The following is a 117,910-nucleotide window of genomic DNA, read 5'->3' as shown; positions in this document are numbered from 1 at the left end:
ACAGCAATGTCCAGGATTGGGCCTTCAGTGAAGGTCTTGATTAAACTACTGGCCTCTCACTTCGGCTACATCACAAGTACTGCTATCTCCCTTAGCATGTTTATAAATCTAGGGTGACCATACGTCCGGATTTTCCCGGACGTATCTGGCTTTTTGGTCCTCAAAGCCCAGTCCGGGGGGAATTGCCAAGAAGCTGAACATGTCTGGGGAAAATACTAGTCCCCTGCTTACCTTAGAGTGGCTCTGACAGGCTGCGAGCTGCAGGCGGATTCCCCCGCAGCTGCTGCTGCTCCCCCCCGTCCCAGACACCTCAGCTGAAGAGCCGAGCTGCCCGAGCGCTACCGGCTTCACGGTTTGCCGGGTAGCCTCCAGACCCTGCGCCCTCGGCCGGGCGCTACCCCAGCGCAGCCGGAGCCCGGGAGGGGAAGTGCCCGGCCGGGGGCGCAGGGTCTGGAGGTCTGGGGGCTGCCCAGCAAACCGTGAAGCCAGTAGCACTCGGGCAGCTGTTTCGCGTGGCTGGGAGGGAGGAGGGGGAATGCGGGGCGCTCAAGGGAGGGGAAGGGGCGGAATTGGGAAGGGGCAGAGGCGGGGCGGGGCCGGGCTGGGAAGGGGCGGAGTTGGGGGGGGAAGAGGCAAGGCCAGGGCCCCGTGGAGTGTCCTCTTTTTTTAATTTTTAAATATGGTCTAATACCCTAATAAATCAGCCATTCTATATGTGCTCAGGGGTGAAAGTAGAAATAGGGACTTACTGGTACAGGGCTGGGTGGGGCCAGCTCTGGCCCCTGGAAGGGGCGGGGCCTCGGGCAGAAAGGGCGGGGGCGAGGGGGGGTCAGAGCCAGCTTCGGCCCACCCTGTACTGGTAAGTGCCTTCCTCCGCCGGGGTAGCAGCGGCAGCTGGGGGCTCCGGCAGCAGTTTAAAGGGCCCAGGGCTCGGCTGCCACTACCACCCCGGGCCCTTTAAACTGCTGCCGGAGCCCCCAGCTGCCACTGCTACCCCAGGGATCTGGGGGCTATTTAAAGGGCCCAGGACTCCCCTGCTTCTACTGCCCCGGCCCTTTAAATAGCCCCTGGAGCCCTGGGGTAGCAGTGGCGGGGCTCCAGCGGCTATTTAAAGGGCCCAGGGCAGTAGAGGCAGCGTGATCCCGGCCCTTTAAGTAACCCTCAGAGCCCCACTGCTACTCCAGGGCTCCAGCAGTGGGGCTCTGAAGGCAATTTAAAGGGCCTGGGAGCCCCAGGCTCTTTAAATTGCCGCCTGGGGAAGCCGGGCCACCCCAGTACGGTGCACCGGCTCTTGCCGGTATGCTGTACCAGGGTGTACCGGCTTACTTTCACCTCTGTATGTGCTTCTAGCATTTGTAGAAAGCACAATTGCTTTTCCTTCTCCAGCTCCCCGCTCCCTTGCCCCATCTCCCTACTTTTCCTGCATCATTTGCTAGTAGGATAGAACCAGATTCTGATCCCATATACCAAGGTCTAACTCCATGTAATAAAAGTATAATGCACAGGACAGTGACTTTTCATATCTGGACCCACTCACTCGGATCAGTACCTACTAATTTCACTGGTTACTGTTACACTATGAAATAACTTAATTGACTTCAGTGGCAGTTCTTCACATTTTCCTCCATCCTCCCTTACCTCCGTGCAGTTACAGATCCCATGATGCACTTGCCCATGTGAAAATGTGCCAGAGCAAATGACTGACCTCCAAGGACTCTGTTTTCCAGGCATAAGTTATCCTAGAGATTCTCCCTAGCTCGGACACCCAGAAATCGCAGGCTGATCTAAAATTCCAGAACTATGGTTGTTGGATGTGGTGCTCATGCCACTGTTCAACTTACTGAACACAGAGAACTGCAGAGCAACCATATGCACTACTTCTTTACTATGGAAAAGCTGAGACAGTAGATTGATGCAAGAAGGCAATCAAGACTTTAATTGCCATGTGGACAGAAGAGACTATTCAGGCCTGTAGTGAGTCGGTGTGGCTCCCCACTGCCCCGGAAGGGAAAGAGCCCATCCGGAGGCCAGAGTGGGCAGAGCTAGGGAGTTCTGAGCCTGGCCCTCAGAGGGTCAGGCGGCGACCCGGAAGTATAAAGCCGGGCCTTCAGAGCTCAGTCTAGCCCCAGCCACCGGAGAGACCAGACATCTCCAGTCTAGCTCGGGGCAGGGAAACCGCAGTGGACCGAAGAGATCCCGAGGAGCCGCCGGGCCTGCCCGGCGCCTCCTATCCGGAGGAGCTCCCAGACTTGCTGAACGATCCCCGGCCGGACGAATCAATGGTCCAGGATCTCCCCGAGGCTGACACCAGCCCCCAGGTAGGCCCCAACGAGGAGTGTGGAAGTAGCCCGGGGCAGCCAACCCCAGTCTGGCTGCAGCACTGCCAGAGTCTATGTCAGTGTGTTGCAGCCAGGATCCCCAATGACAAAGCAGCGAGTCTTCTGCCACTGCTAGGGCCCCGGGCTGGGATGCAGTGGAGTGGGAGGGCCTGCGTCCCCCCTGCCATCCAACCCGTGGGTGGCAGTCTCCCCCTCTCCCAGGCCTGTTGAGGCTTAGGCCTATTACTGTTGCTCAGCCCTGACCTAGGGTCTGAGCTTATACATACTGTGTTACTGTTGCTCAGCCCTGACCTAGGGCCTGAGCCTATATACTTTGCTGATCGTTGCTCAGCCCTAACTGAGGGTCTGAGCCCGGATAACGTTGGTGCCCGCCCTGAGCCAGGGCTGGGCCTATTGTACTTTTCAGGACTGCAAGGGCTGCCGGGGAAGATCGTGCTGCCAGACAAAGTGCCCCAGTCCCAGGGGGTAGTGAGTTGGTGTGGCTCCCTGCCGCCCCGGAGTGGGTCGAGCCCCGGCCAACTCTTGTACAAGGCCAGTTAAGTTCTGCCAAATGCAATCCTCAGATCTCTGGATCACCTTGTAGAAAGTGGAATCCAAGGAACTGCTGGGCAGCGACAGGAGAAAATAGTCTATGGTGGTTTGATACAATTGAGTGAAGAACTCAAATAAGGTCTCTGGCAATAGTTGGACCACTTGTCCCTATTTCAAGGAGCTGGAGCAGATGCTAACATCCACACTGATCACTGAACCCATTAATCTTGTGGGCAGCGAGGATATTGAATTTGAGGAGCCAGTTGAGAAGGAGATGGAAGATGAAACTGAGGAAGTGATCTGGCAACAGAACAAGGTGCTGCCTCATTCAGGTATTGTGCAAACTCTTTATTACTCTGCAGTGTGAGTGCAATTTGTGGAATTGTCCTTGCCAGAGTAAGGCTGGGAATGGATCCAGGGCTCCTGGTGCAAGCACACGAGTTTGTTATGGTGCTGGCATGTGCCATCCTTCAGTGAGATCAAAAACGCTCTTGCTGCTATTTCCACCTTGCAATATGCCCTGCTGAGAAAATTATTTCCTCTAGCTCTGAATGTCTGAGCAACTAGTAATGTTACACACACACACACACCTCTACCTACCTACCTATATCTATATCCAGGCCCTTCCTCCAAGGCTCAATGAATTACAGGACTGATTACTGCATGGCTGCACGTCTTCATGCTTGTGATGGTCAAAGTGGCATCTGGTAAGTTCAGTGATTTGCTGCTTCTGCTAGCTCGTTGGTCCCATTTTCCCATAATGGCTAACACAAGCAAAACATTCCAAATGTATGAGGGGGGCGTTATTTTATATAGTCCAGTGAATACATTTGTGTAATTTGGTCTGGATGCCAGCTAAATTGACTAGTAATATAGGATGGACCACTCAACTTTGTATATTTTTTCCTAATACAACAAGCGCTTCTCTTTAATTATATCTACCTTATACAATCTTAACTGTCTTTGGGCTGGATTCCCTAGTTCACTCTGGCCCCTTTGCACCACGTACAAATGCTGAGAAACTCCCCATTGGTGCAAAGCCACCAGCTGCCTTGCCCCTACCCCACCATAGAGGGTGAGGCAGGAGAGGAAGGGGAGGGGCAAATTGAGGCTGAATTGATCTTCATTATGCCAGTTCTTCACTGAGGTAAAGCCCCTTGCATCACTGGTGTAAATCACAGTACCTTCTTGGCTATTCTACTTATGCCAGGACCAGGTTAATGCTGCATTAGAGAGCCACAACCAGTTCCTTCATGTCTTCCCATTCACCAAGCAGGGCTTTGATACGCTTTTGATTACTTATTTTCTTTGCAGTTCTTCTCTAATTACTTTGTTTCCTTTTGTGTTCCGTACAGATACTTTTCATTTCTTATATAAGACTCTCTCTTCACCCAAGCCCCAAGTGTTGACTCCCATTTTCTCTCATAATGCTGACCTCTTCTTCTCTTTTCCTTCCTTCTGTTGCCTTTCAGTATTAATTACCACAATCAGAATGCCTACATTGCTTTAGTGTATATTATGTTGTACATATTTCTGTTTTCATTAATTTTTTTTAAAAAATGATGAAAACAATTCAAAAATGAATATTGACTACCTTACTGGAGCAGCTACTTGTGATCTAATAAAGCCAGGGATGGGAATCCCTGTTAGCTTCTCTTACTCTTAAAAGACCAATAAGACTCATAGACTCATAGACTTTAAGGTCAGAAGGGACCATTATGATCATCTGGTCTGACCCCCTGCATGCTGCAGGCCGCAAGACCCTTCCCTGGACTCTGCCGTTGAAGTCCCCAATCCTGTGTTTTAGTGACTTCAATCGGCTGAGACCCTCCTGCTAGTGATCCCTGCCCCATGCTGCGGAGGAAGGCGAAAAACCTCCAGAGGCTCAGCCAATCTACCCTGGAGGAAAATTCCTTCCCGACCCCAAATATGGCGATCAGTAATACCCCGAGCATATAGGCAAGAGTCTCTAGCCTGACCCTTGTTGGCCATTATGCTATTCATGTACCATTGCTTGGTTTTCCTTGGCTACTATGTTTTACCATTAAACCATTCCCTCCATAAACTTATCCAACTTAATCTTAAAACCAGACAGGTCTGTCGCCCCCACCGTTTCCCTCGGAAGGCCGTTCCAATATTTCACCCCTCTGACGGTCAGAAACCTTCGTCTAATTTCAAGCCTGAACTTTCCCCCCGGCCAGTTTGTATCCATTCGTTCTCGTGTCCACATTAGTACTAAGCTGGAATAATTCCTCTCCCTCCCTTGTATTAACCCCTCTGATATATTTGAAGATAGCAATCATATCCCCCCTCAGCCTTCGCTTTGTCAGACTAAACAACCCAAGCTCCTCTAATCTCTTTTCATACGACAGGTTTTCCATTCCTCTGATCATCTTAGTCGCCCTTCTCTGCACCCGTTCCAGTTTGAGTTCATCTTTTTTAAACATTGGAGACCAGAACTGCACACAGTACTCCAAATGAGGTCTCACCAGCGCCTTATACAACGGAAGCAGGACCTCCCTATCCCTACTAGATATACCTCGCCTAATACATCCCAAGACCGCATTGGCTTTTTTCACCGCCACGTCACATTGTCGACTCATAGTCATCCTGCGGTCCACAAGGACCCCTAGGTCCTTCTCCTCTTCCGTTACTTCTAACCAATGCGTCCCCATCTTGTAACTAAAATTGTTATTATTCATCCCCAAGTGCATCACCTTACACTTTTCACTATTAAATTTCATCCTATTTCTGATACTCCAATTCACAAGCTCATTCAAGTCTCCCTGCAGAATATCCCTATCCTCCTCCGAGTTTGCAACTCCTCCCACCTTCGTATCATCCGCAAACTTTATCAGCCCACTCTTGCAATCGGTCCCGAGGTCAGTTATAAATAGATTAAATAAAATGGGTCCCAAAACCGACCCTTGAGGCACTCCACTAGTAACCTCCCTCCAACCCGACAATTCACCCTTTAATACGACCCGCTGCATTCTCCCCATTAACCAATTCCTTATCCACGTCTGGATTTTCATATCGATCCCCATGTTTTTCATTTTAACCAATAATTCCTCATGGGGTACTGTATCAAACGCTTTACTGAAATCCAGGTATATTAGGTCCACCGCATTTCCCTTATCTAATAAGTCTGTTACTTTCTCAAAGAAGGAGATCAGATTCGTTTGGCACGATCTGCCCTTCGTAAAACCATGCTGTAATTTATCGCATTTGCCATTAACCTCAAGGTCCTCAACTAGTTTCTCTTTCAGAATCTTCTCCAGCACCTTGCACACTACTGATGTTAAACTAACAGGCCTATAGTTACCCGGGTCACTTTTTTTCCCTTTCTTGAAAATAGGAACCACATTGGCTATTCTCCAGTCTAACGGGACCACCCCCGAGTTTACAGATTCATTAAATATAATTGCTAATGGGCCTGCTATTTCCCGCGCCAATTCCTTCAATATTCTCGGATGAAGATCGTCCGGTCCACCCGACTTAGTCCCATTAAGGCGTTCTAGACCAATAAGCAGGACTGCTAAAATCATAAAACCTGCATTACTTCTAAAAACCTGACACTATGGTGTTTTAGAAAATAACTACCAGACTAGCCAAGATAATGGATAATGGATATGTGCAAGTGGGGATATGCACTATATTATATAGTTGTATGTTATAAGACCAGACTATACAATAACACTTTCTTTGTTTGTCTCTAAACAACAGTGTTAGGTCAAGGAAACCACTGAAATAATCCTATGGCTATCATGTGTCTAATGAGGGCAGCATCACTATAGTAGGCTGTACTAATATGGCAATGCATGGGTTCTGAAATGTCTGTGTAATTATTAATTGTCATTGTAACATGAGACCTGTACTGTAGATTTCACTATTATAGATGACCATATATGCGCCTGTTCCTTTAGTGCATCCAAGCAGCGGCGGCTCCAGGCACCAGCGCACCAAGCAGGTGCCTGGGGCAGCAAGCCACGGGGGGCGCCCTGCTGGTCCCTGCGAGGGCAGCAGTCAGGCTGCCTTCGGTGGCATGCCTGCGGGAGGTCTGCCAGTCCCGCGGATTCGGCGGCAATTTGGCGGCAGGTATGTCGAAGCCGCGGGACCGGCGGACCTCCCGCCGAAGGCAGCCTGACTGCTGTGCTTGGGGCAGCAAAAAAGCTAGAGCCACCCCTGCATCCAAGGCTAATTTTTTACTATATCTGGTGCTGTTTAAAATAGTCCTACAATGTTTCCAAGGAATATAATAAAATACAGTGTGTCAGTTTTGGCGAGAGCTAATCTACAGGTGACTTGATCCCGTAAAGTGAGACAGTTTTCAGACACTAGTTTGGGGAAACTCATTCATAACGTGGGCTATCTCTGCAGTCTCTCTCCCACTCCACTAGATGCCAGTACAAGCAACTTGAATTCAGTGGGGGAATCTCTCAATCCTTTATTTCACTTAGTTACATTTTGTTAAACATAATTATCCTTGCACTTTAATCCCAGAGTGCAGCCATTTCTAACCAGAGCCATCATGGTAAATAGCTCAGACTGTCCTGCAATGCATGGTACTGATGAAGCAGGGTACAACATTGAGGATGAGAGATTCGGAGTCGTTGCATGCAGACCTTTTGGGCAGTCTGCAATGCAGCACCGTCTCTAAGAGATGTGACCAGATTGATTTCAAGTTAGTGCAGCGTAGGCTCCTCTTGCAATGTGTTCATCTCCCCATTAGATGTCGCTGCTGTGAGACAGATTCAGTTACAGATCCGTCAATGCTGTATGGTAATATCCTTTACCTGGCCACAGGGCTGTCGGCAAGAGACAGACTGTAAAGTTGTTGCAGTGCTGGCTAGAAGTGTCTGTGCAATGATCCTCTCCCATGAGAATTGACTGGGGATTACATTTAGTCAATGCAACGTTATGGCTAAACATTCTTTACGTGTCTGTCCTTACATCAATAGCTGTTTTATTTAATAAACCTAGAAGAGTGCTGCATGCAGTCTGAACTACTATTTTATATATATAAATGTGTGTGTCAGTAAAATAGTGTCAAGCAGACTGTGGCTACATATAGATATAAATACTAAGGGGGTGAATATAGCTATATTTGTGATGTCCAACCTTTTGAACGGGAGGGCTGAGCATATTATTTCAAAAACGCCAAGGGGCCACAATCAGTACTTAGGGGCAGATTCTCTCTACTGTTCCGTCTCCTGTGTGCTGCCTGCGTGGAAAATGCATGCAGGTCCAATGCTAGGGATTCCACCAGCATACTGGTTTCATGAGGACAGGAAGGGGGAGTAACTAGACCATGTTGTGTTCTGGCTATCCCCAGCTGGTTTATGGCCTGTAAGGGACTGCTGCCAGCTGCCTTAAGTTAGAGCAGCCTCCGGACTGCTCTAACTTGGACTGGAGTGGAGAATCAGGGACCTGTAACTGGTTGTTGGTTCTCATCTTCTCCTCTCTTGGGCTCTCCTGGGTGACTGTAGGGAGAGCATCTTTTGCAGAGTGCTCCCCTTGTCTTCAGTAGACCCAAATGCACTCCAATCTTGCTTGTCCTGGGGCTTCCACAGCCCAACAGGAAAGCAGGCAATGGAGTAGTCAGGGCTAGGCTCCTTCCTCTGTGATGCAACAGGCAGCCAGCAGAGTTGTCCTTGCAACCATAATTCCACTCTTTCTGCATATGTATTGTGATAGTCTTTCATTACATGAATAACCCTGGGAATGAGGGCGGTCTATAGATATGCATATGGGGACAGATCCTTGGCTGTGCCAAGGAAGGGGCTGGCTTTACATGTCACTCCAACATAAAGTAGAGTAGTCGGAGGACAGGAAGGGGGAATAGATAGATAGATATCTAAATTTATGCTGGCTCACAACCGTCCATAGAGACATTTTGGCAGCCAAGAATCCCTAGAGCACAGGGTGCTGGGCCAGGTCCCCTATATTGAGCCTGGTAAGAAAAGTAGTATGGGAGCCTCTATTGTAGTGCTATATTCTCTGGGGATTCCCCAGCCATTTAAACTATGTTAAACTATGTGTTGCATGGAATTATGAGATTAACACTTTATTGTAACAGAGAGCAGAATTCGGCCCTGAAAAAGTGTGTGCGAATGTAAATATTGTTATATAATATGTATATTACAGGGGGTCCCTGGTACACATCTCCCCCTTATCCATTGTTTTGGATATCCATCGCTCATCAATAGGGGAATGTGTTCCAATTTACATTGGTCCTGATCCACATTTGTCATTTGCACAGATCGGGACTGACGTGAATTGGAACATGTTCCCCTATTGTACTTGCGTCCGCCGACCATGTTCAAGGCTTATTACCTATGGAGGATGTTCTCCATGCTGATTAAGGAGACAGCAGGTGAAGGAAAGCCCAGTGTAAAGGAGTTTTGGAAGTCCTACACCATCTTGAATGGTGTGGAAAACATTGATGCGTCGGGGGAAGAGGTCACTTTGCAATGTATGAACGGTGTTTGGCGTCGTGCATGGCTAGATGCTGTCCGCAGCTTCGTGGGATTTGATGCCGTTCCTGCTCTCGAGCAAGAAATTGTCAAGTGGGTGAAGGGTGTCACCTTCAAGGAGGTGGAGGAGGAGGATGTATGAGAGTTGTTGGAATCTCACACTGAACAACTGACAAATGAGGAACTGATTGAGCTGGACCAACACAGATATCCGCAGAAAGCAAGGACAGTGATGACAATGACGTAAGGCAGGAAGCCAGGAGTCTGACGACAAAGTTTCTCTCCTGTTTCTTTGGATTGCTGGATGAGACGACGAAAACCATACAGAGCGGTGATCCTTTTCGTGAACAGTTTACCAAAGTCTCCAGGGCTCTCAGTGATACAGTGGTTTGCTACAGGAAGATCTATGGTTCAAAGATTCATGCAGGGGAGCAGACATAGATTAAAATCCTTTTTTAAGACTTCTGCAACCAAAAAGCCAGCCCAAGAAAACTCAGCCACCACCCCTACCGAAGTTTAGCATAATTGACACCATTTTATCCTATATTACTGTACTGTATTTACTGTATTAAAATGTTCTATGTGTTTGAACAGTGTTAGTAGGATTCTGTTATTTTGTTCAATGTTTTATGTGTAAAATGTGTACTGTATAACCCGTCATTGTAAAAAGGTACACTGTTTAGGTGAAAAGAGCATTGTCATAGGCGAGTGTAGTGAAGTTGTGAATGCATCTCCCTCCCCTTATTCCATTATTTCTTATGGGGGAAAAAATTCCCCAGTATACGTCGTTTTGGTATCCATCGCCCTTTTCAAGAATACAACCCAAATATATACAAGCCCCCCCCCCCCCAATACACTAATGCCAAAAGCCCTTCATTCTGGCCCTATTGTCCTGGTTCTGTATAAACGTGGGAATGTACAGTCACCCTCTGCAAAAGTTTACAATCTAGGGCTTGATTCAAAGCCCATTGAAGTCAATGTTTTATTTATTTTATTTTTTTTCTGTTAACTTCAGTGGGCTTTGGATCAGGTCTTGATCCTGTAAATACTTACACATGTGAGCAGCCAGATTGAATTTAAGGGCGTTACCCATGTGCATAACAGTTCATTCCTGATCCTGCAAATACATCTGCAGGGGTAGAGCCCGAAAGCCAGTGGGGTTCCATGTGTGCTCAGAGGCCAGCCTGTGAAGCTGCAGCACAGCAGGGTGTAAGAGTACACACACAGAGGGGAGAGGGAAGGTTGGTGACACTTCTTGTTAATTTTGTCTCATTTTAATTTTTTTTTTTAAATATCCCTGTCTGGTTTCCTCTAAAACAGAAGTCCCCAAACTGTGGTTCTCACTCCCCTAGGGAGGCGTGGAAGAATGTTCAGGGGAGCACGGCTGGGGCCAGTGCCAGCATCCACAGAGGGCAGGGAGGGAGCACCACCCCCTCTGTTCTTGGCCCCAGCTACTGCCCCTGCACCCAGGGCTCTGCACTCAGGACACTGGTGCCGGGCTCCACTCCCAGCCCCATGACCAGGGCCCCGCACCCAGGGCTCTGTGCCTGGTGCCCTGGCTGCCGGCCTCTGCTCTTGGCCCTAGCCCTGCCTCCAGTTGTGGCCCCAGCCTCAGCCCCCTTACCCCCATCCATGACCCCACCTCATGGAGCTGCAGCCCTGCTCCCAGCCCCAACTTGGCAGGGGGGGAGTGCAAGATAAAATTTGGAGACCACTGCTCTAAAATAATTTGTGTGTGTGTGTGCTGAGAGAGAGATTTAAGCCCCAGTGCTGCAACTGGATCCATCTGCGTGGACTCTCAGGCATTTGGGCAAGTTGGAACTGGAACAGATTTCATGGGACACCTTGAGATAGACTGTGGCCAGTGTGTCTGTATGGGTGATGTATGTCTCTAAATTGGTGTCCCCCAGATAATATGTCAAATAATGTGGAAAAAACACACGCAGCCAGGGAGCCCTTCTAAAATTATTTACCTTACCCCCAGTTCAGATACTTCCCTTGAGGTATGGTCAAAAGAAGCAATGTTCCCTCTAATTTTTTACATCCATGTGTAGAATTTAATTTTGTTATATGCACCAATATGGAGGTGATGTGTGGTGGGGGTGGGGCTGAAGGGTTCAGAGTGTGAGAAGGGGCTCAGGGCTGGGGCAGAGGGTTGGGGTGAGGGCTCGAGGTGGGACAGGGATGAGGGATTGGGAGTGCAGTCTGCCCCGGGGCTGCAGTGGGGAGAGAGGACTTCCCCCCCCCAGCCCTCTCTCTCTCTCTCTCTCACAGCAGCAGCCCAGGGCCAGGGATAGGCACCTATCCCCGGCGAAGGCAGCTCTGGGGCTTGGGCCAAGGTGCCTCTCCCCAGCCTCAGGAGCTCCGGGACTGGGGCCGGAGGAGAAGTGCCTCTCCAGTCCAGGGTCCTGTGGCTGCACGCCTGCATGGCCCTTGATAGCCTTAGAGGGAACTTAGATCAGAAGAACTAATTATCTCAACACACAAAAGTAGAGATGTCATCGGATCAGACTACAGAGGTATCTGCAGCAGCAGCGACAAACTATTCCTGTATTCTATAGCACCCTCAATAAAAGAATAAAACAGTGTTGCAGATTCTGTGTAGGGTGTTATGTAAAGCCAGGGCCGGCTCTAGGTTTTTTGCCGCCCCAAGCAAAAAAATTTTTGGCTGCCCCCCACCCTAGCCTTGGGCTCCCCCCCACACACCCCTACCTCCCCAGCCCTGGGCTCCCCCCCACCAGTTCTGACTCCGCCTGCTCCCCTCTCACCTCCACCCGGTCCAGCGCTGGCAGGGTTGGGGTAAGCAGCGGGGGTCCCGGGCCGTGCCTCAGCCCAGGGTCCCTCCAGCCAGGGCTCCTGCCTCCAGGACCGGCCGGGACCCAGGAGGGCAGAGCTGGGGCACTGCCCCAGCAGGTGACTGAGGAGCTGGCGCAGAGTAGCCCCAGAGGGAGTGGAGCCCTGGAGAGCGGGACGCAGGCCCCGAACGGCAGCGCCCCAGGCACCGGTCCCCACTATGGCCCCACTGCTGCTGCTGCTCCTGGTCGCCCTGCCGCAGTCCCTGGGTGGCTCGGGCTGCTTCGCCCAGCCCCAGCTGCGGCGCTGGGGGCGGCGACCCTGCGGCACCTGCAGGCAGCTCTGTGTGCCCCACGCAGTGGTCCCCAGCCCGAGTGTCCCACGCTTGGAGCCTGCTCAACCCAGTCACAAGGTACGGGCGCTGCTCCCCAACACGAACCACAGCGGTCCCAGGGTGCTCCCCCCCTGCACTACTGTTGGCAGAGCTGGCTCTAGGCTTTCGCCACCCTAAGCAAACAAAAAACGATGGCCGGAATGCTGCCCCTGAAAATGTGCTGCCCCAAGCACGTGCTTGGTTTGCTGGTGCCTAGAGCCGGCCCTGTGTAAAGCCTCCGCTCAAATGCAATTGTAAGATCTGTAACTTGTATCATTAAGTTCTGCAACCTTTTTGCAGATTTTGTAACTTCAGTTATTGTTAGCATAGCCTTTTAAGTGTTGTAACCTTTGCAAGCTCTGTAACCTTTTCAAGTTACCACTAGTATGAACTTCCAAGCTTTGTAATATCCCATCCCTCAGAGACAGTGTGAAGGAGGGAGTGTGAACAAGGGAGTGTATGTGGGACTGGGCAGAGAGGAGCTGCAAGGAGAAAGGAGCCCAGAGACAGGAGCCAGGTGTGTCTGATATAATTTGCCCTGAGAAGGCAATCACGAAGTGCTGTAAAGAGAAGAAGAACCTGGTATGCATGAAAGGAATAGGCCTGGGAATGCTTCTCAGTGACGGACACCGAAGGGAAACTCAGTGTACGCGACAGGAGCTGCCCAGTTCCAGAAAAAGGAAGCAGCCATGCGCACAAGCAGCTGCTCAGCAGCCTGGATTCGTGGCCGCAGGCCGACACCCCAGATCTCCCCCGCTTCAGCCTCTCTGTCTCCGTGCTGTCTCCGGTAACTCTCCGCCTGTGTAAGTGTGTGGGTGCATGAGGGTATGAATACTGTGGATGCATGAGGGTATGAATGCAGTGAATGTGTGCGTGTATGAATAAGCTCCATCTCTTTTCCAGCTGACCCAACAGCAGCATCGTAATAAAACTAATACAAGTGTGACCCTGGGGAACAGAGGTAACATAGGGGAACTCTTTGCTGGAATAAGGCTGGCTCCTGAGTTAGCAGTTCCCCCTGCTCCTGCATAGGGAACATATATCATTGGAAGGAGCATGCCTCTGTTATGGTAATTCTTTGTTGGCAGTGGGATCTCTGAAGGGCCCTTGCACCAGTGGTCCAAATCAGTGTTTCTTAAACATATCCCTGGAGGTACACAGAGATCTTCCAGGGGTACATCAATTCATCTAGATATTTATCTAATTTTACAACAGGCGACATAAAAAGCACTTGTGAAGTCAGTACAAACTGAAATTTCATACAGAGGATGACTTTATACTGCTCTATACACTGAAATGCAAGCACCATATTTACATTCCAATTGATTTATAATTCTAAGGTAAAAGTGAGAACATAAGCAATTTTTCAGTACCAGTGTGCTGTGACATTTTGTATTTTTATGTCTGATTTTGTAAACAAGTAGGTTTTAAGTGAGGTAAAACTTGGTGTGTGCAAGACAAATCAGACTCCTGAAAGGGGTACAGTAGTCTGGAAAGGTGGAGAAGAGCCAAGGGTGAGGTGGCGGCTCACACACCTTAACTTCCACTGGGGTTGGCTGACTGTGCCTCAAGGAGCTGTAATTTGCCTCTGATCTCAAGACTTTCCCCTAGTACTGAGCTTAGTTGGGGAGGGCTTGAGAGTGTAGCCTAGTATTTGACCACCTACACAGTAACCCACGAAGGGCAAGCGGGATCTCTCCCTGAGAAGCGCCCCTCCCCAAACCTTCACCCTGCAGCGCTGCTGATCAATAAACATGTAAAAGAAAAACATTCCTCGAGAGTATGAAAAAATGTTTACCTGCTTTAGCGGGGCCAAAGTTTTTGATTCCTCTCTCTCCCCGCCAGCTGCCCCCCTCCCTGCTGTGCAATGGGGTAGAATTACCCCCCATTAATCACATACCCGGGATGGACAAGCTGGGGCGGGGGGAGCCACGCACACCCGGGCCAGGGACTTTTCTTAGAGCGGTGAAAGCAGGTTCCTCCCACGCCCGGGAACCACCAAAGGCGGACCCGTGCCAGCCGGGCGGAGGAGAGCTGAGTGCAACCCAGCCCCGCTGCCGCCCGTCAGGGTGCACAGGGCGCTCCGTGCGGGGAGCAGGCTCCAGAGGCTGCAGCGCACATGGGCTGCGGCGCCCTGGCTGGCTAGAGAGTCATTTGGCGCAGTCGTTGCCCCCCAAAATTGCTGCCTGTCATTTGGCTGCGGCGCTCCTCACGCTTGCAGAGCAGCCCTTTCCCCGCTAGAGGGCGCAGCTAGCTCCCCCCGCGCAGCCAATGAGCTGCTGATAAGCGGGATCGGACGGCGCGAGCTTTTTTTTTTTTTTTGACCGCTTTCCAGACGGTCACGTGCCTAGTTCTCTCGGCGGTGACGGCTGCGCTGCACGCGACTTCTCAAGGGCGCGCGCCACTAGGGGGCGCCCTGGGCAGCTGGCGCGAGGCTTGTTGACCGAGCGGCGGTTGGTGGCGCGAGACTCTCTCGCGCCGTGTGTGACGCGTTCACAGGAAGAAGGGGGTGGGCGGGAGGAGCTGGGGACACCGAGGGGGGCGGGGGGAGAGTGCGGGCCGGGGCTGCCGGAGAGGAACGAAGCGGGTGGGAGGGGGAGCGCGATGTGAAGCCCCTACACGGCCCGGCCGGGCAGGCGGCGCCGCCTGGGAATGTGCGTCTGGCAGACGCGGCGACAGGTGAGCCACGGGGCGGCTGAGCGAGCGGGCCCCTTCCCCGCGCGGTGCGTTCCGGCCCCCTGAGCGCCCGGCGCGTGGAGAGGCGGCCGGGCCCGCGGCCTGCCCCCAACTGCTAGTGACTCCGGCAGCGCTTCCCCGCGCGCGCCCGCAGCCGCTGCAGGAGGCGGGTGCGGGGCCGCGTAACCGCCCTCCCCCCGCCAGTGGCCCGCGCGGGGAGGGGTCGGCGGGGGTCGCGAGCTGCAACTTGCCCGGGTCCGGGCGTGCTGCTGTTAAACCTGCCTGTCTGGGTCACTCAGATCCCCCCTCCCCGCACCCGTCCGTGTCACATGGGGCCGCTGCCTCAGACACAACACTGGCCAGGGCAGAGCCGGAGTGGTGCAGCCCGGATCCCAGCCCCGGGGCAGTGCGGGGAGAAGAGCCCGTGGCACGGGCCAACCCCCCACCCTCGCTCCCCGCTCCGCAACACCCACACGTCCGGGCAGCGAGCTAGAGCAGCGTGCGTCTGTCTGCGGCTTCCCAGCCTGTCTGTCACGGCGATGAGCCTGTGTAAGTGTGGCATAGCTGAAAGGAAGGGGTCTGCCTGTGGGAATACAGGCTCGCAGTGTTTCAGTACGCGCTCGGCGTGTTTCCTGACGCCACTCTCCGCCGCTCACCCTGCTGCCTTGTTTTGCTACCGCCTTAGCAGTGAATCGACCCAGGATAGTAAGCAACAGCTGATGAGAAAAAATGCGCATTGTTACTCTTAAATTGGGGATTGTGGGAGCGAAGAGTGGTCAGTGCTGAGTGTCTAGGTTTGTTGACATCAATCGAACACTGCAAGATTTCATCGTTTTTAATGTGTTGCTGCTGCTCATGTCTAAAATACTACCAAATAATGAAAGATAAAGATTCCTTGTGTGTGTTTGTGGATAAGATACAGATGTTTGTTCTTGAAGCACTTTTCCTTTCCTTTTTATTTTAAGAGCCAGGTCTAATGTGAAAATTCAATTGCATAATCCAAAAAAAGCAGGAGACTATTGATAGTAATTATGCTGTCCAAAAGGTGTAGAAAAATAAGCTCACATAGAGATGGTTTAATTACCTGTAGCTGCCAGAGGTCATAGTTAACATAGAACTATTCCAGAGACTAGCCTATTAAGAGTCAAGATAATTAACACACAAATCCAAAATCTCTGCAGACCTCTTCCTTTGCTATCTTGTCTCAAGTGTGTTGTTAGTGGCCCCACATCACATTGGTCTTTTGTTCTATCCCTTTCTTTCGCTGGATTATTTGACTGAATCTCTTAACTTGTTAGTGAATAATTCCTCCCTGTCAAACTGGAGGTCATTGGTAGGACAGCATTAGGAAACAAACTCCTTACAGCACCTGACTTGTTCTTGGCTTGTGAATAATTAATGATTCTTAACTACTTTGCACATGTTTGTTTTTAAGGGGTAAGAATTCAGGTAGCAAAAAATGGCTTAACAAATATTTAGAGTCCTTGTAGTAAAATGTCTGACTTCTTGTGGATAGCACATTTGTCTTCAATGTTATTCAGTAGATCACTATTCCCTGTATTACTGGTCAAATATAGTAGTGATCAGGGCTTTCTGGATGGTGTATTTAATTTTCCCTTCCTATTGACCAATGAAATATAGGTATATTGTGGGGGGATAGCACTGTCTCTGGGCACTGGGCTTCAGGCTATCTTGCTGTTGACTCCCTTGACCTAGAAGGTACTGGTCTAGAGAAGGTTTCAGAGTGGTAGCTGTGTTCGTCTGTATCAGCAAAAAGAACAAGGAGTACTTGTGGCATCTTAGAGACTAACAGATTTATTTGGGCATAAGCTTCATGGGCTAAAACCCACTTCATCGGATGCATACAGTGGAAAATACAGTAGGAAGATATATATACATAGAGAACATGAAAAAATGGGTGTTTCCATACCAACTCTGAGACTAATCAATTAAGGTGGGCTATTATCAGCAGGAGGGGAAAAAACTTTTGTAGTGATAATCAGGATGGCCCATTTCAAACAGTTGACAAGAAGGTGTGAGTAACAGTAGGGGAAAAATTAGCATGGGGAAATAGTTTTTACTTTATGTAATGAGCCATCCACTCCCAGTCTTTATTCAAGCCTAACTTAATGGTGTCCAGTTTACAAATTAATTCCAATTCTGCCGTTTCTTGTTGGAGTCTGTTTTTGAAGTTTGTTTGTTGGAGAATTGCAACTTTTAGGTCTGTAATTGAGTGAACAGGGAGGTTGAAGTGTTCTGCGACTGGTTTTTGAACGTTATAATTCTTGACGTCTGATTCGTGTCCATTTATTCTTTTGCGTAGAGACTGTCCGGTTTGGCCAATGTAAATGGCAGAGGGGCATTGCTGGCACATGCTGGCATATATCACATTGGTAGATGTGCAGGTGAATGAGCCTCTGATGGTGTGGCTGATGTGAATAGGTCCTATGATGGTGTCCCTTGAATAGATATGTGGACAGAGTTGGCAACGGGCTTTGTTGCAAGGTAGGTTCCTGGGTTAGTGTTTTTGTTGCGTGGTGTGTGGTTGCTGGTGAGTATTTGCTTCAGGTTGGGGGGCTGTCTGTAAGTGAGGACAGGCCTGTCTCCCAAGATCTGTGAGTGTGAGGGATTGTCCTTCAGGATAGGTTGTAGATCCTTGATGATGCGCTGGAGAAGTTTTAGTTCGGGACTGAAGGTGACGGTTAGTAGCGTTCTCTTACTTTCTTTGTTGGACCTGTCCTGTAGTAGGTGACTTCTGGGTATTCTTCTGGCTCTGTCAATCTGTTTCTTCACTTCAGCGGGTAGGTATTGTAGTTTTAAGAACGCTTGATAGAGATCTTGTAGGCGTTTGTCTCTGTCTGAGGGATTGGAGCAAATGCGGCTGTATCTTAGTGTCATGTCAGATTTTTCACATGGTTACTGTTTTAGCTACTCTAAGGAACAAATATTAAGAGTTAGGCCAGTAAGTGTAAAAATAGGATTTGCAGCAGGTAGAGAAATTTAGTTACCACTGTGAGGCAAAAAAAAAGAAAAAGGTAAATTCACTTGTCCTCAGCAGTGAGTGAAAGATAAATGTGGTTGATCCCACTATGCATTTTCCCAATTTAATCTTTGCTAAATAGTAATAATTTTACAAAGGAGAATATTTTCCCCTCCTTGAATTAGATATTTGCAAAAAAAAAAAAAAAAAAAATTGACAGATATATTTTCCTTTCTGAGAGTTCCTGACTCTTATTAGCAGAAGTTTTGGGTAGTAGGTGTATAGGGAGGGAACTAAATCTCATAATACTGAAAATTCTTCATTAAAGGAATACTATTGGGACCAGACTGGTGGTAGTTCTGTGCTCTCCAGGGGGAGCAGCAGAACAAGAGGAAAGGGAGCAGAAAAAATGAGACCTGCCATGGAATTGTTCAGGGCCTTGAGAGAGAGCAACTTGAATGCAGAAAGAAATGGCCTGAGCACCATGCAAGGAAGATGATTTCTTTGGGACCCTATGTAAATATATTATATGAGTTACTCTAGCTTTTTCATTGAAAAAAAATTACGTAGCACTTTCTGTACTTCGTTGTGCCTATCTTCTCCATTTTGGAAAACAGACGATATTGCAATTGAAAATACTAATATTGTCAGGAATGGAGGATTCTTGTTATGTGCTGCCAGCTAAGTTTAAGGATGGTGCACTGGCAATCATGGTGTAGAAATCCAAAATAATATAGTGTGTGGACCTGGGGGAGAAAGATTTGGTCATTCCACTTGCCAGCTCCTTCAGAAGAAAGGAATGTACAAGATAGCTTTAAATTCCGTGGGTTGGGGAGCACATTCACTATAGGCCTCTGTTCTCAAAACTGACTGAAGAGTATCACTGCTTTGGAGTTGCACATTGTGGCTGTTCGATCCATCTGAGGGGTATCTGAAGCTTGGTATATCAATTGGAATGCTTCCTGATGAGCTTTCACTCTTTCTGATATAATTGACTAGCAGAGGCAGTCCACAGTCACATTGTGGATCACTGCAAAATTTGACTCTGAGGAGGCTAAAAAGTGGTGACTTGTGAAACTTAGGGCTTGTCTGCACTTACAGCTGCCTTGCTGTAGCACTTAGTGAAGATGGTACCTATGCTGATGGAAGAGCTTCTCCTGTTGGGTGTAGGTACTCCACCTCCCCAACAGGTGGTAACTTTGTCTAGAAGCGCTGAGCAATGTAGATATATCAAAATAAGTTTGTAGTGTAGACCAATGCTTACTTTTCATTCTAAAGTTTTGAGTCTCTCACTTGGTAGTTTGTCTGCCACAGTCCTGAGAATGTCTGTCAGAAACCAGACTGCTTTGCTATAAGAAGAGAGAGCTGACTGCACTACTTGGGTTTTTGGGTCTTTGTATGTTGTTCACCATGTTTCCTAACCATTGATACCTGGTCGAATCACAACTCCTCGTATCTGGCTTGTCTGAATTCAGCTACCACCATTTCAGCTTCTTGATTTATGGAGGATAGGCGATTACAGTAATCCTGGCAATGGGGAAACTAATAGCAGATGAAAAAATACTGCATTAGGCACATATTCAAGCATGATCATTCTAGCAGATACAAAGAGATTGCCTGGGATCCCAGGCAATTTGAGGGATCCCGTGAGCACATGCACTCATCCCTCAAGCTTCTACCCGTCCTAGCATTGAGGGTATAAACAGCTCCACTGCTCCATAATGGTCCCCAGTTCCTTTCCTTGTATTTCAGCAAAAGCAAAAACTTTCCTTTTTTTTTAAACTTTTTTTTTGTTCTTACTGCAACTTGTGTTAATGATTTTGTTGGGGGGCAAAGGAAAGGGAATTAATTTAGAGCTTCAGATTATGTTATTGTTGCTGTCAGTGGTGGATCCAGTTTAGAAGAAGATGAAATTTCTCTAAAAATGTTCTTGCACGCACAATTTTCCTTCATCAAGTGGTCATGAATAGTGACTTCTCTTGGCTATGACCTGTGAGGTGTGCATGGCTTTTTCCCATTGAGCATAGAAGTCCGTCTCTTTTAATGAAAGAGGCTGTGAAATACGGTTTCAAGAAAGTCTTCTGTTAAAGGGGACTGTCCCAGCACTAATGTGGCTCAGAAAATCATAATGCCAAAGCTGCAGTGGTTTTACGGGCTGAAAGGGTTTGCACAAAAGAAAGATCAGTCCATATATCCTCTTCTAAAGAGCACCAGAGACTCTGGGAGTTGGGAAGGGTGCAACTGGCTTTCTCCTAAAGGCTCTGTGCTAGGAGGGAGAGCTCTGCTAGCATTTGGGCATGTGGATTGGCCTGTGAGGTCAGTCTCCCTAGAGCAGGGGTTCTCAAACTGGGGGTTGGGACCCCTCAGGGAGTCATGAGGTTATTACAGGGGGGTTGCGAGCTGTCAGCCTCCACCCCAAACCCTGTTTTGCCTCCAGCATTTATAGTGGTGTTATGCGTTAAAAACACTTTTTTATATATTTAAGGGGGGTTGCACTCAGAGGCTTGCTATATGAAAGGGGTCACCAGTACAAAAGTCTGAGAACCCCTGCCCTAGAGCCTGGGAGTCCCGTTTCCTCAGATCTGGGCCACTTGGTACTATCTCTGCATATTGACTGTGGAATTCATTTGCCTGAACCCTTACAAACTGAACTCTTAGGACCCCACTGGATGGGTTGGCAGAAGAGGTGGACTGTCCTTTGCATTGAACCCAGTGATACCAAAATTGTTATTTCTTCTTAGAAGACTTTGAGAAGAATAAGATATGCAGATGGCAGCATGCCTGATAGCTCCAGATGACTGTAAGGTCCTCCTTAATGGTGTCCTGCAAAGATGGGTGGTCGGCAGTTTGTGCCATTTGGGTGTGATGCATGTTTGTGTGTTTCTCCTGTATTATGTAAAAAGTGGTATGTAAGATTTGTTTTATCTGTTTGTGTTTTACAATAGAAATTTGGGACATGGTGGTTTTCTTGGACTGGAGAGCTGGTAAGACTGACAGATAAAACAGTAGTAAAATCAGATTGAGAGCAGAAGCCATTTTTATTCAGACTATATTTAAAGAGATGCTGTTGAGTTGTATTTCTGGAATTGTCCAATTTAAAAACTGCTTCTAATAAAGCAGCCTTTAAATATTATAAGAATGGCCATATTGGATCAGACCAATGGTCCATCTAGCTCAGTATCCTGTCTTCTTACAGTGGCCAGTGCCAGACGATTCAAAGAGAATGAACAGAACAAGGCAATTATTGAATGATTCATCCCTTATCTAGTCCCAGCTTCTGGCAGTCAGAGGCTTAGGGATACCCAGAGCATGGGGTTGCATTCCTGACCATTAGGGATGTAAATATCCATTTAAAGCAACAGAGAGTCCTGTGGCACCTTTAAGACTAACAGATGTATTGGCGCATAAGCTTTCGTGGGTGAATGCCCACTTCATCGGATAACAAGCATCCGACGAAGTGGGCATTCACCCATGAAAGCTTATGCTCCAATACATCTGTTAGTCTTAAAGGTGCCACAGGACACTCTGTTGCTTTTTACAGATCCAGACTAACACGGCTACCCCTCTGATACTTAATATCCATTTAAAAAGTTAAGCATTTAAACAATTAAAATTATGTCATTTAAACAGTTAACCGATTAAAGGGAAAGGGGCCGGGTTGGCTGGCCAGCACGGGTGGGGGTCTAACAGTTAGGGTCGGATAACCAGTAAGACTAAAGCTTAGTATTTTACATTCCCTACTGGCCATTTTGTCTAATACCCATTGATGGACCTATCCATGAACTTGTCTAATTTTGAACCCCGTTATGCTTTTTGGCCTTCACATCATCCCCGGCAATGAGTTCCCATTGTGTGACGAAGTACAGTAAACCCTTGTTGGTAGCAACATGTTGGCGCCCTTTTTCTATGTTGCTCCTAAGCGGTTGTTGCTGTTATGGGGAGTGTCATGTGACCAAAGGCCTATGAAGAGTTAAGAGTGTTTTGGAAGGTGTGGGTCAGCCATGTTGAGGAAGGGTATTGAGGAGTGTGAGGTGGAGGAATGGGAAACCCTGGATTTGGCAGGGGAGCCCCCAATCGGCAAAATGGCTGAGTGAGCCTGGCTGCCGACAGGCTGAGGATGCTCTCACTGGCAGCTTCATGCTCACCCTGGTGAGGGAGGGATGGGTGGCTGGGGAAGGCACCTGTGCAATGGGAGTGTGTGTGTGTGTGTGTAGGGGGGAGGGGGTGTCTCCTTGCATGGACAGAGGAGTTGGAAGTGGTGAAGGAGATAGGTCAGTGCCCTGGGGAGCGAGGTCCCCTGACCACCCGCTGCAAAACAGCACAGCCACACCCCGCCACTGGCAACCAAGATGGATGGGACAGGTCAGTGTTGGGAGCAGGGTCCCTAATACTCCCCACTGCAAAATAGCAAACACCACCCTGCATGTCGCTGTTTGCAAGCCAGATGCTGAGGAAGGGAGGAGGGAACCTTTCAGCTGTTCCTCTGCTGCTCCCCCAACCCCAGCTTCTCCCACCCTGAAAAATCTCTCTCTTCCAGACCCTCTCCTCAAACTCCCTGCTCTCCATGTAGGCTCTGTCAGGCAGAGCAAATGGATGGGGCTGTGTGCCTGGCGTTGAAGGTCCAGGTCAGGAGATGAATGGAAATACGAAGTTTGGGGTATATCGTATTTGCCCCCCCCCAATCTCCACTGCTGGAGGTGATTTCACAATGTCACAAATGTTGCTCTTATGTGGTGACTATGTTGCTGTTACCAAGTGGACAATACACAGTAGGCAAAGTGTTCCCAGGTGAAATGTTGCTCTTATAAGTTGTTGATGCAAACAAATGTCTACTGTACTTCTTTGTATTTGTTTTAAACCTGGTGCCTATTAATTTCATTGGGTGACCCCTGGTTCTTGTGTTACGTGAAAGGGTAAATAATTCCTTGTTCACTTTCTCTATATCATTCATGATTTTATAGACCTGTATCATATCCCCCCGTCGCTCTTAGTGATCTTTTTCTAATTTGAACAGTCCCAGTCTTTTTAACCTCTTCTCATTTGGAAGCTGTTCCATGCCCCATGCCATTTTTGTTGCCCTTCTCTGTACCTTTTCCAATTCTAATATATTTTTTTTGAGATGAGGTGACTAGAACTGCACATAATATTCAGGGTGTGGGCATACCATGGATTTATGAAATGATATTGTGATATTTTTTGTCGTCTTATCTACCCTTTCCTAATGTTTCGTAGCATTCTGTTGGCTTTTTTGACTGCTGTTGCACATTGAGCAGATGTTTTCCAAGAACTATTCACGATGACTGTGAAATCTTTCTTGAGTGGTGACAGCTAACTTAGACCCCATCATTTTGTATGTATTATTGGGATTATTTTTCCAATGTACATTTCTTTGCACTTATCAGTATTGAATTTCATCTGCCATTGTTGCCCAGTCACATAGTTTTGTATCTTTGGGAGATATTACTGCATTAAGTGTATGCATCATTGTGGGACAGGGATTTTATGTATTTTCATGGGGGATTGGAGGGTGGCCACAGCCCTCCCGTAACCAAGAACAGTTGGGGGGTGATTAGCCAAAATCATTCAGGTTGCGACACCTCTAGGGAGAGGCTCTCGTATACTAGTTCAGATTGGATTCTCCAGAGACCATCAGGCAAAGAGAGGCCTTTTGGATAATATTTTGAGTTTAAACTGGCTCAGGGTCCTCTTTTTGATCCGGCAAATGGACAGAACGTTCTGTCTAAGGGGGTGACCCCCAGTGCTTATGGAAGGCTTGGAAAGATTGACACCTACCAGTTGGAGTTGGGGTGACCTGAGATAAGCTTTTTAGCATGTGCATAGGTTCTTTTATTGTTTTTAATATGTTTGGTCTGTAATTCTTTCATTTTAAGAATAAATCTGTGGTAACTCATAACTTTTTGAAGAGTAGCAAAGCACAGAGGCTGGGCTGGTTAAGTTTGGCTTGCTGGGAATAACACCGTATAGGCAGGGAACTGTGCAATGACAATTCAGAAGGGAGAGAGACATTCCTCTCCTCCCAAGAGAGGTGACGGCTGAGCTATGTAGAATGGGTGCCCATGCTGGACCTCAGAGGGGGGGGAATCCAGGTGCAGTTGTCGTGAACTGTGACACTTGTATATAAAATCTTTCACTTCTTAGATGTTAACATAGTTTGATCCAAGATTAAGGCCATTTTGGCCTGCAAATTGCAATCTGCAGACAATTTCAAAATCTCAGAAATTGAAATTATGTTTAGCAACACCGTGTAGAACTTCTGTATCTCCTCATGTTGCATTTTCTGGATCAATGTAGTAATAGGAGTTTCTTGGGACAAAATGACATTTCCTGCTACCGTGTACTTCACATGAGCAGTCATGTACATATAGGGAATTAATTTTAAAGGGCTTTAATACTCATGATTTTTGCAAATTACACACCATTTCACCTTTCTGACACAAGGCAATGGATACTCAGCTTACTGTTTTGTGTCGCATGCTTTATTCTTCATTGAGGGTCTTCAGTTTTATCTTCTGATTCAGGCTTGTTGGCCTTTTTATTCCAAACTCTCTCTCCCTTCCACACCTTCCCCAAAAAGTGGCAGTTTGTGATCCAGAAACTTTTCAAATGCTTTTTAGTCAGCCAGTTCTATGCATGTAATTTTTATACAAATGTGGTGGTTAAAACACTGTAGTAGTCAGGGATTGATCGGATTAAAATTGCCTGACTGGCCCTGACATCAGCAACTGCTTGCAATTGCAAATGACTATAATGGTATTAGAGGTCATTCCCTCCTAAAATCAGCTCAAACTACTCTAACAGTATCAAGTCATCAAGTTTATAGTTTATTTTGTTATAAAGTAATATTGTCAATCCTAGAACTTCAAAAATAATTGTTTTTTTTTTAATTGTCTGTCTCTCCCCCTCCCCCCCCTTAATATGTTGGCGTGTAGGCTGATTTTAACTCCACTTGCCCCACCCCTCAATGTGTTAGGGTTACTAACTGTCAAAAATGTATTGTAACACAATTTTGTCCCTTGCTGCAGGAGCCCTTGCTAGAAGACACAACCAAGAATGGGACTATATTGTGCTAGGCATTATACAAATGCTAGTAAGAGAGTGTGCTTGCCAGTGATGGGTTTGTGAAGTGGGAGCTGGAACTGAGATCCATGAAACGCATATAGGGCCACAAAACATCCATTAGATGGAAACAATTTTTAATCCTTGCTGAGCTGAATTCAGAGTGGTCAGCTACAGATGAAAGGTTCTGTAGCTCATTAGCAATGTCCTGAGGCATCCAATCTCCCACAAGTGCTAATGTTACAGCCTCAAGAAGGAGGCATGCATTCTAGAATGATAAATTTACCAAATTTATTGTGACCTTTTTGGAGCTTACTCAGGCACGATCTTCCAGTGTGGACAAACAGGGACAATCTCCCACACATTGCTCTCAGTCTTTAAACACCAATATAATAAAGTGCTGCACCCTGTTCTTAAAGGAATAGCTCTCATTAACCAAAACACAAATACTAAAAATGCCACAGTAAAACAAATATTAACTAGGGCTGTCAAGCAATTAAAAAAAATTAATCATGATTAATCAGGCGATTAAAGTGATTAATTGTGTGGTTAAACAATAATATTATACCCAATAATAGAATACAATTTATTTAAATATTTTTGGATGTTTTCTACATTTTCAAATATATTGATTTCAATTACAACACAGAATTCAAAGTATACAGCGCTCACTTCATATTTATTTTTGCTTACAAAAATGTTTGTGCAGTAAAAAACAAAAGAAACCGTATTTTCCAATTCACCTCATACAAGTACTGTAATGCGAGTTGCACTTACAAATGAGAATTATGTACAAAAAAAACCTGCATTCAGAAACAAAACAATGTAAAACTTTTGTGCTTACAAGTGCACTCAGTCCTACTTGTTCAGCCAATCACTCAGACAAACAATTTTGTTTACATTTGCAGGAGATAATGCTGCCCGCTTCTTGTTTACAATGTCACCTGAAAGTGAGAACAGACTTTCGCGAGGCACTGTTGTAGCTGGCGTTGCAAGATATTTACATGCCAGATGCGCTAAAGATTCATGTGTCATTTCATCTTCAACCATCATTCCAGAGGACATGTGTCCATGATTATGATGGGTTCTGCTCGATAACGATCCAAAGCAGAGCAGACCAATGCATGTTCACTTTCATCATCTGAGTCAGATGCCACCAGCAGAGGGTTGATTTTCTCTTTTGATGGTTTGGGTTTTGTAGTTTCCGTATTGGAGTTTTGCTCTTTTAAGACTTCTGAAAACATGCTCCACGTCTCGTCCCTCTCAGATTTTGGAAGGCACTTAAGATTCTTAAACCTTGGGCTGAGTGCTGTAGCTGTCTTTTAGAAATCTCACATTGGTACCTTCTTTGTGTTTTATCAGATCTGCAGTGAAAGTGTTTTTTAGATGAATAATATGTGCTGGGTAATCATTTGAGACTGCTATAGTATGAAATATATGCCAGAATGTGGGTAAAACAGAACAGGAAAACATGCTATTCTCCTCCAAGGAGTTCAGTCAAAATTTAATTAACGCATTATTTTTTTAATGAGCATCATCAGCATGGAAGCATGTTCTCTGGAATGGTGGCTGAAGCATGAAGGGGGATACGAATGTTTAGCATATCTGGCATGTAAATACTCAGCAGTGCTGGCTACAAAAATGCATGTGAACGCCTATTCTCACTTTCTGGTGACATTGTAAACAAGAAGCGAACAGCATTATCTCCCGTAAATGTAAACAAACTTGTTTGTCTTAGTGATTGCCTGAATAAGAAGTAGGACTGAGTGGACTTGTAGATTTTGTTGTTGTTGTTACATAACTGCACTCAAAAACAAAATAATGTAAAACTTTAGAGCCTACATTTGTAAGTTGTACCTTTACGATACAGAGATTGCATTATGGATGAGGTGAATTGAAAAATACTATTGCTTTTTATTGTTTTTACAGTGCAAATATTTGCAATAAAAATAATATGAAGTGAGCATTGTATGCTTTGTATTCTGTGTTGTAATTTAAAACAATATATTTGAAAATAAATTTCAATTGGTATTCTATTGTTTGTGCGATTAAAACTGCGATGGATCGTGATTAAATTTTTTGAGTTAATCATGTGAGTTAACTGTGATTAATCGACAGCCTTAATATTAATACCCAGTTCACTTCTGCATAGGTTGTATTGGAGTATAAAATAATTCCAAAAGTTACTCCAGGGTTCTTACTAGAGCTAGTCATGAATTTTCTAATGAATCCTTTTTAGTTGGAAAATGCCAATTCATTGAAACTGAAACATTTCCTGGGAGCATACCGGTTTCAGTGAAACTTTCGTAGGTCCAGGATGGAATTTCTGATCAAAACCAGAGAGAGAGAGCGTGCAACCAACCCAGGATAGCCAACAGCCTGGTGGTTAGGGTACTCAGCCTGTGGGAGACTTTGGGCTGAAGTCCCAGCTCTGCCTGATTCAGACCAGAGGCTTGGACCTAGATCTCCCACATCCCATACGAGTGGGTCGGGGACCATGGTTCTTGAATGCTGATCCAAAGGGCTTGTAGGAGCTAGTAAGTGCCAACCTGCCACCCAATGAGCTGCTAACAGTTGGCAAAAGCAAAAACTTCACCACCAAACCCCGACTGCTGCCCATGACTGCAGTCCTGGGATCTGATTGGGTCCCTACTTGTATTTAAACCAAGTGCAGGAACAGGAAATTGTCCATGCAACTGGCTTTTCCCTGCTTAGGGCTGCTTCTGCCTGATTTCTAATCGTTGGTCCTGCATCCTGACAGCTGACTCCTGCTTTGCCCTCTGGCCTGGCTCAGTCTGATCTCTTGGTATCACACCCAGCCCGGCTCCTGTTCCAACCAGTAGGTCAGACTGCCCATGTCCCAGTTATGACAGTGTTCTAACCACCAGGGTATAGAGTCTCTGTCTCCAGCTGGAGCTCTTCCCCCTTGTATAACTAATCATTTGGCCAGGGAGAGAGTGACTCTATAGTCACCAAATCAGGCAGAGCATGGAACTACCTGAGCCTCAGTCTCCCACATTGCAGGTAAGTGCCATAATCACCAGACTGATGGTTGTTCTGGGGCTGAGGCAGCTCTGTCTTGCATTTTGTGAAAAACTTATGACCTCAGTTTCATCCTGATGTACAATGGGAAAACTTTTGAAATCTCAGAGTTCTGTGTGGTGGTAAAACTGTTTCCTGCTCAGTTGTAGTCCTCACACTAACTTATGCATAAATTCTTTCCCCTCAAATGCATAATCAGGAGGGTTTGAACCCACAGCCTTCAGATCTACAGCACATACTCCTACCTCTCAAAGGGGAAAGGTAACTGGTTGGCGAAAGTATAGTGTTATCCTCTCTGTGAGCCAGCTCATACAGGGACATACAACACATGCTTTACCACTGGGTTACACAAGTATTTGAGAGAGAGAGAGCAGAGGAGTGCTGAGCATCATAATTCTAGTTTCTATTTGTGGTTTGTGTAGCAGCATTTTCTAGTGCTCATGGTAGTTGTGGTGGTGTCTTTTCACCAAAGGAAGATGTGGTACATTCTGTCCTGCCTTTGCATTTGGTCTCTGAAGGGTCAGGTCAGCTTCTGGAAGAAGGGGTTATTATAAGCCTCAGGAAATTAACCCCCTCTCTGAAATCTGTCCACCCATGATCAGTCTTCAAGCCCTAGAGTCTTCTCCCTGCACCCCACACTCCTTCCAGGAGAAGCTTACTAAAGCATTTCTTGTAGCATCTCAGATTAGGAAGTCAAATACACATCCATTCAAGCTGATCTTCTATGTAATGAGCATCATGTCATCTTTCATGGCTCTGATCCCTTGAATCAGTAAACCTCCCTTCCTTCACCTAGTTTTCTGGCTCAGTAGATTCTGCGTGCAGGGAAAGATTACCTTAGCTCTAGCAGTCCAGCACTGCTGGAGGCATCCCAATGAATTTCTCCAGGGAGTGCGTGCCTCTGCTGGATTTTTAGGCGAGCAGTCATCACCAGAGGTGCAAGACTGTATGGGGATTCTTTCTCATCCCGGAGATCTTGGTTCCTCATCAAACTTCTTGAGCTGCAAATGGGAAGATTGGTCTTCAGATTACAAGTGATTAACCCAGCACTGATGTCAAATAAATAAGCAGGGAAACATTAGCAAAAGAAGCCCTGATCCTGATAAACTGGGCAGAACACATCTGATCATTGAAATACCACTTGCCAAGCCTGTGTTCAGACTTCAAGTGAAGTGGCTGAGTCCCATTTGCCAGGGAAATCGGAAATGTATCTGAAGTTTTCCGATGACAACTTCTCAATGCTTGCAGATCTGCAGCAACCAGTAATTCCAAGCTTCCACTCTTCCAGAGTTGCCAAGAAAAGGAGGGCTTCTGTGTGAAAGACATCATGTTCCTAGGGTGACCAGATGTCCCGATTTTATAGGGACAGTCCCGATATTTGGGGCTTTTTCTTGTATAGATGTCTATTACCCCCCACCCCCTGTCCCGATTTTTCACACTTGCTGTCTGGTCACCCTACATGTTCCCCATCTCTTGAGTTCACCTAATGTATACCTGTCTTTCTGATCATTTGTCCTGATGAAACTAAAAGTAGACAAAATAAGTCTGATTTTGATTGCCCCTGATTCTAGTAGTACTCTGACCTGTCGGCCTTTGGTAGGAGATTATCTTCCCATCGCTTGAGTCAAAAGTCCAGTGTGTCACAAGACTTCAGAAAAGTTGTTTTAAAGGGTCAGCTCATGAAATAGAATCCCTGGTTTATGAGACCATGTCAACAAGGTTAGTCTCCACTTTGCTGATATATAGTAACATTATGCACAAAAAGAACCTCCTAAAATACCTGTCGCTAGTGTATCTGAGCACAAGATTGCTTATAGCTTTTTACTACTTCATGGGTGTGGAGTTTTTTCAGGAAGATGTTGGTTACCATTAGGCTTTTAGGGGTCTGGCATTCACCCTGCAGGCCACTAAAGGGCAAACAATCTAATAGAAAACCCTTTTATGTTCTCAAGAACCAGGTGACCAGCATAACTTAAAATATCTCTGCTAGACTGCACCATATTCAAGTTTGGAGTCAAAATTTGGTTTTGTTTAACCTCTCCAGGGGTAAGGGCCTATTCCCTAAGAGGCAAAGTCACTTCGTGGGCTGAGAGAATCTCTGAGATGTGATATTCTAGGTAGTGACCTGGCAATCACACCACACCAGTAGTCAATATTTCAGAATCTATATCAGCGCTTTAGTGAATATGGATTATTTGGATGCAGTGTTTTTTAGGAGCCATAGTCCAGTACGTTCCCTCTCCTCACCACCCTTTCTATCTCAGCCTATTGAGGGTTTACCTTGAGGTACTGCTATGCATAGCTTAGATGCCAGTGTTAAGCTGTTCACCGAAAGGGAGATTTTGGTCTTGGTTTGTAACTGATTTTTCTGAACAAACCTGGGGTAAATCAATTGTTGTTTTAACCAAGAGGCACTCCACTGAGCAAAAAGTGACTTTTGTCCTTTTTTGTTTTTTTACATAAAAGCATCAACAGCTTTTGAGATTAGATGTAAATCCACTAGTGTAATTAACCGGTGCCTGACACCAGGAAAATTGAACCTGCTTCCCAAAATGCCCTAAGTGTCAAATATGAAAAATATGTATCGCTGACTGGCAATATTGTGCATGGTTAGTAGCAATCATGTTTAAACAGCTTATAAGTGGTCTGCTATATAAGGTGTATGTTGGACAATAAAAGTAGTAAATTATTGTAGATACTGAACACTGTAATGCTGTGTTGTAGTTGGAAGAAGAAAATACTTTAGTGCAGGACGTAGCAGGTGCCCTGAAGACTAATTTTGGTAAGCATCTCCTAAATAAAGGGTTGTTTTACATTTCACTTTTCTGAGGATGCAATTTGCAACTTCTATGTTTATTTTAGCTTCGGATTATGTGCATGAGTATGTTATTGAAAAAGACAATCTGTGTGCAGTCAGCGAAGTGGAGTTGGAGATCCTGCTAAAAACTAAACCAACCAACCCTTTGTTTTTTGTTTCCTAAGCAGAAGCTTCACTATGAGGCGGGGTGGATGGAGGAAACGAGCCAGCAATGACGATGGCTGGGGGATATGGGTATGTTTAAAACCAAAAGGCTTTTTATTGAAAGGGTAAATAAATGCAATGTTGTTGACACTTTTTTTTAAAAAATACATAATGTGTAAAGGGCTTCAAAACACACATACATATATTTGCTCCACTTGAAAGAGACCATCAGATTAAAAATCATTCCAAAAAACACATGTCCTGACTTTCAGAGATGTTCAGCAAAGCCATCCAATAAATTGCACTTATTTACCAGTCCATGTTCACTGGGTCTTATTTTAACATTCCAAACTCTTGAGCAACTTTCAACAGCCTCCAGTTTAAAAACAAAAGAACAACTTATTGAAAAAATTAATGTTTTCTCCACTCTTTTCTCTCCCCCCTCCCCTTGGAAAAAATAATAGTTTGATCTTACACCAAAGATGGGCCGTTTGATATCTTTTATCCCTGCAGAGTAGGAATAGGAGCTTTTTTGCCATTGGGGAGATTGTATGATAGGTCCATTTTTGAGAAATTTGAAGTTACAATTTTCCTCTTCATCTAAGTCCTTTACAGTTGGACATGTGGCAATGAAGGCACCTAAATTTAGATAAGTGTATACTACGCCACCATGTGTCATGTACATGTAGGAAGAAAGAATTCATGAATTATTTCAGGAAAATTCTATGGCCTGTATATTCAGGAGGTCAGACTAGATAATCACAAAGGCCCCTTTTGGCCTTGGAATCTCTGAAGGTTAATGGATTTGAGTCTCTACCCTATCCTTAGAGCACATAGGCCACGAATTACCAGCCAAACTCACTCTCTGTGGCTTTATTTATTTTCATTTGACTTTATTACTAACTCAAACAATAAGGAAACATAAACCCCAGCCTAAGCTTCCTCCCTGAGCTTGACTTTTCCTAGGGTTTCTCCAGAACTTCCTCTGAACTAGATCATTCTCCCTCAGAGAGCCATTCCCATGTCCTTTACACCCAGAGTAGAGCCACACCTTCACAGCAGGTGTGCAGACCTAAAGTCCTCCTGTGTGGGATTCTGCCACCTGGGAGAGTAAACGAAGAGCCTTGCCACGTTGCTAGCATGGTGCAACTGTTTAATCAGCAGGAGTTTGGATTAAATATATTACTCATGGTTTGGAGAAACCACATATGAATTTTGCAGTTCATCCAAAATGAGTTTCAGGAGGGAAAACCAAATTTATACAAACTATTTTCAGGATGGAATATCTGATTGAGTTTACAGTTTTGTTGAAACTGATCTGTTTCGTACCTAGGCATCAAAAAGTGAAAATAGTCGTTGCTTTGGTTCATGTTTAATCTTCTCTTTTATTTAAATTATAGGGAGGATACATGTCTGCAAAGGTCCAGAAACTGGAGGATCAGTTCCAGTCAGATGCGGTTATACAGCATCAGAAGGATGGAACTTCATCCAATATCTTTAGTGGAGTTGCCATCTATGTCAATGGCTTTACAGGTGAGGTTTTCATTTTTCTCCGAAACATTAAGTGATTCTCGTTTATACTAATGCCTCTCTACAGTGCTGGTGAGGTATAAAGGAGCCTTATTGTAAATTATAATCAGGCCTTAAATATGTATAGCTGATTAAGAACCTGCAGTGGTATAAATAAAATTTAGTTATGATTGTAAAATGTTCCTTGGAAATTTATGGTTAAGGCTCAGGTGGCTTTCTATACAAAATAATTTTCTTCAACTAGTCATAATGTGACAAAAAAATATTGTTCCACTTGAAACTTTACAAGCTTGGGTCTCAGGCTGGAGTTTTTTCCTAAATTCGGCAGAATTTGGTCTTAAAAGTTTGAGTTACCAGAACACTCCCAATAAAATATTAAGTTGGATGGGTCTTTTCACTCAAGTCGGAGAGCTTAATTTAAAAAACTGAAACTTGATTAGTCGTCCTAGGGCTAATAATTTTGTCTACTTAAGAAAAAAAGATGCTTTAAAATAATATCCATCAGCCATCAAATCAGAATGGCTACTGAAACATTCCATAATGGCATCTATTTTTATTTTTCAATTCTGAATGTAAGCATTTTTTCACCATTTAATTATATGTATGGCCTTTGACATTGTCATTAAGCAAGATGTGGACCAATTGGAGAGAGTCCAGAAGAGAGGAAGAAAAATGATAAAAGGTTTAGAAACAGGGCCTATGAAGAAGGGTTAAAAAAATGGGCCATATTTCATCTTGAGAAAAGAAGACTGAGGGGGAATTCGATACGTCTTCAAATATGTTAAAGGCTGGTGTAAAGATAATGTGATCAGTTGTTCTCCATGTTCACGGAAGGTAGGAAAAGATGTAATCAGTTAAATCTGCAGCAAGATTAGATATTAGGAAATACTTTCTAACTGTAAGAATAGTTAAGGAGTGGAACAGGTTACAAGGGAGGTTGTGGAATTCCTGTCATTGGAGGTTTTTAAAAGTAGATTAAACAAATATCTGCAATGGATGGTCCAGGTATACTTGGTCCTACCTCAGTGTACTGGGAGGGACTAGATGACCCTCGAGGTCGTTTCCAGACCTTCGTTTCTATGATTCTGTGATGATTGGCAGTAAATGTTTTTCCATCTATCATGTGAATTATTATTGAAATTGAACTTAGGGATCTGGAAATCCAATAAATTTATATAGTGTTTAAAGAGTTTTTAATTCTGCACCCAGGATAATCCTAATTTTGCATTTCCAAACTATTGATCATGGAGTATCCCAGTCACATTATCAGGTAGCAGATACATGGGGTATGATGATCAAATTTACAGTTTGGTGGATGGAGTGGGCTCTTCAGTGCATCATGTCTGAGACAATGAGCCTTATGAATTGAATACGGGGGGATGAGAGAGAAATAGATGTATGTTGCTTTTAAGGGGCTATTCAGATAAAATAGTCTGTGATTAGGTTAGTAAATGTGTTGTGGGGAGTAGGGTTGTAAGATTCATCTACAGGATTTAGGCACACATTTCTCCTGGGTTCCACAAAGAAACCCAGAAGCCACTGTTTCAGGGAGCTGTACAGGGGATTTTGGGATAGGTACCCATTCAACAGTACAACTGCAGTGGTGTTGAGCAGCACTAGTGTGTGCACAAGGCAAAACTGAAACAGACACGAAAACCAAAATAACCTGGCTGGCATGGCCATGCTGCACCACTGGCACTTAGTACACTCTTACTGGTTCAGTTTTTAGCATAGGACCAATTAGTTGAAATCTTTTGTGTGTGTTTTCTTTAAAACAGTGGCTCTCAACTTTTCCAGATAACTGTACCTCTTTCAGGAGTCTGATTCACCTTGCGTACCCCCAAGTTACACCTCTATTTAAAACCTACTTGTTTACAAAAATCAGACCTAAAAATCCAAAAAGTGTCACAGCACGCCATTACTGAAAAATTGCTTACTTTCTCATTTTTACCATACAATTATAAAATCAACTGGAATATAAATATTGTACTTTCACTTCAGTGTATAGTATGATGATGATGGGCGATCACTCGTTACTGAGTATGATCATATTTCATGGAAGTTATGGGTCCTCAGGTGGCTAATAAGGCCAATCCTTGAACCACAAGTTCTATTGGAATGAAGGCAGATGTTTTCAGGCTCAGCAGGAGGCTGTTGACCATGACTGGAAGCCAGTCTCTCCTTCCTTCTGTGCCTCTTGTCCTCTTCAGGTTGTCGGCGAGCAAGTTCAAAATGCAGGGACCATCACGTAGGACTTCACTCCATTTTAAGCGATCCTGGGCAAGTGTCTCCCAAGTGTCAATGCCAATATTACACTTTTTTTAGGTTGTCCTTCAGTAAGTCCTTATAACGCTTCTGTTGTCCATACACTTCTTTCAGCTGAGACAACAAACCTGTTTTGGAAGGCAATGGTCTGGCATTCGGACAGTGTGACCAGTCCAGCAGAATTGCTGATGGATGACTGTTGCCTTGATACTGATGGTCTTTGCCTCTTCCAGGACACTAATATAGGTGTGCCTGTCTTCCCATTTGATTTTCAGAATCTTACGAAAGCAGCGTTGATGGTGCCTCTCAAGGACTTTCATGTGGTGTCTATAGGTTGTCCAAGTTTCGGACCCATACAACAGTGCTGGGAGAGTAGCAGCTTGATAAACAAGAAGCTTGGTGTTTGTTCGAATGTTGTGATCTTCAAAAACCCTATGCCGTAAACAAGAAAAAACTACACTAGCACAGCTCGGGCGATACTGAATTTCTGCATCAATGTCTGCCTTGGATGAAAGATGACTTCCAAGGCAGAGGAAATGATCGACATTCTCCAGTGTAACTCCATTGCTTTTGATAGATGGGGCATGTAATACCTCTTTTGGAGAGGGCTGATAGAGCACTTTAGTCTTCTTGATATTAAGAGTGAGACCAAGACATGCGTAAGCATCAGCAAACACATTCAAGATAGTTTGAAGATCTTTCTCAGAGTGGGCAAAGATTGCGTTGTCATCAGCTTACTGAAGTTCCACAATAGATGTTTTGGACATCTTACTCTTGGCTTTAAGCCTGCTAAGCCTGAACAGCTTTCTGTCCATTCTGTAAATGATTTCAACGCCAACTGTAAACTTCCCAGCAACTAGGTAAAGAATGATGGCGATAAAAAACGCAAATATGGTTGGAGTGGTGATGCAGCCCTGTTTTACTCCTGTTTGTACTTTGAAAGGTTCACTCTGGGAGCCAGTGCTGCTCAGAATGTCACTTTTATATTATCATGAAGCAATTTTAGGACATTGGATGTCCTGATAAATACATCTATCTTAGAAAGTACAGTCCAAAGGACATGGCGATTCACTGAATCAAAGGCTTTAGTTAAATCAATAAAAGTCATGTACAGTGGTTGGTTTTGCTCCCGACACTTTTCTTGCAGCTGCCGTGCTGTGACGATCATATCCACAGTTCCACGACGTGGTCGGAAACCGCTCTGTGACTCCGATAAAATTTCTTCTGACAGGCAGAAGGCAAGTTGCAAAGATCTGCGCCAGAACTTTGCCCGCAATGGCTAGGAGGAAGATACCACGATAATTTTCACTATCCGCTTTATCCCCTTTCTTGAAGAGGGTGACCATTTCACTGGGTATCTCCTCCTTTATCCAGATTTTAAGAATAAGCCGGTAAAGCTGCCGAATTAGCTCTGGTCCACTGTCTTCAAAGATTTCAATGGGGATCCCATCTAGACCTGCTGCCTTGTTGTTCTTCATCTGCTTGGTGGCATTGTGTACCTTGTACAAATTAGGAGGGTCTCCGAGCTCATCCCTAAATGGCCGTTGTGGGATTTGCTCAAGGACTTCATCTGCAATCATAGAATTACGGTTAAGGAGATCGTCAAAATGTTCTTTCCAGCGAGAATTGATGGCTTTGTTGTCCTTCAGAAGTGTGGTTCCATCCTTAAAGCAAAGAGAATTCATACCATGGCAATTTGGTCCATAAACAGCCTTGTGTGGCATTAAAGAAACCACATGTATTGTGGTCTGTGAGATGTTGGAGTTCTTGTGCTTTCTCAGTCCACCATTTGTTCTTGAGTTTTCTGGTTTTACCTTGGACTTCTGCCCTCACCTTGGCATGGGCTTCTCTCTTTATATTACAATTTGTCATTCTGCCAAACACGAAATACCATTCTCTTCTCATTAATGAGTTGCTCAGTTTCAGCATCATTCTCATCAAACCAGTCCTGATGTTTTCTGGTTTGGTAGCCTATGGTCTCCTCACAGGCATTGGTGATTACTCAACTGGCTCCAGTGTTCCTCAGTTTCTTCCGGAAACTCTGATGGGAGCTTTTCTTCTAAGACTGCTTGGAAGTGGTCATGCTTAATAGGGTCCTTCAAATCTTCAACTTGTGCCTGCCCTTCTTTTGCAGACTCCATTTGGGAGTGATCTTAATTTTCATTGTGGATCGAATGAGGCAATGATCAGTCCAACAGTCATCAGCACTTGTCATTGCTCTTGTGAGAAGTACGTCACTACGATCTCGGGTACGAACTATAAATGTAGTCGAGGAGATGCTAGTGCTTTGACCATGAGTGACTCCAAGATGTTTTGAACTTTTCCTTTTGTCAGAAGAGTGTTCGTAACAATAAGTTAATGTTCAGCACACTTGGTCAGGAGCAGAATTCCATTTGAATTTCTTTTGCCAACTCCCTTCTTTCCCAATTGATGCCTTCCACAGGTCTGAGTCTCGTCCCACACATGCATTGAAATCCCCCAGAAGGATGATCTTGTCTTCTGTAGGAGTCTCCGATAAAATGGTTTCCAGCTGAGAATAATAATCTTCTTTTACATTCTCATCAGCATCCAGTGTCGGTGCATAGGCGCTCACAATAGTTGCCTGTTCATTTTTGGTGAGCCTCAATTGGAGTGTCATAAACCGCTTGTTGATGCCAACAGGTACCTCATAGAGGCACCTTACGAGCTTGTTCTTTATACCAAAGCCCACTCCATGCAATCGGGGTTCATCTATAGATTTTTCCCTTCCAGAAATAGGTGTATCCTCCTTTCTCCTCCCTCACCTGTCCTTCATCATCTCTTCTAGTTTCAGACAAAGCAGCAATATCGATGTTAAATCGACTCAATTCATGAGCACTAATGGCTGTACGTCGCTCTGGTCGGTCGCTGTTTGAGTTGTCCATCAGGGTACGTACGTTCCAAGTTCCAAAGTTGAATAGTTTTACATTTTCGACCGCTGAGGTGGTGATCCTGCTGGATGTGCCTATCCAGCCAGGGAAAACAGAGGCAAGACTATTTTTAGGGTACCTTTTATAACCCCCACTCCAGGTGGGGTAAGCAGAGTGGATCCTAAAAAGGATTGCTCAGTCGTGGGTGCAGTGGCCAAGATGCTTGACCTGCCTCAATCCTCGAGCAAGGCGACTGTGTATCACACACCCGCTGCCTGTGTGTCGGTCTGTAACTAGAAACTTCCGGATTTCACTGCCCTGTTCCCGTCGCTGATCACCACCGGACTTTTGACTTGTGCAGTGTTATTTTTCCCTAAAACTGGAAGATGCCTGTGCGGGACTCCTTTTAAAGTGGGGAGACTGGTGCACAACAGTCACCACACTATCCTTGACAGGTAGAGGACTTGAAACCAATGGCCTGGGCACCATGATGATGGGAGATACTCTATTTGCTGCAGCCTTCATCCACCTTCACAGCCGTTGTAACATTTCACAACAGTTTCACCTCCATTGTGCAGTTATCTTCCGTCTGCTCTGCTGTTGTCTGGAATCTAGCCCTTGACCATTCTGCCATGGGTAGCCCTAAGGGAATACATGACTCCAGGCAGCATTGCTTTCGGGGTCATTGAGACACACAAGCCTCTCCACCACTACAAGGTGGTGGTCCATGGAGAGGAGTGTACAGTAACTCATCCCGGTTAACGTTTCAGTGTTAAATTGCTGATCAATTAGGGAACATGCTCGTTTAAAGTTGTGAAATGCTCCCTTCTAACGTCATTTGGTAGCCGCCTGTTTTGTCCACTGCTTGCAGGAAGAGCAGCCCGTTGCAGCTAGCTGGTGGGGGCTTGGAACCAGGGTGCACCAGCAGCCCTCCCTATCAGCTCCCCCTATCAGCTCCCCACTCCCCTAAGTTCCCGGTGCAGCAGCTGCCTGCAGTTCAGCTGTGTCCCTCCCCTCCACTGCCATGTGCTGCTCCTGCCCTCTACCTTGGAGCTGCTCCCAGAGACTCCTGCTTGCTGTACAGGGGGAGGGGGGAAGAGGAGGGCTAATGTCAGGGTGTCTCCCCCTCCCCCCTGCTCCTGCACCCTGCTTACCCCATCTTCCATAGAGCGGGGGGAGGGGAGACACACTATGGAGGGAGCTTCTAGACAGTAGCTGTGGTCTCAGGAGATCTCAGCAAGCTGACTTAATTAACAGGGCATGTACTTAAGCCTGGGGTCAGCTACTTAAAGGGGAAATAACAAGGAGTTTGGTGGCACCTTAAAGACTAACAGATTTATTTGGGCACAAGCTTTCGTGGGTAAAAACCTCACTTCTTTGGATGCATAGAGTGAAAGTTACAGATGCGGGCATTATATACTGACACATGGAGAGCAGGGAGTTACTTCGCAAGTGGAGAACCAGTGTTGACAGGGCCAATTCAGTCAGGGTGGATGTAGTCCACTCCCAATAGTAGATGAGGAGATGTCAATTCCAGGAGAGGAAAAGCTGCTTCTGTAATGAGCCAGCCACTCCCAATCCTTATTCAAGCCCAGATTAATGGTGTTAATGGTCTGTTACAGATTTAAGTCACTATCATTGAACAAAAAAACTTCAGAAACAGACTTCAAAGAGAAACAGCAGAACTAAAATTCATTTGCAAAATTAACACCATTAATTAATTTTACTTTTAATTTCTGAAATGTTGTTTTTATGATTGGTTTTTACGGAATTCCTTGCTTTCTATATAATTCGGGAATTAACTGGGCAGGTTCTAACTGGAGCTGACGTATTGGCAGTTGGTCAGTGTTTGTAAGCAAAGAGAGGCTTTTCCTCAACTACTAATAATTTCAGAGAGCCAAAAGCTGAAGAGCTTGAGAGAGTTTTCCACCTGAGCTGGAATCTCAAAAGTAGGAATCCTGTGATAATATCAAAAAAGAGTTATAAGAAGTAATTTCTCTTACTTCCTAGGAATAAACTGCTTTCTATCAAGGCCATATACAGCATTTCATTCATTGCATGTGGGAAAATACCAATCAAAAGATGTGGAGGAAATTCTCTGATTTTGTTGTGTGTTGATGCTTATGTAAAATGGGCCTTGTTTAACATTTTTAAATGAACCTGACTATGAAATCTTTGTTTTTGAAGCAGTCTTTCGAGAAATGACAGTTTGCCTAAACTTCTGTGGCTTTGTTTACTTGTATTTTGAATAAATGACTTAAGTCTCCTAAGTAATTACTGGATTTTCAGAAAAAAGTTGCTCTGCATTTTAATCAACCATGGTTTTAGATTTCTGAATTTCTGTGATTCCATAAGTGTTCTCAGGGACAAAAAATGCAGGAATACTACTTGTACAGTTAGATTTTTGTTAATTTTACAGATCCTTCAGCTGATGAATTAAGGAGGTTAATGATGTTGCATGGTGGCCAATACCATGTGTACTATTCCAGATCCAAAACAACGCACATCATTGCCACAAATCTTCCAAATGCCAAAATAAAAGAACTGAAAGGGGAAAAGGTGGTTCGACCAGAATGGATCGTAGAAAGGTAAAATTAGAAGGATGGTGATCTGACTGTTTAGTTTTGCATTTGGTTCATTTCAATGGGAGCAGGCTTCTCCCTTTAAAAAAAGAAAATGTCTAGGAAAAACTACATTCTGAATGGTTGTATTAGGATAGATTTATGGTTTTATTTTTAATTGAGTATTGTATTTTTATTACAATCCAATTTGTTTTTCTTAGTTTATCAGACCACTCACTAGAAAAATGGCAATTTCTGAAAAAACAATCTTGCATATTTGCATGATGGCCTCAAAACATAGAAAAGTAGATCTTGAGGGGGCTTCGAGAGGCCATCTAGTCCATTCCCCTCGTACAGGGGCAGGACCAACTATACCTAGACCAGGGGTCGGCAACCTTTCAGAAGTGGTGTGCCAAGTCTTTATTTCTTCACTCTAATTTAAGGTTTCGTGTGCCAGTAATACATTTTAACATTTTTAGAAGATCTCTTTCTAGAAGTCTGTAATATATAACTAAACTATTGTTGTATGTAAAGTAAATAAGGTTTTTAAAATGTTTAAGTAGCTTCACTTAAAATTAAATTAAAATGCAGAGCCCCCGGACTGGTGGCCAGGACCTGGGCAGTGTGAGTGCCACTGAAAATCAGCTCACGTGCCGCCTTTGGCATACATGTCATAAGTTGCCTACCCCTGTGCTAGACCATCCCTGACAGCTGTTTCTCTACCCTGTTCTTAAAAACCTGCAATGATGGGGATTCCACAATCTCCCTTTGTAACCTATTCCAGTACTTAACTGTATAGTTAGTAGGATTTTCCTAATATTGAACCTAAATCACCCTTAACACAGATAAAGCTGATTACTTCTTGTCCTGCCTTCGGTAGATGTGGTGAACATCTGATCATAATTATCTTTATTACAGCCTTTAACGTATTTAGAGACTGTTACCATATTTTCTCCTCAGTCGTCTTTTCTCAGGACTAAATTTACCCAGTATTTTAACCTTTTCTCATAGGTCACGTTTTCTAAATCTTTTATCATTTTAGCTGCTCTCCTCTGGGTTCTCTCCAACTTCTGCACTTCTTTCTTGAAGCATGGCACCCAAAACTGGACACAGCCCTCCACTTGAGTCCTCACCAGTGCCAAGGAGAGCAGAACAATTTTGATGGAGTGATATATTAATTCTGCTATTCTTTTTCTCTTTTTCCGCATGGTATAGATATCTTGCGTTTTAATCTGTCGTGTAAGACTTATGAATAAGGTGTAACTTGAATGTGTGAGCTAGTCCTTTTCTGTTTGGCTATCGTCAGATATTGTCTAAGAGTAATCTCCGTTAGCCACCATTAAATAAATGAAAAACAGTTTACCTTACATAAAATATCTGATTGTTCTTAATAATCTGTCAGGGTACGTAGACTTGAATAAGCAGAAATACTATTTTTTCATTTTAATTGCCAGTGTGGATTGATATAAATCACCAATTTTAATCATGATTTAAATCATCAAGCAGGAAACTTTAAGTAATCAATGTCAATCATGTTTTGTATTGGTACTTTAGTTCTTAAAGGTTGATTGTCATTGGTTGATAATAATTAAAACATGTTGAGTTGCCACTAAATATAGCCTTTACACTTCTACTAAAAATACCCCTAACTAAATCTTAGGTGCTTGGGACGGGGAGGTGTGTTCCAGCAGACACTGGTGCTGGGTGGGAGAGTGCTCCAGCGATTGCTGCTGCTCCTGGGGGAGGGGGCAGCCCGAGGCCCCGTCATTGTTGCTTAGGGGGCTCTGGCTCGGGGCCCTGCCACTGCTGCTCCGGGGCAGCGCTTGGAACCAGTTGCCTGGGGCTGCCGGCGCAGCAGCTGGTATGGCTGGCCCCAGGACTGCCCCAGCTGCTCGGGTGGTTCTGGGGTCAGCCACACCAGCCACTGCAGCTGCGGAAGTCACGGAGGTCCTGGAAAGTCACAGAATCCATGATTTCTGTGAAAGACTCGCAGCCTTACTCATAAGGAGTGAAAGTTCCCTCACCCTGACATGCCATCCATGAGCCTTAGTAGGTTTTTTTAACCAACTGCTGCCTGTCCGATGGTGTGTCAGGCTCATTTGGGCTGACAAGCCTAGTAGGCTTGTTGAACACTGAAGTGCCCATTAAAGCTTGTCAGGGTTCAAAGATGGAGGAGGTAGTCCTTGGGAGTGAAGAACCCCAACCCTGTGTCCCCTATATCTTCTGATGTTCCTTGGGCCCCATGCAAAGTAGGGAAGGGGTTCCTCCCTCCCTATTTATCCCCTGGCTTGGGAGTCAGGGAGGAACAGGCAGTGCAGTGGATGAAAGTGGAAGGGACAGCCAAATGCTCCAATTTTGCTTTATTGCCCTACGCCTTCTTCCAGCTTCGTTATTTCTGCTTACTTGCCCCCTCCCCCTTCCTTGTTTCTGCCTTCCTTTAGCTATTAGGAGGATAGCCCCAATCCCATGGATGTTATGCCAACTGGAAGGGAGCTCAGTCCTGTGTAGTTCCTGTTTTATGCAAGAAGTTCTCACTTCTTGGGAGGACTACAGATTCAGGACTCCCCCTCAACAGGATGATGGGAGGCAACTGGTTAACAGGAGATTTTCTGGCTAGTAGATCAACAGGCCTGTTCCTTCCCTTCCCTCTCCTCCCCTATTTCTGGTGTCTATATTTTTAAAAGTATGTTGAAAAATCGGAGAAGATGCAGAAAAGAGCCACACAAATTATTCAAGGGCTGGAGAAGGAGCTCAATCTGTTTGTTTTGTCAAAAAGATTGAGAGATGACTTGATTAATGTATAGACACCTTCATGGGGGAGAAAATACTGGGTACAGGAGTGCTCTTTAATCTGAAAGCGGAGAAAGTCATAACAAGAACTATTGGCTAGAAGGTAAAGACAGATAAATTCAAATTAGAAATAAGTCATTAATTTGGAACAGTGAGGGTGATTAACCAGTGGGATAAACTACCATTTCCACCTCTTGCTATCTTCAAGACAGAATGCCTTTCTAGAAAGTATGCTTTAGTCAAACAAGTAACGAGGCTCAATACAGGAGTAACTGGATGAAGTTTAATGGCCTTTGATATACAAGTCAGGCAGGGTAATCTAATAGTCCCTTCTGGGCTTCAACTCTACATATCAGTGAGAGTTCTCTGACAGTTTGGATCAAAGCTTTCAAGTTCTGACGTAAGCAGAATTAACCCTAAACTTAATTTAATCTGATCATTCTAAGGGAAATAGTGAAGATACCTAAGAAGAGAGATTCTAACCACATCTTTTTAAAGACTGGAAATTTGCCAACATGATACATGTCTTTAAAAAAAAAAAAAAAAATTGCCAGGAGATTCCAGAAATTAGTCTCGTGAGACTCCCCTAATTTCCAGGGGGAACCTCTGCTCCTATTTTGTAATTAAGCATAAAGTAAAATACTAGAATAAATATAAACTGGTACAGTCAAAGCAATTCAAGTTCTTTAAGGGACATTGTCTCTCTCCAACATATTAGTTCTTTGAAAAATGTAATAACATGGAAAATACTGACTGGAAGGACATAATATACTTGGCTTTTCAACCGCTTTTAATAAGACTTCTCATAAGAAACAATTAGAAAATAATGACGGATAAAGGAAATATTATGACAAGATTAAAAATTGGTTAAGTTGTGTGTTTAAAAAAAAAAGTCAACGTGAACAGTTCTTTTTAGTAAAGACCAGTTAATAGTAGGTTGAAATTAAGTGTTGAGACTGTTAATATATTAAGGCTTGATCCTTTGAGGCACCTAGTGACTCCAGTGTGAAATGAGAATGCAGCAGCTTGAAAGATCAGAATCTTAATTGGCAGAGAAAGTAAGTAGAAAACTGAAGTTTGATAACTTAATTGTTTAGATTAGTAAAATCTTCAGGGGGTTGTGAGTCATTTCTAGGTAGATTTTAACACACAGGAATTGAGGAGCATCATTGCGGATGAAATAATCAGGTATAAATGTAAAGCAATACACGAGCTGAAATTATCAAAACACCTCAGCAATTGAAGGAAACAGGATGTTTCAGCACATTAAAATGGATGTTGTATTATAATACAAATTTTGTTTTACAAAATAATGGTACATCATCTGAAAAACTGGAGGACATCTCAAAGGAAAGATAGAGCAGAGGTTTTAAATGTCCTGAACTCTATCTATCTAGAGAGAGCGCAGAGGTTTGAAAGGTCCTGAATATGGTGATACAAAAATGGTTAGTGGTTTTAAATATGAAAATAGATTGTAAAAATTAGAGAGGAATTGCAGTATTACTAAGAACACAGTGGAAATTGACAACGTGTTCTAGGTTTTTTTAAAATCTCATTCAATAATACAAGGAGGAGGAAAAACTGGAAATAAAAGGGAAGTCTTTTGTGAGGCTGTTCTAAACATTTTGCTCCTCTTCCCCAGAGCTAGCTAGGGTTCTCCACCCCCCCCCCCCCCCCACCCCCCAATGAGTGAATAAAAGGACATTTTTTTCCCCCAGTAGTAAAGGGTGGGATAATAGATGTTGTCCCTAGGCCAATACATTTTCATGGCAATTTTATAAGTTTGATTTGCAAATAATAAAAGGAAATACTGTTTTATGAAGCATATAATCAGCCTATGGAATTCATTACTCCAGGAGGTCATTGGCATGTCTAGACTGCATTTTAAAACTTGTGGCAGAGAATTTCAGGTCCTGGGTCTATAGACTTGGGCTTGCGTTAGGGCTTTAAAAACAGCTGTGCAGACCTTTGGGCTTCAGCCCAACCCCAAACATCTATGCAGCTGTTTTTACCGCAGTAGTATGAGACCAGGTCTGTAGACAAGGGCTCTGAGACTTATGCCAGTCTAGACATACCCACTGGGGCCTTGTCTACACTGGGATTTTAGCTGTTGATGCAGTGTAATACAGCTTGAAATTGAGGTGAGCTATCGCAGTGCAGACAGTGTCTTATGGTAGGTTTGTGACCGATGCAGCTACACCAACGGCTAAAATCTCAGCCTAGAAAATACCAGTATTAAGTACTGTTTGTATTCAAAGTTGACAGGATAATTTTATGACTGTCACTTTGGGTTAGTCAAGTTCATGTGATGATATGAAAAAAATTTCATACTTCAGGAGTATAAATGCTTGGTTGCTACACCAACATTTTTTATACCTGAAAGGTTTGAAATGTCATTTAATTCACAGTATTCGTAAAGGAATATCATTTAAGTTGTATAAATGTATCAAAATGTACTTAATTCATCTGTTTTTGGGGACTTTCTCTATTGTAGCTGTTTTGATTACACCTTTCCCTAGAAACCTTCCCAGTTCTCTCTCAAAATGCTAACTAGTTTGTTTCTCTAATTGGGTAACATGATCTCCCTCTACATTCTTCCCTAATTGTAACATGACAGCCAATAGAGGCTTTTTCCCCTGCTAAGTCCCTTAATAAAGTACAGGTCTAAGCTAGTTAGGAAATATATCATGGAGAAAAAAGTATTGAGGTGTTAATAAATGGTTTTGATAAATCATCTCTCTCTGTGTCTCCTCTCGTAAAAGCTTTGAATCTAGTCTGATTATTTGATTCTCATATGTATCTCACCCTTCCTTGGGGTAAAAAGGACTTCCACATCAGCAACACCTCTGTTCCAGAGTGCAGTATGGAGATCTGCCTGTGGTCAGGGGAAGGGGTAGTGGCTAGGAAGGGAACCTATCATCTCCTCCACCACGAACAGAGATCAGGAAGGAAAGATTAAAATCTCATTCTGGGTGGGTTTTTGTTGTTGTCAGGATCCCACTTTAAAGGAGAAGGGCTCCTGAGGAAGCTGCCAGCTTCTCCAAGGCCTAACAGTGCAGGTCTGGTGGGTAGAGACAGGGCATACCAGAAGCGTGGAATTGGAATGATGAATGACAAATCTTCATGAGAAGAACCTCTGGAGGCTTTCTTCTCTTCCCTGCCAGTGTGTTCCATCACAGGAGGGGACAGTTGAGCCTGTAGAATTCCAGAAGCTGAGGGAACTTTTTAAAGGTGAATCAGATCCTAGTGAAATTCCCATCTCTCTGATTTTTTTTTTTTTTTTTCCTGGAGTGAGTGCATCTGTTTATTACAGTGTTCAGAGTTAAATGGATTTTCCAGCACATCACTGATCTGACACAATTAGTTGATTACATTTCTATTATATTGTGGATATGGAGTACTTGAAGTCCAGGATTTGGAAATGAAGTATTGATGTCCATCAGACCAATAAAGTACTGACCCCTTTTAAAGCTACTTTCTTTTTGTGATCAAATCTGCTGAATGAATATTTGTTGAAATTTTTTGGCTATACTTGTATAGCAGTTATTGTAGTAAGTGTGCTTAATTTTGGTCTATTGTACAGTAACTCCTCGCTTAATGCTGTAGTTATGTTCCTGAAAAATTCGACTTTAAGTGAAATGATGTTAAGCGAATCCAATTTCTCCATAAGAATTAATGTAAATAGGGGGGTTAAGTTCCAGGGAAATTTTTTTCACAGTATAAGTTTTAAACAAACAATTTAATACTGTACACAGCAATGATTGTGAAGCTTGGTTGAGGTGGGGAAGTCAGAGGGTGGGATATTTCCCAGGGAATGCCTTACTGCTAAATGATGAACTAGAACTCGGCTGAGCTCTCAAGGGTTAACATGTTGTTAATGTAGCCTCCTGCTCTATAAGGCAGCATGAATGGAGGGAGGGGAGACAACATGGCAGACAGAGACCCATACCCGGTGTGCGTGCATGTGTGAGAGAGAGAGAGATGCGCATTGCCCCTTTAAGTACGCTGAACCACTCTAAGTAGATTGCCTTTTTAAGTAGACCAGGAAGTTGAGACAGCCGCTGCTGCCAGCACACTCCCTTCCTCTGTCCTGAGCCCTGTCGTGCCCCCCTGCTCTATGGAAATGGGGTGAACGGGGGGAGGGGGCACCTTGATATTAGCCCCTGCCCCACACAGTAAGCAGGAAGCTCCTGGGAGCAGCTCCAAAGCAGAGGGCAGGAGCAGCACATGGTAGTGCAGGGAGGGACAGCTGACCTGCCAGCAATTGATAGCCTGCTGGATGGCTGCCGCACAGGGAACTTAGGAGATTGGGGAGCTGATAGGGGGGCCGCCGGTCCACCCTTGTTCCAAGCCCCCATCAGCTAGCTACAACGGGCTGCTCTTTCAGCAAGTAGTGGACAAAGCAAGCAGCTGCCAAACGACGTTACAAGGGAGCATTGCACAACTTTAAACGAGCATGTTCTCTAGTTGATCAGCAACGAAACAGTATTAACCGGGACAACTTTAAGTGAGAAGTTACTGTACTTCAAATAAAAAAAATGTGACTTTCACATCTTATATGCTTACTTTCTAGACTTCTTGAACAATCGTTAAAATTCTTGTTAGCAGTTCAGAGTGTGTAAAGTATTAATTTTATTGTCATCCTACTTGCTCTATCCTCATTTCATATCTTGAACTTCTTACATTTTTAAAAATGTAAAACAATTTTTCCCCAGTTAGGTGCAATACATCAACTCTTTAGAGGTTCAGATAACACAATTGAAATATGTGGACACTTAAAGGACTGCAGAGAAAAGCGCGTATAGCAAGACAGCAAATTGTAATGATCAAAGTATTAGCCTATTATAACTAAGATAATGTTAGATTACATATTTTTCTGAAAGCCTTGAGTGATAAACTTTTGCTTCTTTTCTGTTTCAGCATAAAAGCCGGACATCTCCTCTCATACATTCCATATCAGCTTTACACAAAGCAGTCAAGTGTTCAGAAAGGTCTCAACTTTAATACCATATGCAAACCTGAAGATCCTATGCCAGGTCCTAGCAATATAGCTAAAGAGCTCAACAACAGGGTGTAAGTGTTTCCAGTTTGTTAATACCAACAAAGCTGTTGATCGGTCAGTTATAATCAGTTTAAAATGATAATACTTGTATAGCATTTTATCACTTATCTCAAAGCATTTTACAAAGGAGGTTAAGTGTCATTATCCACATTTTACAGGTGGAAAACCAGAGGCATAGAGATATGAAATAAGTTGTCTAGGGTCCCATAATTGGGACTGGAAGAACCCAGATATTCTATTTTTGTGTCCAGTGCCTTGGCCTCTGTACCACGCTTTTCCATTATGTTTCTACTGTAGGACACAATGAGTATAGCACACAGCTGTATGGAAACAATGTGTGTTGCACACATTAAAAGAATCTGACCAGTGATACTGAAATTAGGTCTTTGGTTTAAAAAGAATAATACATTGAGATAATTATTCCTTTTGGTAAAGGTTTTGGAGCAAGTATAAATGAATATAGCTGAAAAAAATAAGTTTAAAATGTTGCAATGCATAACTTGCCTGTGGACATTTTTACATATGAGAATTTAGCAAAACTCAAAGGGAGGACATGTATATGGATAAGGAAAACAAATTATATTCTAAAGGATTTTAAAAATATAAAGAATAAAATTGGAGGGGGAATAAACACTAATGCTTGAAGGTACAAGTTAGTCTCTAACTGATTTGGGAGGGAGTGGGGTTAGGAAGAAATTTCCCCCTATTGGCAGGTTATTCCATAATTGCCCATTTTTGGTGTCTCTTGCAGAATCCTCTGACACATCTGGTATTGGCTGTAGTCTGAGACAGGATATTGGATTAGATGGTCCCCAGGTCAGATTCAGAATAGTAGTTTATATTCCTATATGTCACACAAAAAGTCAGTTAATACTTGTTTTAGTAGATTGTAGACCTAATCCTGCACAGCAACTCTCAAGGAGGATTCAGTTTATTATGGAATTGGACCTATAGCTAGTGACAAATGAAAGTGCTCCTACAGTATGTACATTCGAAACATTTCTTTTTTCCTTACATTCATCTATAGGTGATATTATAGTAACCTAAACCCTAGTTTAATATTACGCTGGTAATAATTTGGGGATGAAAAGAATATTCAGACTTTCATAAATGTCTAACATAACCATTCTGAATTTTAAAACTTACTGTATACTATGACTTTATTAAGTCAGTGCCACTGGGAAACAACAGCTTCCCAAACACACAGTTATTCCAAAATATTGTTGATATGTAGTTTATAATTGCAGTAAGCTTAAATGAATTGTTATCACAGCTAATTATCTTTCTGGTTTTATTTGCATGTCAAGTAGCTAATTACCAATCACTTTTTGAATGTTTGTTTAAATGGCTTTCTGTGGGAGTATATGGGTTTTTATAGACCAAGAATCCACTTAACTCTTAAAGTCTAATTTTAATTGCACTTTTATTCATTGGTATTATTATAGTATTACTCTTTGAGGTAAAAGTTTTGTCTTCACAGTATCAAGGTAAAAGTAAATAGCTAATGTACCTGTGGCACAACACTTGCTGTTTATTTTTATACATCCATAATATGCAAACAGTTTTGCTTAAAGAAAACAAATCTCCGAAAGCTGTGACTATTTTGAGTTTATAGATCTGGAACAAGTTTTAGCTGGGAGAAAACCAAATGGATTTCAACAAACTATTGTCAAATATGATATCTGTAAATCCAGAGAAAGTTGCCTTACTAATGAGAGAGCATGATTAATGCAGGAGTGAACTTTAACTCTTATATTAGTAATATTATAGCGAATCTGCAAAAGTTTGTGTACAGAAAATACTGACTTTTTGAGGTGAAAGATCATAGTTCAAACTTAGTAATAAAGTCATATAATCTTCTACCTCTAATAACCTACCAGGCGTTTGCATGTGAGCATTCAGAATCCCTAAATTATATATATTTTGTATATGTATATGTAAATACTTAAAATTACTTCTTGATTAACTGTATCTTTGCTTTCTGTAAGATTATTAAATGACATTTTCTTGTCTGTTCTAGAAATTGCATAATAAAAAAGTACGAGACTGAAAATGAGATCAAAGCCAATGGAATCAGTAGCTGGAATGAGGAAGAGAAAGAAGAAAGTGAAGATTTAGGCTTTATGGAGCTGGAGCAGGTCTTTCCTGGGAGGAAACAAAATGGAATTCAGCATCACAGAGACAGCACTGCCATTTTTAATGGACATACTCACAATTCTACCAGTGCCTTACAGACACAGGATTGCGTGGTGCCCTCTGGCAACAGAGTTGCAAACAGGTTCTCTCCAGGCTCTGTGCAGGAGAAGGGGAAGACTGAAAAAGGCATCATTGACTTTAGAGACTGCACTATGCAGCAGTTGCAGGAAAGCAACAAAAACACAGATCTTTTAAAGAACCCACATAGGACTACAAGTAATTCATTCTCATCTTCATCTTTGCACAGTAATTCTAAAATAAATGGTGCTCACCACTCCACTGTTCAGGGGCCTTTAAGCACAAAAAGCACTTCTTCAGTACCGACTCATAGCAAGGCCACTCCCTCATCATTGTCCAAACCTTTAGACTGCAGTTTTATTTCTGACTTTTACTCTCGTTCAAGACTGCATCACATATCTACATGGAAGAGTGAATTGACAGAATTTGTCAATACCCTGCAGAGAAAAAACAATGGTGTCTTTCCGGGAAGGGAAAAGTTAAAAAAATTGAAAGCGGGCAGGTCTGCACTTATGATAGCTGACACAGGTAGATACTTGTTTGACAGTTTTACTTAAAAAGGTTCTCTATTCCTTCATTCTTATGATAGGCAGCTGATCAAGATTAAACGTGAGCTTTCTGTATTCAAAAGTGAGGTTATATGAAATAGCTACTTATGTGATTTTGAAAAATGAAAGTCTGAAGGGCCTTCTTCATTTTTTAATTTTAAAAGCAAATTGGGACTTAATATGAAATTCAGTTGTAAACACAAATCTTTTCTGTAGAATTATTAATTAATTCTTCCAGAGATTTCCAAGCTATTTTGGGTTCTTGAGCATAAACACTTTTATCTATACAAACAAAGGATGGTATTTGTTCTTACATTTTTCTTTGAAAATCTAACTCGCTACTTTTTACAGTTCATACTGAAGATTTCTAAGTTGAGTAGCAGTTGGAAATGATCTATAGTTGAAATGAGAATTTTTTACCAAGACTGATGCATGCTCTTGGATCTTTGTGACCCTTCTTCATCTGATCTGATCTAGAACAAAAATTGGCTCTGTAAGTGTGTTGCAGTGCATGCAGGTGCCATACTGAAGGCATCCATGTAAAGAACAAGATGACCAGAACTTAAATATGTTAAGTATAGTAGTAGCCTAAATATTATTTTGCATCTTATATCTTAGCAATATATTCTTGAACATGCAGAACTATTCTTCCTAATTAACTAAGGATGAAAGGCAGACCATTACTTCTAGTAGAGATTTTTATTTCTTTAAGCTATCAAACTGTCATTATGTATTCCTTTGTTTTCCCTAATTGTATATTAGCAATACTTTTTTTTTAAGAAACTAAAAAGACAGATGATAGATGAGATAAAATGATTAAATGTTTGAAAACAGGGCCTTAAAAACCGTTTATTTCTTCTCCTCCTTTGCCAATTGACAAATTAAGCAATTCAGTTTTCTTGATCTGAAATACTTTTTCACGATGGAGTGTTAGGTATTGTCCACACTTGGGATTTGCTCCAATTTCAGTGGTTGGTGGCTTGCCACCAGTGTAATTGCACCAGTTCAAATTCTATAAGGTACATGGGGAAATTACTATAAGTGACAATTGATCTGATGGAGCTTATCCCAGCTTCAAGCAGGAGTAAGACGCATCAGTGTAAATTGCCGCTTATAGCTGTTTTGCTTGCCTATGCTAGGGTTTGCACCTGTGTAGGTACACTGATGACTGAAATTCCCATTGTAGAAAAGATTTTAAAATCATTCAACACCTGTGAACAGAGAAGAGATTGTGCAGAGATAATGACTGCTCTGACTTTTGATCAAAAACTGAAGAAGCATTCCATTGCAGATTGAATTTTAGCATGGTGAATATTAAGACTTAATTATTAGTATATATAGTAAACTCCTGGAAACAGACTTGTTTTAACAAGGTGAAGAATGTTAATTGTGAGAACATAAAAGGGATAACATGGGGTATGATGCCTCACTTAGTAGACATTACACTGTGTTTTTAAACTTATAGCTACATTTCCACAATGTTGTTATATTGCATTCAATTATATTGTAGTGCATTGAATAGTATAAACTTTATTTTTTCTTTAAAGGCAGTTTAATAGTTGGGTGGAGAAGGTTATAAAAATAACTTTGCTGTATTTGGAAACATCTTATATCAGTCCTTGATGACTAACATGAGTACTGCAAAAATTGTAGATTAGGTTTCAAAATTTCTGTTTGTATTTGTTTATACCAGGTAATGTTTCTGTCTTAAGTTCATCCAAGCATCAGCGCTGTATAATGCACATGGATATGGATTGCTTCTTTGTATCAGTGGGTATTCGAAATAGGCCTGATCTCAAAGGTCAGTTTTCATATATTTTTAAATGTCACTTATACAATATTGAAAATGCACTTGCTAACAACAAGGAAAGTTGATTTGGTGAGTGCTTTTCTTCTAATAACTTTGCCTGATGGTATGAGAACAGTGCTCATATTGCCAGATCATATTGCTCAGTGCCCCATACTCAGCGGATACATGTGGAAGAAACAGAGTGGAATTCTTATTGCCTCCTTTCCAGCATGTAGTACCAAGGAAAAAAAGAAGAAAATATTTTCCCCACTCTCAGCAGACAAAGGTGTGAAATGGTGAAAACTGGAGGTGCATAACCCTCCAAAACTAGAAAGGGGGAGAAAGCTGGGCTGTATCTGAACCCTGTTGGGATGACTTATCTTTTATTATTATTTATTTATTATTAAGCACAGGTAGGATTACCAGATAGCACTGTGAAAAAAACAGGACAGGGGTGGGAGGTAATAGACGCCTATATAAGAAAAAGTCCCAAAAACAGGGCATCTGGTCACTCCAAGCATAGGCAACCTGAATTCAGATATTTCCTAATTTATGGGTGCCCGATTTTGCAACCCTTAATGGATTTTAAACATTTTTTCCTATGTAATTTCCTAGGGAGGCTTTTTTTGGGGGGAGGGCTAAACCTCAAGAACAGAAATTACATATGGAACTGTTTTGAACCTCTCCTGCATGAGTCATCAGCCGGCTTGGAATGCAGAAGTTGTAAATCCACAGCACAGATCACTGATAAACTAAAGGAGTAGCTGGTAGTAATACTATGCAGTTATCTTTTCCAGTGTCTTATGCAACTGTTTGCCAGAGAACAGAGGAATGTTGGGAATCAGAAATCCTGGGGTTAAGTCCTGGCTGTGGAAGGAGAAGTGGTTGCATGGTTACAGACAGAACAGATAATCATACAGATTTGGCACAAGCATTCTGAAAGGCACCGTGGATACCAAATGTGATTTTTTTGTTGTTGTTTTTTTTAACCCCATCTGTAAATAGTGAGAATTATGCTTGCCTGTCTTCTAAGGTAAGCAGTATGTGGCCTTTTGCTCATTAAGGGCTGTCAAGTGGAAAAGGAAATAATAGAACTCATTGTCTCCTTGGTCCTACTCAGTACATTTTCCTGTAGGCCAAAAGACATTCTACTGCAGTGCCTGTCTAGACCTTTTGCTATGGTGTCTGGGAGAAAGTGCATACAGAGGGACATTGAGGCAAGGGAGCATGCTCACTGAGGCTGGTGAGCATGCTCAATGCAGATGGAATGTTCAGAGATTTTACCAGTTAGCTCTACTGTGAAAATGGCAAATTTCATAAGTTTATAAGTCTGCCAGATCTGGATGTATTTTCATAGGGACGCAGGTGCCTCTCTGACACCAGGGCTATCTCCCTGCCAAATTTCAAATCTCTGTTCCAGGTTCTGGAGAGAGGGGCTAGAGCTTCTAACATTTTTATTTATTTGTTTGTTTGTTTATTAATAAATAAATAAATAAAATTAAAAATAGATTTGCAAACATAAAAAATACATTCTGTTCTTTAAACCTGTTCATGGAAGTGATTGCACTGTTTGTGCTGAAGTGTTCCAAAAAAAATCAGCCCAAAAGAGACAACAAGCATGGAAAAGTTCAGAGGTGATTAAAATGGGGAAAGGTTAGGCCAGAATGGTCAGAGGTTAGACCTGGTCTAAACATACAGTTATGACTGGCTTAACTAGTCTTTCACCATTTTAGTTAAACTGTTACACCTTTGTGTGTGGACTGTTTTATACCAGTTTAAACCTGGTTTACATTAGCTTACTTTAGTTAAGTGACAGGGGCAAGGTAAACTGATTAAGATGGCAATGCATAGAGGTTGCAATGGTTCAACTAAATTGGTACAATATCAGATGTCTAGTTAAACTGTGGATCTTCTGTTTAGGTAAGTCTTTATACACAAACTAGCATAGCTGGATTTTTAGTATTTGTTTCAAAAGATTTCTCTATTTTTTTTTCTCCTTTTGACATGAGATTGCAACCAGGTAACTAAACTATTGTTTCTAATGCAAGTCACTTCCTTAACTGCTGCTTCCTTAATGCCAGAAGATTAGATAACCCTGAAAGAATGGTGTTGAAAGAAGTGAACAAAATTAAAGAAAAGTAAACATTGTCAGAAACTTTGCCTTGGTGTGCTATTACTGTAAATGTTTATTATATACTGACTTTAATTAATTATTCTTCACAGGAAAACCAGTGGCTGTTACAAGCAACAGAGGTGCTGGAAGGGCACCACTTCGCCCTGGTGCAAACCCACAGCTGGAATGGCAGTATTACCAGAATAAGATATTGAATGGCAAAGCAGGTACAAAAATGAGTCTGATTTTAAAATCACAGTGCTGATGAAGAATCTCTCATTAAAGTAATAAAAAATTAAGGATAAATACTTTTCATTGAGTTGACTTTAGAGAGATTAATTTTTGACAGGATAGTGGTCTCTGACAATATAAATTGCTTCTGTAATAGTTTGCCATCATTACATTCTGTTAATTAATTTTGTTGAGAATGCAGATATATTTTAGGGTAGTTTATTTTTTTATTTCCTTTTTGGTTAGGGATGGGAATAAAGTATACTGCTTCTGTAAATGTGTATGTCCTGTTTGAATAATAAGATAAACATAGACCATCTGTGATCACTTGCACCTGAGTAACACTATATCACAGAGGAGCCAGGTCAAAATATCAAAAGTTAAGGTTGCTAAAAGGACTTATTAGAAAGCAGAGGCGAACTGTAGAAACAGCAGCATGTGACCAATGAGAAACTGGCTCTTAAATATAGTTGTATATTTGAGCTATATATGTCTGAACCTGTAGACTTAATGTAGCTTCCTTTTAGAATATTTCAGTTGCTGGAAAGCCCCTGAAGAATTCAATGAATTCTGTCCTCACTATAAAGATTGTTCCCTCAAAAGACAGGCATTTGTTATTGATTATTAAAGAATTTCTCATTCTCCCACAGTACTTTAGAAACTCTTTTTATTACATTTTGTGTTCTGAAGTAGCAATATACAAGTATCAACCATAAATTACTGTTAAGACAGCATTTAAGACTAGGTGTGTTTATACAATCTGAAGTATGTTTAGTGTGGGGAAAAAAGTGACACACTAAAAATAAATAGCTTGTTTTATATTTATTCTCCCCGTTATTTTATTATTTTTTTCTCAGTTTAGAAGTCTAAAGAGATTTCTAACCGCTACCATTTAATTTCAGCTTGATTTCTGGAAATCAGATTGTTTTTCACTTCTTACTCCAGCAGCAGAATCAACAAATAGTGTTGGATTAGAATTTATACCGCAGTTAGTAATTTTGTTGATGTGCAAGATAGAATAGAATCGTTTGATCTTCCACAACTATGTTGTTTCTGTAGTATTAACAGGAAAAAGTTGGCTTTGTCAATAAATTAAGCAGATCATGGAAGAAAATTGGAAAGCAGATATCTACCATAATAGGTGCCTTTCGTTGTTTTGCAATAGCATAATCACAGTTTAAAACAAGAAGAAAGTAATAAATGTAGACCCCATTGTCACTCCACCTTTTCTTAGTGCCTTTTAGGATGTTCAAACTTAATCTAATTGATTCATAGTTCCATGTATAAGACTGAGTGGTTTATATTAAGGGCAGTTATTGTTTATAGGGATTCAGCCTTGTTGTGCTATAGTTTGTCAGTGAACAGTTGGTAGCACAGTTCTAAATATAGGCACTCTGTAACATTTTCCAGGTCAATGTGTTTTGATAAGAAGGTCATTTGTTACAATTTAGAAATGTCTTGGAAAGCTAGCTAGTTAGATAAAATTGAGGAAGATTAGCGAAGAATAACATATTGTGTGTGATACACAAATTTAACAGTATCTCTTCTATGATATTCAGTGTTCAAGGTTTCACTGGGGCTCAAGTTCAGTATGTTACAAACTCATGGTTCTTTATTGCAGCAGCTTTTTCTGGAAGTGCACACATTCAGTCCTTTTACTTCAGCATCCTCCCTTAGTGGCAGGCAAGCAGCTTTCTTTCTTTCTTAATGCACAGCCTGACTGTACAACCTGTAGTTTGCCAAAAGGTTTTTTTTTGTTTTGTTTTTCCCCCTCCCTGGCACTCTTTTTAAAGTATGTATCTTATTAACTACAGGTTCATTACATTTTTTAAGTCTCTTTTTATTAATTTTTTCTCAATATACCAAACTTATATCAAGAGAGACTATTATGGATTTTCATAAAAACGTATCAGATTGTCTTCTTGAGGAGAACAAAATGAATTTAGTGATTGAGCATTACTTTGTAGCATTAATTGAAAAGGTGGTACTGTGAATTGCATAGGCCACTCTAACTTTGCTACATCCTAGATAGTGTACATGAAGCACTTCACAGCAGGAACAAACTATGCTGTGCACTGCATGTAAATATGGTCCAGTAGGCACATGGGGTCATGTGAAACAAACTTAAATCTATTTTATAAAGATATCAAAAACCCAAAAGGCCAAATTGTGCTCTGTTAAACATGTGCAATCTGTTGGGGATATACTTGTGTAAATGAGAAGAAAATTGGACCTGAGTATTTTTTATTTAAATTCATTTTTACACGGAGTCTCCAGTATAAGAGTAAACTTCATTTGTTTGATGCCTCATGCTGTCCAAACTGTTCTCTGATCTTGCCTTCTCAAGAACTTGCTTATTAGAAATAATGTTCCAAATTGAAAAAAATAAGTACATAAATCTGTGACTCACTTAGTTTGACCAGGTACAGATTCCTTCAGCTTCAACTACTGCTTTTGCCAATTGCTTCTTCAGTGATACTGGTTCCTGCTTTTTGGTCTGGATTGCTGGACAAATATCTAGGAACAGTAGAATCTTGGATCCTTTATGAAATACTTCTTTTTTCTTTTTTTGGATTCATCCAAAACTATATAACTTTTAAATTTAAAATTTGTTGTCTTTCTCACCCTATATGTCCAATTTGGAGCAGCTTCCTGAGTGGTAGAAATTACACTCTGTTGATATCTTCTTTAACATTCATGTCTGAAAACTAAGGAATTAGTGTACACACGCAATTCAGAGGTTGGGGTCTCTTTTCCTAGCCAGGATGTCCAAGACGTGGATGTTTTTAGTCTCTTTCCCTCCACTCCAGTATCTCCAATTTTCATTCTAAAGAGCTGCAGTTTTAACTACTATATTACTCACAGATTTATTCTCAGCGATTTCTTTTTCACAGACTTGGGGTCCTGGCCTCTGATTTCTCCATTTGTTGCTCCACATTCACCATGCACTTGTCTAGTTTCCCAACTTTTGATGAGAGATTCTCTACCTTGCCTTCCAGTGAGGACAATGTGTTCTGCATTGCCCGGAATTTCACATGAAGTGACTCCATCAGCTCATGGGGGGATCTGCTCTGCTACGCTGTGGAAAAGGTCGGCGAGCCCAGTGAAGATAGACAAGATGACAACAACATCTCAGGCCAGGGCACAGGAAGGCACAGACTAAATACGTTGTTCTTGTCATTCTTATCTTTTTTGGGCCATAATTTTGCTCTTCATAAATTTGCAACTTCTGACATCTTAGGTAACTTATTGAGCCCATCAAACATTAAAACAAATTTTTAAGAAATAAAAAGACAAGTAGACTAGCAGAAGTTCTGTAGAAAGGCAGATGCCCACATGAGTCAGATTCTGTCCCCCATTACAACACTTTCTTTGGTCTGATAACCACCTTTATGTGGAGATAGCAACGTACTTCTTTTCAAACTAAAAATGTTAATCTGTAAGTTGTTATTGCCATACTGTATTATTGGGCAGTGTGGCACTGTGCAGCTATAACTTGTATGTTGCATTATATTACAAAGGTGTATTGTATTAAATAGACTGCAATAATGAAAACCAAATATAAGTTATATATTATACTTTTCCTTTAAAGCAAGCAGTAGCTTTTTGTCCTTTTGAGATTTCACCATTTAGAGTTCAGTTCTTGATTTGATTTCAGAGCTTTGGGTTTTTTGCAGCTACTCAGTTTTTCTGGCTGACCTACAATTAAGAGTCAGTGTGCATATCTAGAGATACTTAGATACCATGTTGATGTGCAGAGAATAAGAATCTGAACAGAATAGAATAGAGAATGCTTTACTTTATCCCAGTTTGCTGCATCTCTCTACCATACATTTCTGCATATGTATGTAGTACTCAGTTGGCTTGAATGATTCTTAAGTCTTTTTGCCTTCGCTCATTCAAAGTAGGTTTTATAGAATTAGCTAAAGATCTGTGTCATCCTTTTCTTTAATAGTCTGAGATTGGAGTATTTAGTGTTGCATCATTTTGGTCCAGCGGAAGTTTGGAATGATATACTAAATCAGGTGCTTTTGAATCCCAGTAAGGGAGTCATCAGAGGCCAGTAACTGAAACTTTGTCTATGAATTTAACAATGAAGCTGAAAGTTGTGAAGGACATATAAGTATCCAGCAAGGCTTACATGTTTTGCTTATTTCCTGGTCTGAAAATATTCTTGGTATTTCATTTACCTTTTAAAATTCTGATTTGAGGTGTCTAAATTAAGTTACTTGATGTTTAGATTAAGTAATTACTAGAAAGTAGAGATGTCAGTACTAGGCTACAAGGAGGCTGAGCTGTAGAATTGCATTAGGAGATGAAATTCTATATTCTTGTACTTTTTTTTAAAATGGGTGTAACTATGACATTTCTTTTGTTCAGACAAATGGTTGATAAGCTCTGAGTGTCTTGCATTTAGCTTATAGGTTGTAGCTTAAAGAAACCTCAGTAGTTTGGCAATTAAATCTTTTTTTACAACCACGTTGGGTATTAACGGCTCTCTCAACTCACAGTATTATTATAGTTTGAATTTTATTGGCCACTAGCCATCTACAAGTTGCTCTCGGATAATGTGAAAAAAGAAAGTACCCCTCTATCCCGATATAACGCGACCTGACATAACATGAATTCGGATATAACGCGGTAAAGCAGCGCTCCGGGGGGGCGGATCAAAGCAAGTTCTATAGAACGCAGTTTCACCTATAACGCAGTAATATTTTTTGGCTCCCGAGGACAGCATTATATCGGGGTAGAGGTGTATAGTTATTCTTCAGTAGCATCCTATTTTACTGTCCTCCAGAGATCAACCCCATAGATGGGTGTTAATATATGGGTAAGTTCTTTGTTGACCTAATCAGTTATTGGATGATGTGAACCAATATATTATGAAGAAATTTCTCATCATAAAATATGAGCACAGAAACTGCTGAAAAAATTTCAGTTGTAATCCATTGATTATTTGTGAATTAAATAAGTCTTTTGAACCATTAAGACAATAATGTAAGAACAAAATATAAAATATTATTTTCCAAGCAGAAAATAGAATTCCTGATAAACTGGACTCATCAATCGGAGAGAATCCAGATTCTGCTGAGATGAATGGAGCTGACTTGGATATCACTGGTTTGTCAATGGCTGAAATTGCATCTTGTAGTTATGAAGCCAGGTAGGTAGAAATTATTTGTCATGTTGATTGTAAAGTTCTGTCATACAGTGCTCACAGATAGCAGGCAAAATATCTATTTACACTGGGTGAATTTAAGCAAACATGGAACACTTAGTCTTTGTTTCAGAAATTACATTTAAATAAATTATGCTAGGTACCAGCACAAGAAGGGAAAATGTGTTTGCTCTCCCTTTTTACTTTAATACCATGTTTCAAGCTGTGATCTAATCAGTTCTCACAAGCTAAGCATATTTCAGTTGGGCCAAGGCCACTAAAGAAAATCTGAGGTTCCATACACAGTGGTATTGTTGATTTAATAGGTGACATCCTTCTCTCTGAAACTGAACCAATGTTTTTGCATGGCATTAGGAACGTTGTACTATTGGAGGTCAGGCATTAAAATTAAAGTCCTGATCACTTCTGATCACTAAATCTAATGGTACTTTTTGCACAAATTGTGTGCTGAATTACCCAAATAGCCTGGGCAAGAGGGGAACATCCAATGCCTACAATAACTTGTTTTAAATATAGTCTCAAAGATATATATTATATTGATTTTAGGGCTGTCAAGTGATTAAAAAATTAATCTGGATTAATCACACTGTTAAATAGTAATAGAGTAACATTTATTTAAATATTTTTGGATATTTTCTACATTTTCTAATATATTGATTTCAATTACAACACAATAGAAAGTGTACAGTGCTCACTTTATATTATTATTTTTATTACAAATATTTGCACTGTAAAAAACAAAAGAAATAGTATTTTTCAATTGACCTAATACATGTACCGTAGAGCAATCTCTTTATCCTGAAAGCTGAACTCACAAATGTAGAATTATGTACAAAAAAAGCATTCAAAAATAAAACAATGCAAAACTTTAGAGCCCACATGTCTACTCTGTCCTACTTCTTGTTCAGTCAGTCGCTCAGACAAACAAGTTGGTTTACATTTGCAGGAGATAATGCTGCCTGCTTCTTGTTTACAATGTCACCTGAAAGTGAGAACACGCATTTGCATGGCACTGTTGTAGCTGGCGTAGCAAGATATTTATGTGCCATGTGTGCTAAAGCTTCATATTTCGCTTCATGCTTCAACCACCATTCCAGAGGACATGCATTCATGCTTGTTGCCAGCACAGAGTGCCCGAGGCAAAGCAACAGCGGGTTCGTTGCCCGGTGTGCTTCGCGTCAATAAACACACCAGGTGGAGAAGCAAACAAAGTTTATTTGGGATCCCAAAGCGGTGCAAGGAGACTGGCAAGTCTCAAATCAAGCACATTAACAGGAACAGTTTTTCTTCTTTTATACATTTTGCAGTTAAGCCTCACCCCCCCCCCTTTCTCCTCTAGCCCTCCCTTTCTCCCCCCCTTCCTCCCTCTACCCCTCCCATCCCTGGTAATAGTTAAGTCATTCTTGGCAGCTATAAGCCTAGCTTGTTAGTAACTTCTTTAAACCGTTATCTTGTCCTTTTTCCCTTCAGCCAGAAACATGCAGGCCTCATTATTACTGCTTGAGCAGGGGGTTGCACACAGATAACTGGTTGCTTACATATTCCAATTGCACCTGGCTTTTGAGGTTGATTAGAGTTTAAACATGGAAGGATAGAGTTTGGTTCACTTAGGCCTACTGCAGGAAGACTTCATTGACACTTTGTGGCTTTCCACCCTCCCGAGTTACCTAGGGTGAGGCCTAGTGACGTCAACAACTCCCTCCTTTGAGAATACTCAACAAGCTTTTGGCTGAGTTTTCTCATATTCTGTGGACAAGATATGATTAAGTGCTATGAAGCTGGGGTTTTCAATGAGAGGGTATGCCGGGATTTTTGAGGAGCGGGGGGCACAAAGCTTATGGAGGAGCATTTTAAAACAAGCAATTAGGAGGAGGGTGACCAGGCACAATACCACACCGGTGAGGAGGAGACGCACAAGGCCACCCCCCAGTCCTCCTAGGTTGGGCAACCAACTTCAAAGGGAATTGAAAACTGTGGGTTTCCTTTCCTGGGCCTTCTACTGCTTGAAAGCCTGTTTGGCCGACAGGACGTGCTTGTTAATGTCCTGTGAGTTTTCCGGGACATAAGTACAACATTAATTCCCAATAAGGGCACACACCACGCCCTGGGAGGCTAAAACATAATTTAAGGCCTGTCTGTTTTTCAGGGACAGCAACCGGAGCTGGTATAGCTCTGAGTTAAGGCTCTTCTCTATGGCCAAGGCTTCATTGGCGAATGTGGTGAGAAACACAGAGAGCCTGCGATAAAATTGGGTTAGCCGTCCCACCCCATAGGATGGGAGGAGGATCATACCCAACCTGTCTCCTTCCTTAATGGGCTCTGAGGTGGCATACAAAGATTTACGCTGCCTGTGGCCGCCAGGGGTTGTCCCTTAATGCATACTGGGATTCAATGGTACAGTTTTGTGACAAGGGGGTACCCGAGGTATTTCTTCCCCTACTGAACCATCCCCAGCAGATATTTGACCAATTTTGGGGGACCACCCTCCAGGGTAACCCTGCTGCGTGGTGCGGGATTTGGGAGCATACTCAGCAGTTACAGAGGTTAAACTCTTGGGCAAAGCAAACCTTCAAGGACTCATATGTGTTTGTTTCCAAGTTAGTAGGGATCCCTTTCCATCCCACATGTGCCTGGGGCGAACGGGAGGTAATGAAAGGAGTGTCCCTATGGCAAAGAGTACCACTGTGGCAGACCCTGGACCTGAACTCATGCTGGGCAGGTGACCCTAGGGCCTAATAATTACAATTCCCCAAATACCCACAAAATATCAATTACCAATAGTAGGCAGATTAAAAACAAAAGGACCAGGCCACCAGATTAGGCCGGCCCTGTGAGAGTAAACACAACCAACGCTTAGAGTTTTCATGGGGAGTGCGCTGCGACTGTCCAAAGAGACCACAGGGCATTCCCAGCAGGCCTTATTGTCTTTTGAATAACAGTTTAAGTCCCAGGTCATCGCTGGTAGTCCTTTTCCGTAGGCTGGACGGTCCACCGTTCAGGAGCGGGCACTGCCTTCAGACAGGAGTGATGAATCCAGTTCTTGTGTCCCTTGACCTTTGCTGCCGTGTGGGAGACCAGCAGGACGGTGTGGGGTCCCTTCCACTTCTCTTGGAGAGGCTAGTCCTTCCAGGTCCGAACGAGAACGGAATCGCCTGGCTGCAAGGAGTGGACAGGGGCATCCAGCGGGAGAGGCTGCAAATCTCTGGTATACCTGTGGAGAGAACAAAGAACAGCAGACAGAGAGCACATATACTGAGATAAGAAGCCACACCCCATTTCCCACTCCCCTGCCAGAACCGGTGTACCGTTCATAGGCCATGCCCTTCCAAACATAATCTCAAAGGGACTGAGCCCTAACCTGCCCTTTGGGAGAGCGCGCATGCGGAGCAAAACAAGGGGTAAGGCATCAGGCCATCCGCTGAATCAATCCACCAAAACGAAAAGGTATTTGAATCCTTGGGTCCGGGGGAACTCAGTAAAGTCTATTTGCCAAACCAGCCCCGGGCCTGGGGTAGGTTCCAGAGTGGCTGATGGCACTGCTGCCACAGCTCGAGGGTTGTTCTTTTGGCAGACTAGACATTCAGCCTGTACCTGGGAGGCCAGGGGTCTAAGAGCCTCCCTGCCAGCGTATAATTCTTTGTTTCTTCACCAGGGTCAGTTCTTAATGTCTTTTTTAGTCAGGAATTCCTGGACTTTGTGGTTTCAATGAAGCAAGTGTTCCTTCTTCTCTTTTCCTGAAACAGTGTGGTTCAGCATCATACAGGGGAGAGGTTACTAGCACATCACCCTGACTTTAAATAGGCTTATCATCAGTCGGAGAGTCCTCCCGAGGTGGAGGGGTCTTTTTACAGTAAGAAGCCTGGGTCCAGGTGGGCAGTCCTTGGTACTTCACAGCGGTGTTGGTGGTTAACAGGACTTGGAAAGGGCCTTTCCAGTGTGGAGCCAAAGCAGTTTTTCGTTGATGGACTTTATGTAGACTCAGTCTCCTTGTTTCAATGAATGGCAGGGCTGCTAGGGTCTTAGGTTTCTTTTAACTTACAAAGGAAACTTCCACTCTTCACTCATACACCTTTTCCCAACAATGAACACATACACATTGCCATTATCCAGCAAAATAACTTCTATACAGAGCTTTGGAGCAACAAACCAGGACGAGCACACCCACTTTTGAGGAGTCCATCCAAGTTCAGGAGGCTCACAGTGGCTTTAAGGCAAGGGGTGAGACCCACAGCAGCAATTAACAAGTCATCCACATATTGCAGGAGGAGGACCCTGTCCTCATTGTCCCACTCCTCCAAGTCTCTGGCCAGGAACTGGCCAAATAGAGTGTGGGAATTTTTAAATCCCTGGGCCAGCACTGTCCAGCAAAGCTGCTTTTTAACCCTCCTTTTGTCCTCCCACTGGCTCCACTCTGTGGCTTGCATGGCTGAGGGCTCAATTGCAAGGGTCATTATCCAGGCATTCTCTGGAGGTAAGGTGAGGGTTATTTCATCTTGGGTGAAATGCAGGGTGGCTCCTAAGCGACAAAGCAGGTCCCGTCCCAAAAGAGGCGTTGGACAATCAGGGAGGTAAACCAGTTTGTGAGATAGAGTTCTGTTTCCCAAAGCACATTCCGCTGGGGCATATACTGGGCACTTGGTTCCTTTCCCTGTGGCACCCACCACAGTGAGGGACTCTGACACAGGCAGCTGCAGGGGTTGGTTTACGGCGGTTCGTGCAGCTCCAGAGTCTATTAAAAAGTCTATGTCCGAATCTCCCACCCGCATTTTTACTCAGGGTTCCGGGGGCAGGATAGTCCGTCTCCCCTGACACTCCTATTCTTGATCCTTCGCTGCCATCATAGGGGTAGCTTCTCTTTTGGGGCACTCATTTTTCCAATGTCTCTCCTTTCGGCATCTGGCACACTGATTGCGACCCAGACGCCTTTCCTGTGAGCCAGGGCGCCCACGTCCTCTCATTCTCCGGCCCCTTCCACCTTCCTGGAATTTTCCCCTGCCACTGGCCTGTGCTGCTGCGACCATCATTTTCGCTTGCCTCTTTTCCTTTTCTTAAGACACAACCTGATTACGCTCCATCTCAGACAGCAGGGTCCGCATAAGGACATTACAGTCATCCCAGTCAGGCTTATAGCTAGCCAGGCACCCTTCAAAGACCGAGATAAACTTGCTTGGGTTCGTAGAGAATTCCCCTACCTGTGCCTTAAAGGCTGCTAGGTCCACCGGGTTAAAAGGCACATGGGTGTAAACCTGCATAGTAGTGGCCTGATTCCTATCTGAGCCATGTCTGGACACCACGGTCTCAGTGATCAACGGATAAAATTCCACCGAGGGGGCAATCTCTGGGAGCTGAGACACCCTGTCTTTATATGGTGGGGGTGTGATAGCCGAAGGGGACACCGGACCTGCCATTACAGCTGTGGGGGGGGGGGTTCTGGGGACTAACAGTAGCTACTACCGAACCTGTCGGAGTCAAATCACACTTTTGCAAAATATCTAACCTATCTCTTAGCAACATAAACAACTGTACATACATATGTTCATTCCATTTACCCGTTTGCTGACAAAACAGAAGTAATTGAAGGATCGTGTTATAATTAAGTGATCCTTCTGGTGGCCACCTTTCCTGGTCCTCTAGCTGATATTGAGGCCAGTCTACTGTACAGAACCTTTTCAGTTTACTTTTAACCAACGGATCCGATCCAAACACTTTCCAGTTCACCAGAATGCATTCCAAGGGTGTACACCTTACCCTGCCTGCCATACTCTGTCCCTGCCCCATAGGGAGACACTGGGCGTCCCCAGGTCATAACAGTAGACACTGGGCGTCCCCAGGTCAAGACAGATAAAGTCCCCACTGGACTGTTCCTACCTTATCCAAGGGTCCGGTTCTGCACCGTCGCCCTATCCATGGGACCGGTTCCCCACCGTCGCCCGCAACTGCTTCTCCACTACTCGAGCGCGTTGCACCGTTGTGCCCTCTGGGGTCGACCAAACCACGTTTCCGCCGAGGCCTCCGGTAAAGTCACCGGTGCGCGCTGGGCGTCGGTCGTCGCCGCAATCTGTCGACCTCCGAGAGGGGTCCGGGCAAGGTTAAATTTCAGCCTCGAGCCCCACGTTGGGCGCCAAAACTGTTGCCAGCACAGAGTGCCCGAGGCAAAGCAACAGCGGGTTCGTTGCCCGGTGTGCTTCGCGTCAATAAACACACCAGGTGGAGAAGCAAACAAAGTTTATTTGGGATCCCAAAGCGGTGCAAGGAGACTGGCAAGTCTCAAATCAAGCACATTAACAGGAACAGTTTTTCTTCTTTTATACATTTTGCAGTTAAGCCTCACCCCCCCCCCTTCTCCTCTAGCCCTCCCTTTCTCCCCCCCTTCCTCCCTCTACCCCTCCCATCCCTGGTAATAGTTAAGTCATTCTTGGCAGCTATAAGCCTAGCTTGTTAGTAACTTCTTTAAACCGTTATCTTGTCCTTTTTCCCTTCAGCCAGAAACATGCAGGCCTCATTATTACTGCTTGAGCAGGGGGTTGCACACAGATAACTGGTTGCTTACATATTCCAATTGCACCTGGCTTTTGAGGTTGATTAGAGTTTAAACATGGAAGGATAGAGTTTGGTTCACTTAGGCCTACTGCAGGAAGACTTCATTGACACTTTGTGGCTTTCCACCCTCCCGAGTTACCTAGGGTGAGGCCTAGTGACGTCAACATGCTGATGACTGGTTCTGCTCGAAAACAATCCAACGATTGGAAGGCGCTTCAGATTCTTAAACCTTGGGTCAGGTGCTGTAGCTATCTTTAGAAATCTCACATTGGTACCTTCTTTGTGTTTTGTCAAATCTGCAGTGAAAGTGTTCTTAAAACGAACAACGTGCAGAGTCATCTGAGATGGCTAAAACATGAAATGTATGGCAGAATGCAGGTAAAACAGAGCAGGGGACATACAGTTCTCCCCCAAGGAGTTCAGTCACAAATTTTAATTAATACTCCTTTTTTTTTTTTTTTTTTTTTTTTAAACGAGCATGATCAGCATGGAAGCATGTCCTCTGGAATAGTGGCCAAAGCATGAAGGGGCATACGAATGTTCAGCATATTTGGCATGTAAATACCTTGCAATGCTGGCTACAAAAATGCCATGTGTATGCCTATTCTCACTTTCAGGTGACATTGTAAATAAGAAGCGGGCAGCATTATCTCCCAGAAATGTAAACAAACTTGTTTGTCTTAGCGGTTGGCTGAACAAGAAGTAGGACTGAGTGGACTTGTATGCGCTAAAGTTTTATATTGTTTTGAGTATAGTTATGTAACAAAAAAATATATACATTTGGAAGTCGCACTTTTATGATGAAGAGATTGCACTATAGTACTTGTATGAGGTGAACTTTTACAGTGCAAATATTTGTAATAAAAAACAATATAAAGGGAGTACACTTGTACACTTTGTATTCTGTGTTGTAATTGAAATCAGTATATTTGAAAATGTAGAAAACGTCCAAAAATATTTAATAAATTTCAATTGGTATTCTATTGTTTAACAGTGCGATTAATCACCATTAATTTTTTTGAGTTAATTGCATGAGTTAACTGCGATTTAATCAACATCCCTAATTGGTTTCTAGTGCAAATAACACCCTCGCATTTATCATCACCATGGATAGAGTATTTTATGGCAGATGAGCTGCTTTTTTTTTTTTTTTTTTTTTTTTATGGCTTGGTTTTGGAAAGATTTAATTTATTTGATAGTTCAATACATAACTTTAAAAAATTGTGCCATTATAATAAAATAAACCACATTGATCCGCCTTCCTTCTCCATGCTCTAGCAGAGTTGTACTGTTTTGCATAGTGCATATTCTGTCATAGCTTAGAGCAGGAGATGGCAAGCCCTGTCTAAAATACATATATATTTAATTTTAAAATAAGTTACTGTGTATATTCCCAATAGCCCTGCTTTTGTTCATTGTTTGAGATGCACAGCACAAAATCTTACAATTATTGAATTTAATTACTATAGTGCAAGTCACTTTTTGCATCAATTAGACTGTTTACATGGGTGGATTAAACTCCTGTATATCTGTTCTTTGTCTGGAGTAGTGGTATGGGAAAGTGTGAATATTATTATTATTATTATTTATTATTAATTATGTATTTGTATTACTATGGCATCTAGGAGCCCTGGCTATGGGCTGGAAACCCATCGTGCTAGGTGGTGCTGTACAAACACTTCATCTTGTAAATATCTGAAATTTTGTGATTTTTTTTTTCCCAAAGGCAGATCTATGCAATTTACTTGCTTTTATTTGATTTTAGACAAGTTGGGGTAAAGAATGGAATGTTTTTTGGCCAAGCAAAACAGCTATGTCCAAGTCTTCAAGCAGTTCCATATGACTTCCATGCATACAAAGAAGTTACACAGACAGTGTATGAGACACTGGCCAGGTAAAGTGCATTATGTATTTGTATACTCTTGGCAGCGATCAAGCATGTTTTCAGTTGCCACATTCACAAATGCCATTATGTGATCCAGGATTTTCATCTTCATGGGTCTGTTATCCCCATTTATTTCCCCCCTTCCAAACCATTCCCATCTCAGATCTTCCTTTTGTAGTAACTTTTTATCTTGACTGGATAATGGAGGGTAGTCAGCTTAGAGTGAGATTTCCCCCTATTCTGCTCTGTATCTTGAGGTCAAATCCTGCAAAATGATCAATGTCTGACTCCTGTAAAAGTCAGTGTTAAAACCTCCACTGACTTCAGTAGGAGAAGACTGTGGCCTTCAGTTAGCAAGTGTTGTATGTGCTGCTACCCTTCCAAGACACCAACATTTTTTTAAACACACATTTTCAAGAACTGAATTTTTGTGGAATAAATTTAAAAAAAAAATTATTTCTTTATTTCATTTAACTGTGCAGGGAAAAAAGGAGTCAGTTATTTTCAGGTGAAGAATAAAATATTTAACTTTCCTTCTCCAACTAATCTTTTAAAAGCATGATTCATACTGAAATTAGTCTGAGATAGTAGTGCTACTGTAATTTGCTATATTAATATTTTTAAATGTTTAAGTTGTGTGGGATAATGAGAATAAAAAATTAGGGAAATACCACCACAAAAGGAAGACTTTACTTGCTGCATATTTGTTTTAACAGATGGTGAGCTGTTGCTGCTGTTTCACCTCCTTTACTTTGTGTTGTTAGCTATACTCATAACATCGAAGCAGTCAGTTGTGATGAAGCGCTAGTAGATATCACTGAAATCCTTGCAGAGACCAGACTGACTCCTGATGAATTTGCAAGTGCTATCCGCACCGAAATCAAAGACCAGACTAAATGTGCTGCCTCTGTTGGGATGGGTTAGTACTTTATTTCATATTTACTTACAAGTGTCACTTGCCATCCTTGGGTATATCAAAATTACATAAGGGACTTCTAAAACAGTGAGTTTTCATGAAATACACAAAACATTGTCATTAAAATAAATGTATTAAAAAAAAATTCCTTGATGGAAAATGTTAAGCAACCTAACTTTAGGGGTTGCTACCAGCTCCCTTTTTAGTACTGACAGTGTGGTATAATTTCACTTCTGGGACACTTTGTGTTCATTTAAAAATAAAAATTAAGATATCTTTTCTAATAGATTGACAAAAGAAAGCAGGATAAAACCTATTCAGTCACTATCCTGTATAAAAAGGGAAAGTAATAAAGGGCTGTAGGGTGGCATGACTTGGTATAGGTCATGAAACATGTTCACTAAAAGTAGAGGTAGTCAGGTTTGTAGGAGGTACAGTATATGAATTCACATCTTTGAAAATTTTCCATGCTTGCTTTTTCTTTTTCCTTGTCTCCCTCTCTCTCTCCCCCTTTCTCTCTGTTCATAATCATATTATCAAAATGAGAATCTGGGAATAAATATTTTGAGACAATTAAAATTCACTTCTGATTTAAGTTGAAATCCATTATGGTAGCTCTTTGGAGGTAGACTTCTCCCATTATCTCTTGTTCATTATTGTTATTAACTTTAAATATAATTCTCCAGATTCCTGTTTGTCATGCCTTGCCTTGAGACCTATTTGAAACTGTTTATAACCTTATTTAATGTGCTTATTCTTTGTTTTAAAATGATACAATTTCTGAGCATACCTTTATACTCTGATTTCAATTTCGTAGTGGTTGAAAGAACCAAATTCCTCCAGTCAAATGTTTGTTCCAGTAATGAGTATATATTAAATACTTTTAAAAAGAGACCAGTCTGCAATTACTGTGTATCCAGTGGTTTTCTAAAACTTCATATGATGGGGAAACAGTACAAGGACTTCAACCTTAGACCAGGATAAAATGATTGGAACAAAGGACATGTGGCCCAATGGCTAAGACACAAGCCTGTGACTTGAAAGAGACCTGGGTTCAGTTCTTTACTTTGCCACATACACCGCTACCTTGATATAACGTGACCCAATATAACACTAATTCGCATATAACGTGGTAAAGCAGTGCTCCAGGGGGGCGGGGCTGCGCACTCTGGTGGATCAAAGCAAGTTCAATATAACGCGGTAAGAGTTTTTGGCTCCCAAGGACAGAGTTATATCGAGGTAGAGGTGTACTTTGTGAGACCTTGAGCAAGTAATTTAGGCCTTGTCTCCTTAGGAAGGTTGCAGCAATATAATTGAAGATGTGAATTTAAACTGATTATATAGCTCAAGCAGTACAAACTCCTGTGTTGGACACTCTTATTTCTGATATAGGTGTGTTTGAATGCTCTTATCTCTGATCAAGTATCAGGGGGTAGCCGTGTTAGTCTGTATCTACAAAAACAACAAGGAGTCTGGTGGTACCTTAAAGACTAACAGATTTATTTGGGCATAAGCTTTCGTGGGTAAAAACCTCACTTCTTCAGATGCAAATGAGGTTTTTACCCATGAAAGCTTATGCCCAAATAAATCTGTTAGTCTTTAAGGTTCCACCAGACTCGTTGTTGTTGTTGTCTCTGATATAAGTGTCCTTTTTTGTTGTTGTTGTTTTGTTAACTTAAGTCAGTTGGGAACAGATTTAAGTTAGATTGAAATAAGAGCATCCACACAGATAGAGCTTTCACTGGCTTAACCAAACCATTTTATCTAAGCCAATTAAATTAAAACCTGTGAATGTGTGTAGACAAGGCCTTAGTTTTTCTGTGCCTCAGTTCCCCATCTTGTAAAATGAGTAGAGTAGTATTTCCCGCTTCACATAATGCTGTGAGGATATATACAGTAAAGATTGTGAATCACGTAGATACTACAGTAATGGGAGCCATATACCTAAGAGAGGTAGAATGGTGGAAATCTGAAGTGACGTATTACAGGCAAAGGATGGGACACCAAAGGAAAAAGGAAAATTGGACATGGAATCCTTTATTGGTTGTGTCATAAATGTAATTCCTAGCATGGTGCCCATGATGTCTGCGTTACCATCATTATTTACCAAAAAAAGACATTAAATAATGTAACCGCTGGGGGGACAGGAGAGACCGGGAACAACACATTGTAAATAGTGGCATTTACCTAACCTTTTGTAGTTTGCCCTATGCTACAGCAAGGTTTTTTTGGTAGCAGTGATATCACAGAATGAGACATGCTAGCGCACCATATTGGAGTGGTAGTTGGCTGGACATGAAGAAACCTGTAAGCACAAAAAAAATTCTGAAAGTGTGCCAAATGTCCCCCTGACTCTGATTTTATGGGGCATTCTAATAGTAAAACTAATGGCATTTTATTCTTTTTTAGCAGGTAACGGGGCTCAGAAATACCCATTTCTTTCATATAATTCACTTTTTAGTATGATAGTTTATTATACTTAAGTTGACTGTAACATCTTTTTTCAGAATGATCTACAGCAGTGGTACTCAGACCTCAGGGGTTCAGAGGCCAAATTAGTGAACACCATTATCCAAAGGAGCCACAGTAGTGAGAATTCATTGTTTCATATACTATATATCAGGGGTAGGCAACCTATGGCACGTGGGCCGAAGGCGGCACGCAAGCTGATTTTCAGTGGCACTCACACTGCCTGGGTCCTGGCCACCGGTCCGGGGGGCTCTGCATTTTAATTTAATTTTAAATGAAGCTTCTTAAACATTTTGAAACCTTATTTACTTTACATACAACAATAGTTTAGTTATATATTATAGACTTATAGAAAGAGACCTTCTAAAAATGTTAAAATGTATTCCTGGCACACGAAACCTTAAATTAGAGTGAATAAGTGAAGACTTGGCACACCACTTCTGAAAGATTGCCGACCCCTGTACTATATAATTCTCACAGCAAAATGACTGACCACATATTTTTTTATCCGCTACAATTGGTTAGTTGCATATTAAAAGCATCCTGATTGGTTAATAACTTTGATAAATAATTAAATCACACTGTTTAATAACGTGTGCTGCAAAGAACCACAGGAGACGCATTAAAGCGTCAGTTGTGTCTCATGAACCTCAGTCTGCGTATCACTGATTCTACAGTACAAAGATGCTGTAATTTTACTTTTTAACAATTTTGATAGCTCCTATGTCTATTTCTACATGTATAGAAAATTCCCTGGAGACTTGTAATGGTTGTTTTTTATTGTAATTTAGCAAGTACAAGTTAGTGTTGCAAAAATATCCCTTTTCCCTCAAATCCTGCCAGTTGCCAAAATGGAAGCATGGACTGCAGGAACAAGTAAATACTAAACAAAAAATTCAAAGCAGTATTTGGAGAGAGATTAAAATGTGGCTTATACCTCTCTGCACCTTTCTCCTCATCCTCTGACTAGTAAAATGCTGTTTGTGATGGCAGAAATCAGCATTGGCATCCTTTTAATTATTTTTTCACTTTTACAGGTTCCAATATTCTGCTGGCCAGAATGGCAACTCGCAAAGCAAAACCAGATGGACAGTATCACTTAAAACCTGAGGAAGTGGATGATTTTATTAGAGGTCAGCTAGTTAGCAATCTTCCAGGTAAATTTTTTTAATTGAATCATTGATATCCTTCTTTTACAGGGATTTTTCAGGCTGACATTAGAATTTGCTATATACTGCAAAATGGTGTCCAGTATCAATCAAGGGTCAAATTATTTTTCCCAAATTTCACATAAAAGAGGTTGGCCATTATTTAAGGTTATCTAATCTGCAAAATGAAGATATTTCATGTTTAGGATTATCTGCTGAATACTGGAATGTTCCTTCTCATTTCTCTTGTCATTTTACATTTTTTCTTTATATCTTCTTTAAGAATAAATTCCTTATTAAAGACCTTACAAAGCCAAACAGTATGGTGAGTTGGCAAGGGATGGACTTAGTTTAGTATTTTAGGCAGCCTGAATACTTTTGCACTGCTAATTTGTGGGTGTGACATTTCCAGCAGAATTCATGCTGAGTCACTATACATGGGTAGTTACTGTTAGGAATGTAATGAAAAAGTCTTAGTGTCGTGTGCTTGCCCGACTGGTTAGTTGGCTCTGTTATGAATGGTTGAAAATCATATTGTAGGTGGTGTCAGGATCAAGGAATATTTTTTTAGAAGGGAGTGTGCACTGGCAGAATTTTGAAGTTTGGGAAGGCACCAGAAAAAGGGAGTTAATAAGGATGAAGAGACATGACTGAAAAATGGGAGAGAAAAGGGGGTAAAAAGATGGATGATTTTCTTAAAACTTGTTGATATTAGGAAATTCCCAGTAAGAGAAGGGTAGGAGAAAAACAAGGAAGGCGGAGAAGTAAAAAGTCAGTGAGTGGAATGTAGAAGAGGAGATACTGGAAAATTGGGCATTCTTGAGTTGAAAGAAGGAAGTATTCCTTGAAATTAGCCAATGCAAGATGGAATAGTGAGTGGAGAATACAATGGAAAAGGAAACTACAATAGGACTAAAACACCTTAACACTTCTGTGTACACTGTGTAGCCATAATGGACATAGAAGCAGGACTGACAACATTATATACAATAATTCAATGAAAAACAAAGGTCTCTAATTGTTTAGTGTACCGCTAACTTGAGATACAGGAATCTGTGTGGATTGTGTCATGGAAGAATAGTAGAAATTTGCTCAATTGTGGCAAGTGTAGTTATGCAATTGTAAGCCAAAGTGCTTTCTTGTATGTGACAGGATAGCATGTTACCTTTATAGTGTATGCACCTGACACAATTTCAGGGTCTTACTTCTCAAACTAATAAAAGATAACTGAAATACAGAGCATAAATGGGTACTTAATCTTGCTCAAACTGTATGCACAGCTGTTTTAGGAATGTGTTCCAAAGCTAATGTAGATTTATTTCATATAAGGAAACAAAACAGATATTGTAATAGACATATAAAATATTTGAAAATAGCATCATTATCCATATGTTCCTCAATATAGAATGCTAAAACTAGATTAATACTTAATTTGTCAAGTTCACTTCTGATGATAGCTCACTATAGATTGCCTATAGGTGATTAGGTTTTAGAAGCTTGCTTTTTTTTTCTTGATACATAACTTTTTTTAGTTTGCCCTCTTCATCTAACCTGTACTATCTATCCATTTTTGTCTAATTACATTTAATTTTCTATAGCATAACGTAGTATGCTTAATTTAAATCCTTTAAAGTTTTCTGATGTCACTTGCATTTTGTGCTTTCCGTAGTGTTTTCAGTGTCATACATCATTTAAATTGTAAAATGGAGATCCTAAAAGATGGAATCTGATTGTCCGAATATTCTAACTTTAGCTATCTATAGTAGTGTAAATGCATAAGTTATGATTAATTTGTAAATTTACTTTTTTATAAATCAGTAATTTCACTAAAAATTAACACACTTGGATACTTACAATTTTCAGATGGTTCGTAACTCACCTCACTCATAATTTGAGCCATTTTCCCTCTCTGAAATAACGTATTTCCAACCAAGTAGCATTGAAAATAGCTAGACTTTTTACTGGTTTCCTTTTAGGTACAAACACTTGTGTACAGTTGCAAATACATCTCACTTGTTTTGTTTGATTATGTAAGGTTTCAGAGCTATTTTGGATTGATAAAGTGTATTAATCGGACTACTGTCTTAATACTGACCTTGTGCTCAATTGTTGTACAAAGTATAGAAGACACAGTCATTATCCAAGGTGCTACAAGTTAAAAGCAATGTCCTGCAAGCACAGGTTAGCAAGTCTTGACACTGGAACAAGCATACAGACAGCAGTAACTGCAAAATTAGGCCCTTAACTAAAATTCAGTCAGACTAAACAAATACTGTACATGATGCAAAATTTGCTGGTCAATCGTAATGCATCCAATATGCTTTTTCCCCCCAATCGCGCCTTAAAATTTGAACTGGATACCAGGCATTTTAAGATTAAAAGAGAATGGTAGCGCTTTAAAAATAATGAACTTTGTCTGGATTGTGTAGACTTAACAGAACAAAATTACTTATTATCTTCTTAGGAGTTGGTAGGTCAATGGAATCCAAGTTGGCATCTTTCGGAATTAAAACCTGTGGAGACCTACAATATCTTACTATGTCAAAACTCCAGAAGGAATTTGGTCCAAAAACAGGACAGATGCTCTACAGATTCTGTCGTGGTTTGGATGACCGACCTGTTCGATCAGAAAAGGAAAGAAAATCTGTTTCAGCTGAGATCAACTATGGTATAAGGTTTACTCAGGTAAACTAAAATGGTCTTTCGTTTTGGAGGATTAAATATTATATTTGAAAGACTTCCTCCCACAGCAGAAGATCCTCCTTGTTTCCCGTGGATATTCCGAATGCCCTCATTTAATTTTTTTTTTTTTTTTTAAGCCATCACTCTATTACAGCCACAATCATAGCAGTCATATTGACAATCCATCATTCTCATCCTAACATTCTGTTCCCGGGAATGATTCACCAGACTGAAATTCAAATTCTGGTTTCCCATGTGGCAATGCATAATACCATATCTAGACTGTCCTAGTGCAGATTTTTAATCAATTTCTATCTTTTAAAATACTGTGTTTTTAAAATCTTTTATTAACTATAACAATGTTAAAATAATTATTACCTTCAGAAAGGAAGTTAGTGCAATGGTAAGATTGAGAAATTAAATATGTATGAAAATTATAAAAATTAAGGCCAACATTTTCATACCTGGATGCCTAAAGTTAGACTCCGTATCCATATTCAGGTTCTTAAACCAAATGCCAGATTGGAGGGGGGAGGGAGCCTCTGCCTTTCTCATTGACTTTAGAATCAAAACAACAATCCAGGGGTTTGTCTACACAAACACTTAATCTACTACCATTTCAAAGCAGGGTACATTAAAGCAGTCGTTCTCAACGAGGGATACACGTACCCCTGGGTGTATGCAGAGGTCTTCTAAGGGGGTACATTGAGATATTTGCCTAATTTTACAACAGACTACATAAAAAGCACTAGTGAAGTCAGTAAAAACTAAAATTTCATACAGACAATGACTTATTTATACTGCTCTATATACTGTACACTGAAATGTAAGTACAATATTTATATTCCAATTGATTTATTTTATAATTATATGGTAAAAATGAGAAAGTAAGCAATTTTTCAGTATAGTATGCTTTTTTTTAAATGTTTGTCTGATTTTGTAAGCAAGTAGTTTTTAAGTAATGTGAAACTTGGGGCTACGCAAGACAAATCAGACTCTTGCAAGGGGTACTGTAGTCTGGAACGGTTGAGAGCCACTGCATTAAAGCACACTAGGGAACTTCTAGTGCATGACAGAGTCTACATGGGCACTTATTGCTTGGCAGACTTGTGCGTGACAGACTTACTCCTAAATGTTTGTTTAGGCAATCCCTCGGAACCTAACTTCAGCACCTAGAGTTTGAAACTTTGAACCTATGTTTCTACCAAAATTCTAATTTGATCACATTGCATATCATTCATAATTTATGGTACAGATTAAGTTTAATATTAAGTAAATCTTAATGTATTACTTTTCACTTGGAAATCAGGAAAAGAAATGGGTAGGGTTCCTCATGGCCATGGTCTGAGAGTGCAGTAGAAAACTTTTCCTTTTGTAATTTCCTGACTCTTGAGTGCTTGATTTCTCAAACTTTCTTGCATCAGTGTTGGGAGTTTTTAATTTAATTTCATAATATTAAATGAAAAAAAAACGGATGAAATGCTGATAAATGCAGCATGAGGCTATTTGATCTAAACCAGGGGTCGGCAACCTTTCCTAAGTGGTGTGCCGAGGCTTCATTTATTCACTCTAAGTTAAGGTTTCACGTGCCGGTAATACATTTTAACATTTTTAGAGGGTCTCTTTCTATAAGTCTGTAATATATAACTAAACTATTGTTGTATGGAAAGTAAATAAGGTTTATAAAATGTTTAAGAAGCTTCATTTAAAATTAAATTAAAATGCAGAGCCCCCCGGACCAGTGGCCAGGACCCGGGCAGTGTGAGTGCCACTGAAAATCAGCTCATGTGCCGCAGGTTGCCTACCCCTGATCTAAACAATGAAGCAGAGTTCACTGAGGGATCCTTAAGTAAAGCCATTGAATTTAGGTGCAGCTGGCCAAGGAGTATAGACAACTTTGGCGATGATCCTCAGCAAAAGTACTGCAGCTGCTTCAGACTTAAGAAGTTCACTTGGAAGTTTAGAGCAGCAATCATAAAAGATAGAAGTGAGTGCTCAAATTGTGCAGAAATTGACCGCTTAGGCTCCCATGCGTGTCAAGGAAAATCTTATCTTCTGAATTTCTTCAAATAGTGTCCCTATTGGTGCTCCACTGTAGGTGTATCTGCGCCACTGTGCCTCTAATTGGAGATTTTAGGTAGCAGTGTCCATTCAGCCTGCCTGTGCACTCTCCCTCCCTGGTGGTTTGCCTCAAGGCTGTCTAGCACTGAAGGAGCCAGCAGTTGTCCCTTCCTTATCTGTGTCCTTTTTTGTTTCTTTTGTTCTCCTTAGTAGTTAATGTTTCCATTTTATCCCCTTGGGAAAAGAAAAGAACTTTAGCTTATGTTTCCCGCCCCACGGGTCTTTAGAAGACTCTCTAAGTTTCAGTTTAAAAAAAAAAAGGGGGGGGGATAAAAGAAGAGAGGAAAGAACTTTCTTCTGCATTCCTCACTGCTAGAAGGTGATACCTCCCTCCCCAGGGGAATGCCCAGCTTCTAGAGTTGCCTCTGGGTGCCTGGGAGAGTCACATATCGCTCAGAAGTGCTCCCTCTGCCCCTAGTTAAAGCTGAGGTCTTGCAAGAACAGGGAGCTGAAGTTAAAACTCCTCCTCATGGGGAAGTCACTTCAGCCTCCAGGGGACTCCGGAGCTCACCCTGGATCATCCCTGGAGCCTTCGACTTCAAAGAGGTTAGAGTCACAGAAAGACTAGCAGATTCTGCCTGTAAAGTCTCAAGAGAAAGGACTTAAAGCCCCCAAACTGAGTCGTTGGCCAGTCAGAGGGGTTCCCCAGTGTGGCCACCTTGGTATTGGCTGCTCTGAACCACGGTACCCAGAAACATCGGGGTGCTTCTGCTATGAGCTCTGCTGCACCGCCTACAAGCACCTGGAGCTCAAGCTCTGAGGTTGTGGTACTGCCCTCTAAGGACAAAGACAAACACTCTACCACCTCTAAAGGAGCAGCACTGAGAAAACCTTCGGTTGGGTGAGGCAAAGCTCCGATCTAGGGAACGCTCTGCACCTTCACAACCATCGGTACGGACAACATACCACAGACACTCCTCCACAGTACCGAGTGAGCCGATGGTACTGTAAGAGTTCCAGTACCCTAGAGACCTGACAGTTGGGGAAGAACCGCAATCCCCATTATTTAGTACTAGGACCCTGCTATCGAGTACATCCTGGCACCCGGAATCGCACTCAGCACCGGGCTGTGTACCATCAATACTCCAGCCAGTGCCCCCCTTACTCAGTAACCAGTCTGACAGTGACCAGGAGGATGTCATTTCCCTGGCCTCTCATCGTGGCCCACCATCACAATACAACAGTCTTCCTCAAGTCCATCGAACTAACCACGATCATGATATGGGCCCCCTTGGACACTCCCACCATTCATCTTCCCCTCCCCATGGCTGTATTGGGATCCTTGGGCAACGTACAAATCCCATATTTCACGGGTGTTTAATGTCTCTCAAAAAGAGCCTGCCTGATGGTCTCCTACAGCGTCACTATCCAGAGCCCTTGAACTTGAGGAAAAGGAGGAAAGTCTTGAAGGGGAAGCTACCCCTCCAGCAAACTTCTCCTTATCTTTGCCAGATGAGTCTGTAATGCTCCTCCCCCCATCACTAGCTGATGATTTCAAGAACTTGCAAGAAGGTGGCAGACCAGCTGCAGATTCCCCTACAGGAGGTGGCAGATGCACATCACACACTGGTGGATATTCTGCACACTTCCTACTCGCCCAGAATTGCCCTCCCAATTAATGAGTTGCCCTCCCAATTCTAGATCCTGCCAAAGTCATCTGACAGACACCAACTGGCAAGAGAGCCACCAAAAAATTCTGCATCCTTCCCATAGAGGCAAACTTCCTATTTCAACATCCACAACTCAACTCCATCGTAGTTGATGTGGTTAATGCATGAGGCAAGCAACATCATACCAAGTCAGCCCATACGATTGTGATTGGAAAAGGCTACAACTCTGAGAGGAAGGCATATTTGTCAGCGACATTGCAGTTTAGAGTCGCAAACTACTAAGCATCCATGGCCAATATAATTTTATTAATTATGGGAAACTCAATGCATTTCTGGAACATTTACCGGAGCGACAAAAGGAACAGTTTCAGGTGCCTGTCAGAGAGGGCCAGTTAGTAGCCAGAATAGTGTTACAGACTGCACTGGATGCAGCCTATACAATGGCCCGCACTGTCTCTATGGCAGTGGTAATGAGACAATCTTGTTGGCTACACCTTTCTGGGTCTCTCAAAGAGCTGCAGACTACAGTGGAAGATCTCCCATTTGAAGGGCCCAAGATCTTCGCAGAGAAGACAGACTCTTCTCTTCACACCTTGAAGGATTCCTGGGCCACATTACACTCCCTGGGAATCCACTCTGCGGGACAGAGAACTTGGGCCTCTGTCCACACTTTCACAGATCGTTGTGCGATGACTGGAGATTCATCCTCCTCTGCCCTCCACGGTACTCTCTGTAGTAACTGACTCCACTCCAAAGCCCCAGCCTTCCATGGAGAATATTGCTGTGAAGCCACTTACAGTGGAGCACCCACTGGGACACTACGCAAAGAGGGAGTTACCTTGTACGATGGTTCTTCAAGATGTTTGTCCCTATGGGTGCTCCATAACCTGCCCTCCTCCCCTCTACTTCAGTATTCTCTATAAGGGACTTTGTGTAGAGAAGGAACTGGGGGTGGGGGGGATGGTTCACCCTCACAGTGTAGATAGCCTTGAGGCAGCATGGGAGGGAGCGCACATGTGCAGGCTGAACTGACACCACTACCTAAAATCTCTGATTAGAGGTGCAGATATGCTTACAATGGAGCACCCATAGGGAAACACATTTTGAAAAACTATCGTTACTGCACAAGGTGAGTAACTTCCTCTTTTCAGGGTTCGTACTAGTTGTCATTAAAATCTCTTGAGTAAAACAACTTGAAGTTTGTGTATCAGGCTGTTCTTACGATGGCTCTACAAAGAAGTTGCACTTTTTTTGTAGAAAAATAAAACTAATTTTTCAATGTTCCACATCTCAAAAGTGTGTGATTTACCTCAGATGTTGCCAAAACATTCTCCTCTCACTACAAATGACAAAATGATATGAAATTTGTATCCTCAGATTTGTCATACATCAGTATAGCAGTACGCATGCAGTGAAAATTCTCCTATTCAGAGGCAAAAAAGAGGCACTTTTACCTATGAGTTTTCTTGCTGTAGTCAGTTGGCTGTGCTCTTTTTTATTTTTAAAATCTATATAGTGTATCCTTTAGTTTCATGCCAAAACTACATGAAATAAATTAACTTACATACTTCTCATTTTTAAAGACATTTTAGCTCTCTGCATCAGATGCATGACAGTGATAAAAAAAACTTTTTTTTTCTTCCTTTTAGCCTAAGGAAGCAGAAGCTTTCCTTCTGAGTCTTTCAGAAGAGATCCAACATAGACTTGAAGCTGCTGGGATGAAGGGAAAACGGTTAACTCTTAAAATCATGGTCAGAAAGGCTGGGGCCCCTGTAGAGCCTGCAAAATATGGAGGCCATGGAATCTGTGACAACATTGCCAGGTAACCTTGCATAGAATTAAAAACTTATCAATATATAGGTATGGACCCACTACTGCAGGGTGCTGAGCCTCGTGAACTCCCAATAAAACATAAAGGGCATTAAAGGTGCTCAGTGCCTTGCAGAATTGGGCTTTATATAGTATCTATAACTATATAATAGCTGCAGTAGTGTTCTCAAACTTACTATACATTTTGCTTAATATAGTCCTAGGTGGTGGTCTTGTTTTCCTATAGAAACATGACTATAGTTTAGGATTTTCATGCAAAAAATGTCTTAAATACATTTTCCTCTTGTAATCTTAGAGGAGTTTAGAGACTAATATCTCTCCTTCCAGTCTCCTTTAGAAGGAGAAAAAGAACTTCATTGTGATGGTCATGAAATAAGCGGGAAAAGCAGCTGGCTGCAAATACCCACCTTGACACAATTTTAAAAATTGTGTGTTAATTTTCTTCAGCACTGTAGTATAATCAGCAGCACCAATCAGAGCACCCCAGTCTAATCTTTGTGATGATCAGCTTCCAATAAATCTTTTCAGGGATTCAGAAATTCCAGAAGGCTAATTACAAACCTTTATAAAAAAAAAAAAAAAAAGGCTTAGTCAGGCTTTATGCTTTTTTTCCCCATTTTAAACAATAAAGTAATAATTGGTAATACTTACTGACACATTACTACAGTATGCAGCACTAATGGCCTGCCAAATACCTATTAAAGAGTACAGTTCCTTGAATTCAGCAAATCCTAAAATGATTGATTTTTTTTTGTTAAAAGTCTGATAGTACACTCTCAAACTGATGTCAGTGAAGTACACGCAGAATAAATATTACTATTTTTATAAAAGGTGACCTTGAGAACATCCACCTGTTTGTATTATGCTGAAAATAAGATTAGATCTCAGAGAAGCTCTGGCACCCTGTAGTGGAGAAAAACTATCTGATGTAATACTGTTGATATAGATAGAATGAAATAGGGTTTTTCCAAAGCTAATAGTCTCAGTTAAGTCTTTTCAATAAAGTAGAATGGCATGCTGTACAAATGCTTTACACAAATCAATTATTACTGCATAGGTTTATCCCATATGAAAAGTATTAATACTGATCCCTTTCATAGATGTATTGGGCAGTAGATCTAGAGCTAGAGGAGGAAATAAAGTAGAAGAAGTGAGAAGCAGCAGAATCAATCATCAGTCTGAAAACTGAACTCATCCAGGATAAAAATGGAGAATATTGGAGAGGAAAGGAAGAAGAGCCAAATGTGTCCAAATTAGAAAGAAAGGAAAAGGAACATTAAGAACAATAAATGACAGCTGCACTTACAGAAAAGGGGAGGAAAGATGAAGAGAACATACCTCAGAGGTTAGAAAGTTGTGAGGCATATTGTTTATTATATGTATTAATATAGCACGAGCTTTAGTCTTGGACTAGCATCCAATTGTATTAGGTGCTGTACAAATAGAAAACAAAAATATAGTCACCGCACCAAAGAACTTACAATCTAAGTATAAGACAAGACAACAGCTAGGTACAGGCCAAGCAACGGAGACGTACAAGAGAGCAACGAGACAATATTGGGAGAAGATAGTAGGTGTTAGATGAGGCAGGAGTGGGAAAGAAGGAGCTTCGTGCTACCAGTACATCCTTCGGAGTTTGAAGGAAAGAAGACTGCGACTGAAATAGTGTAGCTATAGACTCTTCTACAGCTCTGGCTGCTATATACATATTAGGATGGTCTCAGTAAAACGTCGATGTTTCACCTATCAGATCATTAATGTTAGTTAATTATTGAGGACAAGAATGTTTCTCCCTTCCTCCCTATTAACTTAATCCAGAATTTTTTTAAATTGTCTTAGACTGGTAATCATCTCTCGTAAGTATTGATTTTAATCAATGTTTCCATAGTGTATTTGTCCTAGTTTTCCTAAAAAATATTATTCCAGTTTTGTAGACTGAGAAATTACTTTCCTCTATGGTATCAAGTAGTATATCTTTCTTTGAGATGATGTCTGGAATTAATAGTGTAAAGTCTCTTTACGATTTTGTAATGCATCTTTTCTTTAACTGTATTTTATTCTTTGCAGAACTGTAACTCTTGACCATGCAACAGATAGTGCAAAAGTAATTGGGAAGGAAACACTAAACATGTTTCACACAATGAAATTGAACATATCAGATATGCGAGGGGTGAGTTAATAAAATTTAGAGTTCAAGTTTCTGTTTTTTACATTTCCCGCTCTACATTGATATATTTTATGCAACTTTCTTAGGCTGCACAGACTTGGATTGACATTAACAGGATAATAATTTCACATATAATAAAGTACAACTTGACTATTTGTAAACCGAGTACACTTAATTTAGTAATCTTTTTAGAATAGAAATGTGGAAGCTCAAACATGCCATTTTTATAGAGAGAGTTTTCACAGTTTCACAGTTTAATATCACAATTACAGTAAAAACTAATTGGCAGTGAATAATATCCCAGCTATGTAAACATAAAAAAAGTCCTAGCAGACCCCCACCCACCACCTATTTCATGCTCTGTGTGGCCTGTCGTATACTATCTCAGGATTTCCTGTCCAAGATTTTAAGAAAGTTGGAGGTAAGCCTGCAAATGGTACCCAGGTGCACCATTGAATTGGGCAAAATAATTTTTAAGAATACTTCTGCAATTTTGTTTTGAATATTATTTTGGACTAAATTAAAGGTGAGGGAAGCTTTTCCGGGCAGGAAATGTATCTGGTAGAAAATGAAAGTATGTTTGTTACTATTGCACTTTGGGGGAAACCGTGCCCTTGTGCATTTGGCATGGACCTTCACTGTTTGTCTGATATTCACATACTGAAGTGGTAAGTGTAGTATAGATTAGATCAGTGAATTGGAAGAAAAAAATAGTATCCCTCACTTGGTACATCTTTCAGCTGTCATGGGTACTTCTCTGAGTTAGTACAAATTTCTACTCCTGGTTGCAACATATATATTTGTTTGATTTTGGGGAGTTTGTATAATTTTTAAAACCAATATAAGTTATATAAATTGTTCATATCATCCTGTTGACACACACTTTTTCTTTACTTTACCCCAGAGAAATGAAGAAAGGTGGCACTTTTTTAATTTCTTAGCTGTTGACTTTGGGGGCTGATTTTGTTTTTTAGTACCTGTAAAATATTTTTCCACTAGTAGTAAGTGGATGGGTTTGGTTAGGAGGGTTGGGGGAGTTTATATATATATAAAAAAAAACTCCATTAAATTTGTCTGCTTAAGTTGTCCTTATTTGCTACTGTTCTTGACTTTGTGATTAGAAATAAGGATACAAAATGTGTTTTTTGTTTTGAGGTTGGAATTCAGGTGCATCAATTAGTTCCCATCAATAAAACCACTTCAGCTGTTTCCTCTCGCTCATCAGTACCATCTGGACATTTACCTAGGGGATCACATTCAGTTATCGATCTTCTCCATGTTCAGAAAACTAAGAAATCTTCAGAAGAAGAACATAAAGAAGGTCAGTGACTACTTATGCTAAACAATCTGTTCCAGCTTGTATTTACTTGTGACGCTCCGAGTACATTTCCCAGACCTGAAGAAGAGCTCTGTATAAACTGGAAAAATTGTCTCTCTCACCAACAGAAGTTGGTCAAATAAAAGATATTACCTCACTCATCTTGTCTCTCTAATGTCCTGGACTGACACGGCTACAACAACACTGCATGCTTTAAACTGCCATGGTCAGTTGTATTTTGGGTTTGTGATAGTATTGGCTTCCTTTAAGAAACAACTCATTTTAATTTGATTTTGCGTCTGAACAATTTTCACAGAAATTCATTTCCAGTTATGTAAGCAATAAGACTTTGCATGTATGTTTTGCTGTTACATCCCACCTAAAAAAGAGGGCTGTATGGATTAGTTTAGAATCGGAACTTCTACAAAATCTTGAAAAGCTAGATGGATAATTAAGGTAGATATTTAAAGTGGAAAAAAGTTTTCACTAACCATTCCCATTATTGCACAAACTACCAAATGTTTTTCAGTAGAAGTATAGGGTAACTAAAATTCCATATCATGTGAAAAGTAAGTTGTTTTTGAACTGTTAAGATAATTTTTCTGTATACTGTTTTCTACATTTATAGTATTTGTGGCTGCTATGGATCTCGAAATATCATCTGCATCAAGAACATGCACTTTTCTGCCATCTCTCACTACCCATATGACATCTGGTCTCAATCCCATTACCAGCAAGGCTGAGTCCGCAGTCAAATGGAATGGTTTACACACTCCTATCAGCGTAAAATCAAGACTTAATTTAAGTATTGAGGTTCCTTCACCTTCCCAGGTAAATGTGAGGGGTATGGAACTTCTGCTACATATTTGTTCGTAATTACTGTACAGGAATGCAGTTCCTATTTTTTGGTGGTAAATACCCAACAGGAAAAACTGTCATTCTTCCAATATTTTTCTTCCTTTTTACGGTGTCAGGGAATGGAACTGGGACTCAAAAGGAGAAGATACTCAGAGATCAGGGTATTGAATAGATTACACTATACCCAGCAACCTAAAGCTCTTTAAAGAAATACAAACCTTGGTTTTAAAAATCATGAAGTTCTGAAAACTTAACTCAGAGTTACAAAACTTTTTTGTGTCAATGCTAGTATATATTAAAAATTTCAGTACTGTTAGGAATTTAAATATGTATTTTTTAAATTCTATAGTATGTGCTGAGCTTTAATTATTATGTTATTAATAAGGACTATTTTCCATATAGGCTAATTACTAATGAACTACTAAAGGGGACTTTTACAAAGTACCATTTATGTTTTTCATGAAGGTAGAGCTCTTAAGCACTGTTAGTATCCTTTTGTTATAGTTCTGATATTTACACCTGCTCATCCTAATACCTGACTAGAGCTAAATAAGAATTCTGCTCTGCACAAGGTTACACTTTACCTTACTAATTAATTAGTAACACAACTAATTCAAAAGGTTCAAATGACATAGTTCAGCTTTTGCCATGTTAATTTTGTTTAATATATTAAACAAAATAGAAAAGTAATAGAATTTGAAAAGCTCCCTCTTCTTGTACTCTAATTCAGTATGCTTAGAAATGGTTAGATTATTCAGAAATTCAAGTTTGTCCCAAAGAACCAAAGCGTTGAAGCAGCATGTTGCTCTCCTTTTATTCTTTCCAACCTCATTTATGGTGAAGACCTTTTGCTCCCTCAGGAGATCAGACAAAATGCTGTCTTAAAGATCACTCTGCAAATATGGAAAAAGGTAGTTAGGTACTTTGATATAGCACCAGAATTTTCACTGATGTTCTCAGTATGCAGGCTGCCTTGTGCTTCTTTAGGACTGGAAATTTAACTTTTAAAAGAAGAGATCCCATACTAGGATAGTCAACCACTGGAGACTTTTTCCCATGCATAACACTAATAAACTGAAAGCTCAGAATTAAATTTAATCTACTTTCTTCAGGTTTCTTTGTGTACCGACACATTAATCATTTCCTAGACGTATTTACAAAAGGAGAAGCTCTTCAAATGAGAGAAAGAAAGAAAGAAAAAGTATAAACTAGACAGTGACCTAACAAAATATACTCTCCCCTTCCCCCAAACCCCCATCCTTGACCTGCCTCTTCTCCCCCCGCCCCACCTCCTCCCCCTTTACTTCCCACACTGTGTCCTCACTCCTCCCCTCTAAACACCGCAAAGCAGCTGATTGCCTGGGGCAGGAGACAGGGGAGGGAGGGGGAAGCCTGCACACAGAGTCCTCCCTCCTGCCCCCAAAACGCCTCAAGCCAGCTGATTGCTGCGGGCAGGAGGTGGGGGAGGAGGGGGAAGGCGCTAATCCACAGGGTCTGCTGGCAGATGGGAGGCACTGTGGGGGGGGGAGAGAGCGTAGGGAGGCTGCCATCTGTGGAGAAAGCAGGCAGCCAAACAACGTAAGAGCGGAGCATTGCACAACTTTAAATGAGCATGTTCCCTAATTGATCAGCAACGTAACAAGGAAATAACATTAACCGGGACGACTTAAAGTGAGGAGTTACTGTATGGCAGTGAGAAGTCTGATCTTGCTGTAAATACACCAGATTAGTAACACCAAAGTAAGTTGGAGCATAAACTGAATGATCACTCAATTGCTGTATTGCAGAATGATCAATCAACTGCTTTAGACCAGATAGTAGACTTATGTTCAAATCAATATACATGTTGCCAATATTTTATTAAATTAGTTATTTAGGGTTATAATGAAGATTAGATGAATGGGAAGGGAAGTTTATATAGGATTTATATTATTTGTAAAAATACAATCTAAACATTTATATATACTAACTTAATTTTGCCTTTTACGTAATACAGCTGCTACAACATTCAGTACGGTGAGATTCCCAAGTCAGCTTGTGTATACAAATTAGGATGTCAGTTGTTGTGTTTTAATTTCTTCTAATTTCAGTTTATAAAATAAATACTATGACTTTTTAACTGTTTTTATGTACTTGGTTCTCAGAAAATCTAATGACCTTTTTATTTTATTTTATTTGCAGTTAGATCAATCTGTCTTGGAAGCATTGCCATCTGATCTCAGAGAACAAGTAGAGCAAATGTACGCCATTCAACAGGGAGAGACTTATGGTGATAGCAAAAAAGAGCCCATAAATGGGTGTAACAGTGAGTTTCTGCAACAGCCAGTTGGAGCAGTTCTCTTACAAATACCAGACCTCCAAGAACCAAACAGTGATGCAGGAATTAATGTAATAGCCCTGCCAGCATTCTCGCAGGTAGAGTATACTCTAAAATAAGTGGGCTTTAACATGGTGTCAACAAATATGAGATTTGAATCTGTAGTAATAAATAGTTAACAACTTCATTTGTCCAGGCAAAATTATTAGAATTTGTGAGTCATTCAGAACCCACCCATTGGCCACTAAGTATTGGTCTCTGCACCTTTAGAATTTTTATCCTGGACTCAGAAAAAGTATAATACATGTTAAAGATTTATAGTTGCCAGTATTTCTACATCCATGTCTTGAAAAGTTATTTTTTGTTGTTGATGATGAAAAGGCTCTGCAATTACCCTTCATTTTGCAATAAAATGAGGTGTATGAACAGTTTTTTTTCCTTTGCACTGCAGCTGTGTTACATTGCACTACCAGTGCAAGGCAGTCCTAAAATCAGCTTAACTAGCCACTGGAGGATCAACCCATTATAGATGGATCTTTTGATGGCATAAAGCTAGTGTAGTAGCTCCCATGCCACACATATGCCTGCCAGTTTAGTGTGTGTTTGTCAGGGGGAAAAGGAGGCATGACAGGAGCTTCCATGGGTCCCAGCAATTCCCAGATGCCATATTAATTGCTTGAGGCTGTTGGCTGCTGTTGCAACTTAGACCAGCCTAAGGACTATTTTAAATCCATGAAGGCTATTGGACTGGTGCACATCAGGACCAGGATTAGGGGAGTGCAAAAGTGGTTTATAGCATGATAGCTTGAAGTGGTAGATAGATGCTATTCATCCAAGGCTGTTCATCCTTTCTTCAGTCCCAGGGGATCACATATGTTGGCGGTGGATGTTGAAAGATCTTGTTATAGACTTAATTTAAAATTCATTAGCAGCAACAGGAAGCTAATTCTCCATTCACTGTTTCAGGACACTATACATCCTATTAGGCAGAGAGGGAAATTGAACTGGGATCTCCCATGCACTGGCTGAGTACCCTAACCACTGGGTTAAAGGTTTTAATAGATGTCTGTCCCCCCAGCTGTTTTGTGTGAAATTGCAAAAACAGTGTAGCCACCTAAACTGTCTAACTCCAAGAAAAGGGAGATGGGTTTCCAGTTGTGGATTTCAAACAGAGGTAGGTGCCTCCCTGCAGCCTGGACTTAGGTGCTGAAATCTGTGAGAGGGACAGGGCTTAGGACATACTTCTCTCATCACCATTTCCCATTGGCTAGCTTAGGTGGCCCCACCTAGCGTCCTGGCTTTTGTGCATCCTGTTCTTAGGTGCCTAACTCAGGCTTTGTGGATTCCAGTGATTTTTCTATGCATCTAAAAGTTAGGCATTGTGGCAAAGTCCCTTTGTAGATCCAAGCCTAAGTTCTCAAAACTAAAAGTAACGTGAGTTCAACAGTTCTTAAAGCTGTTACTATTGAAGTGGTAGCTTAATTTAAAACAATATATGGTCTTTGCCTAAGACCAATATATGGTCTTCATGTCATAACTACATCATTATGGGAGAATATATCAGACGAAATGTAGGGATGGAAGGGACCCCAAGAAGCCATCCAATCCAGCCCCCTTTGCCATTGCACAAATAAGTAAACCTAGACCATCCTTGACCGTGTTTGTCCAACTTGTTTTTAAAAGCTTCCAATAACAGGAACTCCACAACCTCCCTTGGAAGCCTATTCCAGAGTTTAAATACCCTTATCATTAGAAAGTTTTTCCTAATATCTAACTTAAATCTCTCTTGCTGCAGATTAAGTGCATTACTTCTTGTCCTACCTTCAGTGGACTTGGAGAACAATTGATCATCGTCCTCTTTTTAACAGCCCTTAACACATTGGAAGACAGTTATCAGGTCCCTCCTCAGTCATCTTTTCTCAGGACTAAACATGCCCAATTTTTTTAACCTTTCCTGATAAATCAGATTTTCTAAACCATTTTTCATTTTTATTGCTCTCCTCTGGACGCTTTCCAATTTGTCCATGTGTGTAAAAGAAAAACGTTATTTATATTTGAAACTATTAATGAATTAGTACAGTAGTAAAATCCATACATTGAAATATTACTGTCATTCTGCAGCAGCTGTAGAGGATTTTAGCTATAACAACTCAGCAGATGTAAATTATTACACAATTTACATCCTGCAGTTTCTTATTGCTTAATTAGGTTAATTTTTTTCAACTCTACATCACTTTTGTCTGAATTGCTTTTATATGAGTGGGTACCTGGTTAATAAGGTGACTGATTTGTTCATTGAGAAATTTGTGGTAAGTTTCACTAGTTAATTCTAAGGTTTGTATTGTAAGAATCCATATAGGTTTAATTCATTTCAATTAGCCTCTGTAGTAATCATTTGGAATATAGAAAAAGCTATAAAAGTTGACAAGATTTGAAGCTTAAAGCAGAGCATTTAAGTGGTAAAGAATACAGGTATTTACAGATATTTAAAACTGAATGGCATGTGTTTGCTGTGTTGAAGTTAGTTTTTCGAGTGCTTGCTCATGTCCATTCCATGTTAGGTGTGCACCTGCCACATGCGCAGTTGCCGGAGATTTTTCCCTCAGTGGTATCTGGTGGGCTAGCTCTATCGCCCTCCGGTGCCACGTGCTCATGTGCCAGTATAAGGGGCCCAGCTGGCCCTGCACGCTCTGTTCCTTCTGACCACCCGTGACAGTCGCTGGAACAACTTCTCTTGCCTTAGCGAGGCATTTAGTCAGTGATTCTGTTATTCCATCCTTTCTTTCACAAGTTTAATTACCTTCAGTTATTTCTTTCAGTAGTAGTGTATATAGTTAAACCCTCCACATTTAGCTTAGAAGGGCATCCTCCGCCCGCGGGGGCAGGCATGCCCTGGTCTCCGAGCTTCAAATCTTGTGCCTTCTGCGGCAAACCCATGCTGGTGGGCGACCTGCACTCCAGCTGTCTGAAGTGTCTAGGGAGGATCACGTTCGAGAGCATTGCCAGATCTGCTGCCAGTTCAAGCCTCATATGAAAAAGGACAGGAAGGTTAGGCGAAGTTCCATCCTGATGGAAGCCAGGCTCAGACGAGTATCAGAACCAAGCTGGTCAGACATTAGTGCAGAGTGCTCCTCCAGTGGCACTGGTCTCCCAGCTCCGTTCCCCTTCACCAGTGCCGAGGAAGGAACACAAGAAACAACAATCCGAGAGGGGACGTTCCCCAGAATTGAGGAAAGACAGACACACAGGGAGTGCAACCTGGGTATGCCACTCCTTTACCCCAACTCTGCTTGTGGCACCGTTGACTCCGCCCTGCTCGCAGACGCCACTGAGTCTGGTACTGGACCATCCACCGACACCAGAGGGTCATCATGGCACCAGCAGGATTTCAGTGCTGTCCACCCTGGAGGCATTTGAAGTGGCCAGGGACCAAATGGCTCTCCTGGTACTGCCGACTCTGGCAGAGCAAGTTCTGGCATCAATGAGGTCATTGAGCAGAACGGAGCATGTTGTCTTGAGCACCTATCCGGCACTGGGTCCACTGGGTACCGACCAGAGGGAAACCGACCCTTCTGATGTCGGCAAAGAGTTCATTGCTCCAGCACCGTTCCCTGGACCCTCGGCACTGGCTGACAGAGGCAAGGGGTTCCAGCCAGCTACAATTTCTCCAAACTGACTCGTCCCTGATGTTGGAGGTGAAGTGGGCACCCAATCAAGGCGCCAATACCAGTACCCAACCTACGTTTCGTCAGATCCCGGTGGGCTCTCTCTGGCTTGGTGGGCAGTGGCTCATGCAGGAATCCATGGGGTTTTCCCCTGGTACTGGGAGTGCCTTCCAGCCGTTCATACACAGTTGTGTGAAAGAGAAGGGCCACTCCATTGTGCCACCCGGATTCCGGTACTGAGCCCAGTACCAGTACTCAGGAGTTAGAGCTGCATGATGTGAAGGCAGAGTCTACCCTTACCTCGACAACTGGCTGATCAAGAGCTGGTCGGAGGCCCATGTGAAAGCCAGCATCAGTCTGGTCCAAGCTACCTTCCGAGCCCTGGGCCTATTGATAAAAGAGCAAGTCAACTCTCATTCCTATCCAGAGGAGAGAGTTTATCCTGGCGGTGCTTGATTCTACCCGGGCCAGGGCATTCCTCCCAGAGGTGAGCTTCGAGAGAATGTCGGCTCTGATATCAAAGATCAAGGCCCATTGCATGACGACAGCCAGGTTCTGCCTCAAACTTTTAGGTCACATGGCAGTGTGCACCTACATGGTACAGCACGCAAGACTGCGCCTCAGACCCATTCGAGCTTGGCTGGCCTCAGTGTTCTCACCGAGCTGTCACCACTTGGACTTGGTGCTTACAGTTCCTGCCCTGGTCCTCACCTCCCTCGACTGGTGGAGGGATCCCGATCAGTGAGGGCAGGCATTCCCTTTGTCACTCCCCAGCCATCAGTATCCCTAATCTCTGACATATCTAGTCTAGGTTGGGGGGCTCACCTCGAGCATCTCAGTATTCAAGATAAGTGGTCCCAGGAGAAGCTGTCCTTGTATACAAACATCTGAGAGCTCAGAGCAGTCCACCTAGCATGCCAGGTGTTTCTACCCCATATCGCAGGCAAAGTAGTGCAAGTACTCATGGACAACATGGCAGATGGCAGCCATGTTTTACATCAGCAGGCAGGGAGAAGCATGCTTGTCCACCCTCTGTCAAGAGGCCATTCATTTGTGAGACATCTGTGCAAAGCACTCTATCCACCACGAAGCTTCTATACTTCGACTTTTTTAGCAAAGCTTTTGATACGGTCTCCCACAGTATTCTTGCCAGCAAGTTAAAGTAGTATGGATTGGATGAATGGACTATAAAGTGGATAGAAAGCTGGCTAGATCGTCGGGCTCAACGGGTAGTGATCAACAGCTTGATGTCTAGTTGGCAGCCGATATCAAGCAGAGTGCCCCAAGGGTCGGTCCTGGGGCCAGTTTTGTTCAACATCTTCATTAATGATTGCATCCTCAGCAAGTTCACGGATGACACTACGCTGGGGGGAGAGGTAGATACGCTGGAGGGTAGGGATAGGGTCCAGAGAGACCTAGACACATTGGAGGATTGGGCCAAAAGAAATCTGATGAGGTTCAACAAGGACAAGTGCAGAGTCCTGAACTTAGGACGGAAGAATCCCATGCACCGCTACAGACTGGGGACCAACTGGCTATGCAGCAGTTCTGCAGAAAAGGATCTGGGGATTACGGTGGGCAAGAAGCTGGATATGAGTCAACAGTGTGCCCTTATTGCCAAGAAAGCTAACCGCATATTGGGCTGCATTAGCAGGAGCATTGCCAGCAGATGGAGGGAAGTGATTATTCCCCTCTATTTGGCATTGGTGAGGCCACATCTGGAGTATTGTGTCCAGTTTGGGGCTCCCCACTACAGAAAGGATGTGGACAAATTGGAGAGAGTCCAGCAGAGGGCAACGAAAATGATTAGGGGGCTGGGGCACATATTACTTAGGAGGAGAGGCTGAGCGTGTGACGTTCTATATCTTGGGGGAATGTCCTGATTTTTATATATGAAGCATGCCTTGTAAGGTATCAGAGGAAAGCTTATGATCTGCTGAAAGTCATTTCTCTATCCATATATGTATATCATTAATGCATATGAAGTTATGAGAATTGTGTTGTATGGTCATCACTAAAACATGCTGTAAGTTGGGGAATCAACCAGATATTCGCTCCCCAGAGGCTACAGCAAAGAAAGTAACCAACACCTGGTGTGGTATCAATCAACACATCAACAACCATTGTCCAGCAAGGGAGCTACAATGCAATGACTTACTTGCATGAGGCCAAACCAGGAGAATTGCTCTACCTTGCCTGGAGACTCAGCAATGCCCCCAGACATGCCTGGACTTGTGCTCCCCAAGCACATGGGACTGAGGTTATAAAACAGACACAGTGACTACATGCTTGGCCTTTTCTCCTGCCCCCAACTACACTGCAAGCAACTAGGACACTGAAAAGAAGACAAGACTCCAATAGAGGAGATTGGCCTAGGTTTAAGGAACAAACCTGAATATTAAGGACTGCAATATCCACTAAGGTGAGAAACTGCTTCATCTAGATGTTGCCCATCTGATAGGGTTGAGAGTTTAGACTACGTGCTTATATTTTATTTTATTGTGGTAACTAACTGACTTTTTGCCTATCACTTGAAATGACTTAAAATCAATCTTTTATAGTCATCACTTAAAATCAATCTTTTATAGTCAATACATTTGTTTTACTGTTTATCTTTACCAGTGAGTTTGTATGAAGTGTGTGGCCAATCTGCTCAGGTTTTGCAAAGGCTGGTATATATCCACTTTCCATTGATGAAGTGGTGAACCAATTAATAAATCTGCACTGCCCATCTTGAGCAGTACAAGACGGTATATTCCTGAGGTACAGTGCTGGGAGCTGGAGGGCGGGGGGGGGGGGGGAATTTGGCACTGGTGCCTTTCTCTATCTGATTCTTGAGTGGCTCTGGGAGCATTCCTGCAATATAGCTGGGTGTGGGGCTCCACATGCGTTTGTGCTGAGTGATAACAGCACCTGGAGGGGTTTGCTGCTGATCACTAGCAAGTCATGGTGAGAGACAGCCCAGGCTGGAGAGAGTTAAGGGGGCAAGTGGTCCCACAGTCCCAGGTTGCACCCCAGGAAGACCCCATCACAGAGGGAACAGGGCTTATGTAGTCTGCAGAAGAAAGGAGTGAGGGGAGATTTGATGATAGCCTTCAATTACCTGAAGGGGGGGTTCCAAAGAGGATGGAGTTTGGCTGTTCTCAGTGGTGACAGATGACAGAACAAGAAGCAATGGTCTCAAGTTGCAGTGCGGGAGGTCTAGGTTGGATATTAGGAAAAACTTTTTCACTAGGAGGGTGGTGAAGCACTGGAACAGGTTACCTAGGGAGGTGGTGGAATCTCCATCCTTAGAGGTTTTTAAGGCCCGGCTTGACAAAGCCCTGGCTGGGATGATTTAGTTGGTGTTGGTCCTGCTTTGAGCAGGGGGTTGGACTAGATGACCTCCTGAGGTCTCTTCCAACCCTAAGCTTTTATGATTCTATGATTACTGGAGCCCGGAACTCTCTGACAGATCACCTCAGCGGATCTTTCTCTTCTCACCATGAGTGGTTCCTTAATCCTGATGTAGCAAGATCCATCTTCCAGAGGTGGGGGTTTCCCTTTGTAGACCTGTTTGCAACCAAGAAGAACAGGAAATATCAGCAGTTTTGCCCACTTCGCGGTCGCAGCCCAGGCTCACTCATAGATGTCTTACTACTCCCATGGACAAAGCACCTGCTCTACATGTTTTCCACCTATTCCTCTTGTACACGAGGTCCTACTGAAACTAAAGCAAGCATTCTTATAGCTCTTGCTTAGCTGCATCAACACTGGTTCAGCACACTAGTGGATCTCTCAGTAGCGGCCCCGTTGCCACTCTTTCTCCTCCCGGACCTGATCTCGTAAGATCATGGCTGTCTGCTCCACCGATTACATGGAAGCACCATGGTTGAATCCAGTGAAGCTGGCTTGTTCTGGTCTTGTAGTAGGAAACCATCTGCTAGAACGACTTACATGGCCAAGTGGAAGCGTTTCTCAGTGTGGTCATCCCAAAGAGGCTTCTCAATCATCTCTCCAGTTAGTGCGGGAGTACCTGCTCCATCTGAAACAACAGGGCCTCGCCATTTCATCGATCAAGGTGCATCTAGCAGCAATCTCAGCCTTCCACCCTCTGATGGCCAGTAGGTCGCTCTTTTCCAATGAACTAGAGGGACTTCACCCTCAGAGTCGCCATCCCGTTCCCTTGTGGGACCTACACCTCATCTTGTCAAGAATCACGGGCCCTCCCTTTGAGCCACTGGTATCATGCCTTCTGTTCTCTCTCCTGGAATATTGCCTTCCTTGTAGTGATTATCTCGGCCAGGAGGGTCTTAGAAATGAGGGCCCTTACATCAGAACCCCTGTATATGATGTTCTTTACGGACAAGGTTCAACTCTGCCCCCATCCAGCATTCCTCCCAAAGCTGGTCTTGCAGTTTCATAGTAATCAGGTTATCTTCCCTAAACCACACAAAAATTCGGAGGAGCGCGTTTCCATACGCTAGATATTAGACACGCGCTGGCTTTCTGCCTTCAGAGGATCAAGCTGTTCCATAAATCCACACAGCTCTTTGTGGCAGTAGTAGTCAGGATGAAAGGCCTACTGGTTTTGGTCCAGAGAATTTCATCCTGGATCACGTCCTGTTTTTGTATGTGCTGTGAGCAGGTGGGTGTCCTGCTTTCTGCCATCTTGACTGCCCATTCAACGAGAGCTCAGGCTTCATCAGCAGTGTTTCTGGCCCAGGTCCCAATCCAAGACAACTGAAAAGCAGCGACATGGTCATCGGTACATACCTTCTCCTTCCATTAGGCCATCGCCCAGCAGGCTAGAGATGATGCCAAGTTTGGTAAAGCAGTGTTGCAATTGGTATGTCTATGAACTCCAAGCCCACCTCCTCTGCTTGGGAGTCACCTTACGTGGAATGGACATGAGCAAGCACTCAAAGAAGAAAAAACTATTACTAACCTTTCCATAACTGTTCTTCAAGATGTCTTGCTCATGTCCATTCCGTGACCCACCCTCCTGCCCCTCTGTCAGAGTTAGCTGGCAAGAAGGAACTGAGAGGATGCAGAGCTGGCTGGGCCCCTTATACCGGCGCATGAGCGCATGGCACCAGAAAGCACTATAGCTAGCCCAGTGGATACCACTGAGGAAAAAATCTCAAGCAACTGTGCACATGAAGCATAAACACCTAATGTGGAATGGATGTGAGCAGCACATCTCAAAGAACAACAGTTATACAAAGGTTAGTAACCGCTTTTGACCATTAGCAAATTTGCACTTCCTACTCTGATTTCAAATGGTAAATCACATTGAGAATGTAAACAGCACATAAAAAACTGATGTTTTGTATGATGAGTTAATAAGGAAAGGTCACTTATAAGTTCTTAATTTCACAATAGATTTGTTTTGCCTGAAAGCTCTGTGTATTGTAATCACCTTGTTAATAATTTATTATAGGCATAAATACCAGCATAATGTTTGAGAACTATTTATGTAAAGTATACAAGGCTCACTTTTTCAGTTTTTTAAAATCTGACATTATGGTTGCACAGATAATTACTTAAGAGTTAGGAAATTATTTAATTTTGTACTTTCAACCTTTAGTTTGGATCACTATCTCTTAGTGCAACTTACAAAATGCACCTTTTAAGCAATGGGGGGTGGGTGTGCACACGCACAGGTAAAAACAAAATAAAATATCCGGTGTATGATTTAATTTGAGAAATAGTTACGAGAGGGTATAATTAGACTGTTGCAATGCATGTACGCAAAGGGACTGAGTTCATGCTGCATGTGCAAATTTCCTGATTCTTGGGTGCTTAACCATTCAGCTTTAACTTTTTAAAAAATATATATTTTTAATAGAAATGCCTATGTTTTTAAAAGTAATTCCAAGTTCTGGAAATACTCGGCTGGATTCCACAGTAATGTGCTATCAAATACAAGGTGTGCATTCAGTAAGGCCAGGACTCCATCCAAGACTTACCTTATTTACTGCACGTCTTATGTGTTGAAAACTTTGTGCTGGGCATGAAGAGTTTTCAAAACTGAAAAAATCTATGCCAAGTGCATCAAGATTTACCTTTGTAAGCAGATGCACAATTTATATGAAGTGAGTATTCATTAGGTAAGTTGGTATGTATGAACTGTGCAGCCTGTCTTCCATACAAATATTTGTAGATCTCAGTTGGAAAAAAAAAATGCAATTGTTAAAAAAACAACTACTAGGCTTGGCAGAATTCTCTTTTTATTTTTTATAATCTGATGGATAATTATATCAAGGTTTATTTTTAAGCATTTTTTCGATTTTTAAATGTTCATGGTTGCACAAAATTTTGCATTTTCAGCATTTTTAAACTTTCACAATTGTGGGAAATTATGGAGAGAGGTCAGACAATAATTAGTTAATGACCGTAGACATTGAGATTCAAAAAGTTAAAGCTTTATAATTGTTAAAAAATAAATTGTCAGCATCACATGTCAAAATATGCACACTTAATATGCTTAAATCAAACTTTGATAAGTTCTCAAGCACCATTTCCTTACTTTTCCTATCTGTACATTTGTTATCTCTGGAAGTATATTTTCATCAGTTGATGTGTGTACAGAGAAATCACTGGTTTACCTACATTTACCAATAAAAATCTAATCCTCTAAGCCTACAAATAACACATAATCCTCATGTACAGCTTGTTTTTGAAAGCCTCATAATTTTGCCAAAATCTAACAGTCTTCACTGAAAAACTCAAAGCCAATTCTTCGTAAAGTCCGTCTCCCTGCCAAATTAACTTTCTGCACTCACCCATTTTAGCTTTCAGAGCATTTCAAAAAGTTTACAAGAATTTTTTTTATAATGGAGGATAGTATATGTTTCACCCTGAGCATAAATAGTTCACTCACTTTTTTCCACTGATAACTTAAGAAGGCAAATATTTGAAACTTTTAAAACATTGAGCAATTCAAAATTAGAGAATAGCACATATAGTATTTCTACTGGCTCATGAAACTTCATCCGAATGTTCCAAAAAATCTAGAATACACTACAGTATAATCCTCATTTTCTGAAATACTGTTATCTGAACCTCTGTGTTATCTGAATCCCTTCCTTGTCCCATGCAGACGACAGATGCAGAGGTTCAGATAATAGACCGGAGACCCCCCGCAGCCGGGAGGCCACGCTGCTGCTGAATGGCTTCTGCGGCAACACAGAGAGCCTGCTGCAGCTCCCCCACCATGGCCCTGCTCACTCGCTCCTATGACCGCAGAGCTGCAGAGAGCTCCTTGCACTGATGCAAGACCGGTGACACCCTATCCCTGCTAGCCCAAGGTGCAGGGAAGGCAGGGTCCTGGCAGAGTAAAGCAGTATCCTGACCAAGAGCCTCCTTTCTGCCCTATTCGGAGTGCAACCCCCTTCCCACCCCCCCACACACACACCTTGTGCCTGCTGTAATCAAGAGGGCAGGAGTGGCAGTGCAAGGAGCCTTGTCCAGCCCTGCTGTCATGGGAGTAAGTGAATGGGGCCCAGGGCCGGCTCCAGCTTTTTTGCCGCCCCAAGCGGTGAAACGGGGGGGAAAAATAAAATAAATAAATAAATATATATATATATATATATATATATATATATTTAAAGCCAATCAGCGGCAGCTCAATTGCACTGCTTCATTCTTCTGCGGCAATTCGGCGGCGGATCCTTCGCTCCCTCTCTTCCACTTTGGCAGCACTTTGACCACAACTCAAAGAGGAAGAGAGAGGGACTGAGGGACCCGCCACTGACTTGCCGATGAAGACCCAGACGTGCCGCCCCTTTCCATTGGCCGCCCCAAGCACCTGCTTCCTTTGCTGGTGCCTGGAGCCAGCCCTGATAAGTCCATGACATCAGAGTTGCAGAGGTCTTGCTGCGCTGCTGCTTCTGCCCTCTATTATCCAAACTCCCAATTAGCCAAATAAAATCCAAGTCCTCCTTTCTATTTGGATAATCAGGCGTATACTGTATATCTGTACTCAAGTTCTGGCCTGGTCAAGATGATGATGAATGACACATTATTCATCCAAAAGTGAAAAATCTGTATAATCAAAGGGGGCTAGCGTAGGGAAGAAGGAAGGCTCCTATCCACCCCACTCCCCTCCAAATCCAGCATAACTCATCTAGCTAACTAGATTTGTAGCCTTTGCACTCAAGGAGGTGCAAGGCTGCTTCCAAGATGCTCCATTTGGAAAGCACCAGCCTAAAAAAATTGCTGGGTGCAAGAACTAGGAGGAGCCAGATGTCAATCCTACTTGTCTTTGAGGATAAGGGTGGAGAAGAGAATGCTTCTGGGTGCCTCTCCCTGGGAAGGAGTTGTTTTCCACATGCTCCCATTACAGGTGTGTGTGTGTCTGTCTGTCTTAAAGGCACAACTTTGCCCACAATGTTCAGTAAATGTGTACTAAATATATTACAAAAATAAAGCAATTGTTGATTTGGCACCTCTGAGTATGTTATTTAAATTGAGTTGATTTATTATAAATGTTATTAAGCAAATTAGTTGTAAAATAAATTGTATTTAAAATGTAAATATTGAAAGAAAAATAATTTAAGCTTTTCACTTGTTGACAGATATAGATAGATTTAAAATATTGTAATATCTACTGTTTGCATTTTTATATCTAGCTATATCTATCTATCTAAATATAATTGACACAATGTAAATCCCTTTCTCGTGTGGGTAAACAAGAAAAAGTAAACATCAAACACTGTTGTCACCAGTAGAAAAACCTCCAATGAACTATTTCTCATTGTTAGGTGGACCCAGAGGTTTTTGCTGCACTACCTACTGAGCTGCAAGAGGAACTTAAAGGTGCATATGATCAAAGGCAAAAGCAGTCAGAGAACGTCATTTATCAGCAACCGATAAGCACCTTTGGTGAGTCATAAAAAAAATTAAAAATGTACATCAGTCTTGTATCTGGAGCATTCTAAGATTTGAAGGGACTTTCTGAAATCCTAAAGAAAATTGCAAAATACAACTCATGCATCTAAAAGAATACCACAGTCTAAGAACACTGCTACACATTTTGGCCCCAATCCTGTTGTCCAGTCCAGGTTTGTTGTACTGGGCATAGGTTTAAGCATAAGTATGTTCTAAATTATGCCAGGAACTTGATTGGTTTTTGCATGGTCCCAGGATCAAGGCAGCATAAAAGTGACTTAAAGATCCTCTCTTCCCCGGTTCTTCCAAGAAGCATGGCTTGATCCAGCCTTCTGACAATACAAAGGGAAAATAGTGGGTGGGAATAGGTATAGGTTTATTGTGTATGTATGTCTAAAATCTGAGATGACCAAGAGTTGCTCTGTCACTTCTGTTCTAGATTCCAACTATTTTGTTAGGGACTATTCTGTCTGATCTCAAAGTGACTAGGTAGAAGAACAAGCCAGCTTTCTCCAAAAAGTGTGCCCAAAGAAGCAAGTTGGAAGACAAAGCAGAGTAGCCAAGACAGTCGTTCGTATTGTTAGAAGTGACTTTCACACTCACTGTTCCACTGTATCTTCAGTTGGTTGGATCACAGGCTGTCAATTTTTGCTAAACTTAATATACCATTTTGCAAATACTTATGCACATAATTTTGCTAAATAGTCAGTTGACTTCATGGGATTAGTTGCAAATGTGCTTGCAGAATGAGGCCCTAATTTAAGAGTCAGCTTTGCATTTCCCATGACTTAAAGATAGAATTCACTGTTTAGTTTAACTTGAATGTTCAGATCAGTGCCTATTAGCGGATTGAGCACTGACTTGGACTCAGGAGACCTGGCTCTGCCTCTGGCCTGCTGGATGATTTTGGACAAGTCACTTCAGTTCTCTATCCCCCATTTCCCCCTTCTCTAAAACGAGGATAATGGATACTGACCTCCCTTAAAAGACATTTTGAGATCTGCTGATGAAAAGTGCTATAAAAGAGCTTAGTAGTATTTTCATTGCTTCTGCGGCATATGCCACCAAATGTTTGGTTTTTATACAATTGCTTCCATGAGAAGCTTGTGTGTATACAGTTCCTATTAGAATTTGAGAGTAAAGACAAGGATCTAGAAGTTCAATTTTGAAAAACGCCTTTCCCAGCTTTTCATTTGGAGATTGGACCCCTTCCCTTCTTTTGTCCACATGGTATGCTTTGCTCAAATCTTATGTAAAATCATCTGGACTAGAATGAAACTCTGTCCCCATTAAAGTAAATAGCAGTTTTGCCATTGACTTTCAGTGGGGTCTGGATTCCACTCCCCATCGCCTTAAACTTGATCCAGTATTCTGTGGGGATCAAGTAAAGTGACCAAAGCATCAGAGTGATGTGCTTCTGTCACCCTGTTGGTGACCATTGGTTGATCTGCTGCATTTTGCTCCAGTTGGAATTTTGTGTATGTCTCTGGTTTCATTCCAAGTTACACAGTACGTTATAATAATCAAACTTGGAGTTCACAATTCATGGGTCATTGTAGATAGGTTTGAATCTAATGGGATGGGGTATAGTTTCTTGGCTAGCCAAAGGTGGAAGAAGGTTTTTTTGCTGCTGTTTCTAGCTGGTGGGCATTATAAGTGTCCACGAGTTCTCGAGGTTGCATGCTGCTTTGAGAATAGTGAAGCAGTTTGCCTGACTAAAGCCACTATAGTGCTGACTGGATTTAGGTTCAACAGGTTGTTCTCATTCAGGAACTAGAATGTTTGATGTTAAAAGGAATATTAAGCTGGGTGTCATCTGCATGCACTAACTTAATAAAAATATCCTTTAAAAAGTTTTGCTGAAACACTGTCAGTGACTGGAATGACAGATACAAATAAGTCATCTTGTCTATGAATAAAGCTCTTCATTTTTGGTTTTTATTTTGTTTACAATTTCTGGGAATTAACCTGTGTTCATTATAAAAACTTTTAAATGGGTGAAAATCGGTGCGAAAAATTAAATTCACAGTTTTCTGGGTTAATATTGGGGGAATGGGAGGACAGAAAAAAAGAAACAAATAGGGAAAAGTAAGAGTACTGAAGGTAAAAGCAATTTAATGCTGCGGTTCATTTAATGAACAGTGTTTAGCTGCTTAATACATAAGTTCAGTACTGCCTAGTGGCACTATCAGAGCCTTAAGATACTGTAACAAACAGAATTTAATGTGAATTAAATTGAACTCAAAACCACTATACACCACTTCTACCACATGTAATGTAGAGGATGTCTTAGTATAATTACTATTTTCATGTACTTGAGTGGTTCAATGTTAGGGTGAAAATCAGTTAAAAAAAAAAATAACAACTTTTGTAAAACTTGGGGAGTGTTTTGGTAAAAACCGAGAACAGTGGGTCTTGTCTATGATAAATTGGATGATTGATCTGTAGATTTCACATAAGTGTTATGATGCTTGTTTTCAGTGGGAAAAAAAGTTAGAAAGTTAATGACCACTGATTATTTCTGCTTTTTCAGTATCAAAGAATCCTTTATTACAGTTGAAGCAAGCAACAGTGAAAACTAAGAAAAAAAACAGGAAAAAAAATCAAGTCAGTCCCGTGAAAAAGATTCAAAGTCCTTTGAAAAACAAACTCTTTGGTAGCCCTGCAAAAAACATGGTGGCTGCTTCTGGAAGCCCACAGAAGCTAATAGATGGTTTCTTAAATCAGGAAGGTACAGCCACTGGTAAATCTCAGGTAATTTTAACAAAACTAAAAGTTTTCAGTAAATTATCTTTTTATTTTTTAATGACTGTTCTTTAGAATCAATCTTTGATCACAGTTGTTATTGTAGCTGCTTAATGTACTAAGTAGGACTTGCGTTGCTTTTCTTGCCTCTCGTATTTGTTTTTCAAAGTATTAAGACTTGTTTTTCAGTATTTTGCTCAGAAAACATAGCTGTTACATATTTGAAAATCAGTCTGACAAACATTGAAGCATATGAACAATATCAATTATTTTTTTTCTGAATAGGTGGAACCAGTTCCATCCACCTCAAATACTTCAGGCCCATCAGCTTTGCAGACAGCACAGTCTGGTTCAATTAGATCACAGGTACCAAATCTGGCTGGAGCTGTTGAATTCAGCGATGTAAAGACCTTGCTCAAAGAATGGATTACAACTATTTCAGGTAAATTGTAATTGAGATCATTTGGTTTTCAGATATACCCATGGTGATTCTGCATACATCACAAAGAAAACCATATGGGAAAAACTGAATTTCTATACCTTATCTTTTCTGTGCTCCTGCTTCTCTTGCTGGTGTCTTTTCCAATCGACATGGTTTCTCTCTTCCTCACAACCTTGGGATAATTGGAGTACTTAGATAATGGCACCACAGCAACCAAAAAACAAAAACACTAATCCAGGAACCTATCCTTATAACAAAGCCTATTGCCAACTCTGTCCACATATGTATTCAAGGGACACCATCATAGGACCTAATCTAGTCAGCCACACCATCAGAGGCTCGTTCACCTGTATATCTACCAATGTGATATGTGCCAGCAGTGCCCCTCTGCCAGGTACATTGGCCACAGTGGACAGTCTCTAAGCAAAAGAATAAATGGACATAAATCGGACGTCAAGAATTATAACATTCAAAAACCAGTCGGAGAACACTTCAACCTCCCTGGTCACTCAATTACAGACCTCAAAGTCTCAATACTCCAACAAAAAAACTTCAAAAACAGACTCCAACGAGAAACTGCAGAATTGGAATTAATTTGCAAACTGGACACCATTAAATTACGCTTGAATAAAGACTGGAAGTGGATGGGTCATTACACAAAGTAAAACTATTTCCCCATGGTAATTTTTTCCCCTACTGTTACTCACACCTTCTTGTCAACTGTTTGAAATGGGCCATCTTGATTATCACTACAAAAGTTTTTTTTTTTTTTTTTTTTCCTCCTGCTGATAAAAGCCCACCTTAATTGATTAGTCTAGTTATAGCTGGTATGGCAACACCCATTTTTTCATGGTGTGTGTGTGTGTGTGTGTGTGTGTGTGTACTATATTTTCCACTACATGCATCCGATGAAGTGGGTTTCAGCCCACAAAAGCTTATGCCCAAATAAATTTGTTAGTCTCTAAGGTGCCACAATTACTCCTCGTTCCTCTTCTATAGAAAGCAATTTTCATCAGAAAGATGAACTGGAAGGTTTTTTAATATGTATTAGAATTCTTTTATAAGATTACAGAAGAACAAAAGTATAAAATAATTGTTAAAACCTGAAGGTAGCATTGTACTTTAACATAATTTGAGACAATTATTGCCTCCTTGATATCCTGAAAAATCTGAACTGCAGTTTTTTTGGTCTCTGACATTGCAAGACATCACTGCCTTTATTACCAAAGTTTTGAAACAGCTATTCTATTATAAATGCATATGTCTGTTCCCTTTCTTTAATAGCTGTGCTGTCACTTGTTCTTGCAGGGGAAAAAACAGGTCCGCTGTCCAGATTTCTCAGGATCATGCAGTCCTTGCATATGCAAAACTTCAGATAACTTCAGTGGGAGATGTGGAAATGCAAGGGCTGCAAGATCAGGCCCTGAAATACTAGTCACTGAAGAATTTCTTTGATTCCAAGTATACTTGAAGAAAAGTCCCCTACTGTATCTATATTTTTCTTACAGATCCCATGGAGGAAGACATTCTACAGGTTGTGAAGTACTGTACTGATCTGATAGAAGAAAAGGACTTGGAAAAGTTAGATCTGGTCATCAAGTACATGAAAAGGTAGCTTAATTTCATATATATATATGTATATATGACTTTAGTATTTTGTGCTAAAATTGATGTACTAGATATGCTAATGCAAGTGCATAAACTTAACAGTCATAGCATTTATGAATATGATTTTAAAAGAAAAATAAAATCAGACTATATAAAAGAAGGTTCCTAATGTTTGGAAAGTTGAGCATGTGAAAATAGCTGCAGCAGTTTTGCAACCTTAATAGTAGCATTAGCTAAAAAGTGGAATGCTTTTCGGACAAAGGATGGGCTTCTTTCTGAGTGATTACACATGTCCGTTCCACTTCAGAGGTGTGCGTGCCCAGTGCACCAGAGTCAGAGACTTTTCCCTTAGTGGTATCTGTCAGGTCACACATGCGGCCTCTGCTGCCTCATGCTGTTGCTTGTTAGTATAAAGGGCGGAGCCATCCCCGATCCTCCTCAGTTCCTTCTTATCACCCTTGGTTTGTAGTCAGTGTATTAGCTTGCTTCTGCAAGTATTGTCCTTTTCAGTTGTGGGGAAATAGAACAGGGGGGCCTTCTTTTTAATAGCCAAAGCTGTGAATCTGAAGGCCCCGAAATAAACCCTCCAACAGAGATCTGTTATGCTGACTACCCTTACACAGAATAGTACAGGCCTGAGCAAGACTGAACAACACAGTTCTCTGCCAAACTCTGTCAAGGGTAATGGCCAGAGGGGGGGGGGGGGGGGGGACACAGAACAATGCTAAAGGCTGCAACAAGAAACTGCTTTAGCAATATAATAACCGCAAGTTTATGAAACCGCTCGAAAAATAGAATATCCGCTTACATTAAGAAATTGTTTTTGCAAAGAGCTGATCATTCTTGTAATTGGAGCTATCTGCAACATTTTCCAATTCTAGCTATCTGCAAAATTAGCCAATCATAGGTCCTCTTTTGGCGTCCCATGATAATCCTCCCTTAACCGTAAAACCCTGGAAAATAACATGTGCCTTGCCGAGAAATGTACCCTAATGGGTGCCAAGTACCACCCCTGGGGAAAACCACCAAGTGCCATTCTACCCAAATAAATCACCCAATTCTCAGAAAATAATGAGGAAGGTACCGGGAAGCAGGGGCTGACCCCAATCCCAATTTCTTAATTCATGACGTATTGTTTGTACTTTGCTTGCGGTTTGACGAAATACAAGCCGTCTGCGTGCGGCCCTCGGGGTGTCAGTTTTCAAACTGCACCCCAAACGCGTTTGGTACGTATTGCAATAAAGGCCTCAGCCTCTGAGTCTGTAAACTAAAATCAGTGCGTGGGTGATTCTTTCCACGACACAGTGTATGTAGTTTGGTACTCTTGTATATAGTTTGGTACTCGTTCATACTTAGGTTAGTTTGTTACATTTCTTAGTTGTTTTGTACTTTGGTGAACTGTTGCTTCCTGATTCTTCTGGATTCTGATGCCTGGTACCAGGAAATGCCTGGGTCTCTGAACTTTAAGCCTTGCACTGACTGCAGGAAATCCATGCCAGTGAGTGACCATCCTTCTCAGAGTTTAAAGTTCCATGATAAGGGTTATGTTTGGAACAGGTGCCAGATCTTCAGGGACTTAAGACCCAAAAAGAATCGGGCAGTGAAGCTCTGTCACCTTCTAGTAAAGGCTGCCCTGCGTCTATCATCAGAGCCTTACCAAGCATATCTACTTCTGTCAGAAGAGCTCCTCTGGACATTGCAGAGTCTTGGCACAGCTGTCCTTCCTTGGTACTGAGAGAGAAATATTGGCATGGTGCTGCAAAGGACTCCTCCTCCAAGAGATCAAGGTCCCCAGCACCGTCAACCAGTAAACAAGCTGGGAAGCAGAGTAGAGTGCTGAAGAGGAGGCACTCACCTGTGCCAGTAGCATCTAAATTGGGATCATCAGCACTGGTGTCTGTGCCATTACGATTGACTGATGCTGTGATACCAACCTCTTCAATGCAACAGCAGCAGCATAAAGAGAACCTAAAGAGGCATATACAGCAGCATGCGATCCTGTCTCTCTTGGTACTGGCCTCTCCAGTAGTATAGGAGACATCTTGCCAATTACCAATAAAACCTTAGACTGCATCATACTTACTTGTAGGTATAGGTCAGCTTTCAGTACCGTTGACTGCTTCAGATCCTTCTGCCCACCGTTGTCCAGTACTATCCAGAGGTGAGCCCAGTATGCTTCTCTCAGTACTGTCATCTCTGGAATCTTGCCAGTGCTCTTCTGCACCTGGTTGGGTGACTCAGGCTCATTTTCGGAATTGGAAGTTGCCTAATGTGTCTGTCTCGAGATAGGAGGCATCACTCTCCGTCATCAAAGTGTTTTCTAGCAAAGGTTCCATGTTGGTTGAGAGACATGGATCCTTGGTCTGAAAGAGACTGGGGTCCAGTGCCCTATCAGTGGCCATATTGGAACCTGTGGAGATTTCCTCCCACAACCGGATCCTCCCTGCAAACCCGTCTTCCTCCAGATCTCCAAGTAGATGCCGGGATAATTCACATGAGGAGGCTCACGAAGTTACGCCGGGTGCCAAGCAAGAGTAAACTGCCCCAGCAAGACCTCTGTTGGAGAAGTTCCAGAAAGCTTCACTGCAGCTTTCTTTGTGTTCCTCCTCCTCCTCCTCAACTGTTGAGTTGGTGGTATCTGGTGTGTCCTCACTTCATCAGGTTGAATAAGGTCCTATCAGGACCTGCTGAAGAGGGTGTCTTCCTCCCTGGTCGCACAGTGGAGGTAGTTCAGGAGAGCTCACATAGGTTGGTGGAATTCTGGTGTTCAGCTGGGCCCTCGTGAGTAGCTCTGCCTATAAATGAGGCCATTCTAGAGCTCGGAAGGGTTTGGTGGCAAAAACCATCTTCTCTGCCACTAACAGCCAGAAGGACTGAGCAGAGACATTTGTGGCTTCAATCATCAGGTCTTCCACAGGCGGTCCAACAGACTATGCAGCATCTCCCTTTTGAGGTACCGACACTCTTTTCCCAAGAATGTTGATAAGTTCCACAGTCTGAAGAACTCCAGAGCTACATTGAAGTCTTTTGAGAATTTATACTCCACTCCACATGAAAAAAGCAATTCTGCCCTGAGTCATTCCACTGTTACCAGTCCTTTATATTTAGGCTACTTGACCAGTCCAGGAGGAAAGGGAAGAATCATATGATGAGACCACTCCCTAATCAGTTTTTGTCTACAATGAGCTCATCTAGAGACAGCCTGGATATACCAAGCAGTCTGTTTGACTGCCCTGTTGAGGATAGCTTACCATTTTGCCTTATGCCAGCTTCTCCTATCCCTGTTTTTTTTCCTGACAGGCTATCCCACTTCCCATGTGCTTGGACCCATATTACCATAGAGCAGTGGGTCCTTATCACTGTGGAACTGGGATAAACTGAAGGCTGTGTTTCTACCCTTCCTCCCCTCCCTTCCCAGTCCCTCTTCAGGGACCACTCTTACAAAGTGGTCCTCCTTCTGGAGGTCCAGTCTCATGTTGGGAGCCATAGAAAAGATTCCTACTTTATACAGAGGGAAAGAGTTTTATTCATGTTACTTCCTAATTCCAAAGGCAAAGTGAGGTCTCAGGCCCTTACTAGACCTGTGAGAGCTGAACAAATATGTAAAGAAAATAAAATTTCACATGATCACCTGAGTCTTTCTAATCTGTTCCCTGGATCTCAGCAAGTGGTACACTGCCCTTGACTTGAAGGAATTTTCCTGTGGCTTTGATGATAGAATCGTAAGATTTATGGTCAGTGACTCCCATTATCAGTTTATAGTCCTACTTTTCGGTCTGTCCATGACCCCGCAGGTGTTTACAAAATTCATGGTGGTGGTGGTTACATTCCTAATGAAAACAGGAGTACATACATTTCCATACCTGGACAATTCGTTGGTGGGAGGTCAGTCCAAGAGCCAGGTAGAATTCAGTGTTGTCATGATCTAGTCCTTTAGAGTTCTGGGGCAGCTAATCAACAAGGACAAGTCAGCACTTCCCCCTGATTAGAAGATATTAGTGGTCCTGGACTCTACAGTAGTCAGGGCTTTCTTCCCACAAACCAGATTTCAGACTGTTAGCCATTTCCTTAGACTTAAAGCCCCATCCAACTCTGACTGTAAGGATCTGTCTCAGGCCTCATGTACGTGTGTGGTTTGGCATGCCAGACTTCATCTCAGGAAGTTTTAGATCTGGGTGAGCTTGGTGTACTCTCTGATTTGTCACCCACTGGACATGCTAGTTCAAGAGCCCACAGGAGTCCTAGCCATTTTGGACTGGTGAATGAACCCAGCCAACATATGTGGGGGGGTTCCCTTTGTCTCCCCACAACCCACATTGACTCTGGTTACCGATGCTTCGCTAGGTTCACCTGGGAAATCCATGATTCAAGGTTTCTGGTCTGTCCAAGATTTAGCTCTCCACATAAATGTGAGAGTTGAGATCCATGCATCTAGCTTGTCAGGCTTTCCTCCCTGACACTGGGGAAAGAATTTACTAGTGCTTATGAACAATGCTTACTCCTGGGGGAATTCTGTGCCCCTGCGCATGCACAGAATTCATGTCCCATGCAGAATTTTTTTTTCTCTGAAGCAAATACATTCTGCTGGAGAAGTGCTGCAGTTACGCCTTTCACCCTTCACCCACCAGGGGCTGCTGTGGCACCAGAACAGAGAGCATCTGTTCCCGGGCGGGAGCAGCCCCAGCTGCTGATAGGGAAGTGAAGAGACTGTTCCTCACAGTGCCCTGTCCGTTGGGCCAGGTCAGGATGCATGGGGGGATGGACAGTGTGGGGTACATGGGTTGCTTTGGGGGGTGGGTCACAGACTGTTCAGAAGGACTAGCGGAGGGGACAGACTGAGGCGGGGGCTGAATGGCAGTGGGGGTGCAGGAACGCAGGAGGGTGCAGTTACACGTGGTGGGAGGGCAGTGGCTGAGGGGGGGTGCAGGGTCATATGGGGATGGAGGAGGGTACAGGGACACATGGGGACAGGGGCAAATGTGCCTGACTCAGAGAGGCTAATGATCAGCCAGGGTCTGCATGGGAGAGTCTCCCTAATAATCCCCCCTCCCACCCACCCACCTCCAAGAAACCCTGTTCCATACTTCTCCCACCCACACCCAACAGCCCTCCAAGTTCAGACCCAGGGTCCTTCCCAGCAATTACTTCCCTATTCCTCAGCTCCTTCTTTATCCCTGACCCCCGCCCCCAAGCCTTTGCACTGCTTCTGAGGGGTACAGGAAATACATATCCATACATAATCACAGAACCAAGGAAATCTCCTTCTTCCCAGCCTGGATGCTCCATGGTTAACACCTGAGGAGGTCTGTTCAAAGGATTTACAAAACGTCCTCATGTATAGCAGAAAACCACCTTCTAGGTACCCATACCTGTTGAAGTGGAAATGGTTCTCCTTGTGGTCTCAGCAAAAAGGTGTTTCACTGATCCAGGCGTCCATGCAACAAGTTCTGGATTATTTATTCCACCTGAAACAGCAAGGATTTTCCATTAGTTCCATCAGGGTTCAACTAGTGGCTGTTTCTGCTTTCCACCTTCTAGTTACTAATCACTCAGTTTTCTCCAATCTGATGTCACTCAGGTTCTTGAAAGATCTGGACAGGTTATATCCCTAAGTAAAGGAACCTGTCCCCCTTGAGGATTAAATCTGATGTTAACAAGGTTGGTGAGTCCCCACTTTGAACTGCTGGCTACATGTTCATTGCTTCATCTTTTGATGAAAGTAGCCTTTTTAGTGGTGATTATCTCTGTGAGGAGAGTTGGAGAATTGCGAGACCTGTTAGCTGTCCCACCTTATACAGTCTTTTATAAATACTAAGTATACTTACGATCACATCCAAAATTTCTGACTAAAGTGTCTCATTTCCACATCAATCAGGCAATATACTTACAAACTTTCTTTCCCAAGCCCGATGCTCGTAAGGTTGAAGTGAGATTCCGTACGTTGTATGTTCAGAGAGAGTCTTATCTTTTTACTTGAACAGGACTAAACCATTCAGGTCATCCTCACAACTGTTTGTGACAGTTACGAACAGGATGAAGGAACTTCTAGTCTCAATTCAGAATCTCGCCATGCATTTCCTCTTGCATATGTTTATGCCACGACATTGCCAATGTGTCTCCACTAAGCCGAGTGGTATCACAGTCGACGAGACTGCTGGTGGCTTCTGCAGCTTTTTCTAGCTCAAGTGCCTACTCAGAGCTGCAAGTTTGGTCATCGGTACATGTCTTTGCACCTCATTGTGCCATATCTCAACATTACCAGGTTCAGATGTGATGATCTTGAATCTTTTTTCAGGGAAACTCTAATCCACCTCTGGATTGAACTGCTTGAGAGTCACCTGAAGTGGATTTCCCACTGATTAACTCTGTGATTTGAGCAAGTCACTTAATAGTGCCTCAGCTTTTCCACCTGTAAATTGAAATAATACCTTCTTCACAGGGCTGAGATCATCAGATAGGCACAAAGAAATGCACAATTTTATTCAGTTATGCCTGTGTGTTATTGTATGTCATTGGGCCTTTGTAAATTAATTAGTTATACTGTGAAATTAAGAGAGTAGATGGGTATTTTATATAAAATTCTTAACAAAACTGGCATAAAATCCCATTAAGTTTAAGGAAAAACAGCTAGTGACATACTCTGGCCCCTGTATACCAGGTAAAGGAGACAGAGCAAGATAAAGAGCCCTGATTCTGACCTGGGGGAATTTCATCTGCAGAGGAGCTGAGGAAGACATCTTCAGGATGTCCTAAAGGACTTCTTTGCAAATCCTCACATAGGGAGTATACCGGAGAGTGACAGGGAGTGGGAAAACCATGGGATAGAGCTGCAGCCTGCCCATGTACAGGTTGCTGTAATTTAGGCAGCCCTCCAGGGCTATCTAAGTTGCACTGAAAGCCACTCTGACCCCTGTAGCAGCCCAGAATCAGAAAGTTTTAGTCACTTTGGGGCTGCTCCCTCCTCCAGGCTCTGAGTTCTTTTCAGCATCTCTTACAGATGCAGCACAGAATCTCTGTTTGATTTTTGGACAGCTTTCTGGGTCCTAACCTTTAGTTTACACCTTTCTTCCTGGATTTTAAATACTAGAGAGGCAGCTTGTACTAGTCCATGGATCTCCAGGGTTTGGTCATGCCTCTTCTGCCCTTGCACTGGTGTTTCAGCCTCCAGCCAAGCACCCAATGCAACACGCCAGAGCTCTGTGTAAAAGTTGAATTGCATTCTTGTAGGAAAAAAGATGCAGCCCAAATGTCTTGGTGTGAGGGAAGTGTCAGAATCCAGAAATTTATCATTTAAATTCCTTCATTATTGGGGGTAAGGTTGTGAGAGAAACAGGTTAACTGGTGACTATCTATAAATTGTAATCCTAATGGTAAAAATGCTGAAATTTGTAAAAGTTGCTGGGAAGTTTTTATATTTGGAGAAATATAGTCCTCTGAACTTCAGAACAGCCTGAGCATTACCTAAGGTTTTATTGATTATAGACTGGACTAGTGACACCCCTGTTGTTAAGGTTGCCTGACGTTTCCCATTATAAGACCCTGTTTTCAGTTGCTTATAATTTTGACAGACTTACCATTCAGGCTGAAATTTTCCATTCTGTCCCAGGCTGAATTTTTTTGGAAAATTTCAGCCAAAACAGTTCATCTGTTTCCAAGACCAAGGCTAGGGGAAAATAAGTTTTTCTTCAGTGTTGAAAATATTCTGCCAACTTTTTTAAGCTCTAGTCTGCTTAAATCTGCCCAAATATGGACAAGTTATAAAGCCTTTGAAAAAGCAGAGTTCACAGGTGCTCAGTAGAGACTTGCTAGCGCTTAGCTAAATTCTCTGGGGCTTCTGTCCTCATTGAGCATGCTTGAGCCTCTCACAGCTCCTATGTGTGATCAGAATGTGCATGCGTTGCCCCACAGAGCAACTAAGCAAGCCCTCTCCAGACTAGGGACTCTCCAAAACTGGACTTTCCCCATAATGGCTGCTTTGGGCCAGAGTGGGCACTGGAACTGAGAACAGGGAGACTCACTTCTGGGCATTCTGTGACCTCCTGTTGGCAGAAGGGAGGAGGAAGCCATCTGATTCAAATGCAGAGGGGATAAAAGACGGACATCTGGCATTGGGGGGGAGAGTTTGGGAAATAAATTGAGACAGATGGAGAGTGGAGACTGGGACTGGAAGCTAGCAAGGGGGGCTGGGACTGGCTGGGCAAGGAAGCTAGGTCTGAGGAGGGGAATGGGTGAGAAGACTGGATGGCGGCAAAACTGAGCTTGGATGAGGAATCTGGAGCTGGAAACCAGTGGGACAGGTTGAAGGAGGTGGGCAGAAGGGAGACAAATCTGACAAGGAGCTGGGGCACAGGGAGAGAACCGAGACTGACTGGGCAAAGACACTGGGCCAAGGAGTAGAGGCAGGTGAGGATAGTGAGATTGAATGAGAAGGCTGGGGATGGAGACTAGGCTGCATAATGGGGAGCGGGAGAGGGGGAGATCAGGAAGTGGAGGCTGGGTGGGGAAAGATGGGACTAGAATTTACTGGGCAATGAGACTGGGTCAGGAACTTGCGGAGTGGAGATTAGGACTAACTAGGTGAGGAGAATGGAATGGGATGAGGAGTCAGTGATGGGATAGAGGCAGGTTGGAAGGGATGGTGCAGAAGGTGTCGAGCTTGGGGTAAATGGGTACACTCTGTCCATTAGTGTACACTCCACTCTAGAGTTTGGAATGGAACACAAGATCCCTGAATTAGTCACCATTCCTCTGTCTGTCTCAGCAAATATTTGTGAAACCCATTAGCAAGGTGTCTCATTCTCCTTCTTGCTGGTCCTTATACCACTCCTATCAGTTATCCAGTTAGCTCAGTGGCAGAGGTCTATGTGGATCTAAAAGTTTCAATGCTGCTGATGAGCCACAGGGGTGTGTCAGTATGATGCCACATCATGGAATTTCAGGGGTTGGTTTTGCTTTTTTTAAAACATAGCAAATTACACACACAAAAACTATGTTAAGAGAACATTATTAAGGTAGTAAACTCCGAAGTTAGGAAATGCCAGAATTAAGATCTTGTGCAACTTTAATTCAGCAATCATGTAATTAAAGAATATATTGTAATGAATATGCGTAAAGGGGCCAAATTAAGGTTGTACCGGCATCATTCTGGCATAATTATTAATTCTTAATAATGATCTTTTAACATAGTTTTTTGTGTGTTGTTTTACTAAAAACTAATCCAAACACTGTTTATATTGAGCTGCTGTGATTCATGTCTAGTGGGATCTTTTCTCTTTGGATATTGGAAACAAACTCTTCCCAAAGCATCCCGTACTGTAATACACAGTGACCTGGGAAGGATGACTGTTTTATTGTTCTAAGCATGGCTTCCTTTTTTCCCCCCCCAGGTTAATGCAGCAGTCTGTGGAATCAGTTTGGAATATGGCATTTGACTTCATTCTTGACAATGTTCAGGTGGTTTTACAACAAACTTATGGAAGCACATTAAAAGTTATCTGAACTTAACTTGTAATAAAGAGCTTGGTGGGAGCCTGGAGCTCTCCGACAGCTGGGCCATAAGTGCTTGTGAGGTATTTGCAAAGTGCATGACAGTAAGGCTCTGAGTTTTTATAATTTTCAATTTCTTTTTAAACAAAAAAGTGTTTTGTACATTTCTTTTCAAAAAGTGCCAAATTTGTCAGTATTGCATGTAAATAATTGTGTTAAAATTCTTTTATTGTAGTATAGAATCTATTTGCAAAATGTTTGTTTATAAAGTTTTATGGATTTTTACAGTGAAGTGTTTACAGTTGTTTAATAAAGAACTGTATGTATATTTTTGTACTGATTCCATTTTGTCAGTGCTTCAGTTTGAATATAGCTAACCCTTCATTAAAGCTGTAGCTTTGAGTCATTTTACTAATCTCTGCAGTGGTAAGCGCTTACTTAGTTCTCTCAAATTCCGGTGAGAGAAATCCATGAATCATTGTACCTGTTTATATACAGTAGTCTAGAATACATGTGATTGTGACAGCTTAAAATCACAGGCAGTGCTTTGGGTTGAATAATTTATCTTTCTTGCCTTTGGGATTATAAAGCCAATACCCATAGAACTAATGCATAAACTGTGTTCTGTAAAATTTGTAGGTCCACAAAGCATAAGTCCCATACATGCTGTAGTACACTCTTAACTACATTGCACATAAAACTGCTGTGATTTCTGTGGCCCCATTCAGAAAATCCAGGGTTAGCATACTTGAGACCTTGCTGCTCACTTCTTTTCCCATGATGGAGAAGGATCAGACTGAGGCACGCATGGGTAGCTCAGAAAAAAACTGGAAGGGCACAGAGAGAGCTCCTGGCAAGCTCAGCTCAGCTCCCACCCTAATCACTTCTCAGGTTTTTCATTAGGTGGGGTTTCAGTAAATTTACGATGTTGTGGAGTATATTACCTTAAAACAGCTACCAAACAGCTATGGGGGATGTTTCCATTGTTTGGAGAGTGAAAGTCATGCAGTGAGCACAAAATGGTAGTTCACTGCAACAATTAACAAGTTTTATACAGGTCTGTCACATCTTGCGCGAATTCAACTTTACGCAGCTGGCAAAAACAAAAAAAGAAAAATAATTTCTAGTGCGAGCAATTCCACCTGCCATTACACTCAGTTTAATTTTGACTATATGCAGTTTTCGCTTTACGTGCTGACAGTGGAACATAACCCCAGCGTAAGATGACAGACCTGTATGGAACCTGACCCAAATAAAACAATCTATGGCTATGGAATGAATTTGCTTATTTAAATGTAAAGAATGTCAGCATTAGTTTTCAGCCCTGAATTGCAATCAGATGATGCATTTTGCTTAGTAAATATTTACTATTGTCATTGCTCAGTTGCTGCAGCATAGTTTCACAGATTATGAAGGGTCCATAATGATCATCTAGTCTGACCACCTGCAGTAACACAAGCCAGAAGGGACCATTGTGATAATGTAGTCTGACCACCTGTATTATGTAAGTCCTAGAACTTCCCCAAAATAGTTCCTAGAGCAAAGCTTTGAGAAAGTTATAGGCTGGATGCAATTACCACTGAGGAAAAAAAATCTCCTATGCTATCTGACACAATGCTGCATGTGCCCCTTGCTGTGCAATAATGTAAAGGACAGCACAGCCCGCCACACGCGATGCTCTGGAACTGCTCTGTATGAAGCCAGTCAGGATTCTGGGGGAGCCTCCTATCTCTGAGCATACTGTCTCCAAGGCGAGAAGCTTACACAGCATTGACCTTCGAGCATTCAGCATCCCCTTCCACATTGTGTGCTTCCCTCAGCATGTCTGCCCAGGCAGGGCTCCTGGGCAAGCCAGAGGGTCCTGCATGTCAGACATAATTCTCAGCCAGCTGGTAAAACAGGTTTATTAATCAACAGAAACACAGGTAGGACAGAAATCAGTGACTTTCTGCCAAGTCCATCTTGAGAGTCCTGGGCCAGACTCCCTCTCTGAGCTCTAGTGTGTGTGGTGACATTATATATGCATCCAAAGAAGTGGGCTGTAGTCCACGAAAGCTTATGCGCTAATAAATGTGTTAGTCTCTAAGGTGCCACAAGTACTCCTGTTCTTTTTGCAGATACAGACTAACACGTCTGCTACTCTGAAACCTGTCATTTCCTATGCTAGTGCACTAGGCCCACATACACCAAGAGTGGAATGGACAGGTGGCAACACATGTCAAAGAACAATGGTTACAGAACTGATTAGTAACAGGTTCCACTTCCTTCCCCCCTGTAAAGGTAAGTCTATACTCATGTTTATGAAAACACACCCAATGACATCAGTGGGAGAACCACTGGACTGAGAGGTGAACAGATCTTAATGTTATCAAGCTCAGACCATAATGAAATGTAGCCCTTTCCAGAAGTGAGCTTGAAAGTCCTGCAGGTCTTTTTTTTATTGGTGGTGTTGCACTTTTAATTATTAAAAGGTGCTTGCTTCTGGGTCCACTGATCAAGAATGCATTTTTGTTCAAGCCATTATAGTCCAAAATAATGTGTCAGGGAACAGTAGTTAAAGCAAGATGCCCTGTAATGGGAGTTCCTCCAACCCTTACCAAAAAAAAAAAAAATGGGGAGAGGGGGCACCAATCAAGCCAGAGCTCTCTATCTTCAGAAAATAGCTCCACTAGCAAAAATGTGAGTGGCTTATAATACTGAGAGCCAAAATCACAGTTAAAAGCAAAAGAGGGCTTTGACCTACATTACTGCCACCAGAATTTGTTTATTCAGGTTAACAGTTGGTTGCATAGCAGCTTTCCTCTGAACAG

The 117,910-nt window shown here is 42.3% G+C and overlaps 1 protein-coding gene across 3 annotated transcripts; it reads left to right on the top strand.

Moving 5' to 3' along the window:
* Window positions 1-15,099: 15,099 nt before the first annotated feature.
* On the top strand, window positions 15,100-115,426 carry REV1 (REV1 DNA directed polymerase). Of its 3 annotated transcripts, none has more exons than XM_054009680.1 (23): window positions 15,100-15,191; window positions 31,270-31,339; window positions 32,650-32,782; window positions 40,352-40,520; window positions 48,204-48,356; window positions 50,366-51,087; window positions 52,801-52,908; window positions 55,120-55,236; window positions 60,272-60,404; window positions 68,725-68,853; window positions 69,609-69,763; window positions 73,267-73,386; window positions 75,842-76,062; window positions 81,440-81,612; window positions 83,688-83,790; window positions 84,943-85,108; window positions 85,734-85,936; window positions 88,145-88,378; window positions 100,693-100,813; window positions 103,353-103,573; window positions 103,850-104,006; window positions 105,515-105,617; window positions 115,001-115,426. In XM_054009680.1, exons 2-23 carry the CDS (start codon window positions 31,283-31,285, stop codon window positions 115,110-115,112), a joined length of 3,810 nt encoding a protein of 1,269 aa, XP_053865655.1. In that variant the 5' UTR covers window positions 15,100-15,191; window positions 31,270-31,282; the 3' UTR covers window positions 115,113-115,426. The 3 variants fall into 3 exon arrangements, with proteins under 3 accessions (XP_053865655.1, XP_053865646.1, XP_053865639.1); XM_054009671.1 differs by having other exon boundaries at window positions 15,112-15,191; window positions 31,273-31,339; window positions 60,275-60,404; XM_054009664.1 differs by having other exon boundaries at window positions 15,112-15,191; window positions 31,273-31,339.
* Window positions 115,427-117,910: the final 2,484 nt, after the last annotated feature.

Source organism: Malaclemys terrapin, chromosome 1 (genome assembly GCF_027887155.1).
Source record: "Malaclemys terrapin pileata isolate rMalTer1 chromosome 1, rMalTer1.hap1, whole genome shotgun sequence".
Taxonomy (NCBI): domain Eukaryota; kingdom Metazoa; phylum Chordata; order Testudines; family Emydidae; genus Malaclemys; species Malaclemys terrapin.
The sequence above is the reverse complement of the archived record's forward strand: the minus strand, read 5'-3'. Positions and strand labels throughout refer to the sequence as shown.

Bases quoted from the DNA above. Each gene is read 5' to 3' on its own strand.
- REV1 (XM_054009680.1), top strand. From the start codon at position 31,283: ATGAGGCGGGGTGGATGGAGGAAACGAGCCAGCAATGACGATGGCTGG. The intron at 69,764-73,266 runs GTTAGTACTTTA...TCACTTTTACAG, and splicing joins TGCTGCCTCTGTTGGGATGG to GTTCCAATATTCTGCTGGCC. The intron at 105,618-115,000 runs GTAGCTTAATTT...TTCCCCCCCCAG, and splicing joins GTCATCAAGTACATGAAAAG to GTTAATGCAGCAGTCTGTGG.